This window comes from Sceloporus occidentalis, unplaced genomic scaffold (assembly GCF_023333645.1).
Source record: "Sceloporus occidentalis isolate IW3139 unplaced genomic scaffold, rSceOcc1.0.p SCAF_378, whole genome shotgun sequence".
NCBI lineage: Eukaryota > Metazoa > Chordata > Lepidosauria > Squamata > Phrynosomatidae > Sceloporus > Sceloporus occidentalis.
In genome coordinates, this window is record NW_028317358.1 from 174,139 (window position 1) to 313,789 (window position 139,651).

At 39.7% G+C, this 139,651-nt stretch overlaps 1 protein-coding gene across 1 annotated transcript; it reads left to right on the forward strand.

The window, feature by feature from the left end:
- Positions 1-38,392: 38,392 nt before the first annotated feature.
- LOC149273400 (furin-1-like) lies at positions 38,393-113,368 on the forward strand. The gene is made up of 15 exons (XM_089506372.1): positions 38,393-38,557; positions 75,778-75,876; positions 86,009-86,104; positions 89,996-90,124; positions 91,064-91,140; positions 96,222-96,310; positions 96,694-96,866; positions 97,187-97,399; positions 98,348-98,448; positions 99,188-99,291; positions 100,048-100,165; positions 103,615-103,794; positions 105,507-105,631; positions 111,212-111,328; positions 112,803-113,368. Exons 1-15 carry the CDS (start codon positions 38,393-38,395, stop codon positions 113,366-113,368), a joined length of 2,352 nt encoding a protein of 783 aa, XP_089362498.1.
- Positions 113,369-139,651: the final 26,283 nt, after the last annotated feature.

The following is a 139,651-nucleotide window of genomic DNA, read 5'->3' on the forward strand; positions in this document are numbered from 1 at the left end:
GAAATCGGGAAGGGGGCAAATACTTATTAAAAGGCAGCCCATAGATGGTGAACGTGACTTGAGATGGTATTAAAGGCAGAGACCTTGTTGGAATCATAAAGATCTGACACCCAGTAAAACAAGCACTATGTACTTTTATAGACAAACACCATACAAACACCACTGTGTTAGATATTGACAATTACTCTAAACTCAGGGATTGCATCCAATTACCCCCCCCCCAACTACCTAGTTATAAGAAACTAGAAACATCAACATTGTTTATATAACAAAGTCTAATGTACTGACACACGGAGATTTAAGATACAGTGCGTTTCTAACAAGCATTTCAAATATGTTCCTTTTGCAGAATCTACCTTCATATTCAGGATTCTCAGAAGCGTGAAGGTTCCTTGTGCTTCAGTTTGATGGACAGTGATTTGTTAAACAGACGTTCACAATAATGATTATCTTAGACATTTGTCAGTAATGTGTTTTGCATTTTATTTGAATAAAGTTGAAAAATATATATTCCAATCAAGTAAATGTGTAAAGAAAATCTGTCTTTTTCAATGAATGTCTGTGAATTGTCACTCACTGTGATCATCATAGGTATCCAATGAGTTAAAAGCTGGAAAGTGACCTCTGTACTATGTTTAAGTATGGGATTAGAGCACTGCTTATGTCTTGCTGTGGTAACTAAGCATGACCCATGCTGTTCTTCTATCCTCTATGACCTTAAAGCATGAAGAAAGGTCATGTGCTTCCCATTACTTGTACTCTTTTCTGATCATATCTCTTAATGAAAGCACTAGTGATTGTGCTAATGTCTCACAACTTTATCAACAACAGATTTTCAAAGGATGGATCCTAATTTTTTTCTGATGTGAGACTCATGTCTTAATCAGTCCTCGTTCTTGTCTTAGATTCAGGATAACTTTATGGGTATGCCATGCATATTTAAATTCCCTTACTGTATTAGCCTCGGCCACTCCCGATGGGAGGCTGCTCCATTTATCTGCCACCCTCTCAATAAAATAAAACTTCCTTACATTGCATCTAAACCTCTGACCCTCTAGTTTTACACTATGACCTCTTGTTCTAACATTGCTCCCCTTTTGTTCCCTCCTGTACTTTGTTAAATCCCCTTAAGTATTTAAATGTCTATATCACCCCCCCCCTTCTTTCCTCTAAGCTATACATATTGAGTTACCTTATTCTTTCCTGATATTTTTTTATCCTGCAAACCATTGACCATTTTAATAGCCCTCCTCTGAACTCTCTGCAATATGTCAATATCTTTCTGGAGATGGGGTCTCGGGAACTATACACAATACTCTAGATGAGGCCTGAGCAGACAATCGTAAAGTGGCGCTTCTCAGTATACAACCCAGCACTCTGCTTACTCTTTGTGACACTTACTTGCATTGTTTGCTTAAGTCCCCAGAAATCCCCTCATTCCCGGAGCAATGGAAGAAGGTGGCCTGGTCTGATGAATCACGTTTTCTTTTACATCACGTAGATGGCCGGGTGCGTGTGCTGCATGACTTACGACTTGTCAGCTTCCTGACGTCCATTCACTAAGCCTGGTTGGTCTGGAGAGCCCAGTCCATTTTCCCTGTGGCTTGAGAACGAAACCCAAAAGCACCATGCTAATGTCATTTACATCAATACCTCAGGCAGACTAAGGTTTCAGCTTCTTTACATAGTGTTTTAAAGCATAAATATTTTGTAGACCTATGCATATTGATTAAAAGCATCTGATCTGGATTAATTTTATAAAGGCACATACACTTTTTCCGGCAATGCACAGTTAACTTGCTTTGACCAGCACATTGCTTTTGCCCTGAAATGTGGAATAAACATACCCCAATCTTACTGCTGTGAAAAATAATCTAACTTTAACCTTTCATTTTGGCATGGGGAGAACCTGAATGTACCGAAATACAAAATTTCCAACAATCCATGGCATTAATCCAATGTAAAAGTCACATTTTGTTTTTTTTCCCTTTTATTTCCATTCAGCTCTTTGCACATAAAACCTGACCTTTTCCTATTTGCATGCTATAATTTGTAATAATACAGTATAGGGAACAACAGTTTCTATTTTTTGATGAATACAGCAAAGGTCTACACTAAGGGCAACTCGTATAATAATGAGAAATATAATAATAATAATGACTATATTGCGCCATATAGAGTTATACATGTTTTTTTTTATCTTAAGCCCTGATGACCTCAGCTGTGAAAGAAACAAAACAATGCCAGGTGCCAAATCGTGCCAATGCAGCTTCATATAATTAGATGACCGGCCTCAAGACTGGCCCCAGGGAAGGCGGTCAACCGGGAAATCTTCCGGTATCCCGGCAAGCCAGTCCGGCCCTAGGTGTGGTGAATATGTGAATACCAAAGTTTGTTCTTGCCTGCCATATGTTCTTTGGGACACTATATGAACTTACCCCCTGTGATGAACGTCTTCAGCACTTTCCGGGTCTCTTTGACTGAACCACCTCTAGTGTAAATGACAGCATCAAGTTATATGTCATTTGAGCATTCTCCTAAACTTTTCTTTATGTTAGTCAAAATGGTTACATTATGTATTCCTTAGTTATGTGCTGTTTGCAGATTGTACAGCACTGCACAACCCGGAAAAATAGAATTTGAATCCTGCCATAAAGACTGAAACCTTAATCGGTTCGTGGTATGGCGGTGCTGTATAAATCAATAAAAGAATCCGCCATGCACAACTTTGGGATCCCAGAACTCATAGTCTTCTCCGGGGAAGGTACATCAGACGTGGCTTAATCTGTTAACTACACAGTAAAATACAATGTGGTGCGTTTCCCCCTGGCACTCAAAAAGTTAAGTCTCAGCTGAGCAAGGCACTACTGAACCTCTCATCACTTAATCCTTAAATATATGTATGGGTATACACACAAACAGTCAGTAATTGAACGATCAAACCAATAAAGTACAGCATGAAGTGCTTTATATGGCGGTATTATGCATGTGAACAGCGCTAAATTGTTTTGCAGTAATAAGCAAAAACAATAACAGTTAGAAACACGAACAAGTACTGTTTTGCTTTTTATTCCCGCAGACAGATTGACGGCTTGTAAGTCACTGTTGCTGGTTTTAGAGAGACTGCTACAATAAGCACAAATACAGAATAACACAGTGATTTGCAAGTCCACGGTACAGAGAAAGTTGCATAATGGGATCACTAATGCAAGGTAACTGGCTTAAGGTTGTTGTTCCAAACAAATTCACGTTTGCAGGTTCAGCTGTTTAAATGCCAGAACGTAATGCTGATTGGAGTAACAACAGTGATAGGCAAGATTTTTTTTACAGCAGAAAAAATGAGAAGGCTACATGGGCCGAATAAACCCAGAAGCCTGTTATGTTTTTAGCTTAAGCAGCGCACGGCTGGGCATATCCAGCTAGGATGGAAGATATCAATCTGATGAAGTTGTATAAAAAAGTAACTATCACCCCCCCAACATAAGTTAAGGAATGACCACCCTGCATGTGAAATTTGCTTGTGAAGACTTGTAAAGCAGGCATACAAGAAAGTACAAAATTCCCCCTTTATGATAGAGGTTCACAATCTGAGTGTACAAAAATAGAGTAGTAGAAATACAAGTACAGGACATACAGGGACTTATAGCAACAAGAGATTCAAAGCCCAAAAATATGTTGTTAAAACTACATGGTAAGGATACTAAAAATACAAATATGACGTTTACAGCAATCAATGATCATACTCATTACATTAGGAAAAAAAGTTAATGCGAACACTGGAAACTTTTCCAGGTCAATTCCAAGATATTGGATATCATCAGAAGAATCTACCAATTATGCTCTATAACAGGATTTGAAAGGTGAAGCGTGATTAATCTCATAGTTCATGAGGTGTGAATCAATGCGGTTCATGTACTATAAATGGTATGTACCATTGGGTCTTTGTTCTCATGTAACTAAGAATCCTTTCTTAACACAGTCACAAAGAGGAGGAAATATGATACTCATATGTCTAAATTATAGGTGTGATTTTCTGGAGAACATACGCACGTCATATTTTCTAGGTAAACTAATAATGTGACTTCACTGCCCTTCAATGCCAAGTTCCGGATTAACTCCTTGTCAAACCTGGGTTATTCCTTTAAACAGGCAGCCTATCTCTTGCCAATTTTAGGTTGACATAAGCAACATTTCATTTCCAGGACATGCATCATTTTTACTGACCACAACATATACTGCTGGACTGCTGACCTTGGAATCCAGGGTAGCGCATGGGAATTCACCAGATGTTACCGGGAGTCTCTAAGTAATGCACTGCTTTCCAGGATCTCTGGGTCACTTTCCTTTTCCGCTGGGCGGGGGAGTGGTGTTTGGCCACACCCACTCTCTAGACCATTTCCCGTCACACTCCCAGTTCATTTAAGGCTATCCAGGGCTATGCCCGCCCTTTGTGCAGCTAGCTCCACCCACACATGGTTCTACTGTCACAGAAGAGGGGCAGCTGCATACATTTTTTAATCACAATGACATGTATGAAAAGAGTTATCTTTCTTTATCAATTGTTTTAGGTTCAGCATAATCTTAGAGCCAAGTTGCTAACTTCATTGACAACATAGGTGTTACATTTGAAATATAATATAATATAAACCACTTACTAGCAGTTTGGCTCTGTATATATATAAATTGGTGTTTTTGAAATGATCTCAAGTAACTTTTGAGAGAAATGACTCTTGGGAGATGATGAGGGTACACTGAACTATTTTTCTGCAATTTATGGTATTTTTAGTTTTCCAGGAAGCAAAAGAATGTATAAAAGGAAGTTGCCTCTTCTCTTATGAGGGTAGTAATGTTGTTTTTTCCTCACCACCCTCTTGTATACTTTCCCAGCAGCTCAGATGAATAAGGCATACAGTGCACTCTTGAATACTGTTGGTCAACCACTTTTAGCAGTAATAGTTGTGTGTGGAATAGGGAAAGATTGTTACAAATTAAAAGCAATTCATCCTAGCATCTTGAAGCACCAAAATCTGAATACCATAAATTTGCCATTGACTTCAATGTTGCCTTAGTTATTCCACAGTAAATGTTTAATATAAAGGGACACATACTGATATAAATTCCAAACAGTTGTGCTCTCTACAAGCACTCAAGATGGATAATCCACAGATAAAGGGTAATTCATTCTTTGGTTCTGCTCTTCTTGAGGGCCATGTTGTACGTTCCCACCCAAGAAGAACACGCTTTCCATTGTGTGGCAGGGGTGGGACCATGGATTGAGAGATTACCTAAGAAGAGATTCATTAAATCTCATCAACAAACCCTGTAAGCAAGGAGTAGGGTGAAAAACATGGGAAGTTAACAATATTATACGAGTTCACATGTTCGCAATAAATATTCATGAAATCATCGTCGTAACAAAAACATGCTTTGATTAGCATTATCTTGTATCATTACATAACAATAAATACAAGGATGTCTTAAATTATGCAGCGCTGTACAAATTAAGTAGAGCAGTTAACACATACATAATAATAATACATTAATACATACAGACGCATCAGGTGTTGGTATTGGCGATTATATATTTGTAGATGTAATGAGCCTACTTTACTGTACATTGGGGATATAGTTTATTGTTAAAACAAGTGTATGTAGAATATTTTGTATTTTTTAAAGCCAATTACTTATGATTCTTATCAATGAAAAATACATGGTTTTGTTTATGTGCCGCCTTGATGTTATGGGTGGTCTGAATTGCAAAGGCATGTGGCAACGAAATTGGAGCAGATTGTACCTTAAAAATGTAAATTAAAAACATATGCTTCTAATCAATGCTTCTCAAAACACAAGCAATTATCAATCAAAGGAAAGATTTGACCCTGTCTGTTACATGACATTAATCCTACTGGCAGATTATGGGGCAAATTAGTCTGATATCGGATCTGTTTCATGAGTTAAGCCTAAGAGTAAATCGAGTACAGAGTAAAAAGTACACAAGGGGATCGCATGGCAGAATAGTAGACATAGTACAAACAAATATGGAAGCTTAAAGGTGCCCTAGATCCCTTTGAAACTAGTTTGATTAATTTATAGTATTGATAGTTCCACCACTTTCATTTATGGCCCGCATATATGCCTCATATATCATACATTTTAACCTAGTAGGTTCAACCTAGTAGGAAGTGCAAGACATGCATAGAGACTTAGATGTAAACTAACTTTGGTTTAAATTATTTAACAGATTTTTCTTCATTCTGTAAAATTAAGCATACGGCATGAAAAATGCAATATCCAGGTCTTTATCCCTTAAGTATAAGAACTGGGGGTGAGGATAACATGTCTAAAGCTCCCTACCCACTAGCTAGGCATTGAACAGAGAGTGGGATGTTAGTGTCAGCATTTCTCAAGAGAGTCATGACACCTACTAGATAAACTCTAAGAGATATCATCAGTGCGAGCGACATGCTACATGCTATTCTCCTGAATATGAACACAAAGAAAGGCCATCCCTATAAGCAGACAGTCTAACTTTTGCCTGCAAGGCAGAGAATTACAATATCACAGGAAGCACCCCTAGAACTAAGGGCATGATCTTTTAAGATGATGCGTCCTATGCATTTTACTTTAGCAAATATAGCTGTCTGAGGTTAAGTACCAGATAATCTAATCTGGTATAGCCATTATTTGAGAATCAGTAGTATGTGCCATCTCTTGAGTCGAGGTCCTGAATGTTGCTTTGTGTTGAGGATATTTTAGGGCCATACTTAGGGCCAAGAAACAAGGAATTGGACCACGAAGTGCTATTGGCTTGCCACATCCTAACAATGCATTATTGATATAATACCCAGTAAGGCACCTTCAAATTAAAATTTGTGAAACTGTGAATGACTGAAAGTGATATCACAAGCAATTTCCTGTAATGCAAATGCATGGAACTAAGTGATTTAGATTTACCTTGATACCCAAAAGCCACATTAAATGGAAGCTTTTCACTTAAAATGTTAATTATCTTGCATTCTTGGAAGCCCTGGACTCATATCGAGAATTACCACGTGTTCGATTTACAGCCCAGATAACTGATAGGGTCTTGATAAAGTATTTAAGTTCAATACAATTCAAAAATACTATTTTAAAAGTCAGTAATTATAAACTATGCATACCATGGTTAGCACTGGTTTTCAATACCTTACAATACTAAATCAGGGGTCTATTTAATTAATGCTTAACTATACAGTAAATACCGGTAGTATTTGCTGATGGAGTTTCCATTGTACAGCTCAAAAAATTGCTCAATTAACGAACAATCATCCTCAATTATGCTAAAGAAGACCACGAGATTTGATTACAGGGAGACAATAAAATACATTCATGCCAAGCTTCCTGAAATTTACACTTAAAATTAATTAGAGCAATGTGGATGATTTATTTCAAAAGTGGCTTAGCACTGACTGATCTTAATCCAAAATACTTGAAACTCTTGCTCTATAACTGTAATTTTTTGGTGTGTAATTACGTCTGGGTACAGCACGCCTTGACAATCCAGAGCAAAAAATAGAATGCCCTTTTACCAAGAATCAAAGAGTTCTGTACTAGCTGTGTAGATATCTTCAGATGATAATGGATCTTCTTGTGGTCTTCTGTAACAGGATAGCCTTTTCATATCTGGCGTGTGAAAGGCATGCATTGAATCCACCCATCATATATACATGGACAACATCCTGCTAATTGATAACAAATTAGAAACTATTTACTTTGATGTTCAAGTTCTTCCTCTGAAGTCTCAAAGCTAAAAACAGTTGTCTTTTATTGGTTTTATCACATGAAGCGGAACAGTCACTCACATGCATAGAAATCATATAGGCTATACAGTAAAAAATCACCATATTTATCCTCCGCTAAGAACATTGCCAACATAATGTCTGCTTGCCAAAGCACCCTTCTTACATGGACTGTCTTTTGTATGGATTGTATGACTTTGGAATGACCACAGTTTGCTCTTGTGTGTTCGTGGTGAAGTCCCAGGTGAAAAATATTTTTCTTCTTGAGCATAAAATATAGTGCTGTATATTGTAATGTATGTTAGTATTGACAAAGACCTAGATTTTCTCATTTTGTTTCAATGCAGTTCCATTATTTGCGGTCTTGGAGGCTACATTTGTTATCAGTCATGTCATAGTCCGGATAACTTTCCCTGCACAAACACTACATTGAGCTGATTCTTTATGGCAATGCTAATGAAGTCCATTCCTTCATTGACTTTAATTATTCAGAGTGTCAGGGTTGGTGATTAGAATGAGTTATTCTATTGTTTAACACAAGGCAGTATGATAAGGAGTCGATGTGCTTGTCTAGTAAATCAGGCTGAGATAGCAGAGTACATACACATTTCGAATATGCAGCTCTCTGGAAACATTATATTCGGCAAAAGCTAGAACTGTTTAAAGGGACACTCCAGCCATCATATCCACTGCAATGCGTATGATATGTTATATGATATATATTTGTGTCGCCTTTGTTTTGGAAATGTATGGGGGTTCTGTAGAATCCTCCCATATGCATTTTCCTTCTTCATAGAGAACTGAGGTGAAATTATTTGCATTTGCCTCTTCCCCCACCCCAACTATTTTCCATGTATGAGATGTGTTTGGTGGAACATGTGATATAGTCATCTCCAGCACTGGCTCAAGGAACACTGCAGGTTCATGCGTGGAAAGTGCTCCCATTGATTTCAAATGGAGTGCTTTCCTGCTATTGACTGGCTGCTTCAAGCAGCCAATCAGTGGCAAGAATCATCAGACCACAGAGCAGGACAGCAACTGCCCTGTAAATAAGTGTGTTTTATTTATTTATTTATTTATTTTCTGAAGAATGCATATAAAAAAGGCAAAAATAAAAACAAGAACTTAAAGCAATGTAAACATTATTAAAAAAAAAAGACAATAAAATTACACTGAGGAATGAAATCAGGAATTGGCTTCTATTCATTCCACAGGAGGCAGGGGTCTGTAATGAATTATTTTATGTTAGGATTCCGAGGCCAAGTAAATGCAGCATAAGTTTGCCCAACTTCTATGTAGGTGAATATTAAGTATTGACTTTATATCACAGCTAAAATATATGAAGTAATCATGCTTAATGGCACAGTAAGCCTAATTAGCTGTAGCCGCTATTAATTATCTGTCCCGGCTCAAACTAAATTATTTTACAAGGCAACAGCGCGACCCTTCCAAACACATTTATTTTCAGCCCTGTAGAACTCCGCGGATTTGTGAATATTCATTGCGCTCAGCAGGATTCCTCACTACAAGGGGCTCGTTTCTTATAGGTGTTTTTGCTACAGGATTAATTGGTTATGTGAGAGAAAGCAAAACATATTTTTGGTTTATTTCGACGATTCCAGTAAAAGATTTTGTCGTTCCGCAAGATGATTCACAGAGTAAGTTAATATCTTGCCATCTGGGACTATAGAATTTACAATTTGGAAAATATGTGTTATTCTACTATCATCAACATTCATATAGAGTTTAAGAATGAACTGTGAATAGTAACTAAATGAATAAGTAGCTGAATTTAAACTTTCTTTAAAATCCTGCATGATCATGTTTTTTCATAGTTGCACATTTCATGAACATAAAACAAAATTTTATATATAGAAATGTAGGTTAGAATTGACAAAACTATTTTTTTTGTTTTGATGTCATTGATGCCATTTATGTCATTTATGGTATTTTGGGTTATTTTCTGAGCCATTCTGTTGTTTACCACAGGCAATATGACAAGGAGTCAGGCTGTTTCTTTACTGAGAGGGTGGTAGATAAATGGAACAGCCTCCCATCAGAAGTGGTAGATGCTAATGAGGAAATCTAAACATACATTGGATAGGCATACAGCTATCCTGGATCTAAGATAAGACTGAGGACTGATGGGCTGAATGGTTTTACAAACAACATAGCCAACATGTCAACTTTTATACTACAGAGCCTCTTAAACCAGTAGTTCCTTGGCTACATGACACCAGCATCAAATCTATAACGAATTTGGTGTTGAATAACAGATCTGCCAACCAAAAGTATTATAACCATGGTTTATGAAATACTGTATGTCCAAGTGTTACTCACATACGTGACGCGATTATCCCACTGCAAATCCAGTTCGCAAAAGCTCAATGCTAATTTGTAAATTGTTTTCCGATTTAACAAAAGGAGGTTGCAGTAAGCATTATATCCAATTATACAGAACAGGTTCTGCATCAATATTTTCCTATAGCAGCCACCCTATTATTTGTTGTGAAGGTATGGAGATGAAAAACATAGTCAATATTTGTTGAGAGAGTCTTTTGTTATTTTTTTTGTTCGTAGAATAGCTAGTTGGTAACAATGCCTCGAGTTTTCTCAGATCTCTTTTCTTCTCTTTTTTGTTATTAGTGTCTCCTAAAAATGTAGTGCATAGAAAAAAGACTGGTAACCGATTACAGAAGCAAGCAGGGATGAATTATTATAGTATATAATAATTAAAAGTAATTTAAAATTTTTAAAGGAGATATTTTTCAATATTATATACGGTAATTTTAATATTGTATTTGGACACAAGACAAATTAGCTCAATTATACAACATACAGGGAAAACTCAGACGTCAGATATGGACTATGGATATGGCTTATAGAAATTTGAGTAAGACTTAAGGCTGTATGCCATGGTTCTTTACAGGGGTTTATACCATTCTTGGGGTCTCAGAGAGAATGGGGAATACCCCTTCATCCTTTACCACCTGACAACCATTAACATTTTTCATACGGCGCATTACTAGAACTTGAATTATGTATGTATATATTACCTGTATTTGGTTGCCAGTATAAGCAAATTACTACAATAGAACATTTGTGTGAAGAGTCTCAGGATCAGCTAAGTTATAAAAAACCCTGGATATATGACACTGGCTTAATGTTAATGCGAAGAATAAGAGTTGCAATGTAGTTAGGGTCAGGTCATTCAGGAAAGGTGGATTGTGTCAAAAAGTTTTTGCATTAAGTTTTTTTGTTTTAGGCTATTTTATCACTGCAGTCATTAGAAACATTTTCTTTTTTGTGTTAATTCAATGGAGGGATAAAAAATAACTTTCTTTAGTATACACGTTCACACGCATTCTGAAGAATAAATGTAAATATCTTTACATCATGCAAAATTGTAAAATACAGAACCATTTAGCATGATCATTGCTAGGGCTGTCTTTACACCTAATGGGGCCCAGGGCAAGATTTCCCCCATGGACACTCCTGTACCTGAGTTCTGGTGGCTACACATACCTCTTCACAAAATGCTTCCATGTTCATCGTTTGCCTCCTGCTGGGTGCTCAAATATGATATTTATCTTTGCACCAGCAGTTAATTTGGCCACAAGGCAGGAAAACCTTGTGTAGATGCTGTTAAGGGGCCCAAGGGACAGATAGCATAGAACCCAAATGTATGCCTAGCCCTGGGCAGCTTAGCTTTTGCCCTGCGTTAAAGATGCTTTGATCATAACATCCACACCATACTGTCACGTATTGGGTCCATACAGACGACTGTAATGACCAAGAGCGCCTGATGATGGTATTGCAGGAGTCACCATACAAGAGCGGACACACAGAAACAGATGCAGAGTAACCACACTTCCCTGTGTGTTGGGCCACCAGGATTGTGTGGCCGCATGCCAGGACTGTGAAATAGCAGTGGGAGGTATCTAGTACAGATAACAAGATATAGAGATATCTGGAGCTAAGAACAGAAAAGGCCAGAGCCAGAGGAGTAGAAGCAGGTTGCAGAATGAGGAATACAGGTTACAGGGACAGGCTACACACGTAAATACAGGACTAGCCTAGGACTATATGATAACAATTGGAGATTTAGTCACATCTTATGGCCATAGTATGCTTAGCCCACCACTACGCCAAAGTACTCCAATATTCGGTGGGTCCTAACGCTGAACCCTGCCTGCTGAATAACTAAAGCTGAAACTGAACATTGAATCTATACACAGAACAGAGAAGGACTTACCTTTAGACTGCAGACTGAGACAAACATAACAAACAGGTGAGGCACACCTTATAAAGGAAACAGAGCTAAAGCAAAGACTGGAAGCAAAGACTAAAGCAAAGACTGCAAAGACTGCAAAGACAGAACTTGAATCAAGGACTCAGAAGCACCTAACAGAGCATATGGAAATCCAGGAATGGATTACAGCAAAGGGAAAACTGTAGCAAGACGGGGGGAAACTCTAGCGAGACAGGGGGGAACAAGAGCGAAGCAGCTCCTGAATGGAGCCTGACACATACATCCTAATTTTAGGTATCAGTGTTCCGTGTTCTTAGTTAAGGTTCTGTTGGGTTCAGCTGCTCCATCTACACTGTTTGTTACTAGTGAACTGCATAAAGTGGAAGAAAGCCCGGTGCTGATTAAGAGATCATGAGAAGGTTGGAGTGGACATGGAAATGGAAATGAAGTCCTTAATGTAGTAAAAAGACAAAAAATGAAAACCTTCAATTAAATTTTGGAACGATGTAAGACTAAAAGTGTAGGGAAACCCACTGAGGTCTGGCAGAGGATCTTTATGGCAATAATGTCTCTACCAGAAGAGTTGAGGTTGGGGGGGAAGTAGAGCATAATAACACGATCAACAGGACCTGCAATGTCAACAAGTACAGAAATAAAACCGTGTCTGCAAGAGGATCAGCAGCCTGAATGCTTGTCTAGAGCGACTGCTTTTTCCAGACTATTTTTAGAAAACAAAGTTATAATATTGACTTAAATGACTTTGGAATCATAATATAATATAACCTTTACATATACATTTGGAATCCATACAGTCATCATTATATTTACCTAAGTACTGTTTTGGATACATATGTGGGGAACAATTAAATGTGTAAATGTTATATATGCAGTAAAATGTTGATTGATTTTAATTAATAATTAAGAAATAAGAACAACTATAATAAATAAATTAACGGCTACAAAAAATGACATCTAAAAAGTATTGAAAGGTGTAATTAAGGCAAGAAAAATAGAAACAAAATTTAAATTGTATAATTTATTATTATAACCCACAATGGTAGTAGATATGTCTAGTGTAAGAAATAATAATAATAATGATGGTTAAATAATGTATTTCAAATCCTAAGTGATACACGAACCCCAAACATGTGTGGAGTGTTTTTTTATGAGTGCCTTTGCGCATTGGCTTTAGTGAATTTGTGAGTGAGTTTCAGAGACAGGTCCTAAAAATGTAATTCAGTCATACAATAATGGTCCACAGGGATAGAAACTATTAAGAACTATCCCATGAGAGTAAAGACCAAGGAATTCCTTATGGCTGGGAATATTATAGAGATGGGTGTACTTAGATCAGTGCCAAAATAACATGCATTCCTATTTCCAGACGCCTTTTTTTAAGAAGTCTGAGAGTTCATTCATGTTTTAAATTCCTCAGAATCCTATATAACATCCAGCAATAAACTGGACTAGAGTCTGGACCCTTGTGTTACTGCTCTGTCACTGTCCTCTGTTTGCCTAAGGCGAATGCTTCATAGCCTGTTGCGCCCATTGGTATGTTTTCTCTCATGCAAATAAATATTCAGGTTTCGCACTCCAAGACTAAATATAATGTGCAATAAAGTGGAGGTATACACGCGTATAAGCGAAACACGCTAAGCCGTGTGCTCTCTTCTCCCACTTGTGTGTATGCGTGTAAACACTTTGCGGAGGCTCTGTAGGTCTTCGGCACCCGTTCCCTGGGTGGATCCGTGGGTGAGCAGTTGCTGAAGGGAAACACTTGAGGATTGTTGGCGTGCAACCCGTTGAAAGATTATTACTGTTTACTCTTATGCTCTACGTGGTTAGCAAGGTCTAGTCTTTCTAGGTGGGCATGCTATGGTTCCTATTTTAAAGCAGGCAAAGGACATGCAATACGTGAATATCTCTTCCTCTGAAGCAGCGAGGCACATTTCTTTATACAACGTCTGTTGTATTAGTATTATACTTAACAGTTTCCCCTAGTCCGTTTACAGAAGTAGTCTGACTATTCTGGAAAGTGATTGTCTTGAGCTCACATTGGGATTTCAACTCCAGGTTGTTCACTTTGACTTTAACTAAAATGATTATAACAAACTATTACCCTTTGTATTCTGTGCATTGGTCAACAATGCAGGTGTTCAGCATCATGGATGATGCTGATGAATACAATCATGTTATGTTGTAGCTCTTCATAGGGGATCCTACATGTTGAAAACCTGATTACAGATACCCACTGGGTTCAATCTGAGAAGCCAGCCTCCAGGGGAAATACATTGGAGGGATGTGTACAGTATTTATACTATGGTTATTCTCAACAGCTGTGCTTCCACTGATGTTCTTCCCGGAACCAGTCTCATTTATCGATTTATACGCCATTTAAGCGCCATCATATTCCGCAGATCATATTCCACAATCAGTAAACAGAACACAACAAGTCGTGAATAACATAACTATTTGGACTTACAGAAACAAAAAAGTAGATGGAGCACTCATATGCTCTTTATAGAAGCCGATGGTAATAATGGAAAGTAACATGAATCATTATGTGAAAGTTTTAGGTTGCCTGTCCCTTTAACCCGTTCAACTCTAATCAAGGGTGCCAATGATATACATGTATAGTAAAGTGAAAACCATTCAACGTTTGTCACCTATATCTAACTATAGTAAAATCATATCATTGGGGGAAAAATTTGCTTCCAGTCCTAAAGGGGTTAAATAATGTTACTGCTTTATTCAGTGCTGTAGATAAAAAGTGCCAGTACCATCCGGTATCAGGGGAGAAAAATGTGAAGAATCTGTAGGCTACTTGGAGGGATTTAGCAAACCAAGCTAAGTCCTTTCAACTGATTCCAAGACAGACACTCAGACAGTAATTTACAGAAGCTTAGTTACACTGAATATTAACCCTTTGACTTCTGAGAGACCCGCACAGATTGCTTCGGCGTTTTGCATGCCCACCTTGTTGCTTGTTGTCTTCAGTACAGCAAAACTCAATAAGCATTCAATGATTAGCTATAAGGTAATACAGGGGATAGATGCCCCTTTTGACCAAGGGTAATCATGCATACAATAGTGTTTTTAAGTAAAAAAATATTATCCTAGTAAATTTGTGTGCCATAGTTAACATGTTTTTAAATCGCAACAGAATTGATAGAGAACTCCCTTCCTTGAACCCAGTTCTCCTTGAACCTCCTCTCATAGCGTTTTGCGAGAAATGTCTTCCTGCTGTTACTGGCACCATAAAGGGTAAAAAAAAAATGACAATTAAGTTAGTAGCAGCACACGACATGTCATGTTGAGAGTCACTAAAAATCTAGCAGCTTTTACGATATAGCCAACGCTGCCAAGACCGATTTGATTGTGCAAATGCACTTCAGAGACACGCTGTACATTTGAGTTATACATTAGATAGGTTGCCCTCATGTAGCATAATGTTTGTTGTAGCGCCATTCTTGGGCTGTTTATACTATATATATAAAACAGGTAAGGTGCAGCTTTGGCAAGGGATCGTGCAATATTCAAACATAATGTGGAAATGATCCAAAATGGTAATAGATATACAGATCAACTTTTATGGGTTAATTTTGCACTAGTTGACTTACTAGTGTTGTGATTCCATTTTTTTTACACTGACCCATTTGCTGATATTCTAATAGCTTGATGAACTGCCTTTCTCCCAAATGTTTGCTCTGTCCGCTTTCTATCCTTGGTTCCCAGTATCCAAATGTTCAAAATATTCCACCATTTTCTCTGGCATCCATTTTAGTCTCCTTTCCATTTGGGTCTTCAATTTTATATCCTCACATCCCCAGTTATTATAGAATCCCTCTTTTACATCCCCTAACATTTGTCCCCTTGAACCTACATATTGACAGTAAAATAATGTTTCTCAACCTCGGGGTGCATTTGAAAAGTACAGGGGGTAGTTTAATGCTATTAAGAAACACTGCACCAGAACATCCTATTAATATTGCCTTACGTTCCCCACATTACCTGAAATCAGTACCGTGATCCATTCTAATGTTATAAGTGCTCCTTAAGATATTCAAGAAACTGAGCTGTAACTTGGCCTCTTTGCACCTGGGGCAAGTTTGGGGATCCTGCCTTCTGCCGATGTCACATAAGGAGCGCAGGAACATTGCCGCCAATAAGCTCAACCATGGTCCTCACCTTGGGCGCCTAGGGACCTTTCCTCGTCAAAGTTATGGCCCTGTCACAAAAGATCACATTTTAGAAATATCAAGAATTCATGAAAGCTTAGCCACTCTCGGATTAATGTACTTCATAATGATAAGCAAAAACCTTTTGGTACACTTTACTATAAACCAACAGGTCACAGAGTCACATCTACCCAGTATGACTTAACATTACATTTCGATATTCAGAAATCAAATAAGGCTTTATTGTGTAAGTTAAAGATGTGCAAATCACACATGGAGAAATATTAGTTAATGTAGATGCCTGGTTGCTTAGTTTCCAAACTCTACGCTTTTTTATCTTCTCACATCGCAGAGAAGTGTTAAAATGTGAACATAGACATGGCATACTTCAAAACATACCCAGCAAACATATGGGGCTAGATATACTCGCTTCTCCCAGCTAGTTCCTGGCTGTGTGGTGGAGTTCTGCTCTTTGATGCATGCACAAGGCCACAAGGAGCTGAATGCCTAGCGGTGTCCAAAGCCTACCCCTTAAAGTTTGGTGGCTTTGGGTAGCTACAGCTAGTTGTTACGTTCATAAGTAAAATACAATCCGTGGCATAAATCACCATGCCACACATAAAACAGATTAAGTCAATGCCACGCTCTCCCATATATGCAACTAATATGTCATATGTGGATTATTGAATAGCTTGTACTTTTTACTATTAAAGGAAAAAATACTAAAGCATTCGCTATAGCATTAGAAAGAATTGTTGTGTAGCACCAAACAAAAGTGGGTTTTAACGTCAATAAAGATCAGTAAACCTGCAGACACGGAGGTTGCTATTATAGACATTCCCTACACAAGCACCACAATACCTTATTGTTAATGTCAATGAAGTTCTACATGTTTAATGAAAATTTTCACCAACAGACTTTCATTATTCAGAGGGTGCTGCTGGGTTATTAAAAATGTCATATTATGTGTCATTTCACATCACACAGTATTATTATAGAATAATACCCCTGGAACACATAAGTATACATTCCAAAAGCATTGTGTTACATGAAAGCTATCATTGTTTGTAATCAGCAAATAACACAATATTGGTAAAAAGTGTTTTTTTTTAAGTGATACTAGATACAAACAAAGTTCTGAATTTTGTAGACAGCTTGAGAGGGGTACAACATTTTTTAAAAAATCTTCACTCTGCTGTAATCCGGAAGTTGGACAAGTGATGCTGTACTGTAATGAGGAGAACGTAGCGCACCATCTTAGTTGCTAGAACTTCCCTGTCATTAATACAACCCCACACTACCTCTCAGCTTTCTCTGTTCCTTATGTTTGTCCTCACCCCATTTCCTCAAGATTGTAAGCTTGCGAGCCGGGCTCTCTCCACCTAATGTATTCGGCATTCAGTTTGAACAATGAAAATGCAACATTTGTGTTTGTATTTGTATGAACTCCCCTGAAATAGTTCAATGGATTTTAACAATAATCATTTAGATTAGAACGGTCTAAATATAGTACTGGTGGATTAAAGGTGGTTTCATACCAAAACTGGAACAACAAAAAGTCTTCTCCATCATTTAGGTATCGGGGAGATAGTTCCATGCCAAAAGTACCACAACTAAAAAGTTTTCTTTTGGGAGGTGCTTAAAACATAACATAGCCAGCTTCTTCAGTTGTACTCTTGTTGTGATATTCAGTCCAAATTAGCTTTTATAATGAGAATAAAATGATTGTTTCAATATTCCATTCATCACAGAAAGATATTACCATTCAGGTAATATCTTGACAAAGGTCAAACTGTTTCTAGCCCAACCTAAGAAAAGGCTGAAGTAGACAACGTTGTCATTGATCTACTGATTCCTATTTGGATAAGAGGAACAATGAAATCCTCATGAAGATAATTAACATTTTATGTTTTACAAATAGGTGGATTACACCCTCTGCGCTTATATTTGTCAAGGGATGTAAGCTGTGTTGTGAGTGAGTGTCAAGTCTAAAGTCTACAAACAATCAGTTTATTTCCCCATTTCAAAACATTTATTGTCATTTCATGTAATTTAAGTATAAATTACTAAATCAATCATAGGAAGAATATGTTTATTAGTAAAATTTTGCAAACTAATGTATATTAATCATATCTATTTTAAAATATTGGATGATATTTTAACAGGTTTCATGATCTGATATTAAATATAGTAAGTAGGATTTATAATCTAGATATGTCATCATTAAAGGAAATGCATTCATTAAAATTAGGTTGTAATAACATGTCAAGCAAAGTTATATAAATTGAACTGTTTTTATGTTTTATTAGGAGATCTTACAATAGTATAATCCTATCTTACTCTATCTGCAGTCTGAGTGTGATTGTCTACATGATGTAAGACATATATTTGTTCGAAATAGATTTTTCCGTTTATTGCCTTTAAAGGTTTTATTAATTATGCATGAGGTTATATCATCTGCAGTCATTCAAAATATTAGAGATAATAGTATATTGATACTACTTAATTTATTGGAGTTTTTGTGTGAAACTTCAGTTGGTTTTTTGGCAGGTTTGGTGGATATCAACATTATATATATATATATACACACATACTGTATATACACACAATATATATATATATATATATATATTCATATATATATATATATATATATATATATATATATTACCCACTCAGATCAGAACTCTTGGGGCCCAGCCCATGCTTAATGCCTGGGCCTCAATGGGGGTGAGGGGGTTTCTCCTGCTCCTCTTCATCCCCTCCTGGGTGCCACTAACCACAAATATCTCACGATATCATCACACACTGTCACCCACGCACACATGCTAACACTAAATACTAACACACATACACTCATGCTAACACCATACACCCTACCGTAACAGACACGCACATGCTATCATATGCTCACAAACACCTTACAGTAATAGACACACATGCTAACACCATACACATAGGCTAATACCACATTCATATACATGCACACACTATCCAACATGCACTCACTGACTCTAACAGTATAGATAGATAGATAGATAGATAGATAGATAGATAGATAGATAGATAGATAGGTTGGGACCCCATCCTCCTCCTACACACACATAATAAAATACTTATACACACACTAAGATACTCACACACACATCAAAATTCTTACACACACACTCATATTTACACACAAAAACTTACATACACTGATAAGCCATAACATTATGACCACCTGCCTAATATTGTGTAATTCCACCTTCTGTGGCCAAAACATCCCTGACCCATTGAGGCATGAGCTGCACTAGACCTCTGAAGGTGTGCTGTGGTATCTGGCACCAAGACCTTAGCAGATCCTTTAAGTCCTGTAAGTTGCCAGGTGAGGCCTCTATGGATGTCTCCTGGTGCCATGTGTTCTCCAGGTAAGGGACGCACACGCACTCGTCCATCTCTTAGGTGAGAGAGCAGGAGGGGCCCCTGATGGCAGTCCTGTAGCCACTTATTTATTTGTCTTAAATCAATGTGTGATATATTTTGCTTGAGAAGACTCCTTATTTATCATTTTTTTTAATTGTATTCACTATATTGTGGTAATAAATTATTGTTGTTTTATTTATAACGGGTGTATCATTAAGAATGTGTAATAATATGTTATGCATATGTGTTTATATCACCATCAAAGATAAAGCATTACTAGGTACCTGAAGGTTATATGTGTGTTTGAATGTTACAAATTATTATATATGACATCCAAATAAAAACCTTAAAACTCACAACCCTGTACTTTTTACCATAGAAGGTATTTTTAGCCAATGCCAATGGAATCTAAAAGTAAAAGAAATCACAAAAAAATAAGATAAAAAAAATCTTTTCCTAAACGGCTAAAGAAAAACAAATTGACTTTGCAAATGATAAGCTGATTAAAAGGTTAGTGTTTATCACAAACTACTATTTCCAATCAGTCTGAGTAAAAAGATATCATTCTTATACTGGGTACCAATTGCAGCGTTCTCAGCACACAATACAAAATGCCGTATAATGAATCCAGTACATTAAAAAGTTGTTAAAAGTAAGATTTGTCAGGAAAATGACCAAGTAAGCCTCTTGCAATCACAGGGAAACTATAAATACAAGATTTTATAGATTGAGACAGACTTTTGTATTGATTTTCAGATTCTACAGTCAGCAGATCTTCTGTCTCCCATCAAAAGCTTGATGTCAAAAGAAAGCTTCAAGAAAAATGAGTTCTCTTTGTCTCTCTGAACCTCTGCAACTTTAATGCCAAAATAAATCAGACTTCTTAAGGAACTACTGTATCCATATAATAGCAAGGCTCGCTAAAGGGAATGGATAATCAAAAATCTAAAACTGAATTTACAGAATAGAATAAATCATTAAATACAATGCCCTGTATAGTATATATATACATACAGGTTTTATGTCGGAATATATCTAAAACATCAACCATCAGCCAAACCCCATCATACCAGGTTTGAAGTACCACATCAAATGAGTATAAAATATATACTGCACATTATTATGCGGCTTATTGTGACAATGTCAGAGCTGTAACTAAGGACATTGCTGCTGGGCAGCTCTAGGGAACCCCTTGCTATCTTTCCCCATGGAATTTATGGCACTGGACCAAGTGACTGTCATACTCAACATATGTCACGATCACGTACGGGAATTGAACCCCATATGCAGAAATTAACAGCTCAGAATGATGAGTAAGGCGGGTCTGGATACCAGAAATCAGCTTTGTCAGGAGCAAGCTGGGTCAGAATACCAGAAATCAGTGAAATAATCAGTAATAGGCTCTAAACACATGAAAGGGCAGATGGGAAAGAGAGTTTTCCCTTTAAATAAGACGGGGGATGGCTGAGGTCATAGTGGGGTCACTAATCCAATTCTCAGATGTCGCTGTGAAATGATGTGAAATGCAGGTGCACATGGCCTCCTCCATGTGCACCTCCATCTGTCAAGGGTCTTCCAATTGGCACACCTAGGTCCTGTTTCAGGAAGGTGGAGAATCGTGTGGACTTCCGAGATCATGCAGGTAAGTCCTAACAACATAATCACCATACATGATTACATCTAAAAAGGAAAGCTCAATTGTGTGAGAAATTCTAGAATTATGTATTTATTAAAGGCTTATGTGTGTATATTTATCCACCTGACTTCACACTGAAGGGTCATTTTCATGTAATAACATCTTCTGCAGAATACAAACGTACGTTATGATTAAAGCATCCAGCATGGAAGGACCTCCTTAGTTAAGAATACAAGACGGCAATCTCCCTTTTGGTGATCCTGAAGACGGAGGTGGTATGCTCAGGCCTCTTCATAAAGCCAATTGTATTGCAGTATGAGAGACAACCTTTGTGATAGACATTTCCCTGAGACTGAGATAATCATCGGTACAGTGCTTGGAAGAGACATTCTGGGGAACAATCATATTAGGAGCATACTTTCTGGAGAAAACTGATTCTGTGTGGATTTTGCCTCTTTTATTCTAACTTAAGGCAATAATATGGTGGGTCATGTTATATCAAGCACTTAGAGAATTAGCACACACTGTTCATTAGCTTGTACTGTGATCAATATTCTGAGAAGGTGAGAGGTTAAAAAATGAATAACTGTTTATTACATTTTTCATAACAGAAATAAACTGTTCTATTCAACATATCATCTATGTTTTATTAATCTATGACTCAGCTGTCGATGGAGGACTTTACTATAGTCTTACATTTATAAAGACCTAGACAGCACAGAAAGCCTGTTAGGGCACCTTTAAAGTTTAATAACAATGATGACTAAATGTGTAATTATATTTTTTTGTATGTTAATTTATAGCATTTTAATCTATAGCAGGGCCTGATTTTAAGTCATGTGACAAATAATATATATTTTGAGCAAGAATATCAATGTGACTAAATTTTTCTTGGTTAAATGCTTTTTTTTCAGTGAGGAATTTGGTGCGTTTAATGATACAAACAGTTTCTATTGCTCCTTTTAGATTAAAAAGTGTTCAATCCAGAAGAACAGGTGAACCAGCACCTTTATCATCAGTATATCAAGTTAAAAGTCCCTCTTCATACAGGTACTGGAGGATATAAAAAGTGCAGGTCAGTTTGGCATGTCAGCCAGAGATGGAGGTCAGATAGAGGCTTTAATTTAATTGTTACTAATAAAGATAAATCAGCAAGAATCATCTTATCTAAACAATAGTTGGATGGCATTTAATTGATTCACCTGTGATAAAAAACAAGCTATTGTATTATCTATCTGCATGTTGGTTCAGGCAGTCATCCAAGACCTGTAAACTGAAATGTGCCTTGAAATAATGTGGTTCTTACAAGGCTCTTATAATGCACTATTTACTTAGGAGGATCAAAGAATCCGGACAGTCTAGAGCCAAGGAACTGGCATTTTCATTGATCGATAGAGACTCACAGGACAGAACAAGGGAATCAATTACAGACATGGCCATCGTTGTCAATTCATCCATGATTGAACAAATTTATTCATAAGTACAATTTATTTTGATAAAAACCACAAGCTTGTGGAACACAAGATCCATTACATGTAACTTATTTGTATCTATTGTTCTAGAACTTTTATGGAAAAAAAGTTACTTAGTTATCTACAAGTTTTATGTTCTGTGATTTTGAGATCACAGTTGCAAGTTCATTAAAAGTGCACAGTCCCTATTCACAAACCACAGTGCTAATGTTAGAAGTTAGTGGAAATGAAACAATTTCGTGTAATTTGCATGTATTTCTAAGAATTCTGTGAGAAACCCACCTTTTTTCATCCTTCAGTGTAGTGACGTGTTTAAAAGAATTTATGGGTCCATTTTCTCTAGAAAAGTGGCTTTTGATAACGTACTTGCAATGCATTGTGACTAATATTAATTTATTTGTTTTTTTCAAAGCGTATAAAGATTCCAATGGTTTTCATTTACCGGAGCATCAGGTGGATAGATTTATCAAGTTGCAATATTTGTATTGAAATTATTATATATAAAACTGTAAAAACTAACATTTGTATCATTTTTATATCTTAGCACTGGCGTATTCTGGCCTAGGTCGAATAGGCTCAGGCTTAAGGTGGTAGGTCTAGGGGTGGTAGAACCTCTGCTGATCAAGCACCCTGTAAGTCCACTACTCAATGGGTCGGTTAAAAAGGAGATGATTGATTCAGGTTTGGAGCATAAGAGCAGAGGATGCTATCGCTTGCCAGGCACCCTTACCAGGTGGAACACAGAGATAAACAAGTAGGACACCCTGGTAGGAATGGAAGTACGAGAGTGCAAAGGATAGTCCAAAAGCGAAGTCAGGAACAGTCCAATAGATCAGGGCAGGCAGCAATCAGGAAGGAATGGCAATCAAAGCTAGGGTCAGAAAACAGACAAACGGGGTAGTCCAACAGGAAAGCCAAAGGTCAGGTAATGGATAATCCAATATAGGATCTGTAGCAAAGCGAGCAGAGAAGAACTGGAATCTGGAGTCCTAGAACACACAGGAACCTGTATCTTCAAATCATAATTTTTATATTTGCTGCATTACCTTGTTACTCCCCACCCCATGAATTGTGGTGGAATTCTAATTAAGAATTAAGATAAGGTATACCTATCTATCTATCTATCTATCTATCTATCTATCTATCTATCTATCTATCGATATATATATATATATATATGTTATATATATATATATATATATATATATGTTATATCCTCTTCACATGTTTTACCATAAGACTTCAACTGAATCTACAATACAAAGAATTCAGTTGCTTTTGTTTCCAATACGTTCCGTTGTAAAATTAAAAACCAATACATTCTGCTAAAAGACAAATAAAAATAAATGTACAACGACGGGAAATAGTTAAACATTTAAGTCAATGCCTTTTAAGCTTAAATGTTTGCCCTTAATCATAAAACAAATGAACAATATGAAAGTGATTACATGAACCATCCGATTTTCTTAACCACACAGTACGATTATTTTCCATTTCAGTAAAATATACTAGTGTGGTTGTTTAGTGATATCATTTACCCATTACCATATTTTACCCATATTTTTCTCTCAAGGCAAACAGCGAAAACACTCATAACATATTATTATTATACAAAGGACACTCTGTCTATCATACGCACTTTAAAGCATATGATAGCGTCCCACCCCGCAGAATCCCCACATATCCATTTGCTCCTTTGCCCAACCCTCAGCTACTTTCTGTGCAGGAGATGTGTTTGGATGAATGTGAGCTGCATTGAAGACAGACTGAGGCATCACCAAGGTGAGTTATGTGTCTGTGTGATTGGGTATATTAATGTGTGCATGGGTATGGATATCTTATGGTGGCAGGTCCAAGATGGTGGTAGTCCCTCTTCTAATAAACTGGGGGGGCAGATTCCCCTCTTGAATCAAAAGGCCCTCCCGGTGTGCCTCTGCACAATGGGCCAGTTGTAACGGAGAGTTTTGATCTCCAACCTAGGGCATCTCTAAATGAAAATGTCACTGCATGTTAGCCTATGTGTGTCTGGGTAGGTTAGCATGAGCGTTTGGGTGTGTATTTGTGTTGTTAGAGTTTGTGTCTGGGTGTGTATTTGTCATTGTGTCTGTTAATGTGACTGTGCAAGCATGTGTTAGTGTGTCTGGATGTGTTAGTATGAGTTTCTGTGCATGTGCGAATGTCTGAATGTTTTAGCTTGTCTGGATGTATGTGTTAATGTGAGTGTCTGGATGTGTTAGTGTTTGTCTATGTGTGTGTTAGTAACTTGGTGTGTTAGTGTATGTGTGTGTGTCTGGATGTGTTATTGCCCCTCTTGAGACTAGGCTCAGGCTCCACCACTGTGTGTGCGGGGGTCTGGGTGTGTTAGTGTGAGTGTCTGTTAGTGTCAGTTTGGGTGTGTGTTGTTGTCAGTGCCTGTGTGCGTTAATGTGATTGCCCCTCCTGAGATAAGGCTCTGGATCCACCACTGGCAAGGACTTACTTTAATTTCTAAGGCTGCTCTGAAATCTTTCCAAATGTCTCAGTCGCAAGTCGCTTTGACATCAGAGATAAGACTATGTTAGAGATGAAATACGACTATGCTAGTAGCCTTGGTGACTGTGGAAGGGTGGCTTGGTGACAGTGGAGGGGTGGCTTGGTGACTGTGGAGGGGTGCCTTTGTGACTGTGGAGGGGTGGCTTGGTGACTGTGGAAGGGGTGGCTTGGTGACTGTGGAGGGGTGGCTTGGTGACTGTGGAGGGGTGACTTGGTGACTGTGGAGGGGTGACTTGGTGACTGTGGCTCTGGAAGGTGGACATTCGGTGGCTGTTGATTTAGTTGATGGCAGAGCAGAAAACAGAAGTGAGTGTGTCTATGGGTAAAGGATAGTCAGTGTATGGGTAAGGGACATGGGGTGTGTTTATGTATGGATATTTTATTTGCTATGTTTTGTTACTAACCCCCCCCCACCACCACCACCACACACACACTACTTCAATTCAGTACCCAATTATTGAAATTTTAGCAACTGGGCTTACAGGGGTATAGGTGGCATTTTATAGGACCAATGTGGTTTTATAGGACCAATGACAAATGTGTGTTAAGTATTTGAGAAATTTGAGACAGTTCTTTGTAATTTGCACTCAATGTTTTCCATGTTCTGAATAACACAGTCATGGCTGTTGGACAAATGTAGATTTGTTCTGAGTTTAAATTCCTTTGGACTGTTTAGAGTAATATTAAAATCTGTTACAAGCTCTCACGTCTCGCCTTTCAAAAAAAGGAATATTGCCGCATTAGCCCAAGAGAAAAAGTTAACAGCCGGATTGAGGATGATCTTAGTGTCCTTGTGTTAAAGTGGGCCTGTAAACAACCTAAATAAAAAAGAATGATGAATGAGCTGTTACATATCAGTTTCACTCACAATTACTTTACATGGAAACCTACAAGCTTTTGACTTGCATGAGAAACCATAGGAAATCCACCTTTAAAATCTCAATAATACTATCTTAACATGCAGCTCCCCTAACAAAAGCAATCGCACAACGACCGGATCCCAATCAGTGCGGTGCAGTTCTTCACCACTACCGCTAGTAGGCAGTCGTTCACGACGAGCCCTGATCTGGGCGGGCAGTCTTCTCTTTACGCATGCGTACTGGGAGCCTTTATGCCCGGCCTCCTAAACAGGAAGGGAAAAGTGGAAAGGTACACATTAAAGAGCCATACGCGGCTGGCGAGGGTAGCTGCGAGTGTCCCGGAGCTATCCCGTTGGCTCCCACGTTACGCCTACGGACCGACACCAGGACCATTAGCCCTTCCGCTAGCATTTTATTTATGGACGCTACAAGAAGACGCTTGTGACACTTTGATAGGGCTGCGACGGAATGTTTCTTTCTGCTGGATCCAGGGCATGTTTACTACTTTACGTTAACCGTCAGTGTTGAAGTGATCTCCCCCGGTGTAACGTGCAGGGTCTTCCTGTAAAGATGCTGACCTGTGAAGCCGATAGTTGCTTTGCCCCGGCTCCTGTTTGCTCTCTCTCATCCTGATCTCTAATAATCTAATGTAAGTATTAATAAGTGTTACTGTAGCTATAGATATACTGGCAGCCATTATAGCCATAAACATGAACTTCGCCGCATCCAGCGTTACTTAATGTGGGTAATAAAAGCATGCTTAGGGTACTTTGCGGGATGAACACAGGTGAGCCATTTCTTGAAAGTTTTAGACAGAAATTGCATGTGGTCTGCTGTTGGGAGGCTATCCATTTACTCCACAGCTCCCACAATACTCGCCCAACACCCTTCAGGCTGGCTGAGTATCATGGGAGTTGTAGTTTGACAAGTTGCGTAGCTACCATTGTTGGCTGTCCCGGTTCTAAGTACTTCTGTTGCTCATAATAGTTTCTAGTCCAGGCTGATGATGTCATCCGTCATCATTTCGCTCCCAGCATTGTTATGTTTGGGAAGCGTCTCCTTCTCGGTGTAACGTTTTATTTTGGTGAGTGGTTTGCTGATAGACAGACCTTTCCACCCTTCCAGGCATCCGTAACCGCTGGGATACTGGAGAAGTTTCGCCTGGTATGATATTCTAAATTTCTCTAATATATATTAACAGAACACCAAATATAACAGAACTAAAATGCTGCAAATCAATGTTATTAAATGCTAATTACACTGCATATCTCTCGCGTTATATAAATATATATATATTTATAATATGATGGAAGCGAGCCTTACTTAAAGGCGCTGTTCCATCTATTCTGCCGAACGTAACACTTTTCCATTTGTTGGGATGCCTTAATTGTCACGTGAGACAGTATCAGGTGCTGGTAGGTTGCTGCCATAGAAACTAAAAAGACTTTTTTTTTCAAAGTTTTTGGTTTTGTTTTTTTTTTTTTAAATAGAAGAATTACTCATCTGCTAAAGGTGTATTTGTTAAGCCTTCTATCGAGAGTGCAATAAATGTTTTGGATAAGTGGAACAGCACCTTTTAATTACTGACTAATCCCATAGTCATAATTGTTCTGCCTAGCTGGAACAGCACTTTCAATTGTCGGCAAAACCTACAGTCATAATTGTTCATGGTCTTTATGCTTCGATTATTCAGATACACAATGACATGTATCAATGGCTGAGCCGTATAATAACGCGATGTATGTGCTGTACAATGTACACTTTTATTCGAAGGCTATTTTTACTGTACGTTCTTTTGTAATACCATATTGTACGGTATGTTCTCTTCAAATAGGAATAATGATCCAAGTTTAATAATGTTAAGTGCAGTCGGCACATAGTAAGGCGGCTAGAAGAATCTTCCTTGATTTGCTTACGATCTGCTACTGACTCAGTGCAATTGGCCCCGAGTACTCGAGTAATCAGTTGGATACACTGCTTTGATTGCTTATAACTGTATTTGTAAAAGTACGCATTTCTTTGGCACTCACTATAAAGGCTTTTTGTAAGGATATTCCGAAGGACGTGTTAAACTGGTTAGATGCCCTAGAGTCCCGAAAAACAGCCGTTGTTCCAGAAATGAGTAACCGTTCTCCAAAGACTTGCAGTTGTCCCACGGCTCCTATACAATCTGTGCAGTAATACAAGAGGAATTTAGCTGGAAGATGCCAGACCCGGTGCTGACCTTTCTTATGGAGCGTTTCAGGGTCTCTTCTGGCAAATGCTAACTACGCTAAAGTAATCTGTCCCATGTGAGAGATCTGCTGTTTGCGTTAGGATTTATACAGTTGTTTTTCAGTTCACATTCTGAACACAACAGCCCCGAATTCTAGAAACATTGGATTAGACGGCAGTTTCAACTCCGCATAAATGCAACCAGTAATTAAAGTTTCTTTCCAATCAGGGCAGAATTAACGCTTTGGGTCTTTTTTGCTACCATCTTGGATGGTCGGTATCTAAACACTTTACCAATTCCTAGGACATAGTATTTCTTCACTTCCGTTTATTCTACTACCACCTAAAGCTTTTTATTATTATTATTTATTATTATTATTTATCTTTTACATAGTGCTAACAATGTAACAGTGCTTCATACAATATATCCATTCAGTACTAAGTACTGATACGCTTACAATCTAGAAGGATTGGGGGATAAAAGGAGAAAGGGAGAGAGGGCCATAGATGGATGTGGGGGGGGGGCAGGAGAGATGACCACAGAGAGAGAGGTGGAGAAAGATTTGGACAATGAATGGGATACCAAGGGTTGGTGCCCTCTTCTGTATACGAGATTAAAGTGTAAATGAGTCAGGTGAAAACCTGTCTCTATATATTAAGACGGCATGGGGAGGGGGATAAATTGTTGGAAGATGGAGAAATAAGAGGACTGTAGGTGAGCGTGTTCAATATACCGTTGACAGTCATGCCTTTTATTTTGTAATATATTTTATATGTACAGCTGATGAAAGCAGAAATGGAATAAAAGCTTTTTTACTGATTGTTCCTTTTTTTTTTTTTTTTTTGGAACCTGAGGAACTAAGAACTCGCTGGTAGAGCTTCATAAAACCTTAAACTGCCACTCGAAGTGTCCCTAATAGGAGTGTTATCCAGCTAATTACTTCTAAATAGGGTAACAAAACAGGTCAGAGGCGTATCCTTGTTTGATCTCGGAATGGCTACGGCGTTTATTACCTCTTACGAATTTCCAGTATCTTCATTTGATTTCTCGTGTAATCATATAAATATTATTGCATTGAATCCCCAGTTGTATAAATATAATGAAAACTAAAATGGCAAATATTAATTTATGGATCCATGTTCAGTTATGCAGAACTTATGGAGAAAGATTGGGGCTGAGTTATAAAACTTCCCAAGTCGTCACCTGAGATATACTACTTCTCCGTCGTTTGTTGCGGTTTATCACCTCTGGTCAAAATCTTTGATTCATTGAGAGCGCTTTAAGTGTTTATATAGACGTTCTCGTAGATGTTTAAAATAATTGTATCTTAAGGTGAACCAGCTGTATAATAGCTGTATAATTTTATATACTCTGCTGTTTATTTTTTTTCAATGAAATGCCAGATCAACCTGCCTTAAAGCGCCTTATGTAACCGGTATCTAAATTGGCTTTTTCTCTCTTAAAAGCTCTCGCTCGTAAAACGTCTAATTGAGCTCTTCCCCGCCGACGTTTACAAATTAAAGAGGCGTTTGTGTCCTTATTTTATTTGTTTCGGGAACATAGCATTGGCTTGTTTTAATATAATCAGGCCGGTATTTCATCTGGGTGCGCTAGTCATCCGCTTACCGGCAGCTCTCTCCTGTGATTTCCTTCTTACACCGGGCTTTGGTGAAGACCCCTGCAGGTCCCCGTTTGTAGCGGCATGTTTGCTAGGGCACAATAAGGGGCAGGTAGAGTGGTCCTGCCAACCCTCTGGACGTTGATGTTCCTTTAAGCAGCCTGAATGCACCCGGATTGTTTAGGGGGGCAGTCTTGTGAGGCTTAGAAATGGGCACTCGGCTAAGGAGTTGGAAAGGTTGTTCAAACTAATTTAACTGGAGAAGAAAAGGGTTAACTGAAGGTGTGTGTATATATATATATATATTTTTATTTTTTTTTTCTTTATTGGCTTGCATGAAGTGTTTAGGAATGGTCGGAGATTCAGCTTTGATAAACCAAAATGTTTTTTCTGAAAAACACTTTTTTTGAATTACAGACTAAAGTGGATTGATTAAATATTCATTTACTTCAGTTATAGCGCCATGCATTTACTTGTATGTGAAAAGCATAGCGACTGACAGTAGAATACAGTGTTTTTTCTCGTTTTTTATTTTTTCTTCTCCCCAGTATGTTTCATTTTGTGCCCTCTATAATTAACCCTTTACTGTGTCAGAGAATAGCCCCGTTGTAGGGGTTTCTATGAAAGCCAAACCGATTCCAGTGGAATCGGCTCCCTAAGATCTGATGCAAGCGATGGCTTGAATTAGCTTAAGATAGATGAAATGTGCATTAATATGAGATAACAATATAGCTGCTCTAATACAGATTATCATTAATCAACGATGACAATATTATGTATAATTTATCCTGAACCGCATTAATATTTTCAAGCATATTGTTGTGCTGTATATTAAAAATTGGATAAGCGATCTGCCATATGCTTCTGCTAAATTTGAGTGTACACCTAGTTGTATTGTGGGAGCAAATTGGCGGTCATTTTATTTATTCTGCGCCAAAAACTTACGCAGTGCTTCTTACAGTAGAATATATATAATCTCCATAATGCTGCATTAAAAATCGTACTTTTTCCATTACATAATTACCATTAAGATATATTAATGGTAATTTTATAGGAGCACCTATACTATATGACAGTATTAACATTTATAGCTGCTTTTACTAGTCAGTGAAGACAATGGCGTCGGAGGTCAGAATTCTAATATACCGTATTTGCTCGATTATAAGACGAGGTTTTTTCCAGAAAAAAAACTTCTGAAAAACCGACCTCGTCTTATAATCGAGGTCGTCTTGTAATCAGGCCTCAGATCATCCCCCACGATACCTCACAATTCCATCGGCAGCCGCCGCCGCCGTATCAGCTGCAGCCACCGCCGCCGCTTCTGTATTCGCGGCAGCTGCTGCCGCCGCCGCCGCTTCTGTATTCGCGGCAGCCGCCGCCGCTTCTGTATTCGCGGCAGCCGTCGCCGTTTCTGTATTCGCGGGAGCCGCCTACTCCGTATCCGCGGCAGCCGCCGCCTCCGCCTCCGTAATCCGCGGCAGCAGCCGCCGCCTCCGTAATCCGCGGCTTCAGCATCCTCCGATGCGGCCGAACCGGAAGCTGTGACCATAACAGATGCGCGGGTCACGTGGGTCGCGCTGTTCTCACCTGACCCAGCTTCGTTTTTTACGTTTTGTGCCTATGATTCTATGCAAATCAGTCCTACCTGACAGTCTGTGCTCCTGTTCACAATTTGTGAAGAGGAGCATAGACTGTCAGGTAGGAATGATTTGCATAGCTGGTTCAATTAGGGGCACAACCTAGTGAACTACATTTCCCATGATTCCCAGACCCCTTTAAGCGTGACTGAGGAGCATGGGACATGTTGATGGGACATATAGATCTGCTATTCCCACTGACAGGTGAGAAAGAAAAAAGAAAAAAACACAAAAACAGTGGTTTTGATTTTTTTCCCATTAGGGTCGTCTTATATTCAGGCCTTTTCTTTTTTTCCCCAATAAGATCCAAAATTTGAGGGGTCGTCTTATAATCGAGCAAATACGGTACTAAGCTTAAAGTCTTATAAACATCTGCTGCGTGACTTTCTCTTTACAGACATGCTATGTACAATAAGTGAAATGTATCTAATGCTGTTGCTGGAGCTTTGAATGGGTCAGCGTTCTTGTTATCCGTTCTTGGTACCTGGTTACAGAAGGCATAAAGGGGATGTCCAAAATAATGCAATTTGTATAACGCAACATGTCAATCCCTGCGTGAGACAGAGACAGACTGGCTGCGGTCAGTTCAGGATAGGCAGCCTGCCACCTCTTATCCCCACATGGTGACCTCCTGCCACCTCTTGCCCCCACATCCCCACACTGTGATCTCCTGCCACCTCTTGCCCCCACATCCCCACACTGTGATCTCCTGCCCCCACATCCCCACACTGTGACCTCCTGCCACCTCTTGCCCCCACATCCCCACACGGTGACCGCCTGCCACCTCTTACCCCCACATCCCCTCACTGTGATCTCCTGCCCCCACATCCCCACACTGTGACCTCCTGCCACCTCTTGCCCCCACATCCCCACACGGTGACCGCCTGCCACCTCTTACCCCCACATCCCCTCACTGTGACCTCCTGCCACGTCTGCTAGAAGAGCCAGGCAAGTAACAGCGAGCATCTGAGAGCCCTTCCCTGTGGTCATAAGGGCACAGTTGCTTATTCAAAGTGTGTTGCTGCGGGTTTATTAGGTCAGATTCTTGGGGCTAGATGGGGAGGGCTGCCTCGCATCGGCCTGCAGACTCTCTGTGATCTTCATGTGCTTCCTTGAGCGGAGTTATTTACACGCGCACCTCGGGCTCTGAGTCTTGTATCGTTTGTTCTCATTGATTTCGTTCCTGAGAGAGGTGCAGTTCATTGCTGTAATTTCACCAACGCAAATAAAGTGTTGTACGCACCAGCCCTGGACTGGCACTGTGAACCGTGTAAGATTTCTACCATTTGGGAGCAATATTTGTCTTAATATCTTGAAGGTTAAAGCTGCATAGTCAAACGATTAAGGTTATGCAATGCCCTGGTCCTAACAAGCAGTTGCTGGCTAGTGTCTTATGCCTCAATCATAGATCTAGGTCGGAAGTAGCTAGTTTCTTAATCAGAGGATGCAGGTGATATTTAAAAAATTTTTCTTTTTGACAATTACACATTTTTGAGAATCTGTCATACCAGAAAGGGAGTTTTGTGAGGCCAAAAGACGACCAGCCCTTTTGTTTTTGGGTTGCAAGTGCCTTGTATGAAGGTTAACTATCATAGGGCAGGCTTCAGCAAATGTTTGTACTTTTGACCTCCCCCGGGTTAGCCCCCCCATATTAATTTTTTTTACAAAAGATCATGGCATTTGTTAGATCATTGTTAGATCAGGTTTGATCAACTGTTTTTTTCGTTAGATCTACTCTAAAATAGGCAATATTAACAATCTTTTTCAGGGGGGGCTAACCCGTAGCCAGCCCCCCCTCAACAAAAATTTCAACAAAATGTTACTGATTATGATAGCTCTACGTTAGATCAGGTTTGATCAGACAAAATTTTTGTTAGATCTAGTCTAATTACTGAGATATTGCATATTTAATGAGGGGGGGCTGGCCCCCCCTCAACTGAAATTTGGATTTTTTTTAATGGATCTTGGTAGATATTCGTTAGATCAGGTTAGATCAACAGTTTTTTTCGTTAGATCTACCACGCAGGAGGCGGTATTCACAATCCTATTTTGTGTGCGGGGGATGGGTACACATACGGTCTGGCCCCCCCTCAACTGAAATTTGGATTTTTTTTAATGGATCTTGGTAGATATTCGTTAGATCAGGTTAGATCAACTGTTTTTTTCGTTAGATCTACCACGCAGGAGGCGGTATTCACAATCCTATTTTATGTGCGGGGGGATGGGTATACATATGGGCTGGCCCCCCCTCAACTGAAATTTGGAAAAAGAATTATGGATTTTGGTAGATATTCGTTAGATCTGGTTAGATCAACAGTTTGTTTCGGTTGGAGGGACAACCCATATGTATTCCCATCCCCCCGCACACTATATAGGATTGTCAATACCCCCTCTTGTGTGATAGATCTAACAAAAAAAACAGTTGATCTAACCGGATCTAATGAATATCTACCAAAATACATGAAAAAAATTCCAAATTTCAGTTGAGGGGGGGCCAACCCGTATGTATACCCACCCCCCGCACACAAAATAGGATTGTGAATACAGCCTACTGGGTGATAGATCTAACGAAACAAACTGTTGATCTAACCAGATCTAACGAATATCTACCAAAATCCATAATTTTTTTTCCAAATTTCAGTTAAGGGGGGGCCAGCCCGTATGTATACCCATCCCCTGCACATAAAATAGGATTGCGAATACCGCCTCCTGTGTGATAGATCTAACGAAAAAAACAGTTGATCTAACCGGATCTAACGAATATCTACCAAAATCCATTACAAAAAATCCAAATTTCAGTTGGGGGGGGCCAACTCGTATGTATACCCATCCCCCGTACACAAAATAGGATTGTGAATACCGCCTCCTGCGTGGTAGATCTAACGAAAAAAACTGTTGATCTAACCTGATCTAACGAATATCTACCAAGATCCATTAAAAAAAATCCAAATTTCAGTTGAGGGGGGGCCAGCCCCTATGTATACCCATCCCCCGCACACAAAATAGGATTGTGAATATCGCCTCCTGTGTGATAGATCTAACGAAAAAAACTGTTGATCTAACCTGATCTAACGAATATCTACCAAGATCCATTAAAAAAAAATCAAAATTTCAGTTGAGGGGGGGCCAGACCGTATGTGTACCCATCCCCCGCACACAAAATAGGATTGTGAATACCGCCTCCTGCGTGGTAGATCTAACGAAAAAAACAGTTGATCTAACCTGATCTAACGAATATCTACCAAGATCCATTAAAAAAAATCCAAATTTCAGTTGAGGGGGGGCCAGACCGTATGTGTACCCATCCCCCGCACACAAAATAGGATTGTGAATACCGCCTCCTGCGTGGTAGATCTAATGAAAAAAACAGTTGATCTAACCTGATCTAACGAATATCTACCAAGATCCATTAAAAAAAAATCAAAATTTCAGTTGAGGGGGGGCCAGACCGTATGTGTACCCATCCCCCGCACACAAAATAGGATTGTGAATACCGCCTCCTGCGTGGTAGATCTAACGAAAAAAACAGTTGATCTAACCTGATCTAACGAATATCTACCAAGATCCATTAAAAAAAATCCAAATTTCAGTTGAGGGGGGGCCAGACCGTATGTATACCCATCCCCCGCACACAAAATAGGATTGTGAATACCGCCTCCTGCGTGGTAGATCTAACGAAAAAAACAGTTGATCTAACCTGATCTAACGAATATCTACCAAGATCCATTAAAAAAAATCCAAATTTCAGTTGAGGGGGGGCCAGACCGTATGTGTACCCATCCCCCGCACACAAAATAGGATTGTGAATACCGCCTCCTGCGTGGTAGATCTAACGAAAAAAACAGTTGATCTAACCTGATCTAACGAATATCTACCAAGATCCATTAAAAAAAATCCAAATTTCAGTTGAGGGGGGGCCAGACCGTATGTGTACCCATCCCCCGCACACAAAATAGGATTGTGAATACCGCCTCCTGCGTGGTAGATCTAACGAAAAAAACAGTTGATCTAACCTGATCTAACGAATATCTACCAAGATCCATTAAAAAAAATCCAAATTTCAGTTGAGGGGGGGCCAGACCGTATGTGTACCCATCCCCCGCACACAAAATAGGATTGTGAATACCGCCTCCTGCGTGGTAGATCTAACGAAAAAAACTGTTGATCTAACCTGATCTAACGAATATCTACCAAGATCCATTAAAAAAAATCCAAATTTCAGTTGAGGGGGGGCCAGCCCCCCCTCATTAAATATGCAATATCTCAGTAATTAGACTAGATCTAACAAAAATTTTGTCTGATCAAACCTGATCTAACGTAGAGCTATCATAATCAGTAACATTTTGTTGAAATTTTTGTTGAGGGGGGGCTGGCTACGGGTTAGCCCCCCCTGAAAAAGATTGTTAATATTGCCTATTTTAGAGTAGATCTAACGAAAAAAACAGTTGATCAAACCTGATCTAACAATGATCTAACAAATGCCATGATCTTTTGTAAAAAAATTTAATATGGGGGGGCTAACCCGGGGGAGGTGTACTTTTGTGACTTTAGAAGCTAGGGAGACAGCTTGATGTTTTTTTTATTTTGTTTTGTTTTTAGCAGCCTGAAAGTTGTACCACCATAGGGGTCAACATAAAATGGCTCAAAAAGCTAGGGATTGGTTCTAAAAATGCCATGGCTACCTGGCATTTGTCAAGCATTGCCGTAGGGCTTGCTCGGTAGATGGCTGTTGTGATAGGTGGCTGATGACAGATGACAGTAGCAGATCCTGGCTGCCAATTCAGGTTTACAGCTAGGAATTCTGGCTAGCGCGCATACATCTGTGCCGATACCTTTAAGAAGTGACCTATTTCATATGACACCAGTTACTGCGTTTTTACCTATACCTAATATGTTGGTAAGACATATGGACACCTAGCTGCTAGGGGCAATTTCTGTTGACCTTAAGGCAGCCTGCAATCCTTAGCAGCTATAATTATTTTATTATTATCTTTTATTTATATAGCGCCAACAATTTACGCAGCGCTTAATACAATACATAAATTCAAAGGGTATGACAAGACGAGAATTGACAGACTAAGACAAACCGATACATTAGGTGGAGAGAGCCCTGCTCGCAAGCTTACAATCTTGAGGGAATGGGGTGACAAACATAAGGCACAGAGAAAGGGTGAGAGGTGGTGCGGGGGGTATCAGTGATGGGTGAGAGGTAGTGTGGGGGGTATAAGTGAATCAAGAAGATGGAGGAGTGTATTGCAGGCTTTGAGGGCTGTAATAGAGAGTGTTAAATAGTGTTAAAGTGGACGGGGGCAGATATAGGAGATAAGGGGTTAGTGGAGCAGAAAGATAGAAAGTAAAATATAACACACTTAAGTAGTGACGGGCATCACATAAATTTTACCAACTAAAAACAATCAGTGAAAAAAATGCTGCAATTCCCAGTATGGGCATTCCTAGGCTATCAAGCACAGATAGGCAGAAAAGGGTATAGAAACAGGAAAATTATAATAACAATACAGAAAACAAATAACAGATAATTATGGCGATCTCTTGGTCCAGTCTGTATACCTTTTAGCAAAGTATGGAGGTTTGTTTATACTTCAGTTGTTGTGGGGAAGATGGAGGAGGGTATTGCAGGCCATTGCAGGCTATAATGGTCATTCCTGTTCAAGAACCAATCCTACATTCCACTTATTGGCCCCACTTTGGAGATGGAGTTCCAATTTGGTGTTTTGTTGGAGAAGCATGATTAAACAATAGTGGGAGATGGAAACACCACAGCATTTCTCTTTTTTTCTCTTTTATTTTTCTCCTTAATGTGGAAGACTGAGAAGCTTTGTTTTTTATCTGTGTGGAGGTCTTCTGACGGAGAAATACCGCAGAGAGTCTATTACTGGTTTATGATAAGGAACAGCACACGTGGAGTTCAATTTATTTCCATAGGGAATGACTGTGCGTTTCCATAACTTTTCTTTTTTTGTTTTACCAGTGAAAATTGGTCAGCAAAGTGTCCGGCTATTTTAAAATAAAATGCTGCCAGAAGATTTAATGGCTGTATAATCTGTTTGAATGCCTTACATTTTAATGTTCTCATCTGATTATGTTTGGGACCTACTGCTGTTTAACGATTTCTCTTTAGAAGTTACATGGCTGCGAAATACGTTTTTTGTTTTATAAATAAAGTAAAAAAAAAAATAAAATAAAAAAAAAGTTATTTTGTGGAACAAGCTGCAATGATTATTTGAAACAAAATAATAATTTTAGGTTAATTTGCATTTTAAAGATTTTGAATATTAGGCATTTTTTTTTTTTAATACAATATTTTTCTTAATAACGCTTTCACGCAGGGCCCTCTTTTCCTTCAGTATTTCCCTACCTCTGACAATTTAAATATAAGCCATGCCACGTACAATGCGGGCAATATTTTTTCCATTATTTTTATTTGATTGTGATTGTTTTTTGTTTTTTTCCCTCCTCCCATTGAACTGGATAGAATTTTTTTTTAATTCCTTTTACTCTTGTAAAACAATTAAAATGTTTTAATGTTATGTAAAAATACATGCATTATGACTGTATTTTCTTCCCACTTGTAGAAACCCATTTGGACCCAAACAATTCATCCTTGAAGAAAACTCATGCATTGCCAAGGGATTGTATTTCATCTTGTGCAGTAACAGAAACTTTATGGCGACCTCATGATCCCCAGGACTGAGCAAGGATTCTGCATAGAGGAACCAGACCGGACGGTTTCAGGGATCTGATTACATTGCGGGGGGCCTCTGTCTAGTCCAGAAACCCAAATCGTTCTAATGGATCTGAGACATAGCTTGCTGTTCCTTACATCTCTGACTGTGCTAATAAGAGACATGACCGGAAACAAATTATATACAAACACATGGGCGGTCCATGTATCGGGTGGCCCTGCGGTGGCTGACCAGTTAGCGAAGAAACACCGGTTTATTAACCATGGCCAGGTGAGTTTTCTCAAGTTTGTGATCTTTTCATTTTTTTTCCCTCCATTCCTTCAGTGTCATCATTTATGGCTCAACATTTCAAGTACCCAAAAATACACATCTTTGTTGGAGGGGCAGTGGCAAAAGTGGTAGTGAGGGGGCAGTACAGTGACAAAAACTGTTATCCAGAGTTAAACTCAAGGTTTTGAACAAAACTGTAATCTCTTTGCACGCTTTTGCCCTGTGTGTGTTCTTCATCACCGTTGTGTCACCATTGTGTCTGGATGCGCATGGCTCCGTTTCCTTCTAGGATATTGCTGCATGTTGTTGCAGCCTCTCTCTGCACTTGTGGGTTCACTCTTTCACTTGGTATTTCTTCAGTGAGTGTCTCTTTACCCGGTCAGTAAGACCAAAGCAGATGGATTTGCCGTCTATAACCAGGTGCAGAGATTACCAGATAACAGGCTTGCAGAGAAAGCAATATGATAGCAGGCCATAAGGAAAACATCTCAAAACTGAATGAATTAAACCATACTGGCCCAGAGTATTGCAATTCTGCAGGGTAATGCCAACTTAACCACTTGGTTCATTCTGGGGGCAACCTGGCAAGTGTTGTAGTTGAAGGACATCCTTGCCTTTCCATGAAACCCAACTAGAGATTTAAGTGTGATCCTCGGCATGCACTCGATCTTAGTGGGCATCGGTGATATGGGGAACGTTTGCAGACTTTTCTTGTATATGGGCAATGTAAGCCGGTGCAATTCTGCTTTACCGGGTAAAAAATCTGGTGCCTCTTGGAAAATAATCCCTCCTAAAACAAGTGGCCAAAATAAGAACTGGACAGGAAAATGTATCCCTTGTTGCTTTAGGCGTTCCCTATATTGCAGCTTAATGCCAGTATTAAACCTTTGGACGTGCAGCAAGGGTTTTTTCCTTTATTTAAATAAACACAAACCCTAGCTATTTCTAGGATTTTTTTTTCCTCTTTTAAATAACTGGCTAATCCTTTTGTTGGTGTACATGTGCTAAGAGTACAACTGCAAAGTTTGCGTGACTGATAAACACAGGTGGCTCCGACGTAGGCTTTCTGCTCCGCAGTCTTTTGTGTCCTGTGTAAATAGTTGTCTACCTGTTGATTTTATTTTTCTTCTTAAAGCATTCAAGAGCCAATAATAGATCTAGGAGACCCTTTGCGTTATGTTCATACAATTGAAGATTTTTTTTATTGAAATAGGTGCTCATACTATCTAGGGCTGAAAAAACTAATCGATAATTAAAATCGTTGATAACTATTTTCATTATCGATTAGTCGAATAGATTTTTATCGATTATAAAAAGTTTTTTTCAGAGCAAATGTTCTGAAAAACTCCTCTCCTTATATAATCCGACCTCAAACAGAGATCTGATTATAACACTAGAATCCAGATCCCCCGCAACGCTGCAGGGGACCTGGATTCCCCTCGCTATCGGCCGGTGGGTGTCCGTGCGATGCGCACAGACAACTTCCGTCTCTCTCCCCCTCCCATACACCCCTCTGACTCCTCCCCCCTCCCATACATCACTCTGCCTCTCTCCCGACTCCCTGGTGTTTTGTGAACCTCCGTTGCTGACAGGCACTTTCACTGCAGCTTCATAGAAGCCTCAGCGTAAGTGAAGGGCAGTAATGGAGGCTGTCTGTGCGCATCGCGCAGACCCCCACCGGCTGACAGAGAATCGAGGTCTCCTGCAGAGGATCATCCTCTCCGTCAGCTGGTAGCCACCCTCCCATACACCACTCTGGCTCCTCCCCCTCCCATACACCACTCTGCCTCTCTACCCGGCTCCCTGGTGTCTTGTGAACCTCCGTTGCTGACAGGAGGCAGAGTGGAGTATGGGAGGGGGCAGGAGGCAGAGTGGAGTATGGGAGGGGGCAGGAGGCAGAGTGGAGTATGGGAGGGGGCAGGAGGCAGAGTGGAGTATGGGAGGGGGCAGGAGGCAGAGTGGAGTATGGGAGGGGGCAGGAGGCAGAGTGGAGTATGGGAGGGGGGAGGAGGCAGAGTGGGGTATGGGAGGGGGGAGGAGGCAGAGTGGGGTATGGGGGGGGAGGCAGGGTGGGGTATTGGGGGTATAATGAATTTCAGGGAGGCATATCTGGGGGAGGCCGAGGGAGTATAATTTTTTTATAAGAATTTTAGGGTGGTGCAGGGCAGTTATGGGGGGGCAGAGTGGCATATCAGGGGGCGGAGTGGCATATAGGGAGGTATAAGGCATAAATGGGGGCGAGTGGCATATTGGAAGTTATAAGGCATATAGGGGGTATAAGGCATATCAGGGGGGGCATAAGACATATCTGGGGGTAAAAGGTATATCAGGCGGCTCAGTTGCATATCACTGGCATATAAGGAGTATAAGGCATATCAGGGGGCACAGTGGAATCTCTGGCATATAGGAGGTATAAGGCATATATGGGGGAAGAGTGGCAAGCTGGGGGTCAGATGTGCATAACTGGGGGCAGTTTGGTAAATAAAAGAAAATATAAACAAGGCTTTTTTCTCTTAGTTTTTATTAAATATGAAAAATAGTTAACATATGAATTAATATTTACTAATAACTTTGTATTAAAACCTAGTTTGAGAAACACTGTGTTTGGGTTCTTGAAGCTTTTATTATGTCAGTAAAATAAAAAGGTGAATAGAGAGGACATTGCGATAAAGAGATGAAAGTGTAAATTGTAAGTTTTTTTATTACATTATTTGAAATTAAAAAAATGTGCATTTTTTTTATTCGATTAATCGAAAAAATAATCGGCCAACTAAAATAATCGTTAGTTGCAGCCCTAATACTATCCCTTCTTTAATTGTACTATTAACTTTATGGAGCAGTTATTTGCATTGTCCAGTAAAATGGCAAACATCATGAGGGTCACAATGGTTTGGTCCTTTGTTTTCCAGCTGATGGAAAATCAATATGAATGGAGATTTTATTCCTGGAGGGATCAATTCAATTTTCTAAATCATGATGGCTTAATCTTGAAATTCTGTGTTTTGCTTTGTTTACTGAGAGGGTGGAAAAGTTGAGTTTAGGGTCATAATATTGTGAGGACTTGATTAAGGTTTGAGAATTGGCGTAAGGCACACTGGATGGGCAAAATGGTTTTTATTTGCTGTCAAATAATGTTTCTATACTTATTAGGCTCCTCTCCTCTCCATGTCTTATCTGGTTTCTGGTAACTTTGTTACTTAAATGGAGAAACTACAGTTGGGATTGCTAATGTCTAGGTCATTGGGAGACATGCTAATTGGTATAAAGACTAATATAATTTTATGGATACTTTTTATCCGCTTATGATGTGAGCCTTTGTGTAATGATAGGTGAGGGAGTTTTCTCTGTATTATGTTCATCGTGCAATAAATCTCTCCACGTGAGGTTCATTTCATGCCATGTTCTCACCGTGGCATTCATACATGGATTCATAGACTCGAGATAAATTTATCTCTGCTAATTGAATCCCAATTCCCTTGTAGAAAGAAGGCTTTTGGTAATTAAAACTGCAAAAGCAGCTCAAAAGCTCATCACAAGACTAATAAAGCATGTCTTATTAGAACAGTGTATAGATCATCATCTGTTCACCAGGAATCTGCCCTGGAGAATTCTGGCTGAATCTTTTTATCACACGAGAATGAGACTGCACATATAACCAACAAACATGTTATCCCCTGCAATACTGTACTCCATGTAACAAAATCCAGTAAGGTAGCATTTCACAAGTAATAATTGAATCAGTAAAGGTACTGAACCATAACACTATGTTTACGGTATGACTTGAAGGTAGGTTTAATGATATGCTTTTCACAGATTAGTCACATGACCATATCTGGACAAACTTCAGGGAACCACTGAACAGTGTAGAATTGTGCAGGTATTTATACTAAACTGTTATCTGTGTAAAATGTGTCAATCTTTCCTATGTCAAATTGTACCCTAGATGTGCCTATAATGGAGATCTAATTGTTCTTCCTTTCAGCTCTAGGCTAAATCTAGATCTCTCTTGTGTGTGTGTTTATTTCCTTGGCAAGCAAATCAAATGGCAACACACACTCTGAGATCCAGCATTCCGATTGCATTCCCCAGCACAGCATGAACATATAGAGAAGGCAGCATGGAGGCAGTTGGTGCGTTCTGCTGTGAGCAGGCGTGGGTCATCGCCGTAGAGCTGTGCTTTAATGCTTTGGGATCGCTACGTAATGTCACATACAGACTGTACTGACCCCTTCCGCAGACCTTGTACTGAAAGTTCCTCTGTCCTTGTGCTCATGTAAAATGAAGGAGCAGAGGAATGAGTTATGCAGCCTATAATTCAATGTTTTTGCATGCATTATGTGTATTTTGATGTACACAATATTCATTTTTATTTGGGTTTAATGAAAATGAATTGGGGCATTCTTGATCTGAATATGTATAACCTGTCCTGCTGCCCACACAAGATGGATTTGGCTGTAGTTAAACCTCAGGCTTATAAGGGAAGATGTTTTCACTGTACAAAGTCTAACTTTTTTCAGAGCTTCTTACTTTGATTTCTTAAACAATCACACTTTGCCTTTCTCCCGTTCTATTCTGTATTCCGCTTCACTCTTTTTTTACAATCTGTTCAGAGGTGTGAATCTCTGAACCTGCTTGACTTGGCAACGTCTGGTTGACATACATGAGAATTACAAATATTTATTCTGTTAACACCGAATGTAGATTATAGTGGAATAACTAAATCCACGTGAGTAATCTATCACATACTGCAGGTTCTCTTATGAAGTGGCTAGTATGGGGCATTTAAGCATTTTGCATAGTTACCAACAGTAGTAACTTTGCAGAGAGAGTCCGACTTTATGTCCTGTCTGCCACCTGTCCCAGCTAGTGTTCCGTTCTCTGGACTGCCGGCAGCTATATGCCCAGTGCTCAAAGCAGTAGCATAGTAGGCACAGAGGGGAACAGTCAGTTTATTCTCTAAATAAGCTACAAAAATACAAATGTCTGTAAACATTCCTGGTGGAAACAGCCAAACTACAAATTATTTACATACATTAAATGGAACAGCTGCAGTTTAATGTTGATAAATGTCAAATAATGCACTTGAGCCGTAAAAATCCCAATAACACTGGTGGCACTTAGTAGCAGCAAGAACGAGGTCTGATCTCTGGTCAGACCTCACCCTAGAGTATTGTGTGCAGTTCTGGAAACTGATTTGTATAATGAAAAATAGTAGATCCCAATGTCCATGTTTGAGGCAGAGATATCATGTGCTTGTGTTGCTAACATGGAGGCCATCGTGGTCTTGTCTAGGGGAGCGAGGCAGTTTATATATAGAAGATGAATACACTTGGACAGTAAGCCAATGAATGTGAGAGAATGTGTTTGTCTTAAAATGCGGAGATACATTTAGAATAATTTGTGCGCTCAGAATACACAGCCCCATTGGGTCACGTACTCGTAATGAAGAGGCTAAAAGGACCATAAAATTAATGGGGTCTATCGGAGTTCTAGTGCTATAAAACCTTCTGTAGCTTGCCCTCTGCAGCTATTTTCTTGTTCAGCAGCGGTTGGGGTGACTGGAGAATCTCGACTTCCACATCAGCTCTCTGTGAGATGGCTACAGAACGAGATTGTCGAGTGTCACGGTTGTTTTGCGAGGGGGTGTATCTGGGAAGCTGTTGTATTTATATCACAGGCTATATGTGATCACCGTGAAACTAGAATGTATACGTCGAATTTGAAGACAATTTCAACAGTTCCAATTCTTAATGAAGTTGGTATTTCTTCATTAGCTACACGACTCACTCCCCTTATTGCACACCAGCCTTCCCCGAGCAGCTTAGTAACTGCCTCACACTGTAGATTAAATGTTTTTTTGTTGTTGTCATAGGAATCCACATGTTATAAGTGTTGTCCTGTGTGTCTGGGAGGGGAGACTCAATGGTACATGTTCTTAAGGTGGTAAAAATATCCTTGCTTCCTCATCCAGGATCAGAGCTTCACTATACAGAGGCTACCACCTAGAACTTGGGGCCGGCTGTCTGTAGCAATGCCTTTCCGTATAGGTTTGTATGGAATCCATACCCTGCATGGTTTGCGATGTGCTTCAGCTATTCTATATAAAGGGATGCAAATGTAGACCATCTATAATACGTCATTTACACAACATCATTATAATGTTAATGAGCAGATGCTAAATTTTATTGGCTTTATAACGCTATTTTTACAAATACAGTTTGAGGGGAATAAAAAATGGAAGTGGCTATTTTATTGATAATGTTCATCTCGAAACCTGTTGGCACCTGGGGATATGAGTGAGCTTTCAAGTCGCAACCTACCATTCCAATTATTGCATTTCGACACCTTCGGTGTGTGTTAAAGTGTCTGGGACGTGTCCAGGTCTTGTACGTGTCACGAAAGTGAGAGAAACGCTGCAGTGACATTATCTTGGGTTAGCGAAAGCTCTGTGCTTGTTCTTTCTAGATGGTGATAATGCAGGAAAGCTTGCAGATGGCGAGCAGGGTATGCTTTGCTGGCAGTGTTTCTCGTATCTCCGAGCATCCCACAGGAAGAATTTTCTAAATGAATCTAAACGTTAATTCTAAGATAACTGTGTAAGAGGACCTAAAAACTATTTGAATTGTTAAGTGGAAATGACTTATTGAAGACTAGCTTTATACATTTTTAACAACTCGTTGGGGGGAAATGTATAAAAGGTGATATTGGTATGTTTGAAAAGTGGTTTAGTTACCATAGCAACCAGTGGCGCAGTCCAAATGACAAGAACATTCCGTTGCTTGCTTTGATAAGACCACATTGACTGTCCTTTTAAGGGAAGAGATTACATATTGATTAATGCAGCGCTCTACAATGAGAAAACCTGTTATATAAGTAGTTTTACATTATTTGTTAATTTTGGAGTTGTTTGATCCGGATTATCTCAGTCTTTCCTTCTTGTTTTGTTTTATTTATATGCATGTGATAGATAAGTGTAAGGCTGGTAAGTGTTGTGGTCCACCTCTAGCATCTCAAAGGTTCTTCAATTTGACCAGTATGCCAAGAGCGTAGACAGTCATGTTTTTCTAACTTCTCCCACTTTCCTCATTGTTTGACATCTGAGGAGGAAACATCTGGCTTTGCTTAGTCAAATAGATTTTATTTCATTATTTCAATTTCGGTGTGTGTTTTGTATTCCTGCTAAGCTCTTTACAAAGTCCCATTATTCTCAGAACACTGCACAGGCCTTTAAAAGTGTGTATATTCTCTGCCAATTTCCCCCCAACATGTTCAGAGTTGAGGATTTTTTTTGCGAAATCCAGTTTAATCCCCAGCTGTTTTGGGAAGGAACAGCTGTACCTTGTGTACACATCTCTAAAGCATGGGACTTTACGCTGAGATTTCCCCATTGCCTATACCCGGTATCCGATCCTTGAGGGCAGAAGGAACACAATGTGTGTCTTTCTACCCAAGTAAGCATGCAGGGGTTTTATGAATTTTATGTTTATAGACACCAATGTAATCTTACCGCAGTACGATTAAACAACATATTCAAATGAAATGGTTATAAAAAATGCTATTTTACAGCTCCTAGGGTACGCATAGTATATAAAGATATTGGAAGCAAGCGGTTTTTAATAGTAGAACTCACTCCCGAACGTTTTTTATTTATTTTTATTCAGTCTTTCTTACCTACATATATTTGTAAGGCATGGAATTTTTTTTAATTTTTTTTTTTTTAAAAAAAACCCACATTTGTGATATCACAGTCAACACGTCATTCTGTTCCGTCGTCCAATCACCAAGCAGGCAAAAATGAGGTTACGCTAATACTTATTATGACGCATGTCAAGTGTTGAAAAAAACGTAAAAAAAAAAAACACTTTCCACCAAAAATAAAACTTTAATGAGAAATATATTCAGAAAAGGCTGCTGAATCCTAAATCCATGTGAAGGGTCCACATTATTAGTCTCATGCTTATTTAGAGCAAGTAATTCATAGGTTGCCTCCTCTCTGTTTGTTAGATCTAGGTTGAAGTTGCCTTTCTCTGGCTTTTAAATGTCACAGAGCAACTTGCACAACAAGACTCTCCGTACAGAACGGCATATATGCCTTAATAATTACAGGGTTTAGCATCTGGTTTGGCAGCATCCCCTTCAGAAATGCACAAAGCTGAAAAAGCCTTTAGAGTAAAGAGCAGGTCTCGTTTCACTGCTGACTGTGGTGACACGGTATTGTCGTCAGCTGCTGTCGCAAGATACACAAACACAATGCCTAAAGCACGCAGGTGGGGGTTCTCATGACACAACATCAGGGCTCTGTTACATTGAAACCCAGCGCAGGGCTGAAACGGTAATGAAACACGTTCCTTCTGGAGTATTAAATGCACTATGGGAGAAGTGATGGGGAAAATATCGGCTTGTTAATAGACCTGCTATGTAAAAAACATTTTCATTTTCTTGAACAGATTGGGGTAATGTGTGGGGTGACATATCGGTAAGTATTGTCGAGGAAACTCATAGTCAATTTCCGCTTTGTGCAAAGCAGGCGCTTGTGAAATCGTGCTGGGTCACTACACACGCAATCTCTGAAAATACTTTGCAATGCAAATCATATTTCTCGGTAACGTCCAGCATGCAAAATGGTTAATTCATAGTCTTGTCTTCAGTACGTTCATCCAATAATTTGTGATTTGCTTATTTCAACAGCAGTCGTTCGGTGGAATGCAAAGCCACGCATGCCAGAGACTTGGCTTGACGTTGAAGGGCCCCCTGCGGTAGCTCTCCATGTATCATGCGTGTTTCCCTTTTCTCCTTTGTATCTTACTTGGGCCCATCCTTTGCCCTAGGCATGGTGCCCCATCAGATGGTGTACATGGCACAGATGTCCGCTGGGAAGGCTGTGATTAAGAGCACGTTTCCCTCGGGCACCGGCACACCCTTCCACCGGGATCTGTTCTGCAATTGATCTGTCACAATGCTCCTTTTAGTGCTGCCCAAGGGGTTTCGCCTGACCTCTAGCACGTTGAGGAATCTACAGGCGACCTAAAGTTCCTGCTAAATGAATGTTACCCTTATAAACCCCAGTATTACTGTGAAGTTATTGTTGGCTGCTTTTTACAATGCATTGATCCCGTCTTTTATCTAATGCTAGTCAAATCCCTTTTCTTTTGTAGGTTAGTGAAGCAAACTGATTTGCTAAACTATCCATTGTTATTGGAGGGTTTATATGGTATGTGATACATAGGTATAATGTCTGTAAATGTGTGTGTAAATAAATAAATAATAATTAAAAAAAAAATATATAACTTTATACCCAACATGTTTGGTTGGTCAGCCCAAATGCTTTGTTTTCTACGGACAATCTAGTAGCATTATTTTGTGGTTAACATAGAAAACACATGGACGTTTAAGCTGGTCTGTTTAACTGCTTCCCCAGGGGCCGCTCTACCATATACACAGATTAAGGTGCTATTTAGAGCTCTCACGTGGTGGCCCCCTCCCGACCTAGCAGCCTTTGCTGCCATCACACCTATTAAGGGGCCTCAAGACCCAAGTGGTTAAATGTGAAGGCTCTGTAAATTTCCCACTGCTGTAGCCCTGTGGTGGGCACTATGCGGGGTCATGTCTGTACAGACGGCCCCTCCGCTGTTTGATTCAGGGGTGTCCTGAAGCAAGCATTTGGGTCCTCCAAGGTGAGCTTGGTTTCTTATGGGCTTTATATGTGTGTTTAATTTTCAGATATGTTGAGGATCTGAATGTTTTGCTAAAGCCACCCCTTCTCCAACAGATGATTTTTGATATGAGCCAAGTGCCTCCATTTCATATTCTGTGGCATATTTTTTAAGTAGCTGAATAGGTAGGAAATAAGACTTGGATGAATAGTGAAAAGAGCCATTAAGTAAAAGCACATGACGGCCGAGGCTGTGAATGCCTGTGTCCACCCAGCACAGATGGAACAACAATATTTTCCTGCTACACGTAAGAAGACTGGCCTTGCATTATGGCAGCTTTAAACTCGTGGTTACATAAACCACGGATACCAGCCTCTAGAATCTCCTTACCTTTTCTGCTTTTGGCAATGTTCCTTGGGCCAGAAAAGGTATGGGTCTGTTAGATGCCCTCTGTGTTAATGGGTGTGTGTCTGACTTTGTATTGGATGCTTAATTGGATCAGAAAATAGGATCAGCGTGTGATGTATTGTCGTCTTTCTCCTTTTTTAGATGTGTACATTTTTATTTTATATTGTATATAAATAGTTTATTTTCAACAAAATGCAGAGAGAGTGAACTGAAGAATAATCTGAATCGGATCAATATCTAGTGTGGCACCATTTGCCTTTTAAAACCACATCAATTCTTCTAGGTACACTCACACACAGGTTTTGAAGGAACTCTGCATGTAAGTTGCTCCAAAGATCTTGGTGAACTAACCAAAGATCTTCTCTGGCTTTAGACAGCCTCCATTGCTTCTCTCTCTTCAAAAATCCTGGACATACTTGATGGTGTGGGGATCAGGGCTCTGTGGGGGTCATACCATCACTTTCATCACTCCTTTTACACTGAAGACACTTAATGACTTTGGCTGTAGTTTGGGGGTCGTCTTCATGCTGTAGAAAAAATCTGAGGCCAATCAGATGCCCCCCTGATGGTATTGCATGATGAATAAACGTCTGCTTACCTTACAAAATGTGAAAATCTATGAAAATGTACACCTGCATCATTTACAGTATTCTAAGTTCTTTTATTTGTAACTCATCCTTTGAGTGCCAGGAAACTATTCAACATATTCTCTCTGATCCTTTATGATTGCTGGCAGCACAAATGACTTTAAGCACGTCATATAGCTATATTACTCTGCAATTAAGAACAAGACTTTTTGTTTTTAATATAGTTGATTGTATATCTTTCATGCACAGTCTAGTGATGTTGGCATGAAACGGACGTTATTAAAGCACTGTTGTAGTGAGTGAGTGCCGAAGAACATCGCATAGGGATTTGGTAATATCAGAGATGTCCACATACTTTTGGTCATCGTGTGTGTGTGTGTGTGCATGAATCTGTGTGTATATATAAAAAAGGACTGATAGAACAATGGTGTTTGGGTCAGCTTGTAACATCTGTTTACAACACTGGAACATCCAGTAAAAAGGGCCATTTACCGCTATGAAATGCTAATTGTAACTTTTTAAAGTGCTTATAGGGATGGAAAATGTTACCTTTTGACCCAAAACCATTACTTTTAAGTTAATTTTATAACTTTTTTTTGTCTAGATCAAACTCAATACTACCTGCTTTATTATTATTTTAAGCAGACCCTTTTGGTTAGCTAAATGTGTGCCTGATTTGCAGAGTTAGCTGAATAGAACACGCTGCTAGACCTCAAAATAACGGAAAACTCATCAGTGCAGCAAAAAAACAGTCTGTATAACTACTAAAGAGACAAGCTGTGAGGTGTTTTTAATGTTATATTCCCTGCGTGTTGTGTAATACTTAGTGCCTAGTCACCTATACGATTTTACATAGAGCCAACCGTCTAGGTTGAGGCACTTGGTAGGTGAACCCCTACTTAGTGTTGATGACTGTCACCATTATCTGTAAATGCCCGTAAAGACAACTGTCCGTCCGTAGTACGAGCGTTAAACACTGATGATTAAACTACTGCGCAAGCAGAGCTGTTTTATAATGCAGTTGCTACGCTGCTGTAAGTGGCACTCTGTATACGGGGAAGCATTTTTAGTAATTTTCTCTCTTTTTTTTTTTTTTTTTGCTAAATGATTGCATTTTAATAAACCTAGAAAATGTGAAGATCGTTTGTAGCGAGCACAGCTAACACATTCACTAGCTTTTTAGATGCAAATTTAGCAGCTTGTCTATTGGTGACCCCGTAGATGTTTAGTTAGTAGAGGCTATTTCTCTGACCTCTCAGGTTTTTTGCATGTAATATTGCCTGACCCAGGCATTACATAGATAATGGAATTCATTTATTTCCCGTTCCCGTAGATTTTGCCATACCTTCTGCTACATTTCCCTTTTGATCCCCTAGAATAATGACTCATGGGGCATTTGAATAATCACGCCCTCCGGAACCCACATTTGAGCCGATTTACCATATAAGGAGTGAAATATTTAATGTGATGTCATAGAATCTTGTGTACATTAATTCCAGGGCTATGATAAAAAGCTTTATACAGTATCGTGGTAGAATCTTGACACCACGCTTGTGTTAACAGCTCTGGTTGTGGCGAGATATTGGAAATATCTATATACCCAGAATGGCAAAAAATACAGAAAGGAAAACGCACCCTAAAAGGCATACACATTCAGATTGCAGGGTGCTGCTGCAATGACTGCCACGTACATAACAAAGCAACAGATCACCGCACACCCAGCAAATATTTATTTTTATAGCGTCTATCTGTGACACGAATATTGGGGATTCTGTTGCACTAAATGATACATTTGTGAATATTACCCCTTCCACACGACTACAATTTTATTTTTTTTAGTCCCATATAAATTCCCATTTATCGTAGATATGACAGATCTCTGATTTGCCTATTTAGGAAGGTGGCCCCCACCAACCCGTGGCTGATTCTTTGTCTAGACAAGCTAGTTTTAGATCAGTTCTGATGAAACCATTTTAAAAGCGATGTGTGTTATGATTGGGCTTTTTAACGAAATGTAGGCATTCCAGCTGTTTGTGAAGAAGTCTATGAAAATAAGCTATTTCATGTTTAAGTATTTTCAATCGGCTTTAATTTTTTGAGAACCTCTGTCATTAAGTGACTAGTCTGTACATGTACTAATCCCTCCTGCAGCTCAAGCAGACACAGTTCACTGGATTCATGGTATTAAAGTTATTGGCCTTAATGTTTACAACCCATAAAAAAATGGCAAGTGGATCTGTGCTATAAAAACAGCTTTACGTTACCCGTTATTTTATAAAGATCGTCGTCTTTCCATTTTAAAATGGTTCAGTGTTTTTCTTTTTAAAGAATATAACCCTATTAAGTGCACATGTTTGGTTTTGTAAGTATTCCTTTTCTCTTATGATGAATGCAAGTCTTGCACAGAGAGATTTACAGAGCAACCAGGAAGGAGCTGAACTGGTGGTATCCTCATGGAGTGCTGAGTAACGAAGAGAAAAGGAAGCCAAGGCTGAGACACCTTGAGCTTGTGTTTCCCGTATAATCATGGCTAATTATATGTTTCTATAATTAATATTGTATGTTTATGGTCTGGTACCGTCTTTGGCAGGGAAGTACCAAAGTGTAAGTGTGCGGGATGGAATGCCCTCCACCCTTTGGTACTTCTGGTGTTGTTGGGGGGGGGTTCTTCAAGTTTTGGACTTTAGGGATATCTGATATTGAAGAGTTGTTTTATTGATACTTGTTGGACAAAGTGTTGCTATTAAGCAGTACTTGAAAACATTGTTAAGGAGATCACCCTCCCTAAAGCAGTATGTCATATTACTTCACTGATCATGCCACATGTTCGAATGCACTGGGATGCGCTGTAAAGAATATTTCACATTCTGATATCATAGTACATAAGGTTGAAAAAAGTCCTATGTAACCAAGTCCATTAAATTCAACCCTTCTACCTAAGCTTCCTACTCTTGAGCCAAAAGATGGCAAAACGCCCCTAATTAAGCTACTTCAAATTCTACCATCAGGGGGAGAAATTCCTTTTTGACTCCAAAAGGCGATCGGATTTCTCCTTGGATCAAGAAGCTCTAAAATATTTTATTTATATCCCTGTGTGTCATGCTTTTCTAAAAACAAATATCAAGACCCATTCTGAAGGCATCTAATGTATTTGATAACCCCACCTCCCTTGGCAGTGAATTCCGTACCTTTATTGTCCTCACTGTAAAGAATCCCTTCCTTTGTCTATGAAATCTCCGCTCTTCCAGTCTCAGAGGGTGACCTCTTGTTCTTTGTACATTTCTGTTAATGAACAGGTCACTGAAGAGCTCTTTATATCGGCCCTGCATATATTTATATAATGTTATCATATCCATATCATCGTATCTCCATCCCACATAACCCATATCATCATCATCATCATCATATCTGTTCGTTTTAAGATTACATGTATCATTCATTTTTTCTTCCAGAGCAAAAAATGTAACATTGATTGAGCAGAAAGAATTGCTTGCAGTATTCCCCGATCACTCCCAATCGTTACGTCTGGTGGTAGTTACCACCGTAAAACCCTACAGCTGAATGCGCTTTGCCCACATAACTTTCAGTTGATGATATTCCATGCTTTGCTTCTTGTTTGTTGCGGAACAGCCCTGGAAAGTGCCGACATGGCTCTGGAAAGCTCATAGAAATCGTATATCCCCTGCTATATTGTATTGCCTTTCCTTGTGAGGCTCAGGAGTTAAAGAGAAATCAGTATGCAGAGACAGCATTCAGGTTTGATGTATTCTAGTTGGCAGCACAATGCAGCTCATCAAATAAACTTGTCTTAAGTGTCAGTTCTGCATAATGGAAAGAAATGATTTAAAGGGAAGGGCTCAAAAAGTCGCTTACGAATTTGACAAGTCGGTGCATGGAACTCCTATAGCCTATGCTTATGCATTGCTTAATTCTCAGCCAGCTTGGTTAATTTGTTCTGCTATGTTCTAGTACGGTGGAGAAGTGTGCTTTGCATTGGAGAACAGGAAAATCTTCTCTGTATAAGAAAGGCACTCAATATATATATGTATATATTGTAAAGCTCAAATCCATAGCCTGCAGTTATTTTGAAGACTGAAAATTGGACCAATTTTGATACAAAACAAAGGAGATGTCACGTTTCTGCCATAATTTTACCTAGAATCGCAAATGGAGGGTAACGTAGTTCAGAGACACTGTTGGAATATCACCCAGGTTCAGTTTTAGATTACGGTACATCTTTGTTACTTTTTAGGGTTTTATGCTCGGACAACAGGTTTGAAAATTAAATTAACACTCTCCTACCCTTTGGTCTTGTCCGGACCCCAGTTCCCATCGTTAATGCCCCTGGTGCCCTCATTATTTTAAAAGAAAAAAAAATGGCTAAATAATCAGTTGCAGCCCTAATTTATGCATGTTAACTGCCCCAAACAAATTCTACAGCGTGTAAAATATAGACACACGCACACATGCTGCTCATTTACCCTCCGCCTGTCCTAAACGCAGCTCTAATGTTACATGACCCCTCTCAAAACACACTTCCTCCTTGAAATTATTCTTTTCCATTGACCCAACTTCTCCGGATCCAGCCATGGATCCAGCCTTGTCTTATCCACGAGTAAATTCGGTATATACATTTTTCTTCTCCTAAATGTGCAGTCGTGTTGGATATCCTGCATGGAGAAAACATGCTGGCAATAATATAAGACATTATGCAGATGTAAGTCACTAGTAGAATGACAAAAGCCCATCCACTAATCACGAATTTGTTGTTTTCAAAGGTTGATGATACATGTTGGGGCATTAGACCTATCTGGTACCATAACCGACAGGTTACCAAACTGGGTATGTCTTGAGTTTAGTGGATCGAGACAAAGGATGCCCAGTTTAGATGAGGATAGATGAAGCTGTATATATCTAATAACTATGAATTCAGTCCAAGTAAGCAAAAGACCCCTTGTTAGCAATGAGCGCTGCTCCAGAGAAAGCAATTTCCTGGCTTCCAGTGGCCTACATTACTCCATTAGCCAGTTGGTTTTCGAGCCCAGATTAGCGCAACAAACTCTTATCGCGTAATCTGCAAGTGGAGAATTGTATTGTCGGTGGGAGGCGGAGGGGCTCCGATGCAGGGGGAAGTAATAATGCCTCGTGCTGTTTTTCTTTTTCTTTTTTTTTTTTTGTAATAATTCTGCACTGAATGAGACCGAACCTGCTTTATATTCTTAATGAGGCTGCAAACAACATGAGTTATTAGGTTATTTGAAAGGTGTAAATCTTGTCACGAATCCGTGAGCATATTTCATGCAATCGAGCACAGCTTTGCCTTAATCCATTGGCTGTGCCTGCTGAATCCCAACTGCGGAAGAGATTAGTAAACCTTGGATGTGCAGTTCCAAATAATCAAATAGAAGGAAATTGTAAATGATGAATTTCTGATGTAACTAATAATCTATTACCGTCAATTTTGAGGGTTTTATAAACCCCACAGATTAATAAAACAAGACAAAACCTGTAATTTATATGTACAATGACAATTGTGCATGTACCCCAGGCAAGACTGAGCACTATATCAGCATTGCTACTATGGTCACGGACAAATGCTAAAAACGTATTATTCATTTTGTGGACTTTTTTTTTTTGGTCACAAAAAACTCCTACCTCCACTATTCTGTAAACACAAATATTCCTGTGCAGTTCTCACTGTGTTACACTATGACCCCCATGCCTGAAGCATCAAGGACTCTCCCACCAAATGGTCAAATGCCTACATCAATTAAAATGAAGTTGGTGATTATTTAATCCATCTTTACACAGGTTACTGAGACCTTTTAAGCACTGTCCATGACATCACAGCGAGTGGATTCTTAGGAGAGAGTCCTACATCATTTGGATCAACATGTGGTCTCATCCGCTACAGCAAGCTTTAATGCCATATAATTGTTCACAGCCTGCCCGTGGCTCCTGGTACCGAACCTTTCCAGCATGTGGGAGCTGGGCACAGGGTGAATTTCAGCTGTATTAGCTACTCTTTCTGGTCTGCTTGCCAAGACTGCATAATCTGTTTTCATCATGAAAGCTGTTTGAGCTCGAGGTACTGCCATTTATGCTCTACAGATGTCCGTATTATAAGGATGTCCAGCGACGCTGCAAAACTGCCTCCTACCAGTGCTTTATACCCCCACAGCCTTGTGATGCTACTGATCTGTAAAGCCGGTAGCAAAATAGAACTATATGGAGTATGACTGCCCCAAGTCTGCTTCAATCCATGCTGTTTTTTTTACGGGGATTGGTGCATTAACCATGGAATAAATATTTAAGTGGGATCTCGTACAGTAGTGTGTGATCTTGTTTGGATGAACTTTAACAATATGCATATATGTAGGCAACTTGGTTCTTGTGAAACTAATGCGGCTTAACCGCTTTATACCCACAAAGAAATGTGGGCATATCTGTTGGTATATAAAAGTGATAGACCAAGTTCAATAATTGTGGCTACTTTGGACGATATTAAGACTGGGACAAAATGAAGGCTTATCACAGTAGATGTGTGTGGTGGGTAAGGGTTAATGCAACAGTAGGGTTTTATTTATTTTTCTTTGGATGTCTTCTTCGAAGGACAGCCGTTGACAGCTGGCAGTCCCTAAAGTCCAATAGACGTAGAGTGATCAATAAACTGGACAGCTATAGCGAGGCTTGTGGGTCTTTTTATGAGTATTTTTGTTCTAGTGCCTAGGATATTTCGAGAAATGTTTTTTTAATTCATTATTGTACTCCAGAGAGTTGAGTATCTTGAATATTTTTTTTTAAATCTCTTTCCCCAGATAAATATTTGGCGTGCTGTTTTGGCAGGGTAACGATACAAAAAAGAATTGCACAATTGTGTCCTCTTTCTGTTTACATCCGGATCCTAGTTTGTAGACAGCAGTTTCAGCAACCTGGTTTTTCCTACCTCTCTACCTTCAATCATCACAATATAAGCCTTAGACATTATTTAAAGAGTTCCATATCGTAGCAAAATGTCCTTCTCACCCTTAATCATTACCGCTAAGCTGTGTCTCCTTTAGCGATTTTAGAGAGTCGGATCACTGAAAGAAGTATGACTTTTTGCCAATCCCACAAATGCATGTGGTTTTGATGCCCAAGTTTAAGCAAATATGTTGCCTGGGTAACATGGAAAAAATGAAAAACAAATTTATTTTTATGACTCTCAATGCCTTGAAAAAGTAGCGCTAGATAAATGCAGCAATAAATTCCCTCGAGTTGGCTGCAAGCACGTGGTTACAGGTTTACTTTACTACAGCCCCCAACTATTACTGCTACAGCCAATATGTTCAAATGTTTGCCATGGCACAAGGGATTTCTTCCTGCCCCCTTGAATCACTCTTCCTTATCTGTGTATTTCTGTTACTGTTTTATATTTTACTTGCGTAAAAAGTAAAGTTTTACTAATTTAGGGGCCAAAACCAACTCTGGCCGGTTTGATTTCTTATATTCTCATCGTTCTAGAGCTGATGGTAATTGTCGTAAGCGTGGCCGCTGGGCTGCCAATGTAGTTGTACCCTGTCCTTCCTCGTGATAAAAGCTGAATCACAGTTTAACAGGACAGCTTTTTACCTTCTCCAAAGGTTTATGCTTTCTCAGAAAACCTAAGCAGGCAATCTATAACGCTGTGTGTGATTCCACAACAAGCACATAATTCTCTAGCGGCCTGCAAAAAAAAAGTCTATCCTCTTGTCCGCTTCACTTTACAAGACATGCACGCCATATTTTATTTTGTTCCCCAGCAAAGAGTGAATTAGGACACGTCAGGCCGAGTGGGAGCCGATTACGATCGGTGGCACTTGAGCTGCGATGGTTGCACACAATTATTAGGTTTGTGCTCGGTGATGGCTCGAGCCCTAGAGATATTACCGCGCTGCTTCAGGACCTGCTTGCCTTTTTCTGTGGCAGCGACAAGCGTAAGCAAAACACACGAAAGGGCTGGATTCCTCTGGTGTTTCCTACGTGTACATCTAGATAAGTAGGGTTGGCATAAACGCCAAAAATTACTTTGTAAACTTTTTATGCGTTCAAGTGGTGAATATCTGAACGTAAATATGGAATGTCTAGACTTTTTTTTTTTTTTTCTCCCTACTGATTTAAAAAGGTTCCTTATCACGGCTTGTTCAGAGCACTCGGCTTCCTTCTCCACATCTGTGGTTGGGGCCGGCCAGACTTCCAGGAACTTGTTTAATGAAAGCCTGCGTCTCTTCCTTATTACCGGATCTGCAGACACAAAATCTCAAGGATTTCAAACATTTAAAGGGACCAAGTTGCTTAACCTGTTTACAGCATGCTCGACTTGGTCCCCATTACATGTAATTACATCTTCTTTGTGTTTTTTGGATTTTTAAGCTGGATCTAGTACTAGTATAAACCTGGCCCCTCGGCAACAATGCTGTGAAGACTACATCTGTCATATTTAATGTTCTTGCAGCTTGTGACTTTAATGGCTGCGTGAAGTTCTCCAGGTGTTAATTCCCAGTCGTCAAGGTAACCGTCTAGTGCTTTTGTTTTAAGGGATGTCTTTTTAAAATGTGGCGATCACTACCGGTCAGCTGGAAGTCTCCTAATGCGATGGGCTCAGGCTTTCATAACGTTACCAAATTCATCCCTCTGGGTTTCCCTCCAGATGTGTTGTGTGTGATGAAATGGTTAATAAAATGCAGTAACCAGCTGGTCATTGGGAACTTGTTGGAGGATGCCAAAAGTCTATATGGTTCCACATTTTGTGTTATGTTTTCCATCTGCCACATCTTGCTTTTTCTGTGACTTATACATTTTAGGATTTTTACGAGCAAATATAAAGCACTGCCCTACGGTATATGGTACTAGAAAGAAAAAAACAAAAACTTTTAATTTGTATATAAGAATTTATATCCAAAAGGGTTTTCCACACATGCAATTAATTTCATACCCATATCCACTGAAAACCCATTTCTTACAGGCTTCTTTCTAAATTATATATAAATATTATATACACAAGGTTTTCATACCGATTAGTGCCTAAGGTGTGCCATTAACATACGAATGGTACACCACGGCGAAAACCTGAACTTGTGGAAGGATAAAGACTTGAAGGCTTTGGCTAAAAGCCGCTAATAAACTAAAATAACTATTCCCTGACAGGTGCGTTCATCGCTGTTATAATAAGTAGAGGATTGGTAACGCACAAACTGACAGTAGCGACTTAAGGCAAACAGAGCAGTCGTTTTATTTTAATATCACGTTTGTTTGTATTTACTGCGAGCAAACATTCTTTAATCTGGTTATTAATACAGCCATAATATTGGGTTACATACTTGTTATGCCTCCTTGGAGCTCTGTACACGCTGCTTCTCACACCTGTATTTATACAGTAAAGTGCTAGCTTCAGGCTTTGATGAGCTCCGCGTGTGTGTGTATGCACATACTGTGTGTGCGCGTGTATAATATATATATATATATATATATATATATATATATATATATATATATATATATAAATATATAAATATATAACACACATAATACACACAATACACTGACGTGCTGAATGTTTTCTAATGCGACCAAAATCACCGGTTACTGTTCTCTGCACTAATAATTGGCCATGTTTTGAGATGTCTATGGATCTTTGTGTCTGCATCTGTCTCGTTCCTGGGTGAAATTTGGCAGACGTGAACAATAACGGTAGCCTTGGAGATTTTTGGGAAGTTTCCTGAAGCAGTCAGTGATAGGATAATGTTGTTCTCAACTTTGTTTTTTCTGTTATTATCTTCTGCTAATGGAAAAGTTACAAAATAAATGTTACTGGATTGGACCTCAGTCCGAGATACAAGGAAAGGAAAAGACAAATGACGCCTTCCAGTTCTTCACTGTTCTTACAAATCAAAGAACATATTTTCTATCTTGAATAGATTGGCAAATTACCTGGTGGTAACATTTAGATTTGATAATGTGCTGTATAGAATTCAGGTTTTCCAAAATTCAATCTGCTTATTTGGTTAACCCTTTCAGATTCCTGATATTTCATAGTCATAATTATTGTCATGACATCATGGAACTTCATGCACATATGAGCTGCCATTGCTGGTTGTGTTCACGTGTACTATGGTCGCAAATATTTAAATATGGTGTCTGAAGAAAGCTTTTTTTTTTTATTTTTTTTTATTATTCCTTATAAAAACAGCGTATGGATGCATTAAATAATAAATCCATTATTGAGCATACACGGCAAAAAAAAACATACTTGTTTGGATGAAATGTGTCGAGATCCCAAAGGGGTTAATGTGTCGCGTATACGTTTCAGCAATTATTGGACATAATTATGACCTGTGTCCGCCCATAGCATTGTGAACAATATGACACGTGTTGTTTCAGAACAATAGCTCGTTTCATAATTACCTTTTTAATGTTTGGTTTTCTGAAAGGAAATTTATTTTGGTGGGTGTCGATGTAAATCAGATGTTTTACAGGATGCAAAACGGCCGATTCTGAAACAATACTAAAAACCTATACAATTTTTTTTTTTTTTTTTTGTTTAAAGCTACAAATTCAGAGCGGTTGTTCAGTGAGGCTGGCCCTTTGGGAAGATATCTGCACATGGGGTGCATCTGGTCTTTGTTCTCCAACGGGATGGAGTACTAATGATGCAGAATCTGCATGTTTATACTAGTGTTTCACTCTAGGAAGCTGCTCCCCGTTATCTGGGGATAATCTAATGGGCGATTGTAAACGTTCCAGGGCGCGGTTTTTCTTCCAAGTGTTTGCATCTGTCTCGGGAACCCATTTTCCCCTTAGTTATTCGTTCCACTTGAACTGAGCGTTGTTATAAATATTTTACATGACCCCTTCCTTATTTTGTTTTGAAGATTGTAGCTGCCAACATTGTGTAACAAACGGGTGTGCGTTTCATTAGCGGATCAGCTGCGTTAAATAAAAAAAATAACAAGCGTTATTAGAAGAAACCTGGAAGCAACGATGTGAGAGGGCTTGGCACAAAGAGAGCCTTCTAAAAGGAGTTTGTAAATTGGCCTTCTTGTTTAATAAAATCACTTGCCTTTATTCCCAGTTTGTTCCCTTTCTGCTAATACTTCACAGAACTGAGCCGAAAGCGAGAACTGGAATGGCCAAAAAAAAAGCCACAACCTCCTTTCCCTTGCACTCTATTTAATGGTGTCGTCTGGCTCGTACTTATCTACAGTAATTCTGAAGTCTTTTAAAATAAAGTATAAACACACGTCTAAATCAACTTCCAGACGGGTCGTTATCATGCCTTGTTTTATTAAAGAATTATACACATGGCTATATATTATAGCCACCCATCTATTCGATATAAAACTGGGAAGAATAAACCTTTAAAAGTAGAGAGCCACCCATCAAGAATATTTTTTTCCCCCCCGCGTAATATTAAATACAATTTACTTGGCTGGACTTAGTCTATTGAGTTTAATATGCATGGATGTATATCTAATATTTTGGCATCATTCCCCTAAAGATCCCGCATTATTGTAAACGGGTTTCTGAAACCTGCCGTCAAATTAAAGGGTTGCCTGCACAATCCTATCATCCATCACTGCTTTCGAAACTGTATTGTGTCGCAGGCATGGGAGGCAAATAGGATTTTCATGGCAGTGAGAAACGATATTTATTCCATTCTTTAATCCTGTCCTTGACTTGTTCTTGCATCCTCTCTGTTTGCCCGCTTTTAGTATTGTGAATGCAAGGCATGTTAATTGGTGAGCGATTGCCTTGTTAAGTATACGGCGCAGCCCATCAGCCCGCACCTTTGCCCTCATCTGCCCCATGTTGCGCTGTGAAATGACTTGGTTATATTCCGTGAAGGATGATAAATCTTAATGCTGCGTTTCACAGGGAAACGTCTCACCCCGTATATAAATGTCTGGCTCGGATTATTGAGACAGGGACCTGCCCGGCTCCTTGTGACATCCAATCTGATCCAGATATCAGACCAAATTACTCTTTTTTCTGCTCCACTGATTTTAGCATCCTAAAGTAAATAAAGGATTTATTTATTTTTTTCCCTTTATCCCTTGAAAATCAAGTCTGAACACCCAAGCTGCTCTGGGGAGGCGAAGACTTAATTAAAATCTTAAAGGGAAAATGATTTCTCGTTCCGCGTCAGGCATTGTTACTTTGGAAATGTCCAGCTGGTTAAAATGTGAAATATATGCTATGTTTTTAATTTAAACGGCTTGTGCGTTGCCCTGCCTCCTATTGTAACCCACACACGCATACCTCACCGCAAACTGAGTAATGTCATGAGCCATTTACACGAGGAACCTCACATGTGCAGCTGTTCCGAACAGTTGGCCTCAATTGCACTGCTTAACCCAGTTGTTTCCGGACCCGACCGCCATATACTTTTATAGGCTTGTTGAGCACCGAAAGTCACATTACTGCTTTACAGGTCTTCTCTCTTTGCGTCCAAATATATACAGAAGCACTGTGTGAATTTATACATGTATGTTCATAGTATGAAAACAACAGTACTTAATGTCGCGGTGTCTGCTGCTAGCGGAAATACGATTTGATGTTTTCCTATACAGATGCAAAGAAAATGCATATGGCCGTATTGGTCCACAAGAAGATGGAGTGTTTAGTCGAAAGTGATACCTGTTATTGGGCAGGAAAAGCCGCGTACGTTTTTGGGATGTCAGAGGCTCTTCTTCCCATGGAATCTTGAAGAACAGGCCTCTGAGGTTCTAAAAGCTTACTCGACTGAATTTTTTCTTCTGTTTGAGCCTAATTGAAGGCATTACCGTTGCCTAAAGACATCTATACAGATGCAGAAATGATTTGTTTTGGTAGAAAGTGTGACGTGTTGCTCAAGCAATGTTGATATTCTAGAATCTTGATGTATAGAATGTGATGGCGCTATATATAAAAACAAGTCGTATCAGTTGTAACTAATGCCTTATTACAGATTTAGCTTTTGCCAAGGACACCAATGTCATTTTGTGAACCTAGCTCGATGTTTTGGGACGGTTCTGTGCTGGTTTCGGAGTCTTGTTAAAGCAGATCTTTGGTTCCTGGCTCTGTACTACTTTAAATTGTAGTTAATTCATTTTTTTTATATATCTATATTTTACTATACAAACATACAGATGGTAAAGCCAGAGTGTCTACTCTTACATATGTCTACTCTTGCGCCTCTGTCGTAACCTGGATTGCCAATTCTAACTTTAAAGAACAGTGTTTTCTCTTCTTTGAGAAATGCATGTGCCCCCCTCCCCCATAAAAAACCTTAGTACAGACCATGTCAAAGAGTTGTTCTTATTCTTGTCTTACTTTAGACAACAGAAGGTCTATATAGTTTCCTATCGACACCTTCTCGGGTCAGGCTTTTCTTAGTGCTGTCCTCTAGGGCGGATAACACAGGAAATGGGCAGACCGTGGCCAGGAGAACGGTCATTTCTATAGGACTTAATTCAGTGTGCCAAAGTACATAAAAGGAGTCAGAGGTAGCAAGACCGTTGGACTAATATATATATTATATGCAGCAGCAACCTCATAAAAGCTTTATGTGATATTTAATTACAAAAAAGCCCTTACATAGCAACAATGTGCTTGATAAAATAAATTATTAGTTACATTTTGCTCCCAATTTATGATGTGATAGGCCCAGGGGTATTTGGCTCATACTTCAGTCGATCACTATTCCATCATTACTGAATTTCTGTGTTGGCACTGAGCCGCATATACACTGATGTTTGCTGCGTGGATGGCAGCCGTCTTTTGCAAACGTATAGCAGAGCTGTTTATTTCACGGCCACAAATGTGACCATATCTATTTTCTACAGGCAAGAAATTAAGCAACCTCTTGCCTTCCTTTCTCTTCTGCTTCTGTATGATACGTCCCCTGGTCTCTTCTGGCAATCGGTAAGTTAAGTGCAAAAAAAAACCATTGAGGATGCCAATAGTCAGTAATATAGTCCTAGTCTTTACATAACTTCCCATGTTCTGAGCTGGTACAGCTGCCAAATATCCTCCATGTATTTATTTTCGGTCTCGTATGCAGGCATCCTAGCCACACAAAGTGCTAATTTCTAGCTCTAATAAGATAATAGTTGCCGATTAACCCCTTTTATAAACAATGGCAGCACCACTTCAGATATCTCATTATGTGAAGCATGAGCCTGGTAAGACGGACTTTCCGATATAAATGAACATTGCTTTGCGTTCCCATGGAGCCTCTGTATGAATGTCGATACACTTGGCATTAAGCTAAATTGCAATGAAAGAACCACAAATCTTTGTTAACTGCAGAGCAGGAAATCGCTAGACTTCTTCCCTATCTCAATCTTTCCTAATCGCTGTCCTAGTGTGTTGTTGTTTCCAGTAAAAATGACTTTTTTAATATTTCGGTTCATATTAATCTTGCATGTGAATTATGATGCCATTAAAGCTGTTGGTAACCAGATGTAATTATATGTATTTTACTTCTCTCTGCTGTGCTACATATACTCTACTGCTATATTGACTGTATAAATTGCACTCCTGTCTTCCGCTGTTAAATTATTTAATCTGTGTGTACATGCCCTATAGAATTATTATTTATGGCCTTGTTCAACTTGTAGCCTGCCTGCCAAAGACATTTGCTCAGATTCTCACTGTCATTACTAAGCAACCCCATTGGCATTTATTAATACCGATCACATAGCACTGTATTGATAATGGTAATTTAAATGAGGTTTACCCTCTACGTATATTTTAATTACTTAAACATAGTAATTATTTCTTAGCTTTTTGTTTTCTTCCTCCTCTTCTTTCTTCTCATTGAGTACCCTCAGGATGGATGTATTTCTACTATGACTTCAGCCGAGCTTTTTATTTTACTCTATTAGTCCTTTAGTTATTACTATACCCTCCATAAAGCAAGGCCTTAAAGTGACTGTGCCGTGGTGCGTATACTCTACGAAAATGTCATTCTCTCCTTGAGTGAGTGCCCAGCTCTTGGGAAATGTGGCCTTATCGCCTCCAATGAATATGATCAAAGTGGGAATGCGGCACTTTTTAATAGGTTATACTACATATTATTCCACAGACGCCGATCTCATCGGTTAATCTGAGTCGTGATGAAAGAGAGAGGGCAAGGAGTGTATGTTTAATGAGCAACATGAGTATTTGGCAACATTTTCATTAACAATGACCTTTGTTCAGCCATAAATACGAATAGCGATACATGTATATATACGTAAGAGAGTAGTAGTAAAAAAAAATAAAAAAAAATTCTACCTCCCTTTCTTTATTCCCCATAAGTATCTAAATTTACAAACCAATTATGGTTAGTAGTATAATGTAAGAAATACCTTTCCTCAGAACACTTGGTAAATGTCCCTTAAGTCTTTGCTACTAATTTGCCTCTCTACCGATCCTGGGTATCCTCAGCCAGGGCATTCATCCCCACCTAAATAGTGCCCAAAGTAGCATTGAACCAGCAAGGCTAATAAAAGTCACAAGGAAGTAGTCAAGCCTACATCTAAATGAAAGTATCCATGACCGGGTCCATGAACTTGGTGTTGATAGGGCTGTTACAGGCTCTCTGGGGAAATCTTGGTTTGATCAGTTCCACCAATCCCTGCTGGTTTCTGCACAAATGGTCATGAACCCCGTTATAGCATATTACAGGTTCCATTAATCATTTTTTTTTTTTTTAAGGATTCTATCATGGGGTTCCAGTAAGGCACTGGTCTTCCATTTTTGTACCTGCGCACATGCTGCATATGTGTTGGAATGAAGCCTAAACACTCTTGCACATCTGCTTTCGAAGGAAGTTCCTACTTTTCATGTGTAATAACTTTTGAGCCATAAAGTCTAAGACGGTAATCTCTCGGCTCTTCTGTGAGTGATGAGTGATTGAATGTCAGCAGGCGCAGCTGTGAAATATAGGAAGTGGCTGATATTTCATAAAGCTTGACATTGTAAGCCTTTTGGGGGTCAGCAGTCTGCAGCAGTAACTCGATACGGCCGGATACTGGGCTTTTTTGCTTCTGCTGCTGTTCAGGAGATGTCCGAACCGGACCAGCCTTTTTGTTTAGCTTCCAGTATCCATCTGAAAACCCGTCAGCCAGCCAGTTGTAAGCTATTATAATACTTAATAAAAAAAAAGTGCGCTAAGTCTCCACATGTATGGCTGTAGTAGTGCACTTCCATAAAAATTGAAAAGAGACACTGAAAAGCAGTTTTCTTGCGTTTTTATTCTTATCACTGCATTTTGCTCTTCATATATGGTCCAGTTGTGCTCGTGTAAATAAAGCCCATAGGCAACTCTTTATTTATTAAAGGCTTAATACCAACATCCGAATACACATCGTTTAACTCGGGACTTCTGTGGCAAGTTGGATACGGTCTCTTCCCCCCCCCCCCATGCAAATCTGATGAGATGGCAGGTGTAAAGGCAATCTGGGTGACGACTAACTACAAGATTGTCTTCCAGAAGATATGGGTAGATATATGTCATATCTGTGGTTTGGGAGACAAACTTTACTTTTTACTTATTTAAAAACAAGACACCAGCTATAACTATAGGAGTCAGGGCTACCTGGTTTATAGGATTGTGTCCGACGCTTTGTCTGTCGACGTCTGTAACAGTCCCATGCTGTTTACCCTACTGTCTTGGGCAGACCATGCGATACTATTTAATTATATTAGGTCTGTCTTGTAAATATTGCAGGAAACAGTTTGTTTTTTCACACATTAAATTGCCATGTGCTAGTATGTTGTCTGTTCCGTGTTAGGGGATTTATTTTCTCACACCTAGGGATAAACTGAAACGTATCAGGCCAACCACGTGACGATAGGCATTTGTCACACTGGCTCGTTTTTCGCAGAAAGGTTGTGAGCGCTCAGCAGGGGCGGGCTGGGCAGGGGGGCAATTGCCCCCCAGGCTGCCCGAAATCTAATCTAAACGGCCGCTGGGTGCTGATGCCGCGGCCGGCGCTACTTTAATACTTTTTTTTAAAATTGAATATGGCAAGCCGGATCGGCTATTAAATGAAAAAAAAAAATAGTATTAAAGCAGCGCCGGCCGGCGGCATCAGCACCCAGCGACCGTATGCGATGGCCGCCAAGTGATGGGATCAGCGTGAGGGGTGAAAGCTCCGCCCCCTCGCACTCACCTTTCACCCCTCACACTGATCCCATCACTATGCGGCCATCAGATTGTTGGAAATCGAATCTAAACGGCCGCTGGGTGCTGATGCTGCCGGCCGGCGCTACTTTAATACTTTATTTTTAATATGGCAAGCTGATCCGGCATATTAAATAAATTTAAAAAAAGGATTAAAGTAGCTCCGGCCGGTGGCATCAGCACCCAGCGGCCGTTTAGATAAGTTTTCCAGCAGTGATATTGATATAGTGATGGGAGCAGCGTGAGGGGTGAAAGGTGAGTGTGAGGGGGCGGAGCCACTTCACTTGACTTGCCCCCCCAGGCCTTAGGCTGCCAGCCCTCCCCTGGCGCTCAGTGCTTTTGAAATCCAGGCATCTTTTTTTGTAACAGATTCTTCCTTCACAAATTACAGCCACTTTTAACCTATTTCTGCTTTTTCAGATATCGCTGCCTTTTTAAGCATCACATGCGCAGGTTTTGTCGTTCCCCCCCCCCCCCACACACACACACATCTTTCGGGAACGTTTCTCTCCAGCTGACTAATCTGTTCCTGCACTTGAAAGCTTTAAGTGCTATCCTACCCAGGCCTGGAATTCGCTAATTTCGCTTGGTGCATGCTCCCGTATGCACACATGGCTCCCTTTTACACAGAACAATATTGGCGATTGTAAAAACTATCCTGCGGACGGATGTGTATATGAGCTCTTCAGCCTAAAGACCAAGAATAAATAAACCCTGTAATGTAAGCGTTATTCTGTACCTAACAGAAATAACAAGATATTTCATTGGTTTTGTGGATTGGTGATATCGGATAAGTTTCCCAGATACGTCAATTTGATTCTGATTGAATGATGTGTGCTTCACAACTGGTGCAGGACTCTGGGAATGAGCCAGTCTTGATTGTGTTCCATAACCATCCGCTACAGCTTATAAGTTTTCACGGAAACCTTCCCTCTCCTACCCTGTGGTTTGTTGAAAACAGCTGAAAACATACCAGGCTTGAACTTCCACACCTGGCAATAAGAGCAAATAGAATTTGCTTTTAGCACTTAATAAATGTAAGGTTTGCAGAGTCATTATTTTACCCCCAATCTTTGGAAAATGCACTTTACCAGCTGCCGAGCACTTCCTGCCCTGGCAGTCGCTTTCTGATCCAGGAGTGTTTCTGGACCCTGCTAACACCTGCGAGAGAGAGCATGTGGCAGGAAGCGGTCGGCGGCCGCCAAGAGAAGGTTCACTTTTACTCGAAAGTTTCAACAACTTAAGTGTTAAAAAGCCAGGAGATATTGTTTGTAAATACTTACCAGCAGAGCTGGTAAAAGTTACTGACTGTACCCTCTGTCGCTCTGTATAGTTACCATTGTGTGTATATGCATGTATAATATACGTGTGTATATGTTATATATGTGATAGACGTATCTAATGTATATTTTTTTTCTTTGGGAGGTTTGCTTGTTGCAGTCCGGCGCCATCTGCCCTCTGGTCTTTAGAGTTGTTGCTTGAAAGGGGTTATGGCCTCTGACTATAAAAGCTTTTTTCCACTCAAAATAAAGAAATGCCGTAGAGCAAAAAAAAGCAACGTTCAGGAATGATCACTTTTTAAAGCGTTTTTTTCCTGCTTTAAATTGTTTGGAGTGGAAGCCGCTGGATATGATTCTGTGAATGGTTGTTCGCGCATGTTTATCTGTAGGTACAGAGGTGTCTGTACAAAGCTTTGATCAGCTAAAAGGCTTGTATCTTCCATACCCAGACACTGTGCGGGTAAATAAAAGAATACACGGTAGGGAGGATGGGTGGATTGGACTGGAAGCCTGTTTGTACTTGGAGAAAAAAATATGAATTTCATTAATTATTTTGTGCTAATGGCTTGTATCATTTGCTTGTATGGGAATATATATATTTTATGAATTTAGAGGTTTGATTATTATGGCCTATTTTGGCCTATGCATTTTGGGGTAAATGGGCAAATTATGTTGGTCCACAGTCTGACTCCTTATAACAGGGAAAAATCTTCTTTGAATATGGGGTGAGTGACCAAAAATACTTGGACTATTAAATGGTTAATATATTATATTATATTATATTATATATATAATATACACACACACACACCATCTTATGGCTGCCTTGAAGCAGAGTATGTACAATGCTTTGTTCGGCAGTCTGGACCTTGAAGGGTTAAGCATTTCACACCTCTTTGCACTTGCTTTTCTAGCTATAAAGAGATAAAAAGGTTTTGTACCGTGTTAGCCGTTGAGAAAACAGGAGAAAAGTATAGTTAAAATGATACCATTTATTGGCTAACTGAGAGTTTGATTGCGAGCTTTCGAGACCAAGTTGTTAGGTCCCTTCCTCAGGCATTAATGAAGCTAACACAGACTTATCTAAATACAAAAGCACAATTCGCACGTTAACAAAGACTTTAGATAAACACAGAGGTATTGGGGAATTTGTTCAGCAGTAAATTAGTTGGACAGATCCAATGGCCAGATAAGGTTCAATCAAAGCATCGTTGGTCAGTTCACTCCCTGGTTAGAGGGGCCATAAAACCATTAGACATATGCCAGATCCATGAAGGTGTCAAATGTTCCCAGGAATAAGTTGTTTGTAGTAAATTCGAATTGTGGGAGGATTAATGGTTGGTGATGTTATAATGGGAGATGAATTCTCTGTCTCTGTTGAGGCCAGTAATTAGGGTATTAAAACGGTATATTAGTTTGATCTCCCATATCTTTCTCTCCCTCTGGGTGCGGAACGATCCCATCAGTACTGACAGCTTCACATCCTGAATGCTGTGTCCAGGCTGACAGAAGTGTTCTCCAACAGGTGTATCTACTTTTTTCTGTTTGATGGTATGTCTGTGGGAATTAAACCGTTTGTGTAATGCTTGGCCTGTTTCCCCCACGTACATCGCTGTTGGGCATCTAGCACACATGATGAGGTACACCACGTTAGATGATTTGCAGGTAAAGCAGCCATTGGTTTTGTGGTGTAAGTGTGAGCCGGGTATCTGTATTTCATCTGTGGGAAGGATGTGTGCACAGGTCTCACATCTCTTTTGTTGGCAGGGAGAGGTACCATTTGCTGTTCGCCTGTGAAGGGTGCTCCTCACTATACATTGTTTGAGATTGGGAGGTTGTTTGAATGAGAGCAGTGGGGGATGTGGGAATATCGTCCGAAGTCTTTCATCAGTGTGCAAGATTTCTTGTAGTTCCTTTGAGATCTTGCGCAGGGCTTCCATTTGTGGATTATAGGTGACCACTAATGGTACTCGATCTCTTTTTTGTGGCTGCTGGTATCTCAGGAGGTTTTCTCTGGGGATATTGATGGCTTTCTGTATTTGGGAGTCTGTGATTTTTGTACTGTACCCATGGTTTATGAATTCCTCCCTGAGATTCTGGAGGTGTTTATCTCTGTCCATAGGATCCGAACAGATGCGGTTATATCGAATAGCTTGACTGTAGATGATTGAGTTTTTGGTATGTCTGGGATGGAAGCTGTTGTGTTTCAGATAGGTTGGTCTATCTGTTGGTTTGCGGTAGAGTGAAGTCTGAATGGACTTGTTCTTTATGTAGATGGTAGTGTCCAGGAACTGGATGTTAGTGCGGGAGTAGCTCAGTTTCAGCTTTATAGTGGGATGAAAGGCATTGTAGCCTTCATGAAATCTGAGGAGTTCCTCTTCGCTACCAGTCCAGATGATTAGTATATCGTCGATGTAGCGGAGATATACCAGTGGTTTGTTGTGGCAGGTGGAGATGTAGTCCTCCTCCAGTCTGGCCATGAATAAATTGGCATATTGTGGTGCCATTCGTGTGCCCATTGCGGTCCCCATTTTTTGGAGATAAAAGTCCTGTCCAAATGTGAAGTAGTTGTGGTTGAGGATAAACTGTATTAGTTGTGTAATGGGTTCCATTCCTAGGTTCTCCTGTTCTAGGTATTTGCGGCAGGCTGCTATACCGTCACGATGGGGAATGTTGGTGTAGAGGGATTCTACATCCATGGTAGCAAGAATGGTGCCCTCAGGAACTGTGCCGATGTTGGTAAGTTTGTTGAGAAGATCGGTGGTGTCTTGGAGGTAACTGGGCAATCCCTTTACTAAGGGTTTAAGGATTTTTTCAACCCAGCCAGAAATATTTTCTGTAAGGGTTCCGACTCCTGAAATGATGGGTCTTCCAGGGTTTCCCTTTTTGTGTATTTTGGGGAGCATGTAGAATGAGCCCACTTTGGGGTCAGTTGGCACCAAGCCTTCCACCTGTTGTCTGATGTTGGGCGGCAGTGCTTTTATGGTATTCTTGAGTGTTTTGGTATAGGCGTTTGTGGGGTCCTCCTGAAGTTGGATGTAGTGTCTGTCATCAGAGAGTTGTCTGTGTGCTTCTTTTTTGTAATCCTCAGTGTCCATAATAACTACAGCACCTCCCTTATCTGCTGGTTTAATTGTAATTTCTTGATTGTTCTTAAGTGATCGAATGGCCTTCTGTTCCTTCTTAGTTAGGTTGGCAGTTTTTTTGGTATTTTTCTCTAATATTTCCGAGTTGACTCTGTGTCTAAAGCTCTCTATATATCGGTCGAGTGTAGGGTTATATCCTGGTTTTGGAGTCCAAGTGGATTTCTTTGTAGTCAATTTGTTGTGTCTTTCCATAGTGTCACTGGTTGCATTGTCCGTTCTGTCATGAAAGAATTCCTTGAGTCTAAGTTTTCGAAAGAATTCCTCCATATCACTGCACAGGGTTATTTTGTCCAGAGGTCTTGTTGGGCAAAATGATAGACCTTTAGAGAGTACTGACAGTTCTTCCCTGTTTGGAGTGTAAGTGGAGAGGTTAATCACACAGCTTTGTCCAGTTGGTTTGGGAGGTTCTGTTGAAGATCCCGAAATTAGCCTTAATCTCTGTAATTTCTTCTTCTTTGTGTTGATGAGTGCTTTTTGGAGTCTTTTATAGTACTGCTGTAGATATTCTTTGTCCTCTGTGTTTGGTTCCAGTTGTTCATCGAGAGTAGATATCTCTGCGTTAACTTGTCTTTTTTTGTTGTAGCAGATTTTGATGAGTTTGTTCCGTATCCGTTCTGATGTTCTGATACATATTTCCTGTGTGTACCGGTTGTTGTAGGTGTCCAGGGTAGGATTCTTAAGAATTAATCCTTTAGGGATGAGGTTTTCTTTTTTACATCTGCTCAGGAGTCCATATGCCAGACAGTGTCACTCTTTGTGTTCTGAGAAATGCCTTTCTGTTTGGCCATATAAAAGAGACTGTTCCTGGCGGCTATAAATCTACCGAGCTGCCTGCTGCTTCCCACTTGCTTTTTAAATTGTTATTTATACCTCTGTCACCTCTGAAGTTCCTGAACTTGTCAGAAGCCGGCACATTAAAAACTGTACGCAAGATTTCACTGTCTGTTTTATAGACGTAGACGGTAGGGGTGAGTAGGGCCCCGGCTTTAATATTCCTCTGTATAATTCTGCAGAGCTGGATTAAGATGCCAGTGTGCCAGAGCTGGCATCAAAGTATCTAGCACCATTTAATGACTGCTGCTCCCTGCTTACACGCAGGTGCTTGATGACACAGAGAGCCTGGCTGGGTCTTCCCTAGCAGCCCAGCACCCAGTGCAATGGCCTAGGTCGCCTTTATCATAAAGCCAGGTCTGCACAGGACCCTAGGGCAACATACTAAGGTTCCCATGCGCTGTTCTATTACGCTGGTTTCACATAGGGGTACAGACATGTAGATATAGCATTTGTGGTGGCCCCTTGTTTAGAGAGTCTACTAGGCAGTAGCCTAGTCGGCCTTTTTAACCCCTTAAGGACCGGGCTCGTTTTTTCTTTTTGTACCCTGTTGGACCGAGGCTGTTATAATACTTTTGTGGTGCTTGTGTTCAGCTGTAATTTTCTCCTCACCCATTTAGTGTACCCACATAAGTTATATATTGTTTTTTTCAGGACAAGATGGGCTTTCTTCAGATACCATTATTTTGAGATCGTATCATCTTATGTACTATAAAAGAATAAATACAAAAAACATGGTGAAAAATTGAAAAAAACACATTTTATGACTTTTATTTGAAAAATCTTTTACTCACCTAAAAAAGCAAGTAAAAAAACTAGCTAAATAGATTCTACTACTTGTCCTGAGTTTAGAAATACCCAATGTTTTTGTTTTTTTGCTGTTTTTTGTAAGTTATAGGGCAATAAGTACAAGTATGATTTCCAAACCTTTTTTAACAAATCTGGTCAGTCTGCCTCCATCTCCTCTTTGGAATATCTTTGAAGCCGGTTAACTCAATTTAACCCATTCAAACCATATATTTTTAAAAACTAGACACCCCAGGGTATTTCAAATGCTGTTATTTTAAACCTTTCCATGCAACAGTTATACAACTACACTTTGTCAAACTTTGTAATAGTAATTTTTTTAAATTTTTTTCCACACAAATTGTACTTTAGTTATAGATATACAGGTCCTGGTATATGTCACTGTCAAACAACCCCCCCAATATGTGTTCAGGAACATCTCCTGAGTACAGCGATACCCCACATGCATGGGTTTGTCGTGTTGTTTGAGATTTAAAATGCCACATTTGGGAAGTGCGCTTTTTTTTCTCCATTTTGGTCAGTCTGTACCTATGCCCTATCTTTGAGCTCTGCCACTCCAATTTACCCCATCAGCCATTTTTTTTTTATATTAGACACCCCTTGGGTATTTGAAGTGCTTTTATTTTAACTTTGTTGAGATTTTTGAGAAATTTTAGCACTTGCTCAAATTTTTTATTTTTTATACTTTTTTTTTTATATTTTTTTTACACATTTTGCTGGTACTGGATGGTTCATCTAGTGACATCACTGCATAATTATTTTTAAATGTTAGCACATTTATTTATATTTTCCCATTTTTTTAAATTTTTTGAATATTTTACTAATCACATTGTGATTAGAAAGCTGGGCTCCATTGACTTGCATGGTTGAGTGCAGTACCTGTATTCAACCTGCAAGTGGAGCCAGAGTTCTCTAGAGGGTCTGGAGACCATCTAGTGAACTCTTTCATCTTTATTGTCCCGGGCCGCCGCCATCTTGCTGATGGCGAAGATCACCGGCAGCTGCGGCTGTGACCGCTCTCCGGAGCGGTCACAACCCATCCAGAGGTAAGTGTTTGGTGTCGCTGGATGCCTCCTGATCGAGGCATTCCAGCGACACCATTTAAGTTTAGGAGGCGATCGTTGATCGCCTCCTAAACACTTTTAAAACGGGCGTACGCCGCCATACAATGTATGGCGGCTGTTGACGCCCCAGGGAGGGGCCAGACATCGAGGCATTACAGTAACGCCATTTAAGCGAAGAAAGTGATCGTTGATCACTTTCTAAGCTTGTTTAATTTTTTGACGGTTCAGGACCGTCAAAGGTCGTTAAGCGACCGTTTTTCCATGACGGTCCTGCACCGTCAAAGGTCGTTAAGGGGTTAATTATCAGAGGTTGTTACTGTGCCATAAAAAATAATCTTTCGTAATCCTTTTTTATGAAGCGAGTAATCAAGGTGAGTCCTTTTATTGGGCAATTGAGTAGAATTAGACTTCAAGACCACGTCACAGAATGAAGGCTGATGTAAATCAATTTTCAAAGCAACGTAACAGGGTGTTGAGGGCAAACTCCGGGCCTCCTGACGTTGACGGACAACCGCCATATTAAAATCACACAGTATTGCATTCTTCCCCTGACTTCCCAGAAAGGTCGCCAACTTTGACACCGCAATATCGTGACATCTGACCGTTGATGAATAAATGTATCTCCTGTCACAGAGAGGGTAGAACTAGTTTTCATACAAATACACGCAATGTCTTCAGCTTCTGTCTTAATTATATCCCAGTGTTAGTTGGAGGAACGCTGGATGTGTCTGTAACTTGCCTCCCGCTCCTGACTGGCTGCAGTCGGATCTATCCATCTGCTTTTGGATCATTACGGTGCGCTCGCTGCGCAAAACAATGCCTTCTCCTGTGAACTCGTCATTTTAAGGTGCCAGCGTTGAGTAAGGAACCTCGACTCCCCACACTTGTTTTGCTGTTCTTTAGACACCTAAGATAGATGACTTTGCAACCTCTTTCTTTTGTTTGTAGTAAAGGAATTATTAGTGTTATTTTTGGAGGTGGGAATCAAACAAAGTAGCCTTGATGGGTTTTTTTTATGCTCGCTATTGTAAGGGCAGAGCGGTTGAGATAAGGGTATGGCTACTTTGCCCGGTGCCGTTTGGTCTCTTTGGATTGACAGCCTAGTTTTTATAATGTCTTCTAAGAAACGTTCCGTGCTGCAAAAATCTATTTATCAAGCAGCATGCTTTTCTGTTGTATTTGCATTCTGGGTGTCCTTATAAATGTCCAGTAGGTTTCCATAACAACCCACCGAGAAATATTTAACCGGCTCATTTGGTTTTAAATACAATATTGGTTGACAAGTGTGACTGACTTCAGTAGTCTGCTCAGAGCTTAAATCTGTAAACTCTTCTTTCTTCATAATAGTTTGTGCCCCGAATCACAGTCCAGTCAATACTGGTCTAAGGCAAGCGATTTATATAAACCGTGTTCGTCATTTCAAAACATCTTATTTCATACAGTTATATATTGCAAACAACACAAAATGTACTAACGCCGAATAGCACCTTAAACCATGACCCTGGACACTTTGAACACTCAGTGAAGACCTCCTGAGGTTGTACTTATTTATATTATAATTAATGTAGAGCTTATGAGCCCGTAAGCAATAAACATCAAGCCATTTGTTCTGTTCTGATAACGGTGCCAATAATTAAGGACACCTCTTATCAGTATGACATCGCAGAAGGCCAAGGGCAGCGACATCAGCAGACATCACATGAAGTTCTGAAGAAATCTTTTAATATATGCATAAATCTTAAATATTTATAAGATAAGCTGCAAATATCACTGTAGTTGGTCCACGCATGCTAAAAATGAATAACATTTACCCGAAACCTGTATCCAGTAACTCCAAAACAAGTCCATGAATTGAGCTAGATTTCTCCAGAATCAATATTAACTTCTCCAAAGAATTCTACCCGCTTTATTGAAATGGTGAGGTTTAAAATACAGATTAACCATAACACAAGGGGCATGCCTGTTATGTGGCAGAGGGACTACTGCCCGTTGGACCTGCCACCCTACACCTGTCAGTTCTGCACAGACCTTTATGGTATGAATGGGCTGTTTTAGAGGAGATGTCTGATCGTTGCCAATCAGGAGCTTAATCTACCAGGGGCTACTGCCAAGATTGTCATATTTCTTCGTCTCATTTTTGTGCCCAGTCTTGGTTATTATGCTTGTATAAATGACCAATGGTTGGTGCTATTGTTTCATGAATATACAGTTGTACTGAGAAACGTCATGCAATTTCCACTTTTTTTTAAATACAAATATTATCTTGTTTTTTAGATATTTGGTGATTATTTCCACTTCAGTCATCGGGCAGTGGTGAAGAGGTCGTTATCTCCTCATAGACCCAGACATGTGTTGTTAAGCAGAGAACCTCAGGTAAGGTTGAAAGGAATTGGTGGAGGTTACAGAGATGATTAATAATAATGTGCAGAAAAAATCATTTTTGCTAATTTCATTTGTAAACTTCTTTTTATATAGGAACTTTCATGTCCAAAGTGATAACAAAAGGTCTTGTGTATCTTATGTTTGGGAAGCCCAAACTATAGTATTAATAGGCAATCTTGGCCACCCCTTTTACTGTTTATAGTTCCCATCCTGATCTTCATCCAGTTATAACAATCAAACTGCAAACAGAGCAGCACCATATTTAACATAATATTTTTATTTACTGTGTGGTTCCATTTCTTTGAAAAGTATTTTTTTTTTTATTATAGTTAATGGGAAGACTGCTCTTCAGAATATAAACATAGCAGCCCCTGCTTTATGCATTAATCCCTTAAGGTCTTATTGCACCTTTTGGTCAACATTTCCTTGGATGTACAGACTATTTACACTTTCTGTGAGGAGCCATTGTTGGCTCTTTTAAAGCGGAAGAGACATATTTATCAATATGTCATATACTGTATAATGTTAGAATGCAGTGTTAATTTGATGTTAATGATTGATTATACTACAGACATATGAAACAGGCTGTATCAATTTAATAATGGAAGCAGTGTCTTTTTAGCAAAAATCATCCATATGCTGCCACTCAGAAGCCTACACTTGGGGGGCAGGTTGAAAAAAAAAAGTAAATAAAAACAAAATATTTTTCTTAATCAGCTTTTATTAACAAACAATTGTTTACATAGTTTACATGAATTACCATTTACTGGTAAAACTTTTTTCCTTTAGGGTCGTCTTATATTCAGGCTTTTTCTTTCCTTCATAAATTAATATTCAGATTTTGGGGGGTCGTCTTATAATCGAGCAAATACGGTATGTAGTAATAAGGTACACCTTTTTGATGTTTTGAAGTTGATATAATGCTTCCTAACAAATACAGCCAGTTTTAGTGTTTTTTGTTTTTTCTTTCTCCGGAATCATTACATTTTACCCATAATCTAAAATACTGTCTATACAGCGGTTTATATAGTGATGCTACAGATGTGTTTCTGCAGTACCCTGAGTAATTTGTTATGCCTTGTGCACACCATACACCAGGCAGTCACATGAATATACATAAAGTGGTAGTGTCTGTACTTGGCCTTTAGCTTTTGTAATGAACATATGAGACTGCCATCAGTCTTAATAGAAGATAAATCAAATTATCTGGATTTAATTATGGGCACCCCACTGTTACCCATAAAATAAACTGCCATTCTGCCTTATGCTTTCATCTAAGCCGCACACAATTTACTGATCTGCGTATTACAAAGCCCGCTTGTGAAACACAACTTTATGGTAAAAACTGATATTTTATTTAGTGTTTTGCCTTGTTTTATATTCAGTGTACCTCTTTTCCCGTATGCCGTGCATATTTAAATTCCTTAACAGTATTAAAGTGAACTTGTGCCCTTTGCTTTCAGTTGTATTACTATTTTCTGGTTTATATAGCACCATCATATTCTACAGCGCTGTATAATTGCTTCTTCAAAGCCTAAATGTGATATGTAAATTTCTAGATTAAATCAAGCTTTTTTTTTCAATCTTCTCTAAATCTGAAGGATTTACATAGCAAAGTCTCCCTCCAACCATTTCTTTAGATGTCAAAGTAAGCATTTTATAATGAACCAGACCATATAAAGTAATGAGATTTGTTTAACTTTTGTATCGTCCTGTCTTGAAAGAATAGATCTACTGTTTTTAATGTCTATTTAACCCTTGGCTATGCTTTGTTTAAAGGGCAATCCAATATATTGGACCATATTTTATTTTTTATTATTAACCGAATCAATGCAGCTTGCTTGCTTGCTTAGGAAGGTTTGATTGCCCTCAGTGTAAATACACTATTGACTATGCGTTTTGCGTGTATTACGCAAACCATAAGCATTGTGTATAGAAATACTTAAGATACATATGCTAAAGTTGTGATACGCCATATTACAATATTGCTATATATTTGTTGTTTAATATAGCACCATCTTCCACATTACTGTACAATGGGTAAACTGGACATAACAAGTAAGGCATCACATAACAATTTGGACTTGTTGGAATTGGGAAGCCCTGCTCCAATGATCTTACACTCTAGAATATGGGAGGTATCATACAATAATACTTTATTGTATGAGGATTCTCACATTCAGGAATATAACTTGCCCTGTCTCCTGGTGGAATTGAAATCCTCATACAATGATACAAAAATATTATTGTATGATACTTTTCATGGGATATTCTAGTTGTTAAGATCATTTAAACAGGGCTTTACTTAACCCTAAATCCAAATTGGTGTGTGATGCACTACTTATTTGCTGTTTACATATTGTACGGCACTGTGGAATATCATGCTATATAAATCAATAAATGAAAGTAATTATTTTATAGTGATTTATAGTATCTGCTTTATAGAGCCTTGAAGCAAATCTGGTTATTCCCCCCCCCCCCCTTTTAAATGGTTTTACTTCTAGAATTGAAATCAGCATGTTAAAGTGACCTCTAGACTGGAGAAAGAAATGATTAATAGTTCAAAAAAGACACTGTTGGGTGGATGAATGAATGGCTAGGAGTCAGGGCTTTTAACCATGACTTTCTCATATTAGTGATAGCTTTTTATGCAACAGTTATGCATTTAGAAGAATATTTTTTTATTAAATTGATTTTATTTAGAAACACCATTATTGTAACTTTTAGAGCTATATAATAGTGTTCTCCTAAATTCACTATACAGCATTAAGGGCCAACCGCAGAGAGATTGGTCTGTTAAGATTCATTCAAAGTTTTGACTATGTACCATGCCGGGGCAACTAAACCCTTCTTGTAGAAGAATCTCAGCAGGGTAATTGCAAATAAACCCTTTTATCGGATGAAAATTAAATCCTGTCATTGAAAAATCCAGGCAATCTATCATGTAATGACCAGTCAAAAGATTAGTCTTTTAAGCAGAATATAATTCTGGAAACTGAAACTTCCTTACACGGTATCTCTATGCTGCTCCCATTAAATGTGAAAAGCGAGCTGATAAAAGTGCTGGTGGATGCATCTCTTCCGCAGGGATCAGAAACCTGTTCTAAGATTGGAAGATTTAATGGGTTTCAGCCTGTTCTACAAAACAATTAACACATCTCTTTTTAGGTCTGCATAGAAAATGAATACTTTGTTCTAATTTTAAATTGTTTGCCTCCAAGCAATCCACAATTATTAGTGCCGAGGTAATGAGAGGCTAGAATTTAGTCCTACAAAGACCTCCATAACTTGCGATATTCAGCCGTCTGGGGTTGGTGAGGCAGGCTTCGTGGATGATGGTAATTCAGAACCCATTTAGTAAAGTGGAGCAGGTTAATTAAAAGGCCAGTAACATTTTGGTTTCTTTTCACTAAGCGTCTTTGTTTGTTTTGGGTACAAAATAGAATGACTAAGACTTGCTAATTGTGCAGAGCGGAATTTTTTGACAAGATCGTATGTCCCATTTACTAGACCAGCCCTTCCTAAGTGAGGTATTTTTGAATGTGAGTAAGTGCCCTTACTGAAAAGCATTCCTTGACCTGAAACATTGTGTGTGTCTCTCTCTCTCTCTCTCTCTGTCTCTCTCTCTCTCCTTTCCTCTCTCTCTATGAAACTTGCAAGCGCAGCCCTCTTACTTTTTTGTTTTAGATGAAATTACATTACATTTATATACCACCAGGAGATTCTATAGCGCTGGTACAGAAGGAGTTCTTGCAAGTTTACAATCTATGGGACACATCCTTTATTTTTAAGAAGCATCATGGGTGACGGCTTTTTTAAAGAAATATGAAATATTATGCTCTCGGTTGCTTATGACTTTTAATCCTGAGCCCTGCTGGCAGCATGCATGTGGGTGCAGCAGTACATGTCCTTTTCCATTTCCCTTTGGAGGGGCTGCAGACCCCATAAACAATTTCTTAGCAGAAGCCTGGAAAAAAGGTATACACCTGCATGCATCTGTTTCATGTTTTCACTTAAAGGGGTACTGTCTCCTTTATCAAAACTGTGGGGGGGCTGGTTTTTTTTTTTGGTTTTTTTTTAGCGGGATGAGTTACCATATGGAACCTGAGATCCGTGTCAGACTTAGCATATCAATTAACTTTCTGAGCTATAACCCCCTGCTTTGTACAATAGAAGAATCTGCCCGTTCCCCCGCTATTTGCCAAACACATTTGCCTACCATGTTATATTTTTACCACCAGTCAGCTCCAGCGCTGGATCAGCGAGGATTGGGGACTTATAGAGAGTGCTTTCTGTTTAAGTTCTCATTAAGGAGCACTTCTCTTTTGCGTTTCTCAAAATGTGCTCTTTTTAACCAGGTGACCCAGGTGACCTAGTTCCACCTAATATTTCCCCCCACTGCTTGACACAGTCCTGGACATTTCAGTGGCAATAAGAACATTAGATCACCAGTGCAAACAATATTATATGTACACGTGTGTCATGAAACACAAGGCTGCTCAAGTGAATAATTGACAGACCAGATAGTACTCACTTTTTTGCTATTGAGGTCGCAGCTCAACAAACCAAAGAAAATAATGGATCGGCTGACGTTGGTTAGGATTTTCTGCCCCCGAAATGTACCCTGTGCATGGCTGATACTCTTCTATTAGTGGCAGTGTAGCACCTTTTATATTTAAGTTAAGATCTAGATAACAAGTAAGTGACAACAGCTGACCAGCTGCAGAACACACTTTAGCCAGATAATTTCCCAACCAGTGATTCTGATGATGTTCCAGGGTTGGTTTTTATGGGTTTCAACCTTTTTTTATGTATTTGATATATTGTATATGATGTAGTTGATATCCTGTAGCACAGTGTAGTTTGTTTAGCTGCCTCCCAAACCGTTCCATCACATACACCATTGACCTGTTTGTGTACTGTTATTCCGGTTCGTTGCGAGCATGTGATTGTTGTCTTTCCATCTGCTTTTGTTTCGACCTTGGATGTTCTGATTCAGGCACCACTTCCAATTTCCTCTAAATCTAATAATCCAGTAAAAGAAGTCCTTGAACTCCGATCTTGTCACAAGGATTGCTGGGTCTCCATTGGAGTGCCCTCTGCTAAGTGAGTGTTCTGATTTTCAGTGGAAGCAAGATTCTGTTTGTATCGGATCTGTAATAAACCATCAGTGAATCATCTGAAAGTTTTTCTCAAATCTCCCTCAGTGAAGCGATATCGATATTCTTATATTCTCAGCTGAGATGTTTTTTGTAGTATCCATTTGAGGTGGCCCTTTTATTTGGGATAATGTGCTTGCTACCCTGCCACATTAAACATACTGGTAAAAATCCATTACATAATGTTTGCCATTGGAACCCTGTTTTAAAACGGGTTGTGCCCTATAAGCAGTAAATTGTCGTTTGCTCCTGACAGTGTTTTCTTTAACATGGACTTTATAAAGCTCTCCTTTATTGTTCTTCATAAACATGGCCCTTTGGATACACAATTGAGCTCAAAATAGAAAATGCCACGGGCATAAGCAACCACCAAGCTTCACGTACTGCGTTTTACAGAGTAGAGGAAGTTGGTAACTGCGCCAAATTTCTGTAGAAGAAGTCTTATGGTGAGGTTTCAGGCGAGCGATGGCGGGTTTTCGCTTATGAACTTTTAGGACTTTGTGTTAAATGGATCTCATAACATTAAGCTGTATTGTCCCTTCACTCTGTTTCTGTGTATAGAGAGGCTGCCCTCATTGACTGACATTTGGATGCGTATCCTTAACTTCCTATCACCATCTAAAACTTTACCCACAGAGCTTCCGTGGAAATAGGGCGATCATTTTTCCATTGTTCTCTGCACTTTTGCTTGTTTTACTGACTGATGCCTCCAGGGCAGTTTTGTAATCTGAGTGGGACATGTTACCTGCCCTACCTCCACCCATACTCAAGTTTTTGGAAAATTACGGTTAATGAGTTATAAAGCTGAGATTTTGCAGCCTGAGTTGTGTAGCTGCTCTGTTTTAAAAGAGGGTAGACCTTTCTCTTAGAAATAAGCATCTACATTAACTTGACATATTAAGTTTATGTATTACCCGTTGTAGTTACAATCATAAATGTGACTCAAGAGTCCCGTTACCTTCCCATGTATCAGTGTGTCTCTTACAAGAATAATGCGGCTGCATAAAACCCTGTGTTCGTAAAAGGATTGCACCTGAAAACCAGATTCTAAAATGTGATGGATGATTGTGTATAGCAAGAGTAGTCTTATTAATCTAATGTCCGTTACTACATAGAAGTGGTTATTGATATGTTCCTGCAGTGCTTTCTGTCTAGGCTAGCATATTAAAAGGGGAGACATACTGCACAGGTCTCTCTGGCATACTTCCATGCTCCTCTCCACTGAGCAGAAATCTAGGTTATGATGTCATACCCGATGTTCCACATAGTGCACATGCATAAGGCCTTGAGTCATATAGGTCTGATCTGAAGGAGGACAGATCACAGCTTCCTTAACGTAAACGGCAACAAGGGTGTCTCCCGTTGTGTTTTTCTCTTTCCCAGAAAACTTAATCTGTGCTTTTGGCAGCTTCCCCTGTGTTTGCCAGTCCCATACCATCAGTGCAAAACTGCAAATCATGGGAGATGATTTAAGGACTGTGTGACCCTAAAAATTGGACCACTGTCCCTGAGGTCGTAAGCAAAGCTCTTCTAGTTCCCGAGTCAAAGGTCTAGGACAGGGGTAGGCAAACTTCGGTTCTCCAGATGTTGTGGACTATATTTCCCTTGATGCTCTGCCAGCATTATGACTGTAAGAGCATTATGGGAGATGTAGTCCACAACATCAGGAGAGCGAAGTTTGCCTACCCCTGGTCTAGGAGGAGAAAACTGGATGGTGCAGGATATAAACATCTGAACTGCCACTTCAAATGTTACTCGGAATATTGATTTCTCCCATTTAATGTTGGTGTCTTTTGTGCACATGCTTTTAAAATGGATTTTAATCAATACATGTCTTTAAAACAAGTTTATGTAATGTAGTATAAATACTTAAGATACAAGTGAAAGACTACTGGCTGGAAATGTTCTCGCAGAAATTCTCCAGAAATAGCCTGTCAGATGTGGGAAACCTTACATCTGCTATTAACCCTGTTACAATGAGAGAAGAATGATACGTATTGTGTGGCAGCTAAAACAAAGTTGGTATCCTGCTTTATGTGGGGCTTTTAAGATGTCTTCCTTGTTCTGTATAAGGCTTTAGAATTCAGGAAACTTGATCTTGCTGATACTGCCGGAGACATGTCTGTCTCTTTGTCAGAGATGCCTTTTGTAAGCCATAAGCGATAAAGAAACTTGGTGTGTCATCTGTTATTTGGACTCTATTAAGCAGACGAATCTCTCTCAGAACAAATGTACTTTGTCTGATACCCTCATGCACTCTTGAGTCATTGCTCTTCTGATGAGGACTTAATGCCCTTTCAAACGTCTCTTTAATTTTGCACGTTTATCACAGTAATGTTTGCTGAGCTAAGCAATGAGAAGCTCTTCTCTGTCTGGAAAGTATGTCTGGGTGGACAGCTTATATCTGTAGAAGCCTGTAATTTCTTTTTACCAGCAAAGTTCTTTAACTCTCCAAGACAACATCCATTTACAAATTTGTAGTCCTGTAAATAGGTAACTGCGAATTTGGCCTGAAGTACTAGAGTTTTTCCTAAGAAGACCAATAGTCGTCAGTCATACCATGGGCAACCCCATCCATTTATTGTGCCGGGCCCAGCCGCCCTTGTTAGTCCAGCGCCCAGCCGCCCTTGTTAGTCCAGCGCCCAGCCGCCCTTGTTAGTCCAGCGCCCAGCCGCCCTTGTTAGTCCAGCGCCCAGCCGCCCTTGTTAGTCCAGCGCCCAGCCGCCCTTGTTAGTCCAGCGCCCAGCCGCCCTTGTTAGTCCAGCGCCCAGCCGCCCTTGTTAGTCCAGCGCCCAGCCAGAAGGTCCACCTGAAGTCATTGTATTTATTAGCCAAGATTTTTAAGTTTCTATTTACAATTGAGTTTGGTTTCATGAACCACAGCAGATATAATTCATTTTGAGTCTATTATTTCATTTCATTTAAGTAGATAGTATGCACAGTTCACCTCACCTTTATTCTAGTCATACCTTCAGCAGCTCCTCCTAATGAAAACCGGGCCACAGCACCTTTTGTAATCAAAAAGCACCGTTTGAGACATTGTCCAGGGAAATATCTCTTTCCACGCTCTACCTGCGTGAAATAAATTTTTATTGCTTTCAGAGTTCATTTCCCGTCATTCTTTTTGGAGAATGAATTTTCTACCACTTGATGTTTCATCCGTCTCTGCTCCGTAGACTCCTTTTTAAAACATTGGCTTTTTGCGCTGGAGCGGTTAATAAACCTGCACGCTGCTTTTTACTATAGATTTCTTTCTTGAAATTGTGTCTTGCTTCACTGGGAATTCCCACTGGAGAGTGTTCTCCTGAGATCTTGAGTAATTGAAGGAGAATGCACATTGGAGTGTGAATCCCAATGTGTATAAGGCCCCTCTTCTGCTCTTTCACACATTGCTGACCTTGCTGTTCATGCTTTTATTATAGTTTGTCTTTTTTTTCCAAGTTTCTGTATTTTTATTTAACTCTGTTCTTAATGGTTGTTTCAGACATCGACATTATTTTTATAAATTTTGCACAATCACAACAAAATCCTAAAGGGAAAAGCCCAGTAAGTAAACTGTGTAGGAAAACATGATTTGATCCCTTGCTGATTTTGTATGTTTGCCCGCTGACGGAGACATTCTCCAACTGTTGTCACCTTCTCACCAAGCTGCTTGGTAATTGTCTTGTAGTCCATTCCAGCCTTGTGTAGGTCTACAATTTTATCCTTGGACAGCTCTTTGGCCTTCGCCATGGCGGAGAGTTAGGAATCTGATTGGATTGATTGCTTCTGTGGACAGGTGTCTTTTATACAGGGAACACGCTAATCTCAGCTCGTTACCTGTATAAAAGACACCTGTGAGCCAGACATTTTGCTGATAGATAGGGGATCAAATACTTATTTCACTGAGTAAAATGCAAATCAATTTATAACTTATTCAAAATGTGTTATTCTGGATTTTTTTGTTCTGGCTCTCACTGTTCAAATAAACCCATAACCTAACAAATTATAGACTGATCACGTCTGTCAGCGGGCAAACGTACAAAAGCAGATCAAATAATTTTTTCCTTCACTGTATGTTGGTTTGTTATTAAGTATATATCTTATTTTGTTTTACATTTCTGCATAAAAATCCCCAGTATTGGTTAAAAAAAAACAGTTAAGGCAGGTGAAGGCCTCCTTTTTAAAAAGTGCTCAAAAATGAGTAGTTTTACTTTGTTTCCATGGTAATGAAAATACCTTTTGTGAGGAATATAGAGGGATATATATATGTCATCTCTACAAAACAACACAAAGTGGAAATGTTTGTTTTAACATAATGTTGTTTTTTTGTTTCGCACTCAATGTTCCTTTTTGTCTTTGTTTTCAGAATTCTTCTGGTTTGATTAAAATGCTTTAGTTTTCGTGGAGCAGCTTTAATGACGCCGTACTTTTGCTCATAGCCGTGTTAGTTTTTTTTGTTTTTTTTTCTTTGCCAGTATTTGAAGGGCACTAGAGCCTTGCTTTTAGACCCAGATGAGCAGATCACAATTTTACGCATGCCTATTATTCATTTTCACTGCGGTTTCTTTCATTTAAATGACTCTGTAAATTTTGGGCAGTCTGTCTATAGCCTTTTCCAAAAAAAATGTGCGCTTAATCTCTTTGCAAGTGCATTATTTCTCCACTTTGCTTAGGTGGAAGTAAAAGGGATAGTCATAATCTCATCGATGGAGAGCCCGCTAAATTATTTCTGCCAGATGGTTGGCGTTTAACCCTTTCATTTCGCAAAGCTGGCAGTTTATGATTTCTAGTGAATATTAATATCAAAACGATCAAGCTGGCAATGTCATCTTGTCATTTAGGTGAAAAATAATATAAACAAAAGCAATTGGCTTCTCTACAAAATTATAGTATAAACGCAATGTATTTTCTAATCCAATACCGATGGGTAAGATATAACATTAGTATTGAAATCTCAACTATTTATCTAAATTTCATTCTAGGTGCACTGGTTAGAACAACAGGTGGCAAAGAAAAGAAAGAAGAGAGATATTTTTACGGAACCGACAGATCCCAAATTTCTGCAGCAGTGGTATTTGGTAAGTTGAAGTTTTTAGGAGGAGTTATTCCGTATTGTGCCGTTTTTTACGGTTTGCTGTGGTGACATGAATGACATCTTTCGATTTCTTTGGGGCAATTAAATGACCTACTCTGCCGCACATTACATAACATACGGTACTTCCACCCCGCGCGAGGATTCTGACTTATAACATGACTTACCGTAAACTACACAATGTTCAGTGGACATTAAACCTTCCAAATGTACTTAAACATTACACGATGGCATGGTCATATTTATAATGTGTATGTGTGTATATAATAATTAGTGTACACAAAAAGAAAGGTTGGAATGCAGCACAAATGGTGCACGAGCCAGGGTACCACCAAGTCCCTCAATAAATCCAAAATAAAGAAGCAGAGGCTCAGCACTCAAATGATAAGGTGAGTTTATTTCACGCAGGCAACGTTTCGACGCACAGGTCTTAAGGCTTTAGTGAGCATGCCACATGTTTCTAGCACAATAGCTGCTAAAATTAAACAGCTGATGTATACAGGGAAGGAATCTCGTAATGAGAACCATTGACATTCTGTAAAAAGCAGGGTTAAACATGTCTGCTTTTCAATAGCACATAGGTCTGCACCACAGGCTTAATACTGGTTTTACTAGTTTGCCTTCGTTCCGGCATTAAATTGACATTCAGCAGCCATGCCCATCACTATAGCTTTTATCTCTTGTTCGGTGGAGGCTGTGTGAGTAGACGTGTGGATGCAGATTAGCTTTCCATGACGGCCACTGTTACACTTCAGTCTGGCTCAAAAGAGCCAACCAAAGCAGACGCCTGGTTGTTTGGCCAAAGCATTTATATGCATATTTATATTGCATATCAGCTATAAAACATCTGTCTGAGCCTTAACGGAGATTGTGGCCACAGCTTTTACTCTCTGTCCTACAAGAACTAGCACAGGAATGTTTATTGTTTTTTGGAAAACTCATTACCCCATCCAGGGCCGGCCCAAGGCAAAATGCCTGGGGCGAATTTTAAAATGCCGCCCCCCCCCATTATCTACCCTTCCTCTCCCTCCATCCCTGCCGCCCCCTTGTACTTACCTTTCAGCAGTCCTGCAGCGAGTCTCCCTGTTCGGTCTCGGTGCCGGCTTGTAATGCTGAGCGCCGGAAATCTTCCGGCACTCAGCATTACAAGCCGGCACCGAGACCGAACAGGAAGACTCGCCGCAGAGGAGAGAGAGGGGGGCGCCGAGCGGGTACTGACAGCTTGGTAAGCGAAAACCACTCGGCGCCCCTTTCTCTCTTTCGCTTAAAAAAAAAAAAAAAGAAAAGGGCTTGGGACGGCAAAGTGCCGCCTGGAGCGGTTGCCCCACTCGGCTCCATTGTCGGGCCGGCCCTGACCCCATCTAAATTTGAGACTGATTAGGTGTGGACTTTGACTGTGTCATTCCTAAACGTTAGGTTTCTTGTTCTGATGTAGATGTGTGTGTGTGTGTGTGTGTGTGTGTTGTCATTCTACACTACCAAGCTGAGCTTAACCTCGTACACAAATGGCCTGACGTTCTCTCGTACAGTACAAAGCAGAATTCATGGTTCCGTTCATGACGTATGGCATAGCTACCGTCGTGCAAGGTTCCTAATTTAGAATGCAGGATTTACTTTTCACTGTACAAAATGAGGCCCACATTGTCAAAAAAGTCCCACTTTTGGCTCTGTCTTTTGAAAGCAGTGGTTAAAGTCTTTCTTTTGTGCTATGAGCTTTATGTTTTTGCCCACTGTGTGGACTCCATCAATACTGACCTTAACTGAAGTGAGATAGAGGCCTGCATAGATCCCTGCATGCTGTGGGTCTTTTGTGACTTTAGTATGATTCACTACTACCCCAAACTGTCTAAATTTGACACTATGGCTCTGTGGTTAGTAGGGTTATACAGAGCCCTGAAAATTGGTACCAGACTGATATTCATCAACAAATGTTTCTGGAAGTGTTCAATTTCTTTTCAGTGTGGCCTTGTGTAGATTTTGCAATCTTTAATGTCTACAACTTTATTCCGAAGGCAATGGCTGGCCCAAATCAGGCCTGATTGCCAACTAAGTTCTTCAGTCACTCGATTTTGTTTCAGTGGGATAAGCACCAGACTTTTTCATTTGCTCTCTAACTCTGTATTACCGCAACCCACAGAACGATCAGATTAAAAGCAAAGTAAAAAATACATCAGTGCAGCTGTATAGAGCTCACAGAGGGTGAGACATTAAACCAGAGGGCATCTGGTGATTTGTAGCAAAGTATCACAATTACTGACGTTGCACTTGTTCTGCCAAAAATTTGCTTACGAGAAAATATGCTTATCCCCCTTGGAGATGACAAAGCCATCGAATGCGCATTTTTTAACGTTTTTCCCATTAACATGAAATTGCTCTTTCTACCTTACCCTTTATGATTAGTTTGCCAACATTGTGAGCTTTCTTGGGAAAACAGAAAACATCTGGCAAGTGGAGAAGTCGGGTTAAATTAGGTTAAAGGAATTGCAAAAATGCATACAAACCGATATGCGCCACGGCTTAAACATATTTCTGCCGCATACGTGTGGGTGTTCATACCTTCACACCACATTATCCAGACATATATTTTTTTGTCCAGTACAATTTATTTCTCCGCACATGAATTCCCTGTTCGTAGCATACAAGTAGTGTACAAAGGTTTGTATTTGTCCACCTTACAGGAGCCGAGTACATTCTCGGTCAGAAAAGCACAAATTACAATACTCCGTGTTGTCTTTCCATGCTCTGTAGAATATTTTTATTTCATGTTGGAATGTCAGGGGCCTCCTTATCTTGAACCTGCTCAAAGGAACCTTGTTGACAACAGGACATCATCTAACACGATCTTCCAGCACGATTCATACCCTATGCTTCTTAATGGAAAGATCTGACCTTTTTACGCACAACATGGTAGAAAAATTGTATCGAACACACACTGATATATAGGTATGCTGCTATTGTGTTGCTCTTCCCTTATACATACCTTGCCATCATAGCGGTGACTTGCCAGGGGCACATCTCCATTTGTGAATCCTTCTTTTTATGTAAAAAAACCCCCAGATTTTTCTTAAATCATTTCAACAATCATTTTTTTCCCCCTGGAAAATAACACAATGTAAGTGAGAGAACTGCTGGCAACTTTGCTCCTTGACCCAATCTAATATTCAGTGTATGTCTAGATTTTTCATTCTTCCAAGAAAAAGGAATCAGTAGGAATACAATTAACTTTTTTTTCTGTAGTTCTCAGCAAAAGGGGGCAAGGTAGCCTGCCTTTCCAATTTATTGTTCTGACTCGCACTTTGTAAACCCGCTAGATCAGCAACTTTTCAAACCATGACTTTATTTATTTACACACATATATATATATATATATATATATATAATTTTTTTTTTAAAGTCCTATTAAAGCAATGTATGATACGACCCACTACAGCAGCAAATAGGATTAAAATTTGAGATGACAAAGATGAGCGTATTAATCAGCAGCCAGCGCCTTCTTTCTAGGAGAGGTTTGTTGCCCTGAGACCTCTGTTGTTTCAGTATAAGAATGTAAATATTTAAGGGTTCAGAGTCTTGCATTTTTTTAAATTAGTCTACAGTGTATTTTTTTTTTTTTTTTTGTTGCTACTATTAAAGGAAGGAACTTCATCCTTGCCCCAACAATTCCTTATTACTTCCTTCTCTCCTAATCTATGTAATGTGTGTATGTGTGTGTGTATATATATATATATATATATATATATATATATATATGTGTGTGTGTGTATATGCATACATATTAGCAAGGTCCTCCCAGGCACGCACTAAGGTCTTGCAATGTATCCTTCCTCTTGGCTACTACCAACCCTCAAAGCTGTTTTCAACTGTTCTCCCCCCCCAGTATGATGCAAACCGCCATGACTTACACGTGAAAGAAGCGTGGGAGCAGGGCTACACAGGAAAAGGCATTGTAGTCTCTATCTTGGATGATGGAATCGAGAAAAATCACCCAGATCTACAAGGGAATTATGTAAGTTGATGAATCATTGCTTCTCTGCAGCACAGTCTTGCTTTTCACTCTGGGGGATTATGATCTGTGTTACGACGAGGTAAAATAGTGTGTTTATTACACCTGTATGTTAAAGGAACCGTCAACACAATGTTCTGCTTGTTACATATTTTGTTAAAAATGTGTAATGCCGCTCAATCTTCCCTGTACCATTTATCAAGCACACATTTTGTTGTATGTCATCCAGAGATGTTGATGGACACATAAAGGGAGATAGCAGCGGAGGACATTTCTTTGCATATTAGACCATTTAAATATCTCTGTGGGTTAAGATGCCCTTAACCAATGCTGTGATGTTCACTTGGTCTTGTAATGCATTTCCCTCTTTGCCCCCTCGGCCATAACCCTGGTAGTTCCACACGTGTCTTGGCTTCCCGCGTGTGTCATATAACTAGGGCTCGGAAGCGCCATGACTCCAGGCTGTGTACACTTTACACGGGTGTCAAACAGAGGTGCTTAATCCACAGAAGCTTTTTGTCTCGGCTCATACTGTGAAATTGGTTTTTATCGTTACTCTGACCTACGCTAGTAAATAGACGTTTGTGAGACTTTTTTTTATTGTAATTTATTTTCTCGGCATGTGTACTTAATGAACAGTTCAATAATGCACGGGTAGGCATTCATCTGCTTTGTAGAAAAAAAATGTAAGGATTGATTATTGATCTCCTCTGCCACGGACAACTCAAGACACGCTTGCCGCAGTACACTTGAAATTTATTACGAAGAAGCCATTAGGGTGATGAAAAATTGAATGCAGTTGGATATCTTGATTCTTTTACACCTCTCCAAAGAAAAAAAAATGACCAGGATGGAAGAGATAAGAGGGACTTATGTGTTTGTCACTTTAATTAATGGAGCTTCTTCTCCTTTTCTTTTTTTTTCTTCCATACAATGGTATAGGATGCCGCTGCCAGTTATGATGTGAACGACCAGGATCCTGACCCACAGCCACGATACACCCAATTGAATGATAACAGGTGGGCATGTTTATCCTGTCAATGTTCCCTTACGTGATTGATTTTTTTTTCACCTTAAAAAAACAAACCTTGGCTTTAAAGAGTTTAATCAATTTTCTTATCAGATGTGAATATTGCCTTTGGTAGAGATGTGAGTGCTTCAAAGTTCCCATGGTTGCAAGTTATTGTTCCTTTTAAAGATAGTTGTTACTAGAGTATAATACAAATCTCATGAGTAAGGCAATTGCCCACATGAGCATATTAACAGCACAGTAAAGGCAAATTTGGTTTGCAGAAATTTAATGCAAAACCTTTCCTTCAGCTTTCCTGCACCCTGGAGAACATTTCTATGGGAACCTCTCTGCAGAGCCATTACGCTTCTACTATTACCGTGCACCAGCACATTAGTCTGTGTATAGAAAGCTAGCATGTGTAACGACAAAGCCAACCACTAGGGTGCACTCATGAGCAGATGCCCCAGTGACCTCAAGAAGCTCCTCATGTTTAGCTAGATGGCAGGATCATCAAACCATCCCTGAACATCTGTAGGTTCATCTATCATAGGCCTTTATTCTTTTGAATGTCTGCATACCACTGATTACACGTATGAGGAAGCATGGCTAGGTTTGTTTAAAGCCATCCACTCACCGTCACACATCAGAAATATAACGAATTTCCTATGTTGTGGATGAACGAGCAGTATCCTTACACAGGGTCCCGGGACCTGGTATGTTTCCAGGCTTGCATATACACCGCACGCCGTATTCAAATACTTCTCTGCAATTAATCTCTGGCCAGCGAGCCTGGAAAATGCAGACTTTTTCTTGTCTATAATCACCTCTCGCCTTGTTTTCCGCGGAGGCACTTATGATTATGTTGGCTGGGAAGAAATGAATCATCCATTCACGACCTGTGTGTGATTGTGTGCTTTTCCCAGCCTCTTCACGACACTAGAGAATTGTGCGGCTCCTGGTGTCTGTTAACGCAGTTTTAAGCATCCATCTTTATCTCTTTCCAAAAACAAATAGGCAAAGCATATGACTGGGAACATATTAACATCGCAAAGAAAAATACATTCATTTTTGCATATGTTCTGCTTATATATTATTAGTAATAATATTCAAGGTGGATGACCTGGTTTAAAATAGATCGCATATTAAACCCTTGCCTTGTAATTTGTGGTTTTTTCAACCCTCACTAATATTCGGAGATAAATATTGTGTCCTTGTTCTCCCAGTTATATATGTTCCAGTTATTACCACTCTGCTAAGAACAGTGCAATCTACTCAAGCGAGAAGCAATTTAGAACAGGCAATAATGGCATGAAATGGAGACCAAGGACTTGATTCCACTTGTACCCACTTGAACATGTCTGGGTCCAGGTCCTTGGTCTATTTCAAAACCTGTTCCATTTAATAGGCACCCCCTAGGTATTGATGTATTTATAGAAACAATTCACATTAACAACTATCCTCACATGTTGTAATTGAGAAGTTGTTGAAGATGATCCCTAATGCATATCCTTAGAGCGGTGAGAGTTCTGTCGCAAGAACCATTAATAATGTTCAAGACGTGCATTGCAAGGAATAGACTTTCGCACGGCAAAGGCAACATGACAACTTTTTTTTTATAAATATCATTTTGAGTTTGGGCTGTTAATATTTACAATGGAATAACTCGCGTTGGGGGTATATATATTCTTTACAATGGAGCTAGTGTATTTTTTCTGGGAGGGGGTAAGTGGAATTCTTTCTGTGTGCTATTATTATGCTATACTGGGTACGGAGACGTTATTAGGGGCAGTTGCTGGGATGGAGGAACAGTTCCTGTGGTTAGATCTTTTTTTCGGTTGTTGGGGGCTGTTTGTTAGATGGGATGGGCAGTTACTGCTATCCTAGTCCCAGCTGCACACCACAGAAACTGACCTCAGGCTCCAAACAAACAGAATTTCATGTAAGATGAGAGCCATTTGGCCCATCTAGTTTATTCCTACTGTAAAACCCTCAAAGCTTACTTGCTCCTTGGGGTTGCCTCATATCGAGCATAGCCATGTTATCACCCCATGCACCGTAAAGTCCTCTCTATTAACTTCTGCTATTTGTGCTTGCAGGCTGTTCTACTTATCTACCACCTTTTTAGTAAAGTAAAAGGGATTTCCATCTTCTGTCTTCAAAATGCTTGCTATAAAAATGTGTATATATATCTATCTATATCTATATATAGATATATGATTAAACACGTAGTAAAATATATATCTTGTTGGAAAAATGGCTTAATAAAAAAAAATAAAAAAGTGCTGCTGCTTGTGTTAAGGGGTTAAAGACTGTCAGCTTTATTTAGCATGCGGTTAAATCAAGGTCTAGGTAAATGATAATTTCACTCACTCAATGGCTGCAAACTTTAAAGATTTGTTTGCCTAATCAACATAAATCTAGTCTGCGTGTTTAAGCACTAATTGCCTTGAAATATAGATAATGGGGACTTGGTTTGAAGATATGAAACACCTGGCTGGATGAAGCTTGGATCCTCGTTTTGCTGGCGGCCTGTTTAACGAGCTGTACAAAGGGATGCAAGCTTGAAAGATTACAAAGAGGCACATTTTGCTCAAATGGAAGCTTTTAAAGAATTATATTTATAGCAAATCTTTTACTCCCGTTTTTTTTTCTCCTCCTGAATTTCAGTGATAGCCTGTGACCCACTCCATGTATTTTAATTTCCTTTTAAAATTTGAATGTATGACCCAAGCGCCTTCTGTCAATAAATAATTTAATGATATTCTGAATATACGGTACATAGACGGTAACCTTGCCCGATCCCATTGAACGTCTAACACGGCAGCTTTTAATGATGTCCGTGTTTGGAACTGATGAGACGGAGCTCCCGATTGACTCGCCAAATGATATTCTTAAAAATTGGCCCATTTATTGACATTTGAATACACGTGTGAATAAATTTGATTTAGCTGTCCTAATACTAGATGAGGTAGCTGGGTTTCAAGTCTATAGTCATGAGTCTGTTCTTCAAACAAGCAAGACAGCATGCAAAAATCCAATAGGTTTCGTTCACACTAGTTGCGAACCTATTTCTGCTTTATTTATTGAGAGGGTGGTAGATAAGTGGAACAGCTTACCATTAGAAGTGGTAATACTGTAAGGGAATGTATTAATGCATAAAGCTATCCTGAATCTAAAAACCAGGTTTGAGTCTTTAAAGCAGGAAAAACTAGATGGGTTGCGTGATTCTTATCTCCTGCCAAATTCTATGTTTCTGCCAAGCTGGTGGAATTTCTTATATACCTTGATATGTATTAAGCATCCAGGGTTGTGTTTTTGTTTTGGTTGTGTTTTATTTATTTATTTATTTATTTTGAGAACTTGTTCATACTGTAGGTTTTTTGGATGTTTTAAAATTGGCAATTCATTTGGTAAATACCCAGCCGTGAGTCATCACGTAACCTCAAAATAGCCGTTAAAGTCTGTGTGTGGGGGGGTTTAATTTTTTTTTTTTTATCCTCCGTTGTGCGATTAGCTCTTGCCTCAGCCAGGCTATAGTGCTTCTGTGGAACCAGATAATTTTTACAGATTGCAGTATTCTAAAGGCTTTGTTTAAAATGAAGGCTCTTTTCCTATTAATCAGATAGAGAAGGAGCGGGCTGGATTGGTAAAATAATCTCTTGTGTAGCTGTGTGTTTTAATCTCGTCTAAATAAGAGTTCTCATTTCAAATAAATGTTCTCAAATGTCCAATCATTGTGGTACTTAGGGGGCTACAGCAGTCCAGGAATTGTTCATCAGGGGGATATCTGCTTCTCTGCATTTTAATGCAGGTTATGTAGACCATTGAGTTATTTACCCCTATGGGCAGAAATGTCACCACCAGAATACTTTACATTTTATGATATCGTTTGAAAGTGCTGACAGATTCAACATTTGTAAACTATGGTTTGCTTGTATATGCTACACCGTGCTATTTTCTAGTGGATTAGAAAGCAATCTTGCTCTTTTGCACCAACATTGTGAGCTATAAGCTTATAAGAAGTGCATCTCCCCATACGCAAACACTAGACACACAATACACGGTAAATGTGTTAACATTTGTCATAGTTTACATTAACCCCTAGTAAAGTTCTCTAGCAGCGTAGGGTTCCTAGCTCAGTATACTAAGGAAGTAACATATGACATCATATCCCAACACTCCGCATCAATAACAGACAGAGGCCTTGGTGGGCCAGTTGTGACACACATGCTGTAGGTTCGCCATCACTGCCATAAGCTATTTAATCCATGCCTATTATGTTTTAAAATATTGCTTTACAACTATTTTTTGCCGTTGAAAATATCTTTTAAATACTTTCTAAATTTAATTGTTTCTAATGAAACTATTTCATTTGCCGCACAGACTACTTGTCGCCTTTTTTTTTTTTTTTTTTTTTTAAACCAAAGTTTAAATCATTCATAGGTTTGTTATAGCTTAGTTTTATGGTCTGGAAGAAAAGTTTTAATCTAGTTGGATCTCTTCTTTCCCCATCACACTGCATCGGGGGAAAAATGTAAAATACTACTTAGTAGTTATGGATTAGTTCAGTTTCGTGGCGAGGGGGGGGGGGGATCCTGTCCCCATTGCCAGAGGGTACTGTAGTGCATTCAATGGGTTAAACCAGAGTTCCATAAACATGCCAGCGATGTTCTTGCCCAAACTCTTTGCGTTTCTGAGCCGTGGCTCCTTTTCTATACTGCAAGATGCGGCACACACAAGATTAATGTCCTGTCCTCACAAAGCCTTGCTTCATTCACATCCGTGAAGACTGGTCCTGTTCACAGCGAGGTGTGTGTGAGGGACGTCTAGGTACTGGAGGTACAGACTCCTCAATGGAGTTTTATTTTCCCCGATTTAGATTTATGTCAAATGAACTCCGCAGTAATTGGTCAAGGAAGAAGCAAGTTGCTTACAATAATATATACAATGCATTTAGCGCTGTTTTTTGATAGAAGCCAGCATTAAAAAATCATAATAAATTCAACAAATTAAATGCTGCCAGCAAGTATTAGGGTTAATGTTCATTTATTTTCCTAACCTTGTCATTTTTTTTCCCCCCTTAACAAGGCATGGTACACGGTGTGCCGGGGAAGTGGCCGCAGTGGCAAATAATGGGATTTGCGGTGTTGGAATTGCATACAACGCAAAGATTGGAGGTAAGGAATTACTTTCTTTTCTAAGCTATTCTAATCTTTATGTATATTTGGTAGTGGCGATATAATGCCCGCTTCTGCCTACCTGTATCTACATGCTGGGATAAGATATCAAAACTGGCCCTGGCACTTTAAGGCAAGCAGCCGATACAATGAAGTCCATGCAGCCATCCGCTGTATACATGCGGCCACTCCGTGTTCTCCAATGCTTTTGTATCCTTCGGACTTGAGTATCCAAGCCAGCGTGGAGGCCATTGGGTCCAAGCCCACCGGATTGATATATAGATATATAACATACAAACATAACATACAAACGTGCTCTGTTTTCTATGTATATGTCCACTCGGCTATGATCTCCATGATAACGCTTTTTTTCTTAACGGCAGGAGTCCGAATGCTTGATGGGGAGGTGACTGATGCAGTTGAAGCGCGGTCGCTTGGACTGAACCCCAATCATATCCACATCTACAGTGCCAGTTGGGGACCTGAAGATGATGGCAAGACCGTGGATGGACCTGCGCGTCTAGCAGAAGAGGCTTTCTTTAGAGGAGTCAATCAGGTAGACTGGGTCAGGGGTACATCATAGATTTATTTTATACATTTCAAGGTTTCAAACCATTATGAGCTGTAGGTTAAAGCTGGATGCTTCACAGGCTTATTCAGAGATGTCTGAGCAACGCAAGTAAGTTTAACAAAACCATAATACATTACAGTAGCAGACTGAGAAATTGTGACATTTTGCTTCTGCATTGACTTCACAATGAAAGCTTGAAGTTCCCTTTTAATAAGTTTGACACGCCATGTTTATTTGTGCGAGGGCATTTCTAGAAAGTACCCCTCTGTACCAAACATGTAACCATACTTTTTTCTTACTTTCAGGGGCGTGGGGGTCTAGGCTCTATATACGTCTGGGCATCGGGCAACGGTGGAAGAGAACATGACAGCTGTAACTGCGACGGCTACACAAACAGCATCTACACTCTCTCCATCAGCAGTACCACCCAGCTGGGCAACGTACCATGGTACAGCGAGGCCTGCTCTTCTACATTGGCAACCACGTACAGCAGTGGCAACCAAAACGAGAAGCAGATTGTAAGTGCAAACCGGAGCTTCTCCCCCACATTGTGTTCCATCACTCCAAGGTGAAGGGATGTATGTAAGCTTAAGTAAACACAGCCTGTGGGTTTGTGTACGAGATATAATCCGCAGCACTTAATTCCGACGTGACATGACCATCTAGGTTATCTTGTTACTTTGACCCCAGGGCAGATTTTGTGGTTTGGACCGGATCCCCTCTTGCAGTTGGGTGTCCCTGCATGAAGCCTGTTCGTTTCTGTCTGGCCCTGGGCTCGCTGTATGCTACAAATCTTTGTTTGTGGGCTGAACAAAATGTTTTTGTTTGAACTGGCTTCAGCCCAAGAGTTTCGGGAAGAATTAGGGGAGGTCGGCGTAGATCTGCCTTATCATTTGTCCTAACTCTGTAACACATTTTCAGTACCAGTTAAGGAAATGTTTGCTTATGAAAGACCACGTTCGAAGTGCTTTTTTGTGATAAGTGTCATTTTGCAATATACATAAAGACTTACATCAGCCATGGCTCCACTGCTCTTTTAGTAGCGCATTAGTTAATCGCTCATATTTTGAGCGCAGGTTCTTTTTTGAGTTTTTCCTTTTGAAGACACGCATTACCTGCATGTTAGCTCATGGGGGTAATTGTTAGATTGTGGTATAGTGTGACATGATCCTGCAATCCAATTTGTATGTTATTGATTTTTGGTGCAAGACTCCTTTTTCATTTTGCACCACATTCAGTTGTAAGATTGAGGTGTTAAGGTTAATGCTGAATGTGCAAATTATATGTAAGCGGACAGATAAGTGTGTGTGTGTGTGTGTATGTGTATATGTATATATGTGTATATATATATGTGTATATATATATAATATATATATATATATTATTCCCCTATCCACGGCCTGCTGCTTTCTTGTCACATTGTTTGGGTGAGAAGCATTCTGCTGAATCTTGTGTTCTTCAACCAGGTAACGACTGATTTGCGACAGAAGTGCACAGACTCTCACACAGGAACCTCTGCTTCTGCACCCTTGGCCGCAGGGATCATTGCCCTCGCTCTCGAAGCGAAGTATGTATATGACACTGTTGGTCTCTGTTTTGTGTTTGACAAATACCGGTAATAAGTTATGATGATCTCAGACTGCGTTAGACCCTAGGAAGGCCTGCGTGACCCGTATCATGCAAACAGATCTCAGACTAGAATGACCCGTTGCGGGCTCATGTTATGCATTCCTCGCTGGCAGGTAATCTGCTAAACTAAAACCACATGGCAAAGGGTGATTGTGATCCCTGAAACGCTTACCTCTTAATTGGTATAGGCCACTTAACAACTCAACGTTCCTATAAAAATGTCCCTCTCGCGTTGCTGATGCCCTAGAGTCCGCACATAGTGTGAGAATGTGTGCTACTATGTCGGGTTTAGTGCTTTAGCGAAGTAAAGGATTGTTAAAAATAAAAATTTGCTTTAAGCAGCAATCGTAGATGCATTTGTATGTTACTATGAAGAGCCTCAGCTAGATTCATATTTTCCTGCTTGTTAATTATTCCTTTGATTTCGTTTAAATAGCTGTATGATTGTTGCTATGTAGATATATGCTCTTTTGTATAACAACTCCATTGTAATATTAAAGTGCTAGGAATGTGTTGGATGCCAAAGCCTGATCAGGCAGGCTGCATTCAGAATTATTCAGTATTGTGTTACTCAACTTCATTCCATTCAGCTATTGCTTAACGCCATAAAGTATTTAATGGTTTCTATCAAAACCTATGGCTTCCCCGTGTGAGTTTGTTCTTCTGTATGTTTTTAGTAATAACCTCACTTGGAGAGACATGCAGCATCTTGTTGTACGGACATCAAACCCAGCTCACCTAAACACGAATGACTGGATAACTAATGGAGTCGGACGCAAAGGTAACAATGGAATTCTGTTTTTATTATAAGGCTGTTTAAGTTGAGAGATAATTTTTTGGGATCTCCGTTTTTCTAACTAAATTGTGCACCATTGGTGTGCCTTGAGGGCATGATTGGGAACCACTGCTCTAATCCATAGTTTATATATGTTAAGTAACTAAATGTATATGTTGTTGCAATGGGCCTCAGAATGAGAAATGCTTACCTGCTAGTGATTATGGTCTTGCAGGGGTACAGGTGCCTGGTTTCTAAATACTGCTATACTTGTTTCCAGTTTATCATGCAAGAACAAAATCTGCTCCTACAAGATTAATCAATGTGTTTGCTTGGATTGCAACAAAGCAAACAGCGTGCGTCACACTTGTATGTTTAGTAAACTAGAGGTTGATGGCAGCCTTTTCAGTACATATTGGTGAAAGGTTGGTGTACAATACATAAACAAAACCGGCAATAGACATGCTGGCCTGTAACCCAGAGCGGCTTCATCGGTTAGTGGGCAGCATTCACACAGCTATAACACAGAAATGATTATCTTGCTAATGTAAAACCACTTTGCGTGTCTAAAAGTGGTGATATTTGCATTGGGGGGTAACATGAATGTTCATAAGACACAGTTGGTTTTCAGTATTTATCTCCCTCTCCTGATCCTCTGACTAAATATTTTTTTTCCGTGTCCTTGAGCAGCGCTCATTCATGGACACCTACATTGTGAGCATTTGTCTTCGTTTGAACGGGGGTATACTTTTGTACTTACAGTGAGCCATTCATATGGATACGGTCTGTTGGACGCTGGAGCCATGGTGACTCTTGCTAAAAACTGGACGACAGTCGGACCGCAGAGGAAATGTGTCATTGACATTCTCACGGATCGCAAGTGAGTAATGAGAATTGGTTTCTCTCAGGTCAGCGGGGCAAAAGTATTATGGGAATAAGCACCGTTTGAAGATCGTATAAAATCTAAGCACTGAGTAATTATCCGAGAGTTTGGCCCTTTTCTTTGGGTGAGTGAACATAATGGAGGCGTTGTGGCTTTGAGGACATATGGAGATAACCATTTGTCTGCCACAATGCAGCTTCAGTTTTTACACCATTGTTACACCATTGCACCACAAGCTTTATAGGTGTTTCCATTATTATAACTGTCAAGGCAGTGATAGTTCTGGAAACACTTCAGACACACTGATCACCCCTAAAACAAGCTACTATGAAATCACCTTTATTTTCTAAAGCATTTCAGTATCCAATATGACATTAATCTTACTTAAGGAGTGCAAAGAGCGTTCAGTCATCTAAGAATATGACCTACATGTCGCTATGCCTGACAAATGTTACAGCCTAAACGAAAGAAAAAGGGCATGTTCTATATAGTAGCATGTTAAACTTTTCTGTGCCGGGGTCTAAATGTATGTGGCTAGTTCAATTAATGTGATGGATGCTGCTGATCATAATTATGATATGCTGTGCCTGCAACCACAATCCTTTACTGGATAAATGTTGACTGATACGATTGGAGAAGCTGGTCTGCACCATCTGTATTCCTTAGTAAATGTAGCTTCTGAAAAAAGTGTAATGGTGGCCTCGGTGGCGGTATGACCGTCTGAAGGTTCAGAATGTCCATGCAGAGCGTTTGTCTCTCAATGCCACTCAGTCTTAAACACTTTATAGCACTAGTATCATACATTTGTGGGATTTTATCTGTTGAGTTTAGGAGTCCACTGTGCATCCATAGGGGTGAATGCAGGATTGGACAAAAAGTTTGTACCCGCAGTGAAGTTTTCGGAGTTGATTGACATCTGGGATCTGACTGCTGGGACTTTTATTGCAGGCATCCACTCTTTAAATTCGTTAACGTGTCCTCTGGCAAAACTCCAACTCGCTTGTGGTTTTGTGCCTTTCAGCAGGAAAGGGGTCATTTACTTTCATAGCCAAGGGAGCAAGCAGTGAACTGAAGAACTTGACAAGACTTTATTCTTCTGCATGCCCGCAAACTAAATGCGTGTAGGGATTTTTTTCCTCTTTTCTTGGTACAGGACACATGTAAAAGGATACAGCTCCCTGGTGTTATTAATGTTGCTCCTCTCTGAGATATAAAAGCTCAGTCAGACCTAGAAACAGACCGTGTTTTACCTGAATTTGGCTCTTTGGGGGATTTAGACACACGAACCATTCACACCTCACTGGGTCAGAGCCAGAGGCTCAATGAGACTTCTGTCCAGCGGAGCGTGAAAGGATCCCTGCAGGAAGGAACAGCTGCAGCTCTATCTCCTGAGCTGCTTGTGGTTGATGTTAAACAGACTGGTTTCAGTATAGTTTACTAATGGTGTCTTTATTTCATTGGTGTCTTTATTTTCATCTGATGATGCAGAGGTCTGTAGTGTGTAGATCTTCTGTCAGGCAGTGAAAAGGGTGGTATGGCCCCCAAAATGTATGTGACGATGCAGCTGTTTGACATGTGAAGGTATAGGGACATTTAGGCAGCTGGGGGCTACTTGTGGCTAAGTAATTCTGCAACTATGCATAAAACTAAATTTGAATTGCTACAGATATGTTTATACATATTAAGATTTTTTATGTCATGGGTTTTTTTGTTTTTTTCTATTGCGTTGATTTTAGAGAGCTAGCGGTACTAGAATCTAATCAGATACATACAGCATCCCCTCTCCTCCAGACATGCCAATGGCTTGCATACCCCTGGGGTAGGGCAGTAGTGAGAAGATGCTTCCTTTAGCACTAGACATACATAGACTTGGAATGCTCGAGTCTGTGTTATTGACATATAATACTTAACTACCTTATGAGTAATGATAGACTAATGCACCGTAAATTTACCTTTTAATGCAGAATGATTCAGGAAAAGGAAACCTTTTTTAAAGCAGCCTTTATTCCAATGAGACATCAAGCAGTACAGATGTCTCTTCACGTGCACACCTGTTGGAGGCCGTGCATCTGCAAGGATGTCTACGCATGTGCTCATGGGGGTAATTGATTACCAACGTTGAGGGAAGCTGCGTTGCTGCATTGTGTCATCCACTTGGTGGTGGCTAATTAACCAAATTAACCAGATTTTGGGGACTTCTGTTTGAAAAATATGCATTTATTCTTTAGTCTCACTGTCACTAAATCACATTAAGACTGTCTTACAGATCCCGCAGGCAGTTGGTCATAACATGTGCCTCAACTATGTGACTTTTTTTTTTTTTATTGCAGTTTATAAGCTGCATGTACTATATGTTTCTAGATATATCTCTCAATACATCAGGCAATATAAAAAATATATTGTCCATCTGATACTTCAATCTATACCATGTTAATATGTTTGTTTTGAGTTATTTTAATAATAAGCGTTTGAGGTCTAGTAGTGCTAGAACACCCACCATGACATGGAGTGGGCTCTCACGAGAACTACTCGGTAGCTTGCAAGATGTGTATTGGAGATCCCTGTTTAAACACGACCTAAACGATCTATAGCTTCCTTTTAAAGCTCCCATACTGAATTCAGGATAGTTTTATGCAAATCTTTGCGTGTATAATTTCTCTTAACGTTTTACCCTGTAACATTTAGCCCCAGTTGTATCACATTAATAGGAAAAGGGACACATTGCCATTACTCAGTGGGCTCGTTGGGAGAGCTTGTTTTTTTCCTTTGTTACTGGCCCGTTTACCCCGCACAGCATGAAGTCCCTGCTAGGACAGCGCCCTTCATAAATACACCACTGCCTGTCACAGCACATCATGACGAATAATGTGTAGGTTTAAATGTGGGTAAAAATAGTTAATACGTCTTATTCTCTAATAGAATCGGACAGACCTGGCCGGCTCTAGAGTGCAGAAGTTATTTATCAATGTCAAGAAAACGGCAGGTTACCTTCCCATTATCTCTTTAACTTGTGTACAAGAAGCCACACAGTCAAAAATAATGTGACAGAATTGGGATTTGGATCTTGTGCCTACATCGGTGCACGCCGTAGACTTGACTGGATGATGAATAGCTATTTGTGAATCTTGCATATTGGTGTAGATATCCATGATTATAACGGTAGGCTGATATTTCTCACATATCGGCTGCGTGTGTAAATGGCCTGTTTCATAGATTAAGCTTCATTTTTATTTTCAGTTTCCAGCTCTCATTGTTTATAAATTGTATATTCCTCTTATAAATCTATTCCATATTGGGTCCTACTTATGATGGTGCTGTTTGCATTCATTTTGCCATGTCTTGAAACTCAAGGCACATGTAGCGTAAATAGGTCCCGTGCTTTCTTGGCAAGTAAATTAATTTAGGAAAACGGTTCCTCATTTCAATCTGTGCTTTTTATTTTTTAGGGATATCGGGAGGCGCCTGGAAGTCAGACGTAAGGTAGAACCGTGCACTGGGATGTCCAATTACATCAGCACCCTGGAACATGTTCAGGCCAGACTTACTTTATCCTACAACCGGAGGGGAGATCTTGCCATCTATCTGACAAGCCCTACGGGCACCCGATCTACTCTCCTGGCACCAAGGTAATTCTTTGTTACATCGTCTCAACACTGGGGAATGCTTTCGTTTGACTATCCAAGGGCACTCAAGTTGTTAAAGACTTCATTATTCAGATCAGTTTTCAAAACTGATGTCTGAAACTTTAAAGACCTCCTTCCCTTTTTTTAAATCCATACAGAATTTAACAATTGGCAGCCAAATAAAAATAAAATGGTTCCCAAAAATATCTTTTAGCTAAAAATAAGTGTTGATGGTCACGTTACATGACATCTACTTTAGTTAATCTGGTGCCGCATTAAGGACCTCTTAATGTATAAACTGTTTAGGGGACTCCAGAAGTCTTTTTCTCCATGGAATAATCCCTTTAACAATATAGTTAGCTCATTAACAACCGTAATGTTTAGGCTGCTGAGCTGTTTGGCATTTCTTTGTTAAATAAAAATGGCTAGGTGAGCTTTTGTGGACTACAACTCTGAGCCAGAATCATGGAGGAGGTTACCAGAGCTGTACCTACTAAAGTGGATTGTTTCTTTGGTCTGGTGTTGACATTTTAACACATCTTTCTGTCTGGGATATAATATGTTGTGTGCTGTCATATATGGCTTTTTAGTTCAATCTACATACAACCACCATATATGTTGGATTTATTTACTATGGGGGAGCAAGGCATTTTAAAAAAGAAAAAAAAAATGAAAGTTCATCCTTTGTTTGATCTGATATGTACAGGGAAATAATGCGGAAATGTAATGTGCCACTTGTAGCGCCGTTATATATTGTGGTGTAATGCACAGTACCCTTCAGCCTGGATATATATGAATAGCTTAATCTGTCCTGAAAGAATATATATGTTTGCTTAGTTAAGGTGTAAGTGATATGTAATGTCTGTAAACAGCTAAACATATGTATGTGTGTGCATGTATATTATATATAGAGATATATAGATATATAAAATAACCTTATTTGCATGCGCCTACCCAGAATCCCTTGTTGTTATGGCAGCACCATGAGATTTCTGAGGGAAAGACGAGCCTTCTGGTGTCTGTAGAGTGTTTAATAATGCTTCTACTATATATATATATATATATATATATATATATATATATATATATATATATATATATATATATATATATATATATATATATATATATATATATATATATATATATATATATATTACTTCATAGATCGTAACCGGCAAGCTGGTATAAAATGCCTTTTCTTTATTTTCCTTTTGGTAATGACTCTGATCCCACAGATTGTATGCATTATACAATATAATACACGTCATTACAGGATAGTTAAATCATTGTGGAGGAGACACTGTGCCCTAGTTTGCAACTCATCAGAAAACTTGGTCTGGTGGTTGATATGTATAAAACTGGTGGGAATCAGATTTATGTCATTCTGTTCTCAGGATATATACGATTACCCCATTCCATTAAGTTATTCCTCCCCTTTTCATGGAGGTTTAAAGCTGTGGAGGAGTCTGAACATAAGTTCAGAGCAAGGATGTAGTTGTACTGTTTTTGAGCCTAATGCCACAGACCAGGTGGCTGGGGCATATGGAAAATCTCCCAAATTTCCAACCAAATTTCGTGTAAACAAGTAGATACAGCAAAAGGTAGAAGCGGTTGCATCAGAGGTTTTAAAAGCTGTGTAGGAGGAAGATTTGCTCATTAAGACGTATTTTCTTATGTTATGCAGCAACCTTATGAAAGGCAGTTTTTTGCAGGCCACATGACTATTCAGCTGATGGATTCAATGACTGGGCCTTCATGACAACCCATTCTTGGGATGAGGATCCAGCAGGGGAATGGATACTGGAAATAGAAAACACCAGTGAAAATAACAACTATGGTAAGTGATCCAGTTATGTAAATAGGAACAGTAAAACATGACATGTCCTTCATAAGTTTACTGGCATAGGATATATACAACAAAATCTTTAAATTTTCACTAGGTGTATTTCTTTTCAGAGCCCCCATATCTGTTTACCCTGCTCTCTAGCATTAGATGGACAGGGCATATCTTAGTTCTTCATTACCCAGATTTACCTGTAATCAACAGGTGTTAAGGCTTGCAGGCACAAAATTGAAATGCCATTCCCCGCCATCATGATGGCATATGACCTCAATGGTTCTGAAGGGGTTAAGCGCCCTCCCCTTTTAATTTAGGATATATGTGGGTCGACAGATGTCAGACACATAAAGGTGTTCAAAAATAGATTGGTGTTCAAATATAATACATTTTAGAAGTACTCAATGGAAAAGTTGCCAAGAGCGGTCAAGTGGTTGTTAGCCATTAATTTCTGTGTTCTGCTCTCTTTTTGTATAGCAGAGGTTATTTTAATAGCTGTTTCACACCCTGTAGTCTCTGGCTTCTGACATTGGCTGCAATTTGCGTATGATTATAGGCCTTTAGTGGAATATCTCATACTGTGATCCAAGCCATAGATGCATCATACATAATGTATAACTCCACGTCTTGTGTACACCCCCACACACTATATTAAGGTATTATTTTGATTAAAGGGGCAGCATTTATCAGAGCCCATATTTACTTTATTTTTAGTGCCACTTGAAATTAAGTTGGCAAGACAAAAATTGGACAGGCACAGATTTAAGTATTAAAAGGTTACTACCTTTAAATTTAAAGGTACATTTTTAGATGTTTTTTATTCTTTCTAGCGTGCCATTTTGATGCAGATTAATATTTTATCAGTAAAACATTTTCTTTAGTTTTTGAAGTATAAGCAAGAATACAGTATTTCAGTTCTTGAATACTTTATTGCAGAACACTTTGCAGGTGCACACATTTTCTGTAGCACAAACTATAGAGAAGTTTAATGAGGCAGTAACCCCCTTTTATTTTTACCCACTTTTCATCCAGTGACTGGTTAAGCAGGCGGCTTGGTTTACTCTTGTTCTAGTGCTAAAATATGTAACCTGTAATGTTGAAATAATTATATATAATGCTGATTAAGTAATACTACTGAGTGCAAGCACACTGGAAGGCACCCACTTTCAAAAGTATTTATGCATATAGTTAGGGTTAACAGTGAACCATGCTGCAGCCCATCCATGCCTCCAACATAAAATCTTGCTAGGAGAGTTGCAGTCAAACCTGGTAAGCAGCTCTGAATGACATTACACACAGAAGACCTTAAACATCATTCAATGAACCTTAGGTTTCACGTTTTCAACAATTTCAATTTGTAATTTATTTATTTTTTACGTGGCGAATTGGCTTATTTTAGAAAAAAAAAAAGGACTGACCCTCCAATGTATTAGCATTGAGGTAAGAATAGACATGACATATTATTTATAGAGCATCAGCAGATTCTGTAGCACTATTACAATTCAGGAGTATAAAAAAGAACAGTAACAGTAAAACTGACATTATTTTCTTTATATAGTGCCAACAATTTATGTAGTGCTTTTTGTAATACATACATTTCGAAGAGTTGACAGACTCAGACGTCCCAATCTATTGGGTAAAGTGGTTCCTGCTTGCAAGCTCACAATACAATTTAACAATTGGATTAGCACACGTTAAGAGGTACAGAAGGAGACAAGGGCTCCTTGCAAGCTTTCAGTCTGTTAAAGTTAGGGGACAGTAGGCCAATCTATCTGTTATAATTCGCTGAAGCATGTTAACTGTCCATGGGGTGTCTAGTTTCTAGCCTTTTCCCTCCCAAATAACCCAACAAACCCATGCATGGGTGAGTAATACTGTACTCAGGAGATGTTGCTGAGCACACATTGGGGTGTTGATTGACAGGAACATATACCACAAGCTGTAAATCCATTCAAGTACAGCACATTTTGATAAAGGCTGGTGGTAAAATATGTGCATGGAAAGAGTTAACACAAGCATTTGAAATAGCCTGGGGTGTCTAGTTTTTAAAAATATTTGATTGGGTACATTTAATTTGCTGGCATCAAAGATGGACATGGGGCAGAATTTTCTACATGTCAAAATTCCAATTTGAAAATTGCACACCTCCCAAATGTGGCTCCTTAGTCTCCAAACAACTGATGAAACCCATGCAAGGGTGGTATCACTGTACTCAGGAGAAGTTTTTGAACACATATACCAGGAGCTGTAAATTCATACCTCTCTGTGTAGAAAAAAAAAACTACCACCACAAACTCTAAATATTAGTGCATGGAAAAGGGTTAAAATACTAGCAAGAATATATTTTTAGAAACTTGGGCTTCCAAAAATATATATGGGTTGATGAGGTAAGTTTCATCTTCAAAGATATCCCAAATAAGACATTAGGGCAGAATGGCCAGATTTGTAAAAAATGGCTTAACAATAGCAATATGTTACTTGCACTTATTGCCCTGTAACATGCAAAGAAAGCTACAAAATATTTGGTATTTGTAAACTCAAATATTAAATTCTATTTAGCATGTTTTTTCTCTAGCTTTTGAGTAAAAGAGAAAAAAAAGAGTAAACGTTAGAAAGTCCCTTTTCTCAATTTTTTACCATATTTTATAATTTTTTTTTAATAGTAAATTGATACAATCAAAACAATATCTGAAAAGAAAAAAAAAACCAGTATATAACTTGTGTGGGTACAAAGTAAACGAGAAGAAATTTAAAACTAAACACGAGCATGTTATAACAAAGGGTACAAAAAATATCAGCCTTTGTCACGAAGAGGTTAAAGGGATACTGATACCAGATGCATTACCGTATTTGCTCGATTATAAGACGAGGTTTTTTTCAGAGCAAACGCTCTGAAAAATACCCCTCGTCTTATAATCAGACCTCAAATAGGTCTGACTATGAGACGACTAAGATCCAGATCTCCCGCAGCTGCAGGGGACCTGGATCCTCCTGTCTCCCCCAACCCCCCCCCCCCGCCCCACTTACCGGTGCTTCTGAGTCCCCGGTGTGCAGCCGGGGCAGCCGGAAGGAGGTGTGGCTAGTAGCGGGGGTTGTCTGCGTCCATCGCGCAGACCTTCCCCGGCTGTCAGAGATCAGAGTTCCCGGCACCGGTGGGTGAAATTCTTTCTGACAGTCGGGGAAGGTCTGCGCGATGGACGCAGACAACCCCCTGCTACTAGCCACACCTCCTTCCGGCTGCAGCGTAAGTTGTCTTGCTCTACACGCTGCCCCGGCTACATGACAGGGGAGTCGGAAGCACCGGTAAGTTGGGTGGGAGGGGGGCGGGGGAGTGTTAAATGGGGGGCATAAGGCATTTCTGGAGGCAGAGTGTTATATGAAATGCCTTTTAACCCCCTTAATGCCACTCTGCCTCCAGAAATGCCTTTTTAACACTCTATACGCCACTCTGCCTCCTGAAATGCCTTAAACCTCCCTATATGCCACTCTGCCCCATAATATGCCTTTTAACCCCCTTAATGCCAGAGTGGCATATAGGGGTAAAAGGCATTTCTGGAGGCAGAGTGGCACATAGGGGGTCCGAAGGCATATCATGGGGTTAGTGAACAGAATGTGCCATTAGAATACAGGAGTGATGAGAGTAATAAAGGACCTCTGTACGGCTATGAAGATATTCCATTAAAAACCAGCCGATACAACATTACTTCTGACCCATTTCATGTTATTTGAAAGGTGACCCCAAATCTTTGAACGGTAGCGTATTTGTAGGCTTTGTCACTTATGAAGTGGCTCCGTATTCTGATGCACTGTAGAGTTCTAGCTTCCTAAATCTGGAGAACAGTATCTTCTAGCCCTGCCGGTCTCATCAGGGCCATTGTTTGTGTATTCCGAGTATGTGCTGCATAAACTGCAGAAGATAAGAGAGAGGTATCTTTGTCAGCTGTGTGAAGGATGGAAGACGTTTGGTTTGTTTAATTAAGCAGCCCAGCACGTGGAACGAGTGCGGAGGGGAGCAATCAGAGTGTTCGTGTAGAGAGAAGATACTGAAGGATATCTTGGAGGTGCAGATGGGTCATACAGTTGAATGCACCAGTTAGCTGCTCAGTATTCTGCACACCTGAATAAGAGGATTGCTAGCTGCAGGATCTGTGCTTTGCATAAACACGCAACAGGGAGGTATCTATGCAAGTCCCTTTACTGAGTTGATCTTACTGCCAGAATACTTTGCATTCCGCTTCCACGCAGATACTAGAATAATGCAGCTTGTCCGCTCATTCCGTGACTTTTATTTGCGTTTCCCTGACCACAGTTAATGTACCATGGGTTGCGCACCTAGGACGACAGTGGAATGAAAGGGGGGAGCTCTTTCAAAAGAGACAGGACATGTTGGATAACTTATATAAGTGCATGATGATGGGGTCAAAGGAGAATCTGTCCGCTAATCTTTACAGTAAAGCTATTTAGATGGTTTGAGTTCTCTGTTTCCACTCTTCTGCTTTTGGTAATTTGAAGATGAGATCACGAGGTCAGCAGGTTAAATTTTTCTTGCAGTTTTCTGCGTTACAGATGACTGGGATTTCCAAGCTTTCAATGCTACCTTTCTGTTTCTAGATCAATCCACAAATGGTGGAAAAGTAATGTCCTCACCCTGTACATTGTTTAAGTATTCAATGAATCAGGACTCTTCTTTTTTTTTTACTCTTGTGATGGAGAGATGGCATATTTCTATATTAAGATGTCATAATTTAACCGAGAAATCATAATTGGCTGTTTAAAAACAAAAAAAACTTGTTCAAGCACAAGACTATTTTCGAGTGGATTTGCACAGTCTTGTCAATGTGAAAAAAAAATTATTGGCTTAGGTAGCAATAGTTTGGTCACACATTTATTTTTGCAAGAGACAATTACACATTTCCTCAGTTATGGCCATAGACCTGCCGGTTACTCACACTCTGGAATTAACATAAAAAATATAGAATTTGACCGCAGATAAGAATCAGCTCATCTAGTCTGCCTATTTTTCGTGGTATAAAGGCGAAACTCTGAACATTCATGTTTTTCTGATGTCTTAAAGTACAGACTTTGTTGATTAGTGCATTGTTGTTCTGACATAGGGTATCTGCAGCTTCGGTTTTAACTTTAATTGTTTTTAAATTAATTTTGCGTCAATTTACAAAAAAAAAACCCTGCCTTTGATTTATTATACTATGATTATTTTAATTTTCATTTAACTTAGTAGGAATATTTTAGACCCAACTCATGATCATTTGGAGACAGCTTTGCTGACTTTGCATTATTGTCCTCTCCCAGGTTTTTAACATTTTGCAGTTTGGGTCTGTGAAATTCAAAGAAAAGATCCTCTGACAAGGATCTCACAGGTTGATGGGAACCATAAAATAGATTGTAAAGCCCCCACCCCAAGCTATGAGCATTATTACTTACCATAAAATCATATCCAGCAATTCTGTGAGCCAGAGCGCTAGGCTAATGCATGTCTGCTTTAATGGCGCTCCTTAAGTTGACATTGAATTTGATACTTGAGAATTCACATGTTGTCTTTTTTTTTGATCTGTTCTTTAGGAACACTTACTCAGTTTGTATTGGTCTTATATGGAACAGCATCCGAACCTCCCGGCCTGTCCAACCAGGTAGACAGTGGTGGCTGCAGAACAGTGGCCTCTACCCAGTCCTGTGTTGGTAAGTATCTCCTTCTCAAGTGCAGGAGACTCCATGCACAGCTGTGACTTTGTGTCCAGCTCCTACCCCAGTTATATAAAATGGCTACAGTGTGTCCTACAAATGGAATGCCATAGCTTTTCTTTTTGTTTCCAATAATCTTTCTCTTAACCTATTAAACAGAAAACTCAGACTGTAAAAATGTGGTTTCTTTATTTTGGGATTTCTTTTTTCCTTTGTCTTTGTGTTTTCATGTCACTTTTACCCAGTTTAGTTAAGAGTCCTAAACACCCATCGCATCATAAATGGTACCCTTATAGACACGGCAACACACTTACGATGTCTCTAGAGCAGCTGATCAGTCTATAAGAGAATTGGTTAAAAAATAACCCTGGATTTCCATCAGCATGGCGGAAGATTGCAGCTGCTTCTCCAGATAATATCCATAATAGATTACTTCCAAGTGAAGAGCTTTCATATCACTGGCGAGGCCTCATCCGCCTCATGCTAATGAGATGCTCAAATCTAATTAAGAAGTAAATGAGGGCTCTATTTCCACTAATTAAACGGTTTGCTGCAGTGGGTCAGGTAAAGTGACTGTGCTCCACATGTCAACGTGCAGTTTAATGTCCTGGTTTGGCAGGTGTTTTCTTGTTTGTGTCCATAGAAAAGCATCAGGGAGCCCTCACTCCACTTACTACGGTGTCCTGAGGAAGCCATTTTCACCTCACTCTCTGTAATCCATGTGAAGCGTGCTGGAGAGAATCTCTCACTCTTTAGTGGAATGCATTAAATCCTTCACTAACTGCAGCTGTGGAAATATGCAGAGCCCTTTAAACATTAATAACAGATGGCCTGCATACATTATTGTTTTATAGGCTTTTTTCCCATTGAATTACCAAATCGGTTCTCTCTCCTCTGCCTACAGTATCCATAATGGTTCACTCGCCTTTTGTTAGTGTGTTAGTGAAAGCTTTGTCACGTACTTGTTTAAGGGAAAATGCATACCTTATGTCTGACTGAACATTGGCTGGCTACACCACATTTAATGAGTGTTGGTATTTTGGCCAGTGATGGATGCTATCTCCAGCCTGCTAATATAGAGGAACCCTCAGGCTTGCAGTATTTCCGTGCCAAAGGTGTAATTGTTGTGTCCCCTTATGTCTTTTGTTCTCAAGACAGACTTTTACGTAAACTGTACCCAGGTATTTTCATGATGATGTTGAAAGTTGCTGTGTGAAAGCTGGTATATGTTACCGGTAATCTGTAGTGGTCATTGGATATCTGTGATTATTTACCCCTTGTGGAGACGAATATGCTCAGGCATGTTCCAGTACGCCTGTATGTTTTTGTCTTGTACTGTATGTTACCGTCTATCCACAGGAAGACCTTCAGACCGTATATCAAGTCAATTAACATGTGTGCAAAGGTTTTAGATAAGACATCAAAACAAGCAGTTTCTAGTTGGTGATAACCTGTCGTTTTTCTTCCGCAGTTTGCGAGGAAGGTTTTCTCCTTCATCAGAAGAGCTGTGTGAAATCCTGCCCCCCTGGCTTCACAGCCAGCGTTCAGAATATCCACTACAAGCTTGACAACAGTATAGAACCTCTCCTGGCCAATGTCTGCGTGGCGTGCCATCCTTCCTGCTCTACCTGCAAGGGCATCACACCCAACGACTGCATCACATGCCCTGCACACTCGCACTACAACTCCCTGGATTTCTCCTGCTCACATCAGTCACAGATGAGCAGGGAATCGCCACCTCTAAAGGAATGGCCTCAGGATGCTGCTGCAGCACCATCCAAATTGCCACTGATTGTGGCCAGCCTGAGTTGTTTCATCATCGTCGTGGTTTTCATCAGCGTCTTCCTCTTCCTCCAAGTGCGATCTGGGGTCATCCTGGGCAGGAAGAAGCTGTACACATTGGACAGCGGAATTATCTCCTACAAGGGAATCCCCTCCGATATTTGGCAGGAAGAAGGCTTCTCAGAGTCTGAAGTAGAGGAGTTTGATGCTCACAATGAGAGAACTGCTTTCATTAAACAGCAGAGTGCCCTTTGATGACAATTATGACTTCATCCTCAAAGCCTCATACCACAAAACGTGTGCCACAGACCCTCTGTTCACCAACCACCCCAAGCCAGTCCGTAACGGTCTTGAGTTAAACTTTGAACTTTTGGCTCAAGCCTGAGACTTGGGTAACACTTGGCACCCCTGGCACCTTTTTTGCAAATAAACAATTGCTGCCAGAGGTTGCATCATTGTGTTAATGTACACAAAAAGAGTAAATCATGGTATTCTTGCCCAGATCTTCTTATTTTTTAAATTTATAGTGCCTATCAATTCTCCATTTTGCTTTTTTGTTTTATTTTTTTCATTTGCCTTTCTATTGAGCAAAATCTCTGCCACTTGACCATTCCGGTGGCACAATGTTGCTGTAGATGTCTCCTGTTATGCTACAGAATAGTCCAAGAGTGCTGTTGACAGAGAGTGGTATCTGTGAATTAACCAGGCTGCCGAGCTGCAGCGGAAGCCTTGGTTTGCAAAATAAATTGCTTCTCTTAACTGGTAACTTGTGCAGCTTGTAAACCTTTTTATAGCAATTTGGCACTATACAGTACATCAAAGTATAGGCACTAGATTGTAATTGAAGTAGAATACCAAGGCCATATCTTTTACGGTATCAGCAATGTTAATGTGTCTGTGCTGTAAAGAAGGTTTTCCTGACACAGCTGCTGTATGAACTGCAGGAGAGCCTACATGTGTAGGAAAAGCTCCTTCAATTTACAAAAAATGTACATAAAGATGGTAAAAGACTAATCTTAAAGTATGATGTTTCTATTGTGTAAATGCACAGTTGTATGCGCCTTGCACAGTTGTATGCGCCTGCAATTCAATGATGAGCTTTTGTGCATATCACACACTATTGCTGCATCATATGGTTCTGTGATTGTAATTGGTTCCATTTTCCCATGGATATATGAAAATGAGCGACTGCCCTTTTTTCATTCATAAAAAGGGAGAACATGGAAGAATTATTAGTTCCCCGGGGTGCACCTTTCTTCACTTCTTCCATGGCAATTCTGGGGCAAAGTACAAAAAAAAAAAAAAAATGCTGTAGTCGCCAAAACAGACAGGAATATTCCTGGCAACTGCACAACTTGGAGTGGTGCTCAGCTAGTTGTACTGGGCTAGTTGTGCTGGGCTGAGTGAACCATGGATACCATGCAGCCTCCATATTTACGATCATTACCATGTCCGCTCTTCCAGTAGTGTATGTATATTTAAACTTACAGTGCAATTTACTGCAGTCAGAGAATAAGTAGCTCTGTAGAGCCGTCCATAATTAAAAATGAATGTACTCGCTTTAAAGTATTTAGTGACCCCTCCATTCCATTTTATCACTAATACTAAAGTGACGTTGCTTTTTTTTTTATTATGAGAAGATGGACCTTACATGATGTCCATGTGATGATGATGATAATCAGAATGTGGGGAATTTGGCTCATCGCTTACATTGCTAGAAGGCTATTACTGAGGAATGAGAACCCATTAGGTTCTTCTGTAGGCTGCCACACCTAATTTGTTGCACACATTAGTAACAGATGCAGGGATGTGCAATGCTGCCAAAGCTTCAGGAAGTGTCCAGGTTGAATTTTACTATTGTCTAAGGCACGCAAGCCTAGCAAATTCAAGGTGTCACAGTCAACACAGGGTTCCCAATATGATTCAGGCTTCCCTCCATCCACACATCTGAACAAGGCAGGATCATTTAGGTAGTTTTATATATGAATCTTAGATTCCTACTTTGATTTATGGTTATGGCTGCTCTGTAATTCCAGCTCTTAGATTGCGATGTTATTAATGGTGTGGATTATGTTAGGACAATCAAGTGTCAAACTCTGCCCCCTTCTGCCAAAACTATGACAAGGTCTAATGATTTCTATAATTGATTTAAAAAAAAAAATCTATTGTATTGTCACAGTTTAGGCAACTGGTAATATTACTGTTACAAGAGAGAATGAGTGACACCGTCCATCTTGTCTATTTTCAATAATTGTGTATGAGAACTACATGAATAGTCTATTAACCCTTATCGGCATACGTTCAATACCCTGATCTAAACAGGGAAGGGATGTCATATCCAGTAGTGCAGGCTCCTGAAGAAGTTATGTCCTGTGAAAATGCTAAGATCTCCAAGTCTTGATTTTAGAAATACTTAAAACGCATTTTAAGGAAACTTAATTCATGTAGCTCCCTCTGCTTGTAATACTGGGAACTACAACAAAATTACAGCAAAGGCTAAATGGGCCTTGTCTTAAAATGCCATTTAACACTAACTACAATCTCCTACAGCAGCATTTATTTTATTCACATCTTCCTTTTAAATATTACACATTTATGATAAAGATCATCTGTATTGTTCACTTTATTAGTTTTAGCTTAAGTCTGAAAACATCTGGTTTTTTTTATTTACACTTTCTAAATTCCTCCTTTACATGTACAACAAGTACACCCTCTAAAGATATAAAAAACTTACTTTTTAGGACCCAAAATAGTGTATACATACATATATATATTTAAACTTATACCTTTGCAGCAGTGCAACGTGGAATTTTAGCTAAAAAGTACATTTGTTTCATTACATTTTATGTTTGTGACTTAAACATGTGAGAACGTGAGCCTTCTATGGTGTGCATGGGAGCTCATAGAGTACTAAGTGAGCAGTATTTCTCATCCATGTGTTGTGGGTCTTCATGGGCAATGTGCACACATCATATTTATTACCTAGTTAGAAATGTTTACCTGCATTCTGTGTCTTGTTCTTTTAGGATAGATACTGGGATTTATTCGCTAAAAGGAGGTTTGACAGCGGAGTGGTGGTTTCAACGTCCTCACTTTACTACACAATATGAACGGACAACCCCAGTGAGCTTCTGTTGCAGGTAGTGTTTGGCTGGCCCTGTGTAATGTATAGTTAAAGCAGTCAGAGGTCTCGCCTATTGAATTATACATTGTGGGACCAGCCAAGCCCTTCACCCTGGAGAAACGTGCCAGTGAGGTGAGGGAGATGAAACGCCAACTCTCCCTTTAGTGAATAAACCCCAATGCTTTTGCTGATGTAGCTGATGGGTTCCCTTCATCAAGGGGGTGGTGAGAGGTTATGGACACAAAATATCTAGCTTCGGTTTTACCTTATTCTTCCCAGATTGTTGCATCTTTTTGATTGTAATTCCATGCTTATTTCTGGAGGAGAATACAGCCAGAGCTTTGAATAATCGGTGCTTACCGTGTATATTTAAAACATGGCCAAGCTGATTTTGTTCTGAGGTGAAAACTGGATTTAGATTTAATATGGAAGTATTTATTGCACCTTTATTTTGTAGTATTTTGTGCATATCTTGGTACCAAAATGTAGATGGTGGGTTTTTTCCCTTTATTTTTTTTTCCTATTTTAGTAGTAGGTTATCGAATATGACAGGGTTTTTTTTTCTTCATATTAGACATTTTAAATAGTTTTCACGTACCAAAGTTTGTTTTGTTTTTTAATATCTATATGAATCTGTCACACACCTAGTGGAAAAGGGGAAACGGCTGCTATGTTGGTGACGTGTGTGTATATATCTTTGAACTAATTTATCACAAAGAGAACTCCAGTAATAAACATTGATTGTGGTTATAAACATGTATTTAGGTTAATGAATAATAATTTGATGGTATACGCCTGTAAGAATGTTACATTAATTGTCGTGGATCCCGGATCTCTGCTTTCTTAGCCTCTGCCATGCTTCAACCATGAATCGCTTGTGGCTTTGGCAGACTTGATGAAAGCGCCAACCTATTTCCACCTCTCGGTGGAGTGAGCCTGGAGATATAGTAACGCCGCCGCCGCTTTAAATCCCTGTCAGAAGGCATTGTCAACTTAAAGGAAGATTAACTGCTCTTTTGATCTTTTCTGAAAAACACATTTGGATAGATTTCAAACAAATGGGATATAAAACGCTTCAGCTATTCTGTATTTATCCGAGTCTTGATGTGAAAAAGGGTTTAATATACTGTGATAATAACGGCAACGCTTTGCAAACCTATCCAGTTCTGAAATGTTAATCAGGAGACCGTAAATATGTTATAATATAATTGATTTTTTTTTCTTCTCGTAGTTTTAATACAGGTTTAATAACCCAGATTGATAGTGGCATAAAAACTTGCTTTTAAACTTCACTGTGCATTCTGCTGTAAATATTGATATTTTAATAATGTCACGCGTTGTGCAGGATGAGTTTAGCTGCTCATTGCCCAAACCAATGGATTTCTTCATAATCCCATAGTTAGATTGTGATTTACAAACTGGGATCCTGCCGTGTAGATGAGTTATGCTGCCGCCTTGGGCGCTGTGACATTAGAATGGGCCTATTCACTAAAGAATGATTTAACCCTAATATCACCCAACATTGTAAGGGGCAAACCCCTGTGAGCTTCTCCTGTATTAAGGACTGAGCTGAGTCTAATTTATATGTAAATCGGAAAATCTCCCACATTACTTATGCATTATGCAGGGCAAGCTCGGACCTTCGTGCAGAAGATCGCTGGGGTTTGCGAATGATACCGGTTAGCTGAGTTGTTACTCTTTTGCAAACCCTGTATTTTGTAAATAGATCACAGTGCTCCTTGTTTCCCTATGTCAGGGGCGTCCAACCTGCGGCCCTCCAGCTGCTGCAGGACTGCATCTCCTATCCTCCTCAGCCAGCCCCTTAGCATTATGGGAGATGTAGTCCTGCAGCCGCTGGAGGGCTGCAGGTTGGACGCCCCTGCCCTATGTTAATGAAATCCATCCATAGAGGAGAAAACATAGTTTGCCTAGGGACTTGGAAACCGTAGGACTAGCCCTGTTGCACATGCAAAGTGATGACATTTAAAACATAACATCTGTTTTGGTATAATACATAATTTAACCAAAATGTTAACTCTTTAGCCTTCTTGCGTTTGGGAAATGTGGACCTTCGTGCAAAAACAGTCGTTTCAGGACAGAAATGTAAATTCATAATTTGCGTGCCTTCTTTCTGCATCCCTCTTCAAATATGATCTACGTTAATTCATCTCAGCTCAACCTGAGCTCAACCATGTAAGCAATAAAATCGCGTTCTCTGATACGGCCGCTGGCCAACGCATCCGAAAGAGTATGGCAGGAAACATCACGCAAATTGATCATTTTGTTGCACAGAGACATATTTTATAAAGGTCTGGAGGCATCATCCAAAATATAATATTTTTGTACAGCAATTTATTAATACCATTAATTTTTGGGACATTTGGTGTGTTCTAAAATGGACTTTGCTGAAGAGTTGCAATATACTGTAAGATAAGACTATATTTATACAGACTTTTCCAGCAGAATGGAAGAATTTATGGTTTGTAAAGATATGGGACACTTCTTTTTTCCTCTTCTATGTATGGTATATGGCAAGAAAAGATTCAATGAAAAAACTATTTTTCTATCATTTTTGTGCACATTAATTCTCTTGTAAATTAAACAGGAAACAATGGCTTCTGACATTTTTTTTTTTTATTTAATGGATGTGGATATATTGAATAGAAAAATTAAAGTTATTAAATATTCAAAAACTATGCAACTCAATACCAGGGTCTGTGTTTCATTTATTGGGAGGTCACGTAGCGTCGTGTTGTGTGACCCCACGGCAATCTCGTCTCTGGGATATGTCCACTCCATGTCGGACAGGCCCTGTTTGAAGAATTTTGGACCGGCCCAGTGTGCGAGCCCTCCAATGATGCTAGCAGGCATTGCTACCAATAAAGCTGGGCAAGATTAAATGAACACGTTTCATCTGGTGTGCCTGACATTAGACATATACACAATTACATTACATTTATTACATTACATTTATTTATAAAGCGCCGGCCGATTCCGCAACAATACCGTTCAAAAGTCATTTAGAAATGTTCTTGCTTTGGAAAGAAAAGGTTTTTAACGTTAATGTTATAAAAAAAAACAAAAAACTATTGTACCTGGAAACTGGATTTTTAATGGAATACCTTCATATCAGCAGGCATCACTCCTGTGTTCCAATGGAATGTTGTTTTCCCTAATTTTAGTTTAAATGGCTAATTGATCGTTGGAAAACCCTTTTGCAATAATAATAATATCACACCTAGAAATCTCCTTAGATTGCTTACACAAGTTTGGCAAGTCATCCAATTTTTCATGGCTATGTTGGCAAGCAATATAAGGCCATATAGTGTGAAGGAATCCCCAAAATGTATACCTATTTAGTAATAGGGTTTTTTTTGAAAATGTATACCTATTTAGTAATATATATATATTTTTTTTTTAATGGCATGTGCTGAATTCTTGCTTTGTTTTGTGTACTTATTGGTCATTATTCTAATAGCAGTTTGGGAATCTGAATGTGCATACATTTTATACTTTTTTAGGTTGCCCACTTTCTGTATTTATTTTTTTTGCTAGGTCTAGTGAGCCCAAACATTTCAACAGTAATGTGTATACACAGACACATGTATACAGTGGCAAGAAAAAGGAACCCTTTGGAGTTACCTGGTTTTCTGCATTAATTGTTCATAAAATGTGATCTAATTTATGTCTAAGTCACAAGTATTGACAAACACAATGTACCGAAGGTAATAACACACAAACAATGATAATCTTTCGTGTCTTTATAGAACAAGTAATTCTAGTAGCTGCAGATCAGACCTGCACGAGGTTCAGGAGTAATTTTAGACCGTTCTTCCTTACAGAACTCAGCCATAATACTAAGGCGGCTGGCGTTAACAGCTCTCTTGAGGTCTACACAGAGCATCTCTAATGTAATGGGTTAAGGTCTGGGCTCTGACTGGGACACCCCAAAAAGACAGAATTTTTTTGTTCCATTCTGTAATAGATTTATTTTCATGTTTAGTGTGATTGTCATGCATTACACAACTTCTACTGAGTTTTAAAGGGCAAACAGCCATCCTTAGAATACATTATCCTGTATGATACATTGATAAACCTGGGAATTCATTGTTTCCTCTGATGGCAAGATATCCAGGCCCTAAGGCAGCAAAGCAGCCCCAAATGATGATGTTCCCTCTACCATACTTCGTTTGGATATTGTTTTCATGTGGGTTTGCAGTGCCATTTTTACACCGCACATAGTGCTGCGTGTCCTTCCTTAACTATTTAACCTTTGCGATATTATATACATTACTACTTAGTCTTTAGGGCTGATGTGCAGATTTTCTCAGGAGCCAATCAGTGGCCTACACTACAGAAACATGAACATGGTGCCATGGTGAACTATGTGCCACTATAATGGTTAACCCCTTAATGACAAAGCCCGTACTCAAAATGCATTGTTTTCAATGGGTTTAGGGACTTATATGGACTCCAATTAGAGGCGTATCCTCAGGAGGGACACACCCCCACAAATCCACCCACCCATTAAGAATTTAATTGTATTTGCTCAAATCCATATTTTACTTATACGTATGAACATGTATACTCTACATTGTGTGATTTTCCAATAAAAGAAGCCAAAGTTCCTGATTCTGTAAGACTACATTTGATACTTAATGTTGCTAAATAAATGATATTCTTAATTTCCTTTGTATACCTGCAGTGCCCTCTGGTGGTGTATTTTGAATCTGTATTTTGAAATACCTCAAATACTAATATTTAATATGAAATCAAAGGGTGGCGAAGAGAGTAAAAAAAAACAAACAAATGCAATATACCATTCCAAAAAAACACTTTTTTCTGATACATTTTATAGAAACTTCTTATAACAAATATGTTTGTACTTTTTTGGGAGGGAGAGGATGGGGGTATGAAAATAATATATGCATAAAAGTATTCTCTCATCTCCTCTTATTGGTCCATTGAGCTGTCAACATATGGTGACCTTGGTAGATTGGAGGATACGAGGCGTCCGTCTATGCATCAGACTAGCTCGGCGTGGGAGGGAGCTCCGGCATGCAGTGGGTTTCGGAACATTCGTCGCAGAGGTAAGTCAGGATTGTTTGAGCAGGACCATCCTCACCTGTTGTTTCTGTAAGTCAAATTGTTATGTTATATACTACTTGTTATGTCCTGTCTACCCATTGTACAGCGCTACGGAATTTGATGTTGCTATATCAAACAAATAATAATAATAGTGACACTCTTGAAGCTTACAGTTGTGTGTTTCCAGCAAGAGGTCTCGTATTAAATGACCAGATCCGCCACACAAGCCCAATGAGGCCCTGGTACACTTGATATTTGCCCGGTTTGTCAGATGGCTATCTGCACCCTATTTTACAGCACTGCCTGGCAGGTGATACCACCAGTGACGTACCTAAGTTAGGCCCTGTTCTGGGCCTGACACATGGAAGCTCTTCAAGCCACACCCTCCATAGCCACCGGATTAAGTCAGAAAAATTTGCAGTAAAAAAGCTGAGCAGAAACTCTTCTTTCTTCACAAATCTAACCCTGAAAGAACATACAGTTTGCTTTGGGTTTAATGCTGCACGATTTGTACACCGCCCCTTCTCAGGATTCTTAAAAAGGGGTAATACCCAAGATTTTACGCTATATGTAATTGCAACCTGACTAATAAAATAATTCTAATTAATAATTACTACTAATAAAAGTAGGTACCATGGGGCATCGTTGCATGTTTACAACCCTTTGAGAACTTTTCGTCCGCCGTTGTGATGTTATTTGTATGGCAGGTTTAAATATCTCATATAAGGAAGTCACAAAGTAAAGCAGTTTAGCGTGCGGCATTCTTGCTGTGTTGCAGGTATGTGGTTGCTGATCTATTGCGAAAGAGTATTTCCCAAGAAGAGGCCTAAGAGAGCAGCCCACAATGTGGTTATACTGTAAGAATGCGCTTTCTGCCTTGGAAGCATGTCACACATTCTTAGTGGAGCTATAGTACAAAGAACAGTATCTGCTAGAATCTAATATATAAAGAAATAGGGGATATTTTAACCCCTTAACATCCCTGCGGGCAGAGCCGGCCTTAAGTGTTCTGGCGCCCTGTGCGGACTACTCCTCTGGCGCCCCCCCATCCCCTTCTCACTCCCGCCTCCCCCCCAGCCCCTTCTCACTATCTACCCCCTCTCCCTATCCTTACTTACCTTGTTGCCGGAGTCCTGCGATGGGAGCGGGAGGCGTCCGTCTTCCCGCTCTGCCGTGGTGCGCGCTTCGCAGCTGAGCCCTGGAATAATTCCGGCGCTCGGCATGAAACGTCGCAACGGAGTCAAGGGGAGTGAGGGGCGCCGAGTGGTTGCTGAAAACTTCACAAGCGACCAATCGGCGCCCCTGCCCAGGACTTTGTTTGTTTTAACTTTATTTAGCATCCTCCATGTTAAAAATGGTTTTAATTTAAGTCCCGGGCAGGCGCCCCTGTTGCCACACCCCTAAGGCCGGCCCTGCCTGCGGGTATACTATTACATTCGCAAAAATGGTGTCAAGATGACCTTTTGGACATCATGGTACGTTCAGCCTATTCCTGCCTTGATTTCAATGGGATCATTTTTTCACACATGCACAGAGGGGTCCAAACAGGCTCCAACCCACTGCAGAGCCCACGCTGGAGGTGACTACATCACTTTCTGGGAGATGAGTTCAACAAACACGTCTCCAGTATGACATTTAGTTGGAGGGTAGGGAAAGGGCCAAATGGATATGTCCAACTGTGAAACAGGTAATGATTGTGTTTCAAGCTACATATTCAGTTGATGATCATTAGCACCTTTTTGATATAATAATTAAATGATACCCCAACTGTATACCTACATAATCCTTGACATTGTGTAAGTGTACCTAGAAGATGCCGTTTTAAAGGAAAAGGGTGGTCACCAAAAAACGGCATTTTGTTAAATGAAAACGGATTACCGTATTTGCTCGATTATAAGACGACCCTGATTATAGGACGACCCCCCAAAATCTGAATATTAACTTATGAAAAAAAGAAAAAGCCTGAATATAAGACGACCCTGTAGGAAAAAAGTTTTACCAGTAAATGTTAGTTCATGTAAACTATGTGAACAATTGTTTGTTAATAAAAGCTATGATTGAGAAAAATATTTTGTTTTTATTTCCTTTTTTTTTTTCAACCTGCCCCCCCAGTTATGCACATCTGCCCCCAGGCTTGCCACTCTGCCCCAGAAATGCCTTATACCCCATATATGCCACTGTGCCCCATGATATGCCTTTTAACCCTCTAAATGCCACTGTGCCCCATGATACGCCTTTTGACCCCCTATGTGCCACTCTGCCTCCAGAAATGCCTTATACCCCTATATCCCACTCTGGCATTTAGGGGGTTAAAAGGCATATTATGGGGCAGAGTGGCATATAGGGAAGTAAAAGGCATTTCAGGAGGCAGAGTGGCATTAAAGGGGTTAAAAGGCATTTCACAGAGCACTCTGCCTCCAGAAATGCCTTACACCCCCATTTAACACTCCCTCCCCCTCCCTCCTCCAAACTTACCGGTGCTTCTGAGTGGGGTGGGGGCACATAACACAGGAGGATCCAGGTCCCCTGCATCTGAGCCACCAATGCTTAGTCCGGGCAGCATGTAGAGCTCCACGCGATTGTAGAGCTCTACACGCAGCCCGGACTAAGCACCGGGGACTCAGAAGCACCGGTAAGCTGGGGGGGGCATAACACAGGAGGATCCAGGTCCCCTGCATCTGGGTCCCCAGTGCTTAGTCGCATAGAATCGCATAGAGCTCTACACGCAGCCCCGGGGGACTCAGAAGCACCGGTAAGTTGGGGGGGGGGTTAACACAGGAGGATCCAGGTCCCCTGCATCGCTGCGGGGGATCTGGATCTTAGTCTCATAATCAGACCTATTTGAGGTCTGATTATAAGACGACCCTGATTATAAGACGAGGGGTATTTTTCAGAGCATTTGCTCTGGAAAGAACCTCGTCTTATAATCGAGCAAATACGGTATTAACATGTCTAATTTTTAAAGCATTCACACCTGCCTAAAACGTATTCACATTAGTGTACTGTACATTTGAGAGTTTAATGTATATGATGCATTTGAACGTTTAAGTCATACTATGAGTCTTTGAATAGAATGTCTCATCATGCAGGTGTGTTTCTTCTTCTTCTTCTGTCTCCGGTCTTAATCACGTTACACATATATCAAGCAGACAGGGATAGAGAGGAAAAACATGCACCTGTTTCCTTTGCCAGTTACAATCCTAAATGGCTGCGCAGTTCCAGTTTCTTATAAAAGCTTTGTTTGTTGTGAGAGCTTATCTGAGTGTTTGCTTTGCATATCAACGTTTTAAAAGGACGTCCATGTAGACTATATTCAATGCCCCACATTGTAAGAAATCAAGTGGCTATACCCTCGTACAAAGTACATCCTTTCAGGGGTTGTGATGAACAAAGGACTCAAAGAAAAAGCGATAAAAGGATATTATCTTAAAGCCTGGTTACGGTTATCATATTGCTACAGAAATAATATAACACTGCAACAAAAAAAAAAAGGGATGAGCTGGAGAGATGTTGTACTGGTCATAAACGGTTAATATTTAATAAAGCTTATTTACTAATGAGGAACAGTCTAATATAATTCATTGGTGCCATAATAGGCAAGAGGCTTAAGTGCACATCTGGCTGAAAAACTGAATGTGGTCTCCAAACAAAGAACCAAATATATGGGCATTCTTCAAAGATACACCTACAGATACTTATCCTACCGGTAGATCTTTCCCCAGGTGTCGCTGCAACTCCAGCCTTTTTGAGATGATGGGTAAGGTGAGGCGGCCCTGATTTCTGCTATATATATGGAAAGCTTGCATCACGGATTTTACTGATGTATATTAAATCATAACGTGTAAAGCAGTACTATCCATATTTTAAAATGGCAGATTACATGCAATTCAATATAATACACCAAGGGGTGGGGGGGTGTGTGTGTGTGTGTGTGTGTGTGTGTGTGTGTGTGTGTGTGTGTGTGTGTAACACCATCTTTCCTTTCCTTTTACTGCCCCACCACCTCAGAACTCTAGATTCTAAGCTCGTTGGAGCAGGGCTCTACTTTACTACTTGTTATGTTCCGTTTACTAGACTTGTGCATTCGTCTTCGGGCGAACATGAAAACAAGAAGAGTGCGTTTTCGTGTTCGTTCCGAAGAGAAGACAGCGGCGGTAAAACGTAGGCGAAGACGAAGACACACACCACGAAGATCTTCGTGATCGTCTTCGTCTACCACTCTCCCCGGTCCCTTCCCCTTCTAACTTACCTTGGCATGGCGGCAGTTCACGGAAGTGGAAATCCGCAGGTTCGCCGTCACGGGTTACAGGGCAGTGCGAATGAGCCTATTGGTCGTCTACAGGGACCTCCTGTGGCATCAACCAATTGGTTGATGCCAGAGGAAGACCCTGCAGGAGACCAACAGGCTCACTCGCACGGCCTTTGTAACCCCTGACAGCGAACCCCTGGATTTCCGCTCCCGTTAACCCCTTCGATGCTGCGTTAGATAACAGGAGCAGAAATCCGTAGGTTAAAGGGCCGTGCAAGCGACCAATAGGCTCACTCGCACGGCCCCTTAACCCTTTAAGGTTAAGGAGCCTAAAGTTAAAAGTTAACCCCTAATGAAAGTTAAAAAGTTAACCCCAATGCTGCAACTTACCCTGCAGATCCCACTGGTCTCCTTCTTCTATCAGTTAAATGTCCATACAAGCGACTTTATTGGTCATTCGTACGGACATTTAACTGATAGAACAGGGAGACCAGTGGGATCTCCCGGGTAAGTTGCAGCATTGGGGTGGGGTACCACAAGTGACGATATATAACAGCATTGTACCAAGCACACAGAGAGGAACGTTATCATTTTGATAGACATTTTCTGTCTATGGGGAAATTCCAATTACCAGAATTGCCATAAACAAAACATGGCAACAAAGAAAAAAGAAAAAAAAGACCCTTTTGTAATAGTTGTCTATGAGTCCCCAAATTCTTGCAGGTGGTATAGCTGCTCATTTGTCATGGCAAAATACCTCCAGGTCATGCAAAATCTTTGGTCGTCTTGCATGAACTGCACGTTTTAAGATCTCCCCAGAGTGGCTCGATGATATTAAGGTCAACAGACTGTGATGGCCACTCCAGACTTCACCTGTTTCTGCTGTAACCACTGGAGTGTCAACTTGGCCTTATGCTTAGGGTCATTGTCGTGCTGGAAAGTCCAAGAGTGTCCCATGCGCAGCTTTCGTGCAGAAGAATGCAAATTGTCTGACAGTATTTTCTGATAACATGCTGCATCTTGCCATCCATTTCCACAAGTTTCCCTGTGCCTTTAGAGCTCAGCCCCCCCCTCCAAACATCAGTGAGCCACCACCATGCTTCACAACGATTTAAACTGTGAATATACACACACACTACTAGTTTGGGGTCACTTAGAAATATAATTTTTTGGAAAGAAAAGCACAAAGATAACTAAAGATAAAACTGCCACATCAATCAGTAAAAAAAAAAGCAAACCGATCATATACATACCAAAATATGACTGGCTCAGAGCAGCCAATATGAGCTAATTTGCTCCAAAGTTGCAGCTTTTCTTGGTAAAATAATCCAGTCATCGTGGTCATCCGCAAAATTTTTTTCATGGGGGGTGAATAATTTAAATTTAATCATGCTCCAGCATTTTTTACCCAGTAAAAGGGTCTTTAGGCAAATTTACCATAGTGCTACTTTAAGCTGATTCTATTTAAATGATTGCTGATGTTTCATCATAGTACTGAAACACTTCCCGTTTTTATGTAAAAAGTAAGTGGAGCTTAGTAGTGGAAAAAACAAATGAGTACTTTGAGCTAGTAAACAGAAAGATAAGCAAGGCAAACAACGCTACAGAATACACTCCATTCTTCATTCTGTATTTTCATACAGAGAGCATAAAATTTGACAATTAAAACTTTAAAATGGACTTCTTCTCAACTGCCCCTACTCTGCTCTTTAAATGTTAGAAGGTGTGGTTATCATAAATAAAACCTAAGTGGTATAATTAGTATCCATAGCAATGTCAAATAAATTATGGGTCAGAACTACAGGGGACGTGTGGGTGAATAGACAAAATTTAACCGCATCAACTTGCCTTCTAAAACACCCCAGCTTTTGTTCCATGTAGAAGCATTCTGTCCTAACCTGTGAAGTCCTGCGTGAGATAACGTTCTTAATACCTCCATCAACGTCTGTCTTAATTACCACCAGAAGCAAATGTTACATAGTTCCAAAGTATTAAAATTAAATAGAAATTGTGTGCAAGTGAATTTTCAGTTTTGGGCATTCTATAACTATCCAGAAAGACTTAGCTTATTATTTTTGGTATTGAAACCCAAGTTCATTATTTTACGATTAGAGAATTGGTGTATGCCTTGCAAATAAAAATGAAAAACCCCATAGGTCTAGATGCTCTTTTTTTAAGTTTGCAAACTCTCGCTTGGGAACATAAACTTTCAGTCCAATAGTTCACGCCTGACCATTACACTAACAGAGACTTTTATGATATTGCGTTCTAAATAAAGACATTAATATGTAGTTGGTCCCATCTTTGCACTCTTCTGGAAAGGCTTTCCACAAGATTTTAGCCCATTCATCCAGTGGAGCATTTGTTAGGTCAGGCACAGACGATGTTGGAAGGCTTGGTTTGCAATCTCTGTTCCATTTCATACCAAAAGTCTTCAATAGTGTTGAGGTCTGGGCTGTGTGCGGCCAGTGAAGTTCTTCCACACCAAACTCATCTAACCATGTCTTTTTGGACCTCATTTTCTGCACTGGGGCACAGTCATACAAAGTTGGAATGTCCCCTTCAGCAAAGGATAGGTCAACTACATATTAATGTCTTTGTATTTAGAAAACAAACACCTGATGGTGTAATGGTCAGGCGTTCCAATACTTTTGTCTATAGAGTGTGTGTGTGTGTGTGTGTGTGTGTGCATGGTGTATATACACCCACTGGCCACTTTATTAGGTACAACTTGCTAGTACCGGGTACGACCCCCTTCTGCCTTCAAAGCTGCCTTCATTCTTTGTGGCATACTTTCTACTAGCTGCTGGAAACATTTTGGTCTATATTGACATGATGGCATCACGCAGTTGATGCAAAATTGTCAGCTGCATATCCATGATGCGGATTGAGATTTGGTGACTGTGGAGGCCATTGGAGTGCAGTGTACTCATTCATTGTCATGTTCAAGAAACCAGTTTGAGATGAAGTGAGCTTTGTGACATGGTGCATTATCCTGCTGGAAGTAGCCATCAGATGATGGGTACACTGTGGTCATAAAGGGATGGACATAGTCAGCAACAATACTCAGGTAACCTGTGAAGTTTAAACAATACTTAGTTGGTACTAAGGGGCCCAAAGTGTGCCAAGAAAAGGTACCCCACACCATTACACCACCATAACCAGCTTGAACTGTTGATACAAGGCAGGATGGATCCATGCTTTCATGTTGTTTTATGCCAAATTCAGACTCTGCTATCTGAATGTCACAGCTGGAATCGAGACTCATCCGACCAGGCAAGGTTGTTCCGGTCTTCCATTGTCCAATTTTGGTGAGCCTGTGTGAATTGTAGCCTCGGTTTCCTGTTCTTAGCTGACAGAAGTGGCACCCGGTGTGGTCTTCTGCTGCTGTAACCCATCTTCTTCAAGGTACGATGTGTTGTGCATTCAGAGATGGTATTCTGCATACCTTTGTTGTAATGAGTGGTTATTTGAGTTACTGTTGCATTTCTGTCATTTCAAACCAGTCTGCCTATTCTTCTCTGGCATCCACACAACTGCCGCTCACTGGATATTTTCTCTTTTTCGGACCATTCTTTGTAAACCCTAGAGATGGTTGTGTGTGAAAACCCCAGTAGACCAGCAGTTTCAGACCAGCCCATTTGGCACCAACAACCATGCCATGTTCAAAGTCACTTAAATCCCTTTTCTTTTGCATTCTGATGCTTGGTTTGAACTTCAGCAAGTTGTCTTGACGACGTCTACATGCCTAAATCCATTGAGTTGCTGCAATGTGATTGGCTGATTAGCTATTTGTGTTAACAAGCAATTGAACAGGTGTACCTAATAAAGAGGCCAGTGAGTGTATATACATAAACCGATCAGCCATAACATTATGACCACTGATAGGTGAAGTGAATAACACTCATAATCTTGTTATCATGGCACCTGTCAGTGGGTGGGATATATTAGGCAGCAAGTGAACATTTCGTCCTCAAAGTTGAGGTATTAGAAGGAGGAAAATGGGCAAGCATAAGGATCTGTGCGACTTTGACAAGGGCCAAATTGTGATGGCTAGCTGACTAGGTCAGAGCATCTCCAAAACTGCAGCTCTTGTGAGGTGTCCCCAGTCTGCAGTGGTCACTATCAAAAGTGGTCCTAGGAAGAAAAGTGCTGAACTGGAGAGAGGCTCATGGGCAGCCAAGGATCATTGATCCACATGGGGGCAAAGGGTGGCACATGTGGTCAAATCCAACAGATGAGCTACTGTAGCTCAAATTGCTGAAAAAGTTAATGCTGGTTCTGATAATAAGCTGTCAGGACACACAGTGCATTGCAGTTTGTTGCGTATGGGGCTGTGTAGAAGCAGACTAGTCAGGATGCCCATTCTGACCCCTGTCCACTGCCGAAAGCGCCTACAGTGGGCACGTGAGCATAAGAACTGGACCATGGAGCAATGGAAGAAGGTGGCCTGATGAATCACATTTTCTTTTACATCATGTGGATAAGCAGGTGGCTCGCTTACCTGGAGAACACATCACAACTTACAGGACTTAAAGGATCTGCTGTTTAATGTCTTGGTGACAGATTCCACAGCACAATTTAAGATAAATTCAGTACAATATTTTTCTCGCTCTCTCCCTTGGGACATCTGCTAAAATGGAAAAATAAATGAACGATTTTCTAACGAACAGTTGAGAATGTCTCATTCATTTTCACTTGTTTTGTTTGGGGTCCCTTATTGTTTTCAAAAACTCTTACATGTGCGCAAATTAGGCAACATTTGTTACAATTAAAATTTGGATGAATCCAAATACACAAGTCTCCCTTCTGTGAGTTTATACATATCAACATACTGCAAGGCAACACTTCAGAACATGTAAAACGTATATATGTCCTGTACTAATTGGCCGACGTGGTCATTCTAAATCTCTAACAAACTTTGGCTGCAGTGTATAGTCCCGTTCAACTGCCCCATCTTCACTATAGCTTTCCTGATGTAGTATGCCAGGCACTGGCGTAACTACAGGACCCCTTCTTCCTGTTTCCTCGTACCGATTCAAGATTGTTTAGAAAGGGCCCTTCCAGCCTGGACCGCACTGATCCAGGTCGGAAAGTCCCTTTCTTAACTATTTTGAACCTGCACGGGGAGACAGGAACGTATCTGGGTCGTGTTATGTCATGTGCACGGGGAGCCAGAGACAAAGCTGCCGGAGTGGTGTGAGGTAAGCAGAGGTGGGAGGTGGGACATATGTATAAGTGTTTGTATATATATATATATATACCGTATATAAATGTATGTATGGATGTGTACGTGTGTGTGAGCATGGATGTGTATGTGTGAGGAAGGATGCGTATGTGTGTGTGTGTGTGTGTGTGAGCATGGATATGTAATTGTGTGCGTATGTGAGCATGGATCTGTAAGTGGGGTGAGATGGAGTGTGTGTTAGTGACTATGAGTAAGTATGTCCAATTTGTGTGTTTACATATGTTGTATGTTGGAAGGAGGGGGCAGGGGCAAAGAAGGCACTGACCATTTGTGTGCGGGCAATGATGGCACATATAGCTCTTGAAGTTGGGGGGCCCTGGGGATAATTTTTGCACCAGGGCCCCGTGGTTTCTAGTTATGCCCCTGATGCCAGGCCTCATTATTTTCTTGATTTTGGTAAGGAGTACATCATATAATGTTTAAGCATTACTTTATGGGTGTGGATCCATGTACAACAAAATCTGTTCAAATAAATTAAGCTCCGTGTACAGCCTGTTTTTTTTACAATGTGCGGCATGTGACTAGATTATTATGAAGAACAGGCAGTATCTTCACGGATATGTATTCCAGAAAAAGTTCAAACCTCTCGCATAAGCCAGGGGAAACCCTGATGATATTTTTTTCCATTGAAGTCTGCTTAATAATTTACTTTACTCACTTGCTTAATTTTTGTACATATCCCATAATCCCACCTTCTCTACTGTCTTCTTAACCCCTTTTGTACCTTTTTAAAGCTCTTGTAGCTTCCGACGTCTTTGTGTTGCTGCTACGAGGAAATGAAATGGTTATATTTAAAGACGGAAGAAAAAGAAATTCCAGCTGACTGAGGAGGGAAGGGTTAATGCAAATGTGGGAAGTACTTGTTACAAAGTTACAAGCCAGAGAAAGAAAGCGAGAAATAGAGATCAGTGAATGAGTCTTGGTCAGTCACTAACACAAGAAAGAGACGGTGGAGATTAGTCGGTCAGTTTGGAGAAAGGGATTTGGGAATAAATCCAGGGAGATCCTGAATTGAAACAGATTGCAAAAAGGAGGGGCTATGCGCTGACGTATTGTGAGAAAGGGAAAAGAATAAAGAAGTGGAAAAAGTAAAAAGGAAGAGAAGTAAGGAGCACGGATGAGAGGAGCTCAGCATACGGATTTGGATCTGAAACCAGGTAGGTGATGATGTGTCTGTAAGTGGCTTATCCTGGCACCTCAGCTGGTACCTTGGAAGGCTGTAACTGGGGAATACTTACAGGTTGGTCACAAGTTATGTGACTGGTCTTAAAATGACCGACTGGTTCATTACAAAAAGAGATTACCCCGAGACACTCATGGGCGTAGGGCTGTGTGGCTTGCCATGCTTTTCTGGGAATTCATGTATTTCACTGGTCACAGTGTATGGGGATAGGGAGAGATCAAAATGCTACAGGTACCTTGACTTCCACCCAATATAAAGATCACACTGGCATGGATCTCAATTTGGCACTAATATCCTGGGTACTAAGTTTGTCCGGCAGCATGTTCACTTCTGCAATAGCACTTTGACCACCACTAATAGTATAATTTAAGACAACTTTGGCACACTGACCACCACTCATCAAATAATCTAAAATAGCGCTGGTTCACTGATTACTGCTCATCATATAATCTAACACAACTCTGACACTGATCATCACTCATCCTATAATGGAACACACTGCTGGCACACTGATCACCGCTCATCATATAATCTAATGCAGCGCTGGTACACTGATCACCACTCATCATACAATCTAACACAGCGCTGGCACACTGATCGCCACTCATCATATTATCTAAAATAGCGCTGGTACACTGAGCGCCACTCATCATATAACCTAATGCAGCGCTGGTACACTGATCACCACTCATCATATAATCTAACACAACTCTGACACTGATCATCACTCATCATATAATCTAACACAGCGCTGGTACACTGATCACCACTGATCTAGGTTTCTGTAATCACATGCTATTAACGTTGTATTGATCTGTAATGGATGTGAAAACATTCACACCATAGTATTGTCAGCGAATAATCATGTGAGCAAGGAATATTCTAAAGCGGTATGTAGCATTTGCAGTTCTTTAAAAGCAGTTTTTGCCAGCCGTATTATTTTTCACACGATCCTAATGAAAGAGGAAGGTTGTCTTTCAATGTGAAGTAAAGAAAAAATTTAGCAATCCATTATTTCCTATAAAACGAGAGAGGTTATTTCCAACAATGCAGACAAAATGATGCAAAATCCTAATGGTGGATGTCATCATACTGTTTATGTTTACAGGTTATAGTTTAAAAGGGACCCCTCATACTGTTATACCATTTTGTTATTGTTCTTTGGCTGTAAGTAATATATAGTGAGTGAGCACTCCCCTAACTATGATCCTCTGTGACATCAACGTATTGTGGTGCAAATGGTGTCAAATGTCCTTAGATATATAGCCACAAAAAAATACGAAAATTCACCTGAATTTCAAAACTACATTGGCCACACACATGATACTTCTTACAGCAGCTCAAATTATCACCCCTTTACAAAGTGTGACTGGGAAAGGAATAACTCCACTATAGCAAACACTGGATGTCTTTAAATCACAGTGGGAAATATGGAAACTAAGGGACACTCATCAATAATGTAACAAAAAACTCCTTATGACACATTGCTAGGTACCCTACTGACAATACATATAAGCCACATACAGGATAAAAACAGTCAGTGCACCTACGGCATGAGTGTGCTACAGAACGCTCATATACAAAGCATACTTTAGTATGCTTCCTGCTCTCAGTAGAGGCAGCCATAGGGAGGAGGAAAATAATACAGAAGAATGCATGCAGTAAATGTATTGGAGTCCATACAAAATCTAGCCCATTTTCATTTAAAATGCATATTGGACTCTGAGTGCAGCTGTGTTTCACTATCCATACCCTAAAGGGATACTACCAACAATATAATTTAGTGAATTTAACCAACAATGAGAATTTAAATAATATGTATTTAAGAAAAGTTAGCGGTTTATGCTAGGTATATAGTTTCTCATGATGGCACATTTTTCATAATAGCAAATCTCAATTAACAGTCTGCTGTTTACTATGCAGAGCCTAATATGATGTGCTAAGACCCCTACACCCTATGCGGGATCTCCACTCACAAAGTGAGCTCAGTGGGTGTAAGTTCCATTTTCACTCTCGAATAAAGTAAAGTGGTAGTTCTGTGCTGTCACGACGGGCAGGCTGTATCCCTAAATATCTCAATATGGCAGCAGGCAAGCATTTGTACAAAATAAAGTATTTTAGTAAATAGATCACTATAGTTAAACAATGTAAAGCCAATTGAAATATACAAATGAATAACACCATTTCAGTTTTATTATACTATCCTTATAGGCATTAAAGGGACATTTTTTTCTGAAAATAAAAGTAGACATGTTTAGTAAATACATTATTACTGTTGCCATAATATCTGTTCCTTCTAGCCAATTGTTGTCAAATTAATAGTCAGGCTGTCTGCACCTGTTTACAGATCTGACATCTATTCAGCTTTGTGCTCTAATAAAAAATATATTCGACAAGGAATGCAGAAGTCGCTGTCAGCAAATGTCCTATAAGAGATAAAATTTCTTTAATCCACAACTTTTCATAATAAACTAGACATTAAATATTTGTACAATTGCCCATCTTTCCCGAGAAATGGCACACGTTTAAAGTATGGAATCTGTACCAAAGCAAATCGACACATTCTTGCATCAGATATTTCGAATCATCACGTTTTTGTAACTGTAAACTACTTTGGAGTTTTTGGGTTAGACACAATTCCCTTGATGAGGCAGTAATACCTGTTTCTTTTGTGTGTTTGACATTTACATCTTCTCAATGCTATGCAGGCCAACATGTCATCACACTAAAGAGGGGAGCCATTCGGCAGAACGCAAGGAAATCAGTATTAAAGCACCGTGAAAAAAATGGCATGACTGCGACTTTAAAGACAAATGACATTGTCACCCTCTTGAATGATGCTGGTGACCACCAGTTGTCGATAGACAGTAGGCAAAATCTTGCTACTTTCACCATAATCCAAGATTTCTTTTCATACATGCACACTGGGGGTCTAAACAGATCCTTGCCTGATGCATTCAGCCGAATGCATTTCCAGCAAAGTATCTAGCTAGCTAGGGGATGGGCCAAATGCATTTGGGGAACTGCATTTGCAAAACGGACCACCCAAAAATTTAAAGGGACACGCATGTTATCATATGAATTGAAGTGCATATGTTGGCTTCAGTGTCCCTTTAATATACTAAAAATATACAAAATAAAATTTTGCCTCATTCCGATGAAAAGTTATTTATCGCAGTTGGTGTCTGTTTTCATATTGTACATTTTAGTACAATTAATCAAACTATAAAAAAAGAGCTTATTGATTAAAACAAGGTATATGTATATGCGGTAACCACACAATCTGTATGTCGGTGAAAGCAATGACTGTAACTTCCTGTTATTGGAATTTGCATGATAATTCTTCCCCTTTTGGTTGAAGCGCAATGGTTCTGGGTACATGAAAAAACAGGTAGAACTTCAATTAAGGAAGTTAAGTATTTGTCTAGTTCTTTTGGTAAACGTACCATTACAGAAGTCAAACGATACTTTCAAGTAGTAAATATTCTCCAAACAATGGCCCTGATTTAACATGAATAAGCGTCGTATATAGGAAGTTTAAGTAAATGAATACGATTCTAAAAGCCTGGTCCACTTTAATTGTTTACTAGATAGATTAGAAAGAATCTTGTAACTTCTAAAGTGCGAGCTGGTTTCCCGTAACTCTCGAACAGAAGACATCCATACGCAGATAGTACAAAAATCAAAAGGAGATTGATCTATAAACAAACAAATGCAAAAATATGTATGTTTAAAGCCTGTTACATTGTATTATGTTATCATTTTTTAAAAGATTGAATGTTAGGAAATACCTAATAATAGTAAGTACTTTAATATATATTTTTTAAAATGGACTCCTATGATGAACCAAGATTCTAAAATATATCTTTCTGAATATTACCTTTTTTAATTGGGCCCTTATTATCGTGGGGCACTGTTATTTTCAGTTGATTGCGAAATGAACCTCCATTCCTACAAGCATGAGAACTGTAATCCAACATTTGGTGACGCATAATGCTGGCAAGATATGTTTTGAGGAAATAAGAGTTCAGATCAGTCAGTCCCTGAATGGATACTTACTAGAAACAACGAGCTCAATGAGCTTTCCTGATTTTATCCAGCCGAGGTACTGTATAGCGTCATGTGAATGTTATGTGGCCATGCAGCGTAAGGCCTTTCAGAAACACAATGGAAGTGTATCAGCCCTACAGAGTACAGTCATAGGGCAAAAAAACAGAGTCCGCTAATGGATGACACCACCATAGTCTGACTCATTCTACGCATTCTCAGGACTCTCCTGGAAGTACGGGGTTTAACTCCTCAGATGCCAGTTATCATTGCAGTTAATGTCTGTGTATTTGTAGCTATCATAACCTGCAGCGCCATTAAGGTACAAGGTTCCATATCAACCGCTAAACCCACCTGTGCTTTATGCTTGGAATATATGTTTCCATTGGAAATATTCCATAGAATTAAGAAGCCACATTTAAGGTTTTAGAAAAGATACATCTGTAGAAATCTGTGTAATCTTACCTATTTACCTGCTCAAAACAATCGCGCAATCCCATCCAAATACCTTGTTATTTCCTCCTAATATATTGGTTCTAAAACTTATATATTTTTTTATATATCAAATATAATTTAACTCCTTCAATGCGATAAAAACATATTGGTGCAGAGGGAGTAGGTGAGCTTAAAAGAGAGGAAGCATGCATGAACACTTAAAATTATTATTTTTTAAATAGCTAATAGAAAAATGAAATCTCACCCAGTTCCTTTTATATTGAATTGATAATAATTATGTTTTATTGCTACTGTTGGGGTTTATACAGCTAGGAGTGGTTTCTTTTTTCCATTGGCTCCATCCTTCCATGTCATGTATATTGGCATGTCGTTATCACATTTTCTCAGCCAGTACAATAAGGTATTGTTTTATAATACCTGTGCTGTGGATCAGCGACACAAAGTAAACAGCAGCTAATAAGAGGTTTAGTTGCCAGCTGCAAATGACAAAATGTCACATGCTGATTGCTGCTTGGCAGTTAGAATAGTTTTAACCCTTTCAGCATCATGTTTTCCAATTTGATGTACTGAGGACAATGGTGACATTTTTTTTAAATATTTTTTTTTTTATTAAAAAGCGTTCATGTATAAAACAAAATAGTATTTTTTCATGGACATAATTACGTTAGGAGATATAAAGTCAGACTCCTTAATACTTTACCAAATAATCAAATAAATTATTATACACCCAGACTACCCACAAATATCTACTTTTCCTATTGTCTCTATTGTCTCAAACCATATCCAGGCTCATCAGGGTCATGTAGGGTCGAACGGTAGCCATGGTAAAGCAGACATCTGTGGACGGATAGACATTGGAGAGAGTAGTTCAGTGATGCAGTTTTATACAAAAGACAAGTGTTTATATATGACCCATCAGAATCACTACCTATCAGAATGCTATCTAATCGTGTTGCCTAAATAAATTTCCTCTCTAAAAAAATGTAAAAAAATAAACTTTTTCATTTAGAAAACACAGTTTCCACCTGTCTTATTAGTCAAACCAGGGGTCTATTCCTAAACCAGAAGTTTGCAGGACAATTGAACATTTCAGCTCACTGACATCACTATGCATTCTAGGAACTGAGCTGCCCGAGATTATGCATTGTTACAGTATTCAGTTCTCTATTTCCCTAGAGAAAGCTGTATTTCTCTCGCTATGAGGACATCCACTTTTGTTCTATAACTCTAATGAACTTCAGTTCACTGTCTAAGCTTTTAGGATTAATAAATGAATTTATTAAAACTACCTGTGGCTTGTACTTTGTCTTTCCACCTGTGTAATTGTTTTAGAGAGAGCCTGTTAGGGTGACTACATTGGCCATGCTATCCAGGACAGTTTTTGCATTACTGCCCTGTAGTATGTGGTATTTATAAACTTATGGAAAGAAACCAATTACTCAGTTATACATCCTCCATACTGCAGGACTGCGCTGGTGCTTTGGGTTTACAGGTAAATGCAATATGAGCATAAGATCACCAATGAAAAATCATTCCTTAAATTTATCAGAGATAAACACATTGGGGTTTTGATGTCTGATTCATCAAAGTCAAGTTAGTTGCAGTTGGGGTTTTACTAGCTATTATTTTATAATAAAAGAGGTTGTGAAACTGAGATGGTTAATTATGTTGGGGTTCATTTAAAGATGCATTATTATATTGGTCAAGGTTGGATGCAGCCTTCTACCAACGTGCCAAGTGGAGAAGGACCTCTTTGATCTTCACAACTGGCCCATTGGGTGCTATGACACACTAGGGTGGCAACTATGGAACAGAGTGCCTGGGAGACCATAGTACGAAATTTGTTCAATGGATGACAAAAGTCACATTTTTCTTTTCCCCCAGGACACAGACATTTTACACACTACTGACCACTACAAGTAAAGTGCTGCCCTACAGTATGTGGGATGACATTCTACTTACGGCAGGGTTACACTTTACATTTCTTGGTCAACAACATGTAAAAAGTATTTGTGCCTCAGAACAAGAGGCAGACAAGTGCACACAAACTTATACACACTGATGGAGGGTAAATGAAGTGCTAAGTGGAAAAGCTGTGGCATAAGTATAGGGGAAACGGGTTAATCTAGAACACGTTTTAAGCATGAGGCCCTTTTATAGCAGTACGGCCAAATCTGAGAGGTTACAGTTCCAAGATGTGCCTCATCTTCCCATCCTGACCTCTGAAAATCCTTTGAGAAAATGATTCATCCTATTATTTTAGTTCAAATCTAGCCACTTTTTCTTGTTTTGCGGAGACTCTACAGCCCTACTCTGGTTTCTACAATACATAGAAGGGTCTGCTAAAAATTAAGTACCATCAAAAATACCTGACCGCATGGTACTATTTGAGAAATGAATTATTTCCTAATTGAAATTGCTTTAATGTTATGTTTCCACAGAATTAACAATGTGCTCAATTCTGCTCTCCCACTAGAAATGCCTTTTATTGGCACTATAATTTCCAGCGTTCCCCATTTATACGCTTACATTTCCAGATGAATTGTGATTGTCAAAACATTATGGAGTCACTATTTGTCAAATAGGGTGTACAACAGTTAAAGTGGTCTCAGTTGGGACACACGACTTCTTTAGAGGGTGTCAGTTATCAGTTGTTGGACTGCTACAGAAAATAAGATGAATCTCTCTAGAAATTTTTGGAATATTTAAAAAGAAAGATAAGCCAAAGTTACTTAGATGTTTAGTGGCATGTTATGACTCAGTTTGATTATCCTTGGCCCTGTGCCCACTAGAGAAGTACATGGTTGGCCGCTGATGCATTTCCATTGATACCACGCTGACTGTAGTAACGAAACACTTTGATCTTACTGGGGTACTAAATATATTCACCACAAGCCTCTATAGTGCAAATATCACTTAAAAATGAAATTAGAAAAAGTCTTGTTTCAAACACATATAGCTTTGCATAGTGTTCTGGCTTTTCTGTAGGCTTTTCTGTCTTATTTAACCTGTGGCTTCCTATTCACAGCTGGGAACACCAGGCCAAGCAGCATTTAGTGAATAAATATATATTTGTTTTTTAACAAAGCCTTACTCACATGAGATTTACTCAGCTCTGAGAGACTCGCTGTGAGTAGGTTTTA

Bases quoted from the DNA above. Each gene is read 5' to 3' on its own strand.
- LOC149273400 (XM_089506372.1), top strand. From the start codon at position 38,393: ATGGATCTGAGACATAGCTTGCTGTTCCTTACATCTCTGACTGTGCTA. The intron at 91,141-96,221 runs GTGGGCATGTTT...CCCCTTAACAAG, and splicing joins ACCCAATTGAATGATAACAG to GCATGGTACACGGTGTGCCG. The intron at 100,166-103,614 runs GTGAGTAATGAG...TTTATTTTTTAG, and splicing joins GACATTCTCACGGATCGCAA to GGATATCGGGAGGCGCCTGG.